A 144,179-nucleotide genomic window follows, 5' to 3' on the forward strand; every position below is an offset into this window, starting at 1 on the left:
TTAAGAATACTTTGGGAAGGGGTAGAGAACAGAACGGAGAATACCAGGATAACATGGCGGTACATCTGCATCCCAAAGACTGCATGCACTTCTAATCCTGCCAGCTGCAAAAGGATGGAGCAGAATGTAAAGAGCTCAGAGAAGAGCAACAGGAAAGATCTGAAAGTGCTTCCATACAAGAAGTAAAACTAAGATTGGAAAAGAGCATGATACAATAAGGATCTTTTGAATCATGAGTGGTTTGGTGACAGTAAATAGGGAGTGATCATTTACTCTCCCTGCCTTGCATAAAGCCAGGAGAGTCAGGTGAACTACTCAGAATAAGCAAAGGGGGGATTAAGTTGTGTTACTGGTAAGATTTCCTGTTTTGTTGTATTAAGTTTCTGTTTCCACGCAAATGGACACAAATCAGGCAGGTAAATTAATGAAATTTAGAAAAGGAATGCCTCATCCATCATTTTCTGACATAAGAATGCAGACATCAGAAATGTAACTTGTTAAAATACAATGCAGGGGGTTACACTGAGTTGCAAACCAGCATGATTCAGTGCTAGAAGACACACTGAAACTCAATATTATCTTTCTTCAGCAAAACATCTAAAAAGTCTAAGCACAGGAAAGAAAAACCCCGTCTACAATGGATTTTGGCGCATCCCACAGCAGTTACATCTAAATTCATTTAAGTCATTCTCCTGGTTTATTTCTTACGCCACATCACCAACACAGAAATGTTCATCCAAGTCTCTCAGCACAGGGTGCTACTGAAATACAAGCCAGAGCCAAACTTGAGCATGAGGCCCCCCAGCCAATCACTGCTGACAAGGAGCGCAGCCTCCCCCAGCGCAGCCCAGCGTGCTGCAGGGTCCATCTCACTGGCTCAGAACATGGCGTGAAGAGCCACATCCCATCTGTGGCAGCCTGTGAAAGCTCTCAGTGCATCCAGCGTGGTGCATATACGCAGGGGAAGCTTGATAGTGGCTACAGAGCTGATCAGCTCACTCCCCCAAGCTCTGCTTTCTTCCCTGACCCAAAGAGATGCTCTTCTGAAAGCACAGCTCTTCTCTTCAAGCCTCCTGTTTTGAACTGACCATAGCTACAAAGCCCACAAGTACTAAGCTCTGTAAAAGGAAACCTTGCTGGCTTTCCCCCTCACATGGAGACAGAGGTGAAGCTCAGAAGCCAGCAGAAATTTAGCATTTCACCCACTTCAGCACCTTGTGATATGAACATAGCCTTTATCTGTGTATTTGGATACTGCCACCTGATCTTTTTAAACCTGCCCTGCACAAATCCACTAAAATAAACTCTATTTGAAAACAGAGTAGACTGCAAGTGGGCAGTATGCCTCAAATCCTTCACTCACAAAAACCCCTCATGAAGCTGAAGCAAAATTTTCTGTGTTCGCAGAGGCATGCTGCAAGACTAGTTTGTCACTTCTTCCTCTGGAAAATTCAGTAAGGGAAACTGGTGTGTGCTTATACACAGGGTTTCACTCTGCCTCTCCCTTTTCTCATCATTAAATGGTCGGCATCCTGGATTTTCCTGTTCTGCCGGCCACTAGGTTGCTGGGAAAGCACCTCAAGGGCTCTTGTCCAGGCTGGCTGTGGCTCCTCTATTGACTGTTGTGTGAAGAACTTGTCTGCCTTTACTTGACCTCAGACGGGGATGTTTTTTCTGCCAGCACTTTTCTGTGAGGCACTTCCCATCACTTCTGTCCATTCCAGCCACAAACATGATATGATGTAGGTAGCACAACTGAGACCTGCAGGAATGGCAGGACCTGGGGAGGGCATCTTACAGCAGACCAGAGACCCACACTACATGCTCTGATTCTACTGAGTCTCCTCTGTGCTGGCTGAGGCATGACCCATATTTTGACTAGTAAAGATTGCTCAGTTAAAGAACAAATCTGGTTAAAAACTACAGGATTTTAGTGGAGAGCTTCAGCTGAGATCTAACTGGGAAATCAGTGCCAACAAATCAGAGCTGTGGAACTAATGCTAGTTTCAATGTTGCTTTTAGGCCATGGAAGCCTTGAAAGAGAAACCACAGACAAGAGGGAGACTCATGTTTTCCAAGCTTCCCAACATTATGAGGCAATTTCTTGCTTGGTGCCTGAACAGTTAGAATACAGTGCAGCTCTTAGATGTCTGCCCTCCACAAGTAACTTCAGGACATCTTGAAAACTTCACACATGAAAAATTCTCCAGTTTCAATAGTCCTAAGTATGGCAAAACACTGACAAGCATTGAGAGGCAAATAGTAGGCAAGAAGTTATATGTACTCTCTGTCCCCTTAAAGCAAGGAAGGACACAAAATCTGCCAGACAGTAACACCATTAGGACTTAGAGGTTATGGTGACTGACTGGTCTACCAAAGTTAAGCAGTCACAAGGAAGAACAAGGGCATGTAGGGATGGGACAAGGGTTTTAAATGGGACAAATAGTTTTAAACTGACAGTGGGTAAATCTAGATCAGATATAAGGAAGAAATTCTTCCCTGTGAGGGCAGTGAGGTGCTGGCACAGGTTACCCAGAGAAGCTGTGGCTGTCCCATCTGTGGGAGTGTTCAAGGCCGGGCTGGAGGGGGCTTGGAGCAACCTGGTTTGGTGGAAGGTGTCCCTGCCTGTGGTAGGGGATTGGAACTGGATGAGCTTGAAGGTTCCTTCCAACCCAAACCATTCTACGACTCTTAAGAGTGGCATTTATCAAATGCTTGTGCACAGCTTTAAAAAAATTAACCTATTAAAAAGTGTTGCAAATAATGTTGAGAGCAAATAGATGTGTATTTATTTATATTATCCCACTATTAGGATCAAAAGTGATGGGTTAGGGAGGAAACAAGACTGAAATCTCACCAAACTGCCACCCACGCTATGCCTGTAGCAGAAGCTGGCACAGCAGAGCTGGACTGAGCTGATACCGAGTGGTGAAATGCCAGGCAAGCACATACCAGTTGTTTCTGCTGCATGTGGGCAGACACATCCCAGGTGTTACCACTGGCACATGATTCTTTGGGCATGACACAGCGTGTACTTTCTATACGGATAGGTTATCCCTGAACCTCCCAGCTCCAGCAAACTTGATTTAAGGTGAGATGCAAAAATCCAGTGAGCAGTCAAGCTCTTTTGTTCAACCAAGTGCTCAAATTGCTTGACTCAGTGTGCCTTTCGGCTCAGCCACAGGCAGCCACAGCATTGCTGCAGCCCCAGCGCTGCAGTCACTCCTGCTGCACAACTGCAGTCACCAGGCAAAACAAACTGCTGGAAGGCAAGTGCAGGAGCAGGCAGGAGGAAGCAACAGGAAAGAACACGAATGCAGTTTAAAACAGCACCAGGATGCCCCCGGTTTTTTGCTCCCATGGCATCAAACCTCTATTTAGTTACTAGTTGGCGGCATCCACCATGATCACAACATGAGGTTAGGAAACCACATCCAGCCCTTGTCCTTGAGCATGTCCTAGTTTCAGTCTCCAGCTTCTTAGTGTGCCAAGCACTGATGGGCCTCCTTCAGCTGCCGAGCGCACCATCTGCCCAGCAGCACTGCCTCCCTGCCTGGCAGTGTGTCCTTCTTGCAGGCAGTGCAGAGTGAAACAGAACCTGGGGGCTCAACCCAGGCTTTGGTTAAAGCATATGTGGTACCCAATACAGGAATGAGAAACCTCCATAAAAAAATCTCTGAGGTTTTTTTGGGGGGCGGCAATGCAGATTGCTGCAGCACCCTGATTTTACTCCCCATAGCAGCTCCCACTTGAGTTGGCCACACTGCCATGCCACGAACAGCCCAGCCTGCTTTAAATCATTCAGACACCAAACATCTTGGAGAAACACAAGCTGTTTGAAATCGCCTTCTGGCGGGAGGCAGGTCCATGCAGGCACAGGAGAACTCAGAGAGAGGGACTTGCCTGCTCTGACCTTGCATACCAAGATCATCAGCGCCACTGCCTTGGGGAAATGGGGCTTCAAATCCAGACCTTGGCCCCCAGCAAGTCTGACTCAGATGAACTCTTCAGCCTCACTCCCCTCATGCCCAGCCAAAGCTACCACCACTGTGAGGAGAAGGGGCTCTTACTGCAGAGCTCTGAAGCCAGTATTTTTGTGAACTCCTTTCCCCCCCAGCATTGCCTCAAACAGCAGAGCAAGGACTTCCTCACCACAGTTAACATCAAGAAAAGGTAATGGCATCTGTACAAGCCTCATGATCTCATTGCCCAGCTCCTGTCCATTAGTAACTGCCTCAGTAAAGCCCACATCTCTGCTCCACTTGCAGCGACCTAGGAGGGACAGTGTCATCTCTCCTCCAGGGAATCCAATTTCGGATTGCTGGTAAACAGCAACTGCCTCTGTTCCCCTCCTGTCTTGCAGCAAAGCAAGTTGCTCACATACAGGACTAACACCATTCTGAAGTGTCTGATATGAGACAGTCAACTGCTTTAAAAGAGAATTTAACTGTCAACCTAAAAGATGGGATTATGTAAAGGTTTTAAAAACAGACACAAACCCTCCCTGGTTTATGGGGACCTTTCCCACCAAAGGAAAAGCTGGAGAAAAGGCTTTCTCACAATACCCATTTATAGGGCTGCAACACAGCTTCCCACAGAAACAAAAGGCTACCATACAGCAAACATGCTTTTCAAGGAGTAAAGCCTGGATGTGTTCAATTTCATCCCCTCATCATCTTTCCCCTAACCCTGTTAACTAGCTCTCCAGGCCCTTTCCCACCAACCTCTCCCCTCACAATCCCAGCTTCTGTGTGCCTCACAGCTTGTCTCTTACTGGAGCCCAATACCCTCTGACCAGTTACCTACATCATGCTTCATTTCTGATAGCGTTATCCATCATACATGCTTGCAATAGCCCCCCTCCACGGTGACACCTTCCTCCCACCCCCAATTTGGGAATCTGGAGAGAAGCCACAGCTGGCTACCCAAACATCGCCACAGGAGAACAGCATCTTCACACTGGAACACAGACAAAGAACACAAAACTTGCCAGGAATATAAAACATCTCTTTCTTGGGAGAAATAGGTGAATCAGGAAGGCAGCCCCTGTCACCCACACTCCTCCCACAGCCACCCAACTTTCTGCTTAGGCTAATGATGACTCAGGCTGTAGGAGATGCTTGCAAGTTAGATCCTGCCCTGGTCTAGGCTGACCTATCGCTGCGTGTGGTGGTGTGTGGGAACCCCTGGCATGAATTTATTATGAATGTGGGCAGGGCAACTCCTTGACCTGCAGGAAACTGCTTCAACTCCATTACCAGTATCCAACTACAAATGGTAAGACAGCATCTAGTTTTCTTTCTGACATTCAACTCCCATTTTTCAACCAGGTGCTACCACTTGCTGCTTCAGAGCTCTCTTGGCTTGATAACTTCACCGCTATAAGGAGATGAATTTTCTTTCCCCAAATGCCTTTTAAGGATCCATTCAGTGAACTTGGAAGTTGCTTTCCTGAAGATTGACCTAGTTCCACATTTCTGAGCTGTGCATAATGCTGATCCACTGGGCCAAAAGATCTGTCCAAATCATGTCCAAGGTTATCTCCCAAGTCAAAGGAAGAGATCTGGAAAACAAAACAAATGGAGTATCTGTCCCACCCCCCAAAATTAACACCTAACATTGCAAGCTCACAAGTTTAGTTCTGGGATGCTGAAAGCTGTGCGTGCCCTTGGGCAGGCATGTCAGGCAAGTTTGGTTTTCACTTAAATTGGCTTCAGTTTTTTGAAGTAAGTTTTAAAATGCTGATATATGATGAAAAAATCCAGTGACTTCCTTTACTGTATCAGCCTGGTGAAGATCAGAGTCACTGTTAAAGGAGCAAACCCTGGTAAATGGAAAAATACATTTGTGCAGAAATACAAATGAAAAGTCCAGAGATGAAATGCATGTGTACATACTAAGTAATGGCCTTCAAAGGGATAAAAGGTAGAAATATATGATTCTATGATAGAGAACGGAAACATTTCTATCGCTAAGCACTGAGAAAAGTGGTACAAGAAGCAAGCAGGAACTAATGGACCCTCTGAAAAGTCTTAAAAAAACAAAATCAGAAGAAAATGGTTTAGAAGAGCCTTTAAAATGAGTTTTATTGTCAGAATTTTACAAGTAGCCTTCAGTGGCATCATACAAGAACTCTGTTGCAAAACTCTAATAAATAGTCTGCCCCAAGTCCCAAAATATTTTTTGAAATAAAATAAAAACCAAACTTGAAAATAAAAGAGAATAAAAGCAAGACTTCAGGATGCTCAGAGATGTTAGCAATATTTCCCATTTACAAATAATATCAGGCATCATATAAATCTCCTTCATACAAGTCATTAAAAAACCCACAACATTCTAAACCTTTACAAAAGCACTCCAGAAATAGTTCCAAAGAGATCCATTTCCATGACAAAACATTAGAGAAGAACTCCATGGGGATTAGCATCACAAATTAAGTTTGAGGTTGAAGTGTAGTGTGTACTTGTGTGGAGCAAGATTAAGAGCATGAAAAGGGATTTGAAAAGAGCATGGAAGTTTTTCTGACAAGACTATGCCTGATGATTTTAATCTGTCTGTTTGAGAATGTGGTAAACGGGAGGGAGTGGATGCTCTTGACATTAACTCCCTAAATAACACTGCACTTTACGCAAGGCAGTATTTATTAAGGTATCCTCAGGAAGGAGTAGAAAAGGTTTCTGAGCATGCTGCACAGTTTAATGCCTGTGCAGGCTGCAGCGCTTAGAAGTTGTATTCTGACACCTGAAAGCTATTTTCTGGAGAGGTAACATGTTGTGGCAAGTTAGCTGTTCCTTGAAAGAACAAGAAATTAACTTTCCTGGCATGAGGCAGTTTGGGAAATCTCTCGCTAGACGGTTTCACTGGGGACTGGGGATTTCAGAGCTTCAATCCTATCCCAGCGCTTTGAAAAATGCACTTCTCTAATTCACCTTTGCATATTCCTCTGTCTTTCATAGTAAAGGATTTTTAAGACCTCTCATATAATAAAACACAAATTTAATAAACATTTCTCAGATCTGTTGTGATTTGAGAAGTCCGGAGAAATGGAATGGGAGGGCAGGTGCACAGAGATGCTTAATGTGGATTTTCATAGAAACAGTCCAGGGGAAAGAAATTTTAATCTCTTTACAACTTCAGCCTAAGTCTTCTGCAGATATGCAAGCAACAGATTCCCCTGGAAGGGAAGGGGACTATACTTAAGCGGCACAGCAACAGTACTTGGTTATCTCTCAGCCTGCCTGACATGCTATGAACTGCAGCATGCCGTCTTCTGCTGTTCGTAAAGGTACTTGCAGCCATTGTTTCCACAGGAAACAAAGGCACCCAGAAATGCTAATGCAATAGATGTGTGATAATATGCCTTGCCCATGGCTCACATCTCTAGTCTTTCTCGAAAAGTTACAATGCTGGTTGTACTGTACCGTACACTATGGACACACGTTCTCTGTAAAGTATGGGAAGGTAGCACTAGCAATCAAGCGCAAATTGCTAAGGAGACACCTAAAACATTGCATTACATCCCCTTGTCTGTGGCATACTTCAGAAAACAATGTAAGTAGAGCAGTAAAATAAACATTTCCTTCTAATTTTCTAGATGTCATAATATTTGCCAAAGCTGCAAGGAAAAGCAGATTACCTGAAACAGAGAGAAAGGAGTTAATGGAAACAGAGGCAGATGGAACAGCAAGCCTGATCCCACCTCCAAATCATTTTGTACATAACAGGTAAAGAGACAATGTGCAAAAAATAGACATTCACATTTTAGCAGTTAAACTTTTATTTTACCTTTTTAAAATTATTTACTTTGTTTTTTCTACAAAAGGCAGACATTGATTGTTGATCTGCAATTGTTCTGAGTGCGCGCAGAGATGCAAAAAAGGGTTACTGGAGGATGAAGGACAGGGAAGTGCTCTGACTATACTTTCACATGTCATGATTAAGGTGGCATTAAAGCTTAAGTCCCAGGAATAATATAACAGATCATTTCCTTCTCCGTACACTGTTCTCAGTTCATATCAATCGTGTTGAAAACCCATTCGGTGAACTTCTTCAGTTTCTCGGTTGCATTCTGGGATTCCTCCTGTAACCTCAAGTTGTCTTCCCGCAAATGTTGCACTTCAGCCTGAAGACTGGCCTTGTCCTCCTTTTCCTTAGGCATGAGGAAAAACACAGATCTTAGAAATTTTAGGCCATGCTTCTCACCCATTTAGAGAGGCAAGAATCTATTTAAGAGAGTATAAGCATCACTCTAAGGATTTTATGTGCAATAACACATGGTTTTATATCTAAGAGTAATTTTTGACATTTCATTCCTCACTTTTTGCTTGAATGAGCAGAATTTCTCTATATTAAATTCTAATACAGAAGCTGGCTCCCCAGATGGTGAAAAAATTGGGCATGCCCTGTTCTGCATGTACAACATCAGTGTACAACTGCTGAAGGCTAACTACATAAGGGATGGGAAATATTCTTGCAAATACTTCCCCAGCTAAAAGACTCTTTTTGTGACCACAGATGATCCCTTCTGGACCAAGCAGGCAGTAATGCAATACAGAAAATTTCCACAATATAAATTACACATTTAGAGAATACCGACAACTTTGCAACAGCAGAAGAATATATTTGTATGGACTAACCTCAAGCCTTTCGAAACACCACCTGAATAAGGAGTGAAGGTACTCTGCATCGCCTTCCTAACTTAAGCAGAGGAATCAGATGCCTACAAATTTAGACACCCCATCCTGGCCTTGCATAATGAAAACAACAGCCTAGAAAAGTAGCAAAGAAATGCCTTGTTCTCACACAAGGATAAGACTGCCACAGACTCAGGCATGGCAAAGCAGGATTATGCAGTTATTAGCATCACCTATAAGTGCTATATGTGTCTTACAGATTTCCTGTAGATGGAATGTTTACCTTTCGTAAATCCTCCTGCAGCATCTTCAGCAAACCCTCCAGTTGGTCCACTTTAGAGGCGAGAGTTGGGGGAGATTCTTTACTGTTTTAAGCAGGAAACAAGAACAGGTGTTGGTATGATTTACTATCTTCACACAGGGTAGCTAACAGCCTGGTGTGTACTAAGTGGCTTTACGTAGGTATGCACTCAGGTACACTAAGAATTCACAAAATGAATACAACTTAACAGAGGACATGGAACATATGCAGCACGTTAATCAATAGAATGAATTTATCTCACTGTTAATTGGAGCCAACCCATCACTTGACTTCTCTCTACTTCTTTTCTACTTGTATGTGCCCTAAATTACCATTGCTTTGGACACGTTCATGCAGATCACAGACAAGGAAGAACCTGCGAAAAGGTTCCAACTGGACTTCTGATTCTTCTGTTTTCACTTCCCACTCATCTTCATGAGAACTTGTGAAGAGTTCTGTGAAGCCTGGAGATGGCTTCCAAATAAAGATGTTCCTGCTCTTTTCCTCGGGTTGTATCTGAGGAAGCCTGCATTACCTGGTGTATTTACTTACCCTGTATAAGGCTTTATCTGTGCAGTAAGCTGGTCCTCAGCCTGATCACTACTGGAGGCAGCGCTCACAGGTCTGTGATTTTCATCAGCGGCAGCAAAGAATGAAGCTCGCTGAACTGAGAAGGCAAACATACAGCAAAAAACAATGACAGCAATAATGATTATTTGTTCATGCATAGCACAGCAGCTACACTGCAGGATCTCAAAGCAATTGAAGAAGTCTGTCTCAAGCAAGATAAGGTGATGATACAACATACTGACACCCTTTTGACAGAAGCAAACTGGCACTGCAAGTGTTTGCATCAGGTTCTCCGCTGTATTGGATTCAATAAGCAAGCACTAGCTCTGGCACAGCACTGTATGCTCTCATGGATCATGCAGCACCCTCAGGCTAAGAAGCTCTCCAGAAGGAAGATGCTGGAGAGAGCAAAGCAGATACCCCAGTGGTGTCTGCAGCCCACTCAAGGCCAGTCTCAGAAGAGGCAAGAAACTAAGCCAGAACAGCAGCACCGTGCAGAACTTCCTGAGTACAACCGCATGACAGTATCCAATAGCTCAGTAACTACATTTAGCTTCCTTCAATCCATAATAGATCTCTATCTTTACCAAAGAAAAGCTCACTGTGCCCAATTTGCATATGGAAAGTAAAATGACCAATGCAATTTTCAGAACCCAGAATTTTTTCCTTATGCCTTAGAAAACATTTTCAGATTGACATGTGAAACCTCTTTCCTGCCTTATGTCTGTACTTTCTGTCCTGTCATTGCTCAGATGTTTTAACACATCTCTAAATCACTATCACATGTGGTGTGACTGTAAACTACCAACTGCCCCTAACTCTGGAGATTGCTAGCACAAACAGTAACAACACTTTTTCATTTAATAAATTAACATATCTCTCCCTCAGCAGCTGCTGGTCTCTCACCAGAAATAGAACCGTATCATCTTTTTCTGCTCGGCAATTTTTTATTCTGTGCTTTCAAAAAGGCTAAAATTAACATGCCTTGGTATTTGATAGAATTTTTCCTGCTCCTCTCTTTTTTCCTTTGAATGAAAATATTGAAAGCTGGTTAGCTCCAGATCCAGGCACATTTTGTTTCGGCTGGTTGCAGATTTCACCATTTGTAACTTTGAGGGCTTGTGCTGAAGACATCAATCAATGATATGGAAGAGAGATGTCCAGGATCACAAATTGTAATTTAGGCTGCTTGGTACTTGTCAATCCCTACTGTCAGAGACTAGAGGCTGGGATTATGTTGACATCAGGCAGCTGCTCCCTCTCCAAGTCAAAACTGAATGTATTTTCACAGTGGTGAGATGAAGGTGCCAGCCAATACATTACCCCCAGCTTTTCTTCATCTGAGCTGCAAGTTTGTTACCTTCACCACACTGACATTGTTCATAATTCTAAAGATAAACACAAGTGAGTTTGCGGCCTACAAAAGTGAGGGATTGAGGTTAATGAGGACAGTCAAAACCTAACCAGAAAAAGAGGTTCTTTTAAACAGAAACTGCCCACCACAGTGAACTGCATTAAAACCTGGGTTTCATTCCTATGTAGTGCTGAAAAAAAAACATCACTACAAATCCATCTCCTCTTGAAGACTAAGGCTTACTTTGAATAATCTATTTCAATTCTGCACAGCAGAAATATGAGACATGCTGATTCTACAACTCCTATGGCAATAGAGCAGAGCACACAAGTATGTCTTGAACATCAGCTTAGACAAGCACTGTCTTAATCATGTATATGGCTACTGCCAGAGAACAGCCAAGAAAGCAAGTTACTTCACAGCCTTCTCCAGCCATGCAGAATAATGTCGAAAAGATTCAGGGTCAGTGAAAACACTTTTATGAAGATGGGATAGCATTTATGCAGAGACTGGGAAAAGGCACTTCTGTTTAATACACCTAAAATGACTTTTCCATCGGATTACAGTAACTGTAAGGTAAACTCCCTTTGGGCTGAAATGTATTTAATTCAAATACACCTAGGCAGCATACAGTTCAGTTTACTAGGAGATTGAAAGTGCCACAGGATCAAACAACACTTACGTGCAAGCCTATGCATTCAGAGCACGCAAAAGGAAGAATGGCAATGGAAAAGTATATACCAGTGGGGCATATTTCCCAAATTACCTTGGCAGCATGCTTCAGCTGCACTACACTTCTTGCTAGTGCAGTAAGCAAGCAATCATTAGCGTGCTCATATGCCTTCCCCCTGCTATTTGACTTTATTTTTGCACTTTTGCGTCAGATGTCTTTTCCACCCTAGCTGTCATGCTTGCAACTGCTCTACACGACAAGTAGCTAGTGTTTCAGAGATTTGGCCAAACCACAGCACAGAGGAATTCCAGTATGAAGAAACTGCATTGGAGTGTTACATACAAAGCTTGAGGCTGTTAAGACCTGAGTTGCTATTTTAAATTGGCTTAAGCTTCAGACTAAGTGGAAACAGTACAAACAAGAATCAAGATTTAAAATGCCAAACTAACAACAAAACCAACAAAAGAATCAAGATTTAAAATTACAAACAGCAAAACCACTTCTTAACAAAGCTTGCACAAAGATCAGCTTTCTCAGTACCATATTCTGAAAACTTACCTTCAAAGGCTTTGGCAGCATCTACCAAGTTTGACCAATCCAGATCAGAGGCTGAATCAGGCAATGGCATAAGGCCAGGGTCTGGCATGGGCTGCCGTCTTTGCTCCTGGATGTCTGTGAGGGAACTATCTGAGGCAGAAAATTCTCCTAGAGTAATGCAGAACAGATTATAAATTTGATACAAACCCCTCCAAAATTCCTTTCTTAATACCAATGCATCCCTAATTTTTAATTTTTCTGGGATAGCACTTTTGGAACCAGAACTCAGTAGAATGTTTGATCAACTGTAGCTGACCAGATACAGCATGTTACAAGCGAGTTTTCTATGACAGTACTTCTCAATCGGACATTCACCTCCTTTCTACCCTGCCTGAATCTTTGCAGGTTAGCACTTCAAAAGCCAGTCTCTGCCTCTTCCCAGCACTGGGGCTACAGACAATACTCTTTTACCTAACAACTCTTGTCTCCGCACAAGCTGAGGGTACTTTGGAGGGTTCTGCTGGGGCTTCTACACTCCCTGGCACCTATTTGATCCTGTAAAAATACAAAATTGTGGTGTTTATTTCTCCTCCTCTCTTTACAATCTCATAAATCAATGGCAGTAGACTTAGACCTACTGAGATGAATCACAAGAAAACTCTTAAATAAAATGACCTCCAAAGTACTGCACATCTCCCAGCAGTTTAGTGAAACCTCTTGATCTTTACTGACAAATACCACACCAACACGTACCAACATACAACGTAAGTTGGTATGTGGCTCACTACAGAAAAAACACTGGCAAGCTTGAAGGAAGGATCTAAAGTCCTTGCATATTTGTGCAAACTGGTGCCAGGCAAAGTGAAACACCTGAATTATTGCCATAATTAGGGAAAGATCAAATTGTGAACCAACAATTATCTACTTTATCTCAGTTTACTGGCTGAACATTTTAAAAAACATGCAATGCCTGGTCAGTTAGCACATGTGTAAGATCAGAAGCAGCAACAACTTGCTTCCTCATGCCTTCTGTCAGGGCGCAAAGGAAGTTATGAAGATCTGTAGGTGGTATTAAAAGTGCTAGAAATGTAGGGGTGAGCAAATGGACTGGGCATCTGGGAAGAAGCTGTGGAAAAGAGTGAAGAGTCCATTTGGAACAGAGAGAACAGACAGACAGCGTGGTGTCTATCTAATAACTTCAGCTATATAATATTGCTGCCTGGGAAGCAATGACACTGCATTCACTGCTTTGCTTCAATACCTTGAAAAAATAATTTTTTTGGCTCTGTAGGTGTTTACTTTTTATAAACATAACTTCAGCTCAGTTATTAACACTGAGGATTCTCGTATTATCTCCCCCCAAAGGGGGCAGTTATTTGGGAAGTTCTTAACAAAAAATATATACAGTTAGTGAAAAGATATATGGAATTAGAAGGAAAAAAGTAACCATTTGAAAAATCACCTCTTTTAAAAGTGTGAGATGGATTGTTAGTTGAGATATATCAGAATAATGTTCTTAGCTCACTGTTTTCCCTCTTCAAAACAACTGAAGGTGTCCTGGAATGGCTGGTCTTTCTTACTAAGATATGGGAATTAAAAGAATTTTGAATAGCTGGAAGCCAACAAATACTTGTGTTATTAAATATCCAGCTCTACTTTATCTTTCAGCAAAGACAAGTGTGGGGGAGGGACAATTTATGTGTCACTCAAATAGCTGGTCCTTTTATCACGCAGCCCCTACATGTTACAGAAAATGGAAAAATCTTGTTTTGTTGACAAGTGTAGAAAGCTCATGTGCTAGGACGAGTAATGGGGTTTGGTGTGGAAGGGTTTGTGGTTTTCTTTTTGGAACCTACAGTCATCTAAACGAAAAGAGACTTTCCACACTACTTCCCACTTCTGCTCAGATGGTATCATTAATCTTCTGACCCAAGCCTTCAGAAGCCAAATCCACCAGCCAGTTAAAAGCGTAACCAAGTCTGCAAAGTTATTTTAGTGTATATAAAAAGCAGAAGTGAAGAGAGCTCAGTTTCCTAACTCTTATGCAAGAAACATGCTGTACAGAAACAACAGCTCATGAAAATGTCAGGTTCAACACTGAAAACTGATGCCTGGTGATCACAGACAGATGAAAAGCATTTAAAATAGATTTCTTCAGCAGCCTTCACTGTCAAATGTATCCTGTGGATGTGAATACAGACTCTGTTAGGGCCCACTATAGTGAGTTGAATCTATTGATAGCCTTGCATTTAACTCTTGAAACATACTAAAACATGAATAAATCAGAGCAGATATGTACTTCAGAAAACACTGCAGAATCCTACACTGTGAGATCTAGCTCTATTTCTGGAAAACACATTTAGTACACATTTAGTTAGGAGGTACAGTCGGAACTTGTGAAAATTCCCTTTCTCACCAAGTGAGACATTCACATGCAGCAGCACACAACCTATCAGATAATCCTACTAAGACTTTTCAGTAAACTCCTGGGGGAAAGCTGAGTGCCTTCTTGACAGCATTTTACCACATAACTTTTTCCTATTAGCTGTTGATGTGTGACTAAAATAAGTAACTCAAGCCCTGTAAAGTGAATAGGATAAGTGAGTGAATTTAATATCTAGTGCAATAAAAGCTGTATCTGGTGTAACTGTACATCCAAATATCCACTAGTATTTTATCCATTTTTGTATCATTATTTTCCTAACACTATTTTTTTCCCATAATCCCACACTAAACTGCCACCTGAAGCTGTCACTCATGGATAACCAGGTATACATTATTTTGCCCATTGGTCCAACTGGTCCAGATGACTCCTGAAAGAAATGATGAAAACTTGGAGATAATGAGACAATTTTTTTTTGCTCTCTCCACAATGAAACTGCAAGTCCAGTCCTGAAGTCTTATACCCACTGAAGTGAGGAAAAAAAGAATTCCCATCCTATTTTGTTTTCAGGCATGTGACTTGACTCTCCTTATTGTAGCAAAATCAAGATGGAAGTATTACTTACTGTAAAAGCATTTTCCTTTAATGTGATTCACAAAGGATTCTTTTGAAAGTAGAAAAATGGGAAATACACCTACCATGTAGTGATTTCATTCCCAAAGTATATGATGGTCTCCGTAACGGCAGTGACTTTGGGAGAGAAGGGTACGTGCTGGTGAATAGTACATCATTTGGCATGGCTTGGTCCAAGAGCGAGGCCCGCGAGGTGAAGAAGTGGTCCCTTTGACCACTGTAAATACTCTCATCTGACAAAGTCCTTTGCAAGGCACGCCTTGTGGTAGGAGTGCTGGGAAAGGGAGACTGACAGGACAGAGTGTGTGACTATACATTCATAGAAACAAATAAAAAGAAATGAGAAAGAAAAAAAAAAATCAATAAGGAAACTTTGGAGTCTGTTAAAACTGTTTTTTTGGGGGTTTTTTGGCTTTTTTTTGTTTTTTTAACTTTTTGTAAAATAAGAAAGCAACTGTTAACATAGTATTATTTCAGTGGAAAGGAAAAAGAACTAGAAGAATCTGCTTTAAGGGCGATTATAACTAGGCAACATACATAGGTTTTGATCAGCCTATCTCACATTCTACCCTTCAAATGCCCTTCAAATTTCTGAAGTGGAAATCTCAGGCAGCCCTTGCAGATTCTAGAGCTGACATGTAGCAGAGATAATGTTTATAGAAATAGACTGAATGCTGCATAAACTGGAGTTGTCCCTTGTGCTTGGGGGAGGCTGCCTTCCTGCAGGCAGAGCCCCAGCAAATACTAACTAATTAAAAGTCTCGTATTACTGAACAACCAAGAACACCCGCCACCGCTGTGATTCTTCAGGATCTGAATCAAAATCAAGTAAACAGTCCCGTGAGTAAGAGAACTCATGTCTTACCCTCACCATCACCCCAGCTTCCCCCATGTTCCATGTAGGTGAAATCAATGCTGTGGTTAGGCTGGAGTTACGCATTCTCCAGAAAGTGCCAGTGAGCTGCTATAAAGAACCCATAACCAGTCCCATCAGCAGAGACACTGATTTTCATGAAACCTGTAACTATCTCTAAGACACCATATTTCTTTGTGGGTTGGTTGTAATTTGGTCCAAAGGCTTTCACGGGGAAATGGCAAATAGAAAGGAAGACTTCACCATTCTTATTTGCTCTGTAAGCAAGTTTAAACAAAAAAGGAGCTAATATAATTTCTGAGAAAAGTGATTAAACATTACAGAGTTGCTCATTTGCACATAAAAATAGTTCTCTCAAAGAGAAAAAAACCCCAAACGTTTAAACAGACGGTACTCTATTCCTGTGATCAAAATCCCACACTACAACGTGGGAGAAGAGCATGGAGGGGGCATTACTGGTACAGTACAGTTGGAAGACAACCTGCCAGATTCTCCCCTCCCTCCCATAACATTACAAATTTTAATATGAAAAGACTGCTGCATGTTTTGGGTTTACAATTAAGGATTAGAAACAATTAAAATTACTTCCAAAAACCTGCTATCATCAAAAGACAAGGAAAGAAAGAGAAGCCATATCCCCATGCTGACTTTCTATTACATCTAATTCTCCTTTCAGTGTTGCCTGACTCAGGACACATCCATCACACTATGAACCTTGCATATACAGTTAACGCTACAGAAATGACAACTTCTGGTACACAGATGTCTCAGTATTACATTGAGGATGAAGCTGCTTCTTAATTCTGAAATTTAAAAGCTCAATCAGCAGGCCCATGCTATGATCCAGTGACATCTCCCAGTACTTGACCTCAAGTGGCAAGGAAAAGAAAGAGCTACTAAGTCAAGCAGCATTTACTCGAGGGTGGTATTGTTCACTGAAGTGTTAAATTAGGAGTTGGAACCACCAGTTAATACCAGTTAGCTGACATTAAAAGGTCGCACAGATACGAATATCTGAGTCAGAACAGAGGCAATACAAGTAGGAATTGTCTTCTGGGGATATAGCAGAGGGAAGAAAAAAAGAAGTGTGACTTGTCTGAAAAGATATAACACATAAGTAATAGGTAAGGAGATAAAGAAGGCTGGGAAGATAATGAAAAGACACACAAGACACACAGAATCACAGCCTAGAACAAATTCTGCTAGCAAAAAAAAAGCCTTTGGCAGCCAACAAACAAGAAGGAGAGGGATTTTTGGTCTTTGTGCTGTCAACTAATGAAGGCCATTATTATTTTTTTTCTTTTAAAATGTCAAAAAAATTTTATGCTGCAAGAGCACCTTTTTTTAAGATGAAGTATAAATCATGCAGTGGGCAGAAATGACAGGTACTCTTAAAATGGAAAAGATTTCATTTATTAGTGTGATAGAATGTTATTAACTTGCTGAAATTTATCAGTGTAACCTGAGTTTACATACTTACTGCAGTTACCAGGAAATAAAGATCGGGTAAGAACTGATTCATTAACACCAAAGCAGAAAAACAACAAACTTGGGAACATACACACTTCTCAAGGTCTTCAGGTCACCTCTTCAAATAAAATGTAATGTCTTGGAATGAGAATAACCCCCTTGCTCAAAACAACCACCAGGAGATGCTAGCATCACCCGTGTCCCACTCAGAACTATCACAAACCTATGAAACAGGAATCTTGCCACTCACAAGTTTTTCGTTCTTCTCTGCCCTCAAAGGTAATATCTGAAATAATCTGTGTGTGGAACCTAGCACTTACAAGTTTTAATAAGCCACTCTGTGTTTTTACAAGCAAAGAAGGAGGCTGGAGCTCTCTGTTCTGCATGGTTGCTGTGGAAACCATTTGGGCTCGAGGTGATAAGCCTGAGCTGTTCAGTACATGTACAGTGCCTGTACATGGAGACTGTGGAAGTCAAGATGTTCTCTTCAAAATTATAGATGCTTAAAACTAATATATGCCCTTTTGTGTTCCTATACACATTTTGAAATTTATCAGGAAAAGTTTGTAACCATTTCTTTTGTATAAATATTTGCTTAAGTTTAGGGAGCATTCTTGGTCCTTGTGCAGTTACATGATTAAGAGACATGAAAGCGTGCTTTTTGCAAGGAGTTTCAATACTGTCAACATGTCACTGTCTAGCGATGTGATTGAGGAAGAACAATTCAAATGCATAAGACAACACCACAGGATTTTCCATGAGCCAGCAGACCCAACGTTCTTTGCAATTTGGTGTCCTAGTCTCTTTAAATTTAAGACTAATAAGGTTGCACTGACTATGGTAATGACTATACTTCTCTAGTAACCTAAGTTTGTGACAACCAGATGGCTTTCTGTCCATGATGAAAATGTAGGGAATTGCCTTGCATTTTATTTTCCTGTTATGGGTGAGAATAGAAAAGAACCTATCTGAGAAAGTCTTGAGTCCAGTGCAAAATCCAGCCAAGTAAGCACTGTATGAATGAGCACTTCAGCTTTGACTGCTTTGAAAGCACTCAGCATTTTCTGCACCAAAATCTTAAAGCTTCATGGCCTTCTATTCTTTTCCAAACTGTGAAGCATTTGCTGTGTTAGTTGATATGCCTCAGCAGCAATGAACTCAATCACCAAAGTGTAACTTCACACATCTCTATTTTGTAACAACAGAACTATGACTTGGATCACAAGAGGACCTATGCGCTGCTTTTCAGGTATTCTGAGATTTCACTTAACTGCGACAAGAGACAGCCAAGGAACAGACCCTCTCTTTCACATACCTTAAAATTCTTCTGGGATTCCGGTGTTGGGCTATCAAGATCTATCAATTTCTTCAGCTCTTCTTCAACAGTGGACTTGGATGCTCGTTTTGGTGATGCTCGTAGATCTCTTGCTGAAGCACGCAGCCGAGGGTGGGCCATTTCATTGCCATCACTCTGGTGACGTCTTAAATGAAATGGAACAGACACATTCAGGTCTCAAAGCCCTGGGGCAGGAGGCATGAATAAAACAAGAATTATAGCACCCTCAAGATTTTCAAAGAAAAACCCTAGGTAGGGGGCATGGAGGAGGGAAAGAGTTTTGCTAATTGAGCAGAGCCTCATCTTTATGAATACCTGTTGAAGCAATAACCTTGTTTAAAAAAAATCAACTAGCAATACATTTAAAGTTTATTGTAATACATTTTCACAATAAGGAATTGAATCTATTAAAGTGTATTTTGTAAAAAAATAAAAAATATAAACGTGTTCAATGAGCCCCAAAGTAGGAAATCACTATGTTTCTTTAATCTTTTACCTGGCTTTTTATAGTGCAATTATCACAAAATTTCACCGTCTCCTTTTACAGCCAGTTATCGGTATAATCTACTGTGCTCAACCCAATAAAAGTCAAGATGGGTTGAATAAATTGCTTTGAAACAGGCTTTCTGAACCACTTGCTTTCAAAGTCACACTGGACTTAAACAGTATTTTTGCTAGTAAGTTGTTTCTCAATTTCTCTTCCAAAAGAGATGGTTGCATATTGTAATGCAGACAGACCTTTGCTTGCTTTAAGCCAGTTAGACTGGATGCGGGCAGCAATCTTAACAAGGCAACATGGAGTGCCATAGAACTAGCGCACAGCATGTGCAGTACTACTACATGGATGAGAGGCTTAAGGAAAACTCATGCTCTGCATTAAGAGGATTTTTAGTATTTGCTCAAAGGCCATTTTGAGCCACCTTTAAGAAGGCCCAAGGAAAGATAAGCTTTAATAGGACTGAAATTCATACAGCTCTCAAGATATGATAAAAAAATCTTTTACAATTTAACAGCGAATGAGATTAGCTAACTTTCAAATATTTAAGTCTAACTGCAGAACTCTAGATTAGAGATTAAATTCTACAGAATAATAAGCATTCAATAGTCTTAAGCTCTTCTATAGAGAGAAGTGTCACAGATTTCAATGCATCTTTACAGTTAAAAAAAATAATGAAACGAGAACCAAAAAACAGTCTTACTTTCTTGAATCCATAAACCCCACTGAGTTTATTGTCCCTTCCGGCTTTTTCCATCCAATCAGATACTTGCTAGTAGCACCCTGGCGAGGGTAGAAAGTCCTAGGACCAGATGAGGAGGAAGAGGAAGAGGAGAAAGAAGGTGCAAGCTGGGGAGAAGTAGCAGGATGAAGCTCTTCTTTAGGAGAACTTCTAGCACTGGTGAAAACAACCGGGCTGGCAGAGTGTCGTGAGCTCATGGTACTAGGAGAAAAACCAAATAAAGACAAAATTTGCCAAATGTGTATATATGCACTTCACTTAACTATTCTTAAAGCAAAACTCGAGGCACGAGATGTTGCTCCTGTCAATAGTGAGTAGTGTATCAAAACCAATTCTCTTTTCTTAAGGGCCTTTCACTCATTTTTCACTAAAAACATCTCATACATCTCATAAAAAACTTTGTAAGCAACCTCTAAGGATGCAGTAGACCACCGTCTCCTCATTCACCAATGGGAAATCTAGGGTTTACCTTCATTAGGCATCTTAAAGGTTATACAAGAGGTTGTAGCTGAATTAGCAAAAAAAAAGAAGAAACCCATACATCTTTCAAAAGGGGGTTTCCTGGATTTTTCAAAAAAAAGCAGGTACGAGTTGCAAAAAAAGACTTAAACTGAGAAGTCTGAGCAGGTTTCTAACCTATATCACATTTTTTCCAGACAGAAAAAAGACTTGGGATGACCAACTGCAGCTTAATTGTTGGAAGAAGGAGGAGGGCTTTAGATATGAGCTACTCTTTAGTTATGCTGATATTCAAATCTGATGCAACTTGCACCATATCAGGAGCACTAGGACTTAAGACAATATTTACTATAGCAACCTTAAAAGGTCAGGCATTTCTAAGTACAGTTACAGGAAAACTTTGTGTACAGCCTTAGCACTGAAATAGCATTATATATTTGGAGACCAGTTTTCTATCAGCTCCCTCTACACAACTTAGCCACATTTTCATCCCTGTATACAACACTGCAAAGCAGGAATTTGAAACAGATGGTCCTGTGGTAAAGAACAGCTTCTGACTGAGAAATAAAAATTCACTGGGAGGCTGAATAAAGTCACTGAATAATCTCTTCTTTTTTAGCTTAACAGAAAATTATTCAGCACTCTTCATATCTTGATAAAACAATGCATTTTCACATCTCTCACAGACACAGAGAAAGAATTCAAGGTTAAATTTATGCTGCCACCTGGAAAACAATCTCACCTACATTTAGCATTATAGAAGTCAGTTACTTAGACTATACTACTTGTCTGGCTCCTGTAGTCAATGGAGAAATATCCTTAGGAGGTGATTCTCCTCACCTTAAATTAGGTGTCTCAGATACACAGGGAGAATTAATGTTTTGGAGTTTCTCCTCTCTCTCCACTGACAACAGACGGAGCCTAAAAAAAACCACCTTCAACTATGTTTCATTTTCATATGGTGCAAGTTAAGCACCACCAGTCCCAGCAGTCGAGTGCTGTGGATTTAATGAGGAGTCTAACTGGACTGTAGTCTTCCCACCTCAAATAGCACCAGCTGCTGCAGCCATCCCTCATCTAATGTACATAGGGATGGCTGTGAAGTCCTGCACATCAGGGGCAAGATACATCTCCCCATATGTATGCAAATCAAATGATAGTAATACAGATTTATGTATTATAAAATTATTCTCTCTTCCCCCCCCATCTGTACATCTGAAAGGCCTATACAAAAACCAGTAGATTGGGAAAATACAGAAAAAGGCTTTCCTGTCCATCAAGCCCATATATTTGGCACTGCACATCACAACCTTCGTATTTGTAACAAATACAAGTAAACATAATTTATAGCAAGAAAGCAGAGAAAATTAAGTGCCAGGGGGACAGGCAGTTAATGTCTTTTCATTCCCCCTTCCTTTTTCAATATTGAGATAAAACTCCTACACATGCTGAGTAAAGCAGTCCATCTGTGAGGCATCACCACCATAAAATTAAACTGCCAAGGTCTGGGGAAGATGCACATCTTTAAAGAAAATGTATAGAGCTATTTTGTTTGGGGTTTTTTTTTTCTCCCTTTCTAAATGCACTCAAGAAGAAGTCTTTTGCTTCAGTGTAGGAAAAGGGAAGTTCTGATCACATTTCAGAATTCCTTAATCCATCAGGTTTAATCCGTCCACTTTTAATCCATCACATCCACTTCCATTTTTAATCCATCCAGTCAAGGAAGTGCTAGTTGTGAGAAAACATTTCTTGGTAAAAACCAGTAACAACTCCTAGATAGGCCAGTAGAGTTTATCCTTAATATTACTAGGGAAAACAGCTAAAGAAATGATGTTCAGAACTCTACATAAAATTTATACATGAAATGCATATGCACATGCATTTAAGCACATACAAATGTGATAAAATAGTATTTTCTTATATATTGTATTGTATATACACATTATTTTAAGTGTTATTATTTTAATATTTATTATAATATGTATCATAAAGTAGATGCCAAAAGCAGCCTAGCAAATAAGCAAGAAGATTAGCATATGGTTTTAAGTATACTTTTCTTTGAAGTGTCTTGCATTTTGAGCTGCAGTTTTACAATACAGTATTTTGGGAGGGTAATCTGCTTCAGGAACTATGCACAAACTGTGGTTATGACACCCTATAAGTAAACACAGTCAGGCCAATAGGATATTGACAGATAGAGACATACTTGTTAAGTAAGAGCATATTTGAAGAGCAAAAGGCTTTGGATAAACTCTAGAAAAAAATAAATCAGAGCTGGACCACTACAGTAGTAATGGGAAAAGAGTATCTGACACAAGAAGCATGCAGAGGATCCCTCATACTGTCTGTAAGGATGCCTGGATCAGCTTGATCACATGTGGAAGAAATTCAGTCCTCATTCTCAGGACACAGAGATAGCCACTGTTGGTACCCCACCTCCAACCTCAATTATTTGAGGCATCAAGGATTAAGTTCAGGAAAAATTCAAATACCACATGACAATCTGCAACAATTGCAGGTGAACCATTCATAAAAATATTATACAATTATTAAATAATATTTTAAGTATCTTCAAATTATTAAAAATAATTAAAAAGATACTTGACTAGAAATAGCCACAATTTTCCTTTCAGTTTTTATAAGAGAGCCGTAAGAAACTCTGTACAGTTTAGGTGGAAATGAAAGTTTGATTTTATTTTTTTCCCAGGGAATTCATGCCATCAGCGCATATGGCTTCATTTAATGACATTCAGCTATAATGACTGTATAATTACTGGCCTACATAATGCAGTTCTCCTGGGATGCTATGAGAAATCTGCACAATCATCATGAAGGACTTTCGGAATAGGGGTGGAGAAGAAAAATAAAACCCAGCCAGAAGCTCTGCTCTAGAAGTTAATCACTATAATTTACATTTTGCCACCAAATCTCAGGTACAAGTTCTTTTATGCACCATTAAATGATCTGAAAACTAATTATTGCTACTGTCTTCTACAGACACAAACACTCAAATTTGTGGTTACTTTCTTTCGTCACTGAGTTCTTTTTAGGGCCAAATTCCTTTTCTTCCTCAGAAGCTTGACTCTAAAGACATTACAGACATTCTGGCCTCCACAGGCAAAAGCTAAAAAAGTAGAAGCAACAAAGGATAACAATTTAGAAACTGATAGAGAAACACACCAATTAAGCTGTTCATTTCTAATGAAAAGCAGTCTGCTCAGAATCCTGTTTTGTCTCCCCTCCTTCAGGAAGAGGCAGATGTGGTTACATTTTGGAAGTGCCAGTTAAACAGGCCTCCAGCTCCAAGCTGTTGTGCCTCCATAGAAAGACCTATGGGAGAGCTGGAAGCAAACAGCTGGACCTAGGGTTTCCTCAGGTCAGCACTGTTGCTCAGTGTGCAATCACCAACTGAGGATGCCATCAGAAACAAAATGAAAGCTTTTTAGCCCACTGTGACTTTCCTTTACTGTGAGGAATCAAACACATGTTCTAGTCTTCAAAAATAAGAAATAAAGGAACACAAGCATCTTTTTTCTCTCTCCACCAAAATAAACAATGTGGGTGCAGTGACTGCAGAATTGCTCAAGTATCATGCCCCATGTGTTCTACAAATTGCTACTACTCCTCTTTGCAAAGAGCTGCATTTTTAACATCTGTTTTTTAAGTGAAACTGCAAAACAAAAACCAAACCCCAACTGTTTTTCCTAGCATAAAGCCTGGGGAATCTTCATCTGGAAATATCAGTAACAGCCTCAAAAAACATGTAGAGATAATTTATCCTCAGAGAAGCATCACATAAATGAATCCAAACCAGCAATAGAAAGTAACATGTTTGGAGACACAACACTACCACATAATGATGAGACAACATCCTGGACTTAAGTTAGCAATCAAGTTGCAAAGTATATGCATGGAAGACAAAGATGAGAGCTGTCAAGTGTATGGCTGCCCTTCCAAGATATTCTCAGCTTTTCTACTGAACTATTCTTATTTGGTGCTCAGAGAAGAGCGAACCAGAACTGCAGATGTACAAAGATAGCATTCACATTAGGCACACTTTTATGGTAAAGCTTCCAAGAGTTACATCTAATTTTTCAAGGGTTTGAGCTGCTTCTGAACAAATCCTTCCAAATGGAAATGCTACTGACAACTGTGTAAGAATCCCCTGTAAAGCTGCTGCTAGTTATATTCAGACAAGTATTGCAGGACATGTGGTAAATTCCAGTGAATGCTAAATGAATATGAACATGCTTGTCTGAAAAGGTACAAAACTGTAAATAACTACCATATAGATTTTAATCTTCCAGGGGCACATACTAAGATTACCCAAAATCTAAGTCCCTCTGCACAGTGTTGTTTACAGATTTGCTAAGTCCTTCATGCAAGGATTGGAAACACCAGTCTCAAAGACCTGGCTGGGATTTATACCAACTGAATATGAACTTTAGTGCCAAAAATGGCCAACCAGGAGAAGCAGAAAACTAGAGCAGGACCACCATTAATAGATTAGTCAAAATTACTATTACAAAGTACATGGAGACCATTCAGTACATTACAGTCTCTATGACAACCCTCTATTTGCAGCTACTGTACGAGTTGTTGAAGTGTCTGATAAACATCTAGCCTTGCATAAATGTAGCCTTGCTCAAAACGATTAGTAAAAATTGCTTCAGACTCCCAGTCTGTAGGCATTTTAGCTGCATGCTCAAACCCGAGGTGCCTCAAGAATAGAAGTGCAAGTCAGGCTCCACAAGAACAACAATTTATCATTATCATACATGTTCCTTGAAAGAGCGGTGTTTTTTTTCTTGTTGCTAGTATGACACAGTATTGAGCATTTTTTTAAAAAGCATGCTGAATACCTTTTGGGAAATAGGTTATGAAAATGGTCTAGAATATTTTCTGCCTCTGGCAGCTCTGGTTAATGTGTATAGTGGGTATCTCCCATCTGAGGTGTTCAAGCACATTACACACATACTTGATATGCCAATTTTATTAGTGGCAAAACTGAGGAAGACAGGGAAGGTGACTGTAATGTCATACCCACAAGCCTGCAGCAAAATGAGATTAAAATCCACATGCTGGCACTCCCAAGCAACCTCCTCTCAGCATTGATCATACTGACTGCAAGCAGATTTCTAAACAAGACTGGGTAAAAAAAGTGAGAAACATCTGAAATGTGTACCTGCAAGACTAAAAAAGATGCCCATTTTAAGCTGTTCATTAATAAAATGTACTGATCTCCTTTCTGATCCACATATGAACTGCAGTTGTTGCAAGATATTCCTTATGAACACATCACACATGTGTCTGTCTTACGTTAGTTTAGTAGGAGCTCTATGGAATATACTATTAAAGACATTCTTTAGTTATAAGCAGTAGGAGATGCAAAGACTAAAGGTGGTCTTAATATTCAAGCATTCTGCACTGTGAGATCTTTCAAAACACTGGTTAACATAACCAGTCTCTTCAACATCTACTTCTCACTTCTGATAGGTCAGAGTGAGAGTAGGAAAATGAGTGTGGAGGGGTCAATCTCCTAAGAGGTGAAAATTACCTTGTATGTGAGACAGCATCACTAAGACTATAAGCACTGTTCTCCCTTGTTAGAGGATTGGAGGCTGGTTGACTTTTGCTGTGAATATCCAGGCTCAGTGAAGACTCGGTCTTTCGGTCCATGTGGCTGTCCTTTTCTAATGTCCTGTCTGCAATGGAGACCACTTCACTGGAGCTATGCCACAGTGGTGCCACTTTTTCTTTTGTTAGCCCTGTACGGGGAGATGTTGCTGCTCCCAGGGAGGCAGTGCTGCCATGGCTGGGTCCATAGGAAGTGGTATCTATGCCACTATCAGCAGAAGTCCCTTGAAGGTAGTTGTAGCTGTTCAGCTCTGATTCGGTGCGCTCTCCACTGTCATACCATTTCTCATCACTGTGAGCACTGGAAGCATTGCTGGATAAAGTATTACTGCTGGAATGGCTGGAGTAGTGGCTGTCAGACTACAGAAGAAACAACAATCCAAAAAAAGAAACAAACAGACTTGCAGGTTTATTTCGGAATTATGGCAGTAAAGAGGAGGAGGAAACAAATGGTTACAAAGTCACCAATGCACAATAGGAGCTCTTCTACCTTGAGGGATTGGATAGATACATTGAGGAGACTAATAAACCCTAAAGCTTTCGTTCCAATGTAAAGCATGTGCTCTTCCCTGGGTGCACATAAAGAGCTTTCATGTGGATTTGGGAGCCATGTCTTAACTGTACAGGGAAAGTCAGTTGTTCGTATTTTGTCCCAAAATATTTCATGCTGTTTCCTTTCAAGCACAGTTCTCCTATGAAACTGGCTGAGCTGTGCAGACTTGGTTTACAACTACTATAATTAAAAATATTCTTATTTTAAGACTCCAATGTTTTAGAACATAAAATACAACCAATCCACAGGAAGCGCATGTTATTTTAATAATCCAATTGCCTATCTACAGGTTAAAGTAGGGTGAAATAACCATTGCTCTTTCCCACCCCTTTGTAAGGTATAATTCCTCCTCAGCAGGAATGCCCTTTGCAAATGGCCACTGAAATGCCATTTTTCTAATCTGAAATTGTTTTCCAAGAGGCAGAATCACAAGAAAGGGAGCATTAATGGAATGCTTTTAAATTGTCCCATCAGGACATGCTGGTGTCTGACTGGTTTGTATGTTCTGTCCTTGGTTACAACCTGCTGTTATGAAGAAACTGAATGCCTTCAATTCCATAGTGAGCATCACTAGACTATATCACTACAGGAAGAATTTCTTGTCATATGCTCATCATTGCTTAGTATCTCACTTATCTTTGGGGTATTTATACCCATCTGAATTCCTTAATATTAGTTTTCATCTACAGAATTTATCTAAGTTCTGATTATATAGTCAGAACTGAAGCAGTTCTTTGGTAGGCAATGGACTTGTTTGGTGACCACATGGCCTAGGAATAATGGAAGGGATGGAAAGGAGACTTAGAACCACCTTTCCTATCTGTCTGCCCCTGGAGTTTTACTGAATAGGCATGCACAGAGATCCCAGCTAAATATAAAAAATTAGATGCTGTTTCCGTTTTTACTGGAAAAGAGGGAAAATAGGGAATGGATGTAAACTGTGAGGAAGAAATCTCAGCATCCATTTCTTATTATATTAAAGCAAGCACTGAAAGAAAGCCAGGAGGAATATTAAATAAGTCGATTTGGGCTTCTAGTTATCTCCAATTAAAGCTATTGCTCCTCATTAAGAACTGCATCACTCCCCCATCCATCTGTCCACATAATAAAGATTTACTTTAACAATGACTAAACGAGAAGAACGCAAGCAATAATAATTCCACTGCTACGCTTTGCACGCAAGCAATGAGTTTTATATGACATTATTATGCATTTAAACATATCTCATGAAAAACAGGTCAATCTAAATATAAAAACTAGCTTGTGCTCCTAAGAATATGGACAGATGTGGTGGTGCTGGGTACAAAGATGTATTGTTATGACTTAAAAGCAGCACTGCCAATTGTATTGAAAGAAGAATGCTGGTAAGCAGGAGCAACTAAGAGGAACCAATTAAAGACTCTCACACATAAATAAGTGCAACTAATACTTTCAGTATAATCACACAACAACTCTGTATTTATCCATTTATATAAATAAAGTGACACAGCTTACTGGGTAATTTAAAGTTTAAAGGCTGTGGGTTTTTTTTAATTCTAATTAAATTTATTTAAAATTATTTATGAATATTTATCTATCTCTCTGTACATAAATCAGGAAGTGACAGCCTCCAAAAAGGTGTGAATATCTAACTCTGCAGAGACAGAAGGACAGAATTTGCTGTTTAGATCTTAAACAAGAATAAAACAAGAATGGGCTTTTTTTCAGCAGGACTCCAGCAGACCTTTCAGACAAAGTTTTTCACCAGTGTGCAAGGTAGGTTATGGAAAGGAAGTAATATATGAGGAAAATGGGGAAAATAGAACCCCAAAAGCAAGAGCACTATTTCATTTTAAGTAAGTGGCTTTCCAAGTGTTGCATTAAAAAATATATTAGTAACTTTAGGTCTCACACGTGAGGCCTATGAATAGCTGTGTGAACTCCCACTAACTCTCTGCTTATCACAAGCTAACAGACAAGAAGTTGCTGTTCAACTGGCAATAACTAATAAATATTTCAGTAGGCTGTGCTTAGCTCTGTAGAATTCAGGAAACAACAGGTCTGCTCTATTACTTCCTCCATGTTCTAGTAGGGAACAAGGCCTGAGGATTTTTTTCTCTCTTTCTTAAGTCACATTAAATATACTTTGAATAACACTTTTGGTATTGAGAGTCTCTGGAGCAAAAGCAATACATAACATAATTCCTTTTTTAGGATAACTTACATGACCCTGCTTATTTGGAGACAAGTGAACGACAGGATCCTGTCTCATCAGTCTTCCACTGGGGCTTTCTCTGAAGGATGGCAGTACCTTTGATACTGCTGGGAGATGGCATGTTGGCTCTGCAATACAGCACACAATGATGCACTGAAAAGTATACGCAGTGTCACAAGCTACAAAAATGTTTAACCTCATTTTACACTGCTGTTTTTCCAATACTACCCTAAAACCTTGGATACCGAATACGAAATTAATTCCAAATAAAAGATAAGTATATCGTGACAAAACACAGGTGAGTAAGTGAGGGCTCATTCCTGCCTGGCGTAAATCAGTACAAGTTCATGAAAATCCAGCAGCCACCATCCTGGCATTTGTTAGAACCACCTGAAAGGCATCATGGCATTGGAACAGACTTCCCAAGGAAGTGGTGGACTCACCATCCCTGAAAGTGTTCCAAAAACATGTAGACGAAGCCCTTAGTGACATGGTTTAGTGGTGGCCTTGGCAGCCCTGGGGTAAAGGTTGGACTTGATAATCTGAAAGGTCTTTCCAACCTAGTTGATGCCCCTGTTGTCCAACAGCACTATAGCAGAGCGTTAAACCAGCAGAATATTAATTTTCACAGTGTATTGACGTTGCACCTCTGTGTACACTGCCTATGGACAAGAGACTAAAAAGCTACGAAGACTCACATTTTGTTAAATCGTATTCTACGCAAGGCAGGACAATAGCAAAAGTCTATAGTGATCACGTAAATAAACACATTTTCTGCAGTATAACTACTATACGTATTTCTTGTCAAAGTTAAGGCGAGCTAAATAAACATTTTCTAACTGAAGAGCCAGCAAAAGATTTGTTGAAATCATAATATTCCCTTAAAAATTGCCAGCTGTGAACGTGGAAATTGCATAGGTGTACAAAAGGAACACTAATTAAACAAACCTGACAAAAGTGGACAGAATTCAAGTCACACATATGGACAATCACAGGAGTGCTCTATGACAATTGAACTTATTTTTTCCCAGGAGAAAACTGTGGAAGTGTAGAGGGCGTTCAGACCCAGCCCATAAGGTAGGTAATCGTGTTCTCAGAGCCCAAGGCCAGTATTTTTAGAAGAATCTCAGTTGTGACTTTTTACATGAACCTTCCCTCCTGTGGTTATGCAATATTCTGCACCTCTAAAAATGCTGCTTTTAAGCAGAATACATGCTTATAAACATAAAGTACTTAATATCCATGGTAATTAGCAGTGCTTTCCCCAACACAGCAACAGTTTTGTTCATCCTGACCTGCAGCACTGCTAGCTTTTTATAAAAAAAATTAAACTTTGCCTTTTTAATAAAAAAAGAAAATACTATATAGAAAAAATAAATCAAACTTGAATCCCCCTGGCAAGTGGTAGCAAGCAGTGTTGGTGCACAAAGTACAAAGTTCTTCTGAAGTTAAGAATGGGCCAGAAAGGAGAAAGGAGTGAGTGTGTGGATTCATGGTACCTAATGCTTTATTTACCTTGAGACAGGTTATCCCAAGTAGAAATGTGTTTATGTGTCATAGAACCAAACTTTCACCTAGATTCACCAGACTGGCAATAAAGTCTCCAGTCAAAGATGCAGCTTCCAACTGCGACTCTATGAATGCAGGACAATACACAAGAGATAAAATACAGCGATTATATGTCAGGTTTCATTTCTCAGCCTTTGCCAAATGCTGGAGCCATCTCTTTCACCACACATTTTTTCCTGTTCTTTTTGGCCTTATTTATTTTGCTAATATGGTGGCACCTGACATCGTAGAAAAGAACTTGCTGGCAGCTCTGCTCAGAGCCAGCACCACCACCCAACTGTTGGTCTGCAAAAGTAATGCTAAGCAAAAGATCAGTTTTACATGTGTTGTTACCATCACACAGTATCAAAACATATGCGATTAAAAATTGTTCTGTCAAAATGAGAACTGCAGATCAGTATAATCACAGCTTTTCAGTGAGAAGTATGCGGGGAGTTGTGAAGGAGGGACTGACAGATGGCTTCAATAACAAGGCACAGATCACTGAGGTTGTGAAGGTATGCGAATGAAGCATATCTTCAGAACCTGAGGGTGTCATTTGCCCTAAACTCCTACTGATCTTACTGAACCTTACACTGTGTTCAACATTAATCCATTTACATAGAACAAAAGCTGTGATGCAATAAAATGATGATCTATATTGAAAATAGAAAAAAATATGGAATTTCTTAATTATGGTAACAAAGTCAGAAAAATCCAATCTAGCAATCTTGACCAGGGGGATCATGTAGGATTCAAGGTTGTTTCCAGACAGGACATTTCCCCTGGTGTCAATCTCACTGGTATCCACTCAACTGAAGCTATAGCTGTAGCAAAAGGTCTATGTGCAAAAACTTCAAATGAAGACTTAACAATGCAAATTCTTAGTAGCCAGCTGTTTTATGTAGTTAATACGTTCCCTCAGCTGACAGCTTAATTGCCAAGTGCAATGAAAACATACACACTGGTGGAAGGTGATTACCAAGCTATAGATTTACTTCACTATTTAAACTTTAATTAGTTTTTTTTTCCATTTTGTACATGGTATTTATAGCTTCAATGATAAAACAATCAATTTGGATTCTATAGCACCATTCAAGAGGGAGCATCACAAGCACTTTGGACAAACTGAGCAAAAATTAAACTAAGCCAAGCCACTCAGGAGAGAGGTGAGGTCAAACAAGTCCTCAACAGCACAACAAATTATTAAGTGTGTCTACCCAACTGCTTCTAAAAGGACAGAGTGTTTCAGGGTAAAAGCATTAAGGTAGATTTAGTCCCACAATCAAATGAAGAACTGAAATCAGTTCTTCCTCAGGTGATACTCATAGGTCCCAAGGAAACAGACTGCACAAGCTAGTACACGTTCCAGACCTAATTGTTCATCCTAATGAAGAAGGTTAACTTTCAAAGACACTGAAAACACAGTGCTCTCTGCATGGAGAGGTATTGCCAAAGTCACCTTGCAGTTAATACCACTTGCTGATAGCAAAGAATTAATTACCTACCCATCTGGTCAGCGATACTATCCTCACTTCTTTGCCAGCTGGGTGTGGATTTGCCGCTACCACCTGTATCTGATTGCGTGTTCTGCCTGTCAATGGAAGCAGGGGATCTACGGCTAATTCCAAACCTGTTGTAACACCCCAAAAAACAAAGCAGATAATGATTTTAAATATGCATAAATCTCACATAAGGAGTAAAGCACATTTTTAAGAAGCTGGTGTCAAACAACAGGGCAGACCAATACATAGCACAACTGCTTGAGGGAATTTATAATGCATTTCCATTGAATTTTGTGGCAGCTTTCAGGACCCCTGTAGCATCTTTAGTGTGTGAGATTACGGTACATATTGATTTATTGAGCATCTTTCATCAAGAACATCTGGTTACAGAGCATACAATTAAAAACAGACCAAATTATTCAGAAATAAAATTTTTAGTTTTCACTTACAGAGATATTTACACGGAAAGGTGATCAGACCATTACACAGTTACAGAAAATTGACCACAATGACTAAAATGTAAAAGTTTGGACATAAGCCACAGAGGGAAATGAGGTGTGTTTATTATGAAAGGGTATCAAGGATGGATCCTTTTAACTGGGAAATCACTACCTCAAATTGGTCAAAGCAAGCATCAGAAAGTTTGTTTGGGCAATCCCATGGATCTCAGCCACTTTTGTGGGTTCTGAGCAAAAGACTAAGTAAGGTTATAGCTAGGTGATACAGACATATATGCAAACACAACATGGACTCATTTGGGACAATACTGCACTGCCAAATATTTTAAATAAGTGTATATAAAGCTAATTGTATTAGTTACGGATTCCCAAAACCTGGGGATTATAAATTCTGGAGATTATTAAATTATTTGGTCACAAAATAAAGTGGACTAAAGCTGTAGGAAAACAGCAAGACATATAAACCTATTCCTGTAGAAGAAAGCATAGAGAGCAAAAGGAAAACTGTGTTCAGTGGACTTTGTAAATGCTGTTAGATTAGTGAGGTGGATTTTGGAAAGCTCAATAAAGATACAGTAAACTCAAAGAGAATAATCTAATGACAAAGGAGACACACAATCCTTCTATGCCATACTGTCTATATGCCTTATATACCTAAAAGCCTGTAAGAATTATATCCATAATACTCTATTACGTATAAATCACTTAACTCTATAAAAATTGTAGCTGGGTTCAGAATTTACAGATCAATAATTAAGAATTACTCAATAATAATGCATTTTTGAGGTGTCTTTTTTTTTTTCCCCCAAATCAGACATACCCTGAAGGAAAAAAACTTCCCAAAACTTTACACGCACAGAGTAAAATCCAAAAGAATTACAACAGACTGATATATTCTCTATATATGAAGGAGTTTCACTAAACATCTAACGTAAGAATAGAAAATAAAATTCCCAAACTCTGCTTTCTACCCACTCTGCTACCTACAGACTGCCTACATGACCTCCACTGTAAAACAGACATCTGCCCAACTGTCAGAAAAAGCTCAGTGTGGTTATCCTATTTAAAAGTTCATGTACTTGTTAAGCCAAATGAACCCACCAAAGCATCATCACGACTCAAAACAACAAAATCCCACTCCCATCTTTAAAGACAAGCAGCGTTAGACATAGCACAGCTCCAAAATGTCATGTTTTGAAATCTGTGCCTTCTAAATTTTACCCAAAGAAGACCCTATTTCCCTTTTGTTCACTGCTTCCTGGTATAGTCAACATGAGGTTTGATGAATAGAAAAAACGTAATGCAAACCTGGATATATTTGCTTTCTGAATACAAACAATTTACATTGAAACTGCATGAACTGAGTAATGCTGCTCTTTTTCTATTCACACAGACTAGGTAAGATTTCACTTAATCATATACCTAAATACGATGAATTCAATACCAATTCAACGCATGCGTAGGAAGTCTAAATACAGCATTTCAAAAGCTGATTGATTCTTTAAACAGTGATCTGAGGTAATTTTTCAACCTTTTAAGACTTGGGAAGTATTTTTGGAAGAATATCTTTTAATGATAAAATAACCAGAAGTTAGTACCTAAAAGAAAGAGCCAAAATCCCAAGAAACCTTGCTATGATGAAGTTGTGCCGCATCAATATCTTACTTTCTACACACTGTCCTCTTACCTAAATGCCATAGTGATCATATGTATAAAAGCAGTCAATTTTGCATTTGCCATAATTTATAATTTGAGACTTAAGATCTGAGATATATAAACCCAACATGTTTCTAATTTTATTTCATTAGAATCACTATTCTATTCATTGAGCAGTAAGAAATATCTTTTGACTGCATTTCTTACATGATGTGGGCTATTCCAAAGCAAGAATAATAAATGCAGGTGGTGTTATATTCTATGCTGCTTAAATACATAGCCCATTGGGGTATGTAGGAATGAACCTAAAAAACTTGGAGAACTAAATCTGGAATAAATCGTTTAACTAGACATTTTATATATATGTCGTAAGAAGAAACCCATGATTTCATTATTTTTTTTTAATTTCATTTTTACATTCTAAAATAATGTATTATATATACATACCTTCAGATAAACTTCAGATAAACACAGGATAAGTAAACGAAACACACATATGTACATCAAGACCAATCTGGATATTCTTGAAGGCAGTGAAGTTTTTGCCTATACCCAGCACAGGATATGGACCAATAATCTAGAAGAGGCAGCTGCTACTGCTCTTACCGATGTCTGACAGAGGTTGGACGCACACCCATGCTTCCAGTCATTTAAGTTTCACAAACTTTCCAAATCTGTCATATCATGCAACAAGAGAGAAATATACACACAAATTACGCAGTTGAGATTTCCTGCAATGGGAAATCTCAGGGACTGGCATACCTACAGCACACTGGAGCCTCACCTCAGGAAGATTACCTTCAGGATGTGGTGTCTGCTAAGCCCTTCCTGCAGCCCATCCTTCCCTCCACCATCTTAGCAATTAAATGCTACGATCTCTCTCTCCTATTTTAACAACATATATGGGTTTAATCACTGGCCAGCTCTACCTGGTATATCAAACATCACTACAGAGTTGCCCTGAAGCTAGTGTCTGAGATGAATCTCAACAGAAGATGCACATGGGACTGCAATGATTTTTAGTAATGGGACAAACATTAGTTTGCTTATCAAGGCAAGAGAATTTCCTTCATTATTGCATTTTTCCTTCGTAATTACATTTTTCATGCTTTCCATTTAGGCTGGCAGATGATGTTTGAAAAGTCTTGAGTAAATATGGTTCATGTGTACAAGGGCAGTATGGGAGGCAAAGTATTCTTCCTATGAGAACAGAACATAACAGTCAAATAACTGGAGTTTGATGAGTGATATTTCTTCTTTTTAAAAAAGCATCCAATAAGGAACATGCACAGTTCATGCATTAATTTCTTCCTTCATTATTCCATTTAAACAGTGTCTTCTTGCACCAAATTAAAACTTCAAAACCAAAAAGACTGTATAGACAAGGTTTCTAGGACACATCTCTGCTGAACTTGCAAAATGCTCAAAGAATGCTGTAGTGAACATGTGTGTATAATTAACTTGAAAGACGGAAAAGGGTTGGGATGGGTGCTGGTATGCTCTGAAGCCAATTCGAAACAAAAACCCCAGTGTGTCTGAAAGTCTCTTTTTACTCTAGCAGTTACGGTTGTGATGGTCTAAGGACATATGGCACCAATACCTTTTTTGTAGAGCAAATGACATGGCTGGAAAAGAGCAGACGATATTGGGAGCACAAGCCGCTCTTCAGAATTCAAGGCAATCCATAAGTTCTGCTGGCATGAATGAGCCAGGAAGTAAGCAGTGTGTAAAGAGGTTAAGTGTTTTTTCTGGCTGCAGAGCTCTGGACACACTTCTACTTAGCTTCCTTACAGCAAACTTTAATGGGTTCAAAGCAAATCTCCCACTGTCTGTGGGACTTAAGCACAAAGTTAAATAGTGACCTCAACAGGCTCAATAGTCTCATGAATCAAAGCCTTCATAGAGGTGCACAGCAGAAAAGAAATTAAAACCTCAAACTGAGCTGCAAGGAGAAGGACAGGGAAGACAAATCTTCAGTGCCTTGGAGCAACGAGCAGCACTTGTCTGAACACATGGCCAGAACACCATTCTCTAGACTGGCAGTCCTGGGGTAAAGGTTGGACTTGATAATCTTAAGGGTCTTTTCCAACCTAGCTGATTCTATAATTCTATGACACAGAGCACTGTCCTCTTACAGGCACTTACACATGCAAAAGACAGTGCCTTGTGCAAAACAGTTCCTGGTATTTAATTTTACAAATAACATATAGGTTTTTTTAATAGAAGATACTTCTACTTTATACAAGATTCAAACCAGAATGAGTTACACACAATGACCTGCAACATAGTTAAGACAACTTGAGAGGGAAGCTTTGCAGTGTGAACTATCAGCAGTTTAGCCCTTTTATATTCTCTATAAGAAGCAATTTAGAATGTGATATACAGCTCTCCTGCTGACAATTATTTTTTTCCCTGCTTGGATATACTTGATTTATTGCTCCTTTCAGTGCTCTCTGAAAATGATACAGATTTAATTTCTTTCTCTGTAAGCTGCCCCTTACATTGACACTGGATCACTTCAGAGAATTTGAAGATTTCTGGAGAGTTTGGAAGACAGCAGCTTAAAACAGGATGACTGTGAACATGCAAAAAAGATGCTAGCTGTGGATTAATTAGCAGTTTCTGTGCCTACACAGCTGAAGTCTTAGTTGCACTCAACACTACTTTGCTTCAACTATTAGAACAGACTGCAAAGTCCCAAATCTATTACCTAATTTATTGTAGAATCTAAACCTGTGAAATGAAGCAATTTACAATAGTAAACCAGTACCTTTACTGAAGATTTTTAAGTACATAAAGGTCCCTTTGTATAGTAACCTAAGCAGTTGTAGACTAGAATCAGAAAGGTTAGGTCACAAAGGGAAAACTGGGAGGGCAAGAGATTTTTAAAACTTGACTTTTTCAAAAAGCATGACAATGATATTTGAACACAATCATGTTTTAATGTGTGTAAACAACAGCTGACAGGAGGTTGTGGAAGCACTCCTTTAGTTTAATGTACATTACAACACATGGAACAGCGAACAAAAGACTTGCCTAAAAAGAATATGAAAAAAGTCTGGTGCCTACCCTTCTGGCATAGATTTTTGCCTGTATGTGCCCCCACCAGAGCCAGTCTCACTTGAGGATGATAAGTTGCTTGGAGAATTACGGCACTGTTGCGATCTTGCTAAGGCAATGGATGAAACCGTGACGTATACATCAGAACCAGGAGACAATCTGTTCAGAGCAAACCACCCAGTCAAATCACCAATATCATAGTGCAAAGCTTGATGGACAACATCACGCAAATTCTTACATCAGCAAGGAACACAGCATCATAGAGAGTAGAAATGAAGTCAGTTGAAGGATCAGACATTTCCCCTTATTAATGGGGAAATTAAATCAGCCGTGAAAAGCTGAATGCAGGGGAGTAAATGAAGAGGCAAGCGTGGGAGGAAAAACCTGGCACACACTAGGAAAACATCCCAGATTTGAAAGTCTTGATTTTTTTTTTACAGATTGTTTGTAAGGAATAATGAAGTATGACATTTCTCACCCAAATACCAAAGAGAACAAAATATTTCTAATTCTCAAAACAAACTCTTGCCTGGAATTTAAACTAACTGTATTCAGCTGTCCATGCAAACTTTTCCAAGAGTATCAAGCTTATCTTTATGCCACCAAACTTGTTCACATTAAATCACAAAGACTAAATTTATAAACACCTTAAAATCCCCCCTAAAAACTTAACATAATAATATCAAACTTTCTCAACATACCAGAACTCTGAAAATACAGACCTGAGTCATATGAAGCCTTCTCCTGTCAGAATAACTATACAGCAAATAAATGGGCTAGAACTGCAACACATGCACCTGGGCAGAATGGCTGGAAGCAGCAGATTTATACTGTTCCAACTCGTATATCCTGTTCCGTAGTTGAAGGCTTTTGTTTTTTGAGATCATCTTTTGCTTTGTGCATTTTGCTTCCCAAACCCCAACCAAATTCACGGCTGCTAAGCTAGTTTTCTTCTACTTGGTGGTGACTGAAGCCATTCAGAACTTCGGCAGTGATTTCAGAGTTTAAATTATGTCATCCACGAACATCAAAATCCTAATGTGAATGCAAACCTTGATCATGTGGTCTAGGAAAAATAACTTACACAAGTTAAACAGCAACTTAACCTTTATAATTACAAAATCATATTGACTTCAGTGAAACACACAGTTAGTACACAACTTGGATCTGGGGGTTTAGAAGGTCACAGCCTAGACACTTCATATCTGTAGAGGAGTGGCAGATTTTAATCAGCTCTCACCACAATAGCGTAAGAATTTTTAAACTTCAAAAACTCTTTTGAGAATGATAAAAACCCCACATCTCACTGATTTATGTTACTTACATCTGTGTATATATATCTCAAATGTGCATTTGACCCCTGAGTACTTTGCACAAAAGCAGTAAACTAACAAAATCTTAGGATGGAAAGAACAGTAGTACTGGACTAAAACATCTTGATCATCTGGAATTTCATAAAATGCATATGACTCTCTTTCCTAGACAAGAAAGGAATGATCTAACACCTGACCATTACAAGTATCATACAACCCAGTAATTCCTTTCTAGCCTATCAAATTGAATTTAACTTATCTCACATTTATCAAGCAACAATTCTCAAATATTTGATTGCAAAGAACATGGTTCAAGAGTTGGAATCCTGGGGAACCATGAGCCAAGCAGTTAACTTTCCCAGTGGCACTCTTATAAAGAGGAAAAAAAAATAGTTCAGCCAACAAAAATACGTGCTTTCAATAACATTCACTCACTTATATAGCCACACACATTTAAAACTCAGTTATGCTTGCTGAGCAATACACAATTTAAAAGTATGACCTTTTTTCCTCAATACTAAATTAGAATTTATGGCAAGGAAACCAATTACTTCTCAAATAATTTCTGTAAAATGATTTTCTGTTGGAAAATGCTTACATTTTCACTTCAGATTCAGCTATGCCTTTTCTTTATTTCCTATGCCTTGCTAAAAAGTGACACTACTGTTTAGAGGAAACGTCAAGATTTCAGAACTATGTCATGGAGTTATAACTTTTTTTACAAAGACGACAGCCCTCAAGGGCAAATAAAATTGTATTATAAAAGTGGTTTGAACAACACCAATGAACAACCAGTTAGGTAGGACATCCTATTATTTGAAGCAGCAATACATTTTGTTGGTACAGTTCACAACAGCACTAAAAAACATCAACAGTGAAATACGTTTCATTCATTCTATCCGAAACATAAATAAGACAAAAGAACTTTAGAGTTAATTAGTTCAAAAAGACTTTGTGAGCTGCTTTGAAATCTATTGAAAGGCACTTCCCAAGACAAAAGGAGTACTGTGTTAGCAGTATGCCCCTATAGTTAAGATATTCTGTGCTTGTCTTTTATTTATAATTAAAAACCAGACTAAAACAAGCTATTATCTATTTCAAAAGACAGCTTTAAGAAGAAATTCTGAAATGGTTAAGTGCATGAGTCCCATAATTGAATTTAAAAATAGGCCAAGCATCCATTGCATTAAACAGATACAATTTCACTGCAGTCAACTGAACTGGGATTATACCATGCATGATTTAGTTCTAAGAGATCTAGTTCATCCTGAAAGGACTGGTTGAATCTTGCCAAGCATGGGAAGAAAACCATCTTTTGTGAAGGCAGCGAGTGGGATGGGCATATGTTTATTTTGTTTAGCATGACAACACAGACATCAAAAGCATGCTCTTGCTCCTAATAAATTAATTTCCATGTCATTAGCTGTAATTTTCCTCATGTCTTCAGTATTTATAGGTATGTAATATACACATCATAGGAAAAATGTCAGTCTAGCACGCTTTGTGCCTATGGCCTAAGACAGTCTTTAGTTACAAGATCATATACAGGTGCCACCTTCCTTTAGGACCTCTGTCCCATGCAGTTTTATTTTGTGCTACCACTTCTGTAATTACTGAACAGCTTGGAAGAGGAGGCGGCACAGGCTGGCAGAGGAGAAAAGACAGCTTTATAGTCAAGGCATTTCAGTGCTGACTTAGCAAATGAAATTCTTGCACTTAACTGCAGAACTCCAATATGACCACTGGCATATTTGTTAAAGAAAACTTTTCAATCATGTCACTAATTGCAAGTTTCTCAAAAGCCTTATTTGATTCCAAGGCCCCATCTACTTCTGAGCTGAAAACCTACCAAAGCAGCTGAAGTCAAGTGAAGCTGTAATTTGAATATATAAAAACTTAACAATGCTGGGCACACTTCCAAGTATGAGATGCCCAAAATAAGACACAGCAAATTATTAGAACATAATTTCTCTCTCTTCTTTTGTTCTTAATCTGAAGAGGGCCAAAGACATCTCTTCTCACATAAGAGTTTTGAAAATTAAACTTAATTAGTATGCATGAAGCATTCAGAAAATATAGTAATGGGCGCCACTGTAAAGCTTAGAGAGGAATCAGTAATTGCATTTTTACAGCAGGATTTGAATGCCATCCAGTAAATAAGGGATGGAGTAATGACGAGGAAAATAAAATATTAAATAGCTCTTCTTTAATGAGCTGCATCCACTGTGTGAACTGAATGAGGCAGATGTCCTCTGTTAAAAGAAATTCTCATAATTTAATCAAAGGAAGCATCAGAAAATACAGTTACACAAGAGTTCTGAATAAAACTGCACAGCAAATCTTAATTCTGGCATGCCTACCTTCCATGTGATTGATTTTTGCAGTCCTAATAATACTGCAAGACGTGACAGTTCACTGAAAACACTGGGTCAATGCTCATGTTACAAGGAAACCAAACCACTCAAGATGGAAAAAAAGAACATCAGCAATTTGGGGGAAGGGGATAGAGAATGAAACAGAAAATGTAATTATGCTGTTATGTTGTAACTTTTCATATACCACACTATATACCTGTTCAAATATTCTCCTTCAATTTGAACATCGCTCTTCAGAAAACATGTATCATAATAAGAAGATATACAGAAGCAGGCAATGGGACAACCAGAGGTAAAGAATGACTTCCGTATGAAGAAACACTGAGTAAGCCATATGGCTCCACAGATTACAGAGAATTCTATCGTATCTGCTTCAATCCCTCCAAAAGCGAATTATACTGTATCAAGCAAACAGTGATTATTCATTATCCCTCGTGACAAAAGAACAAGTAGTAAACTGAACTATCAAGAGCCCCATTAGCAAGCATCTGGATGAAGAGATAGCATCCACAGCTGTTAAATACAACACTGAAACACATTTGGCTTCAGGCAATCTTCAACAGCAGACAGCCAGGAGATTGGCAGACCTGGCATGAAGTCTTGCTTTCTACTTGTAAGCATTTCTTATGCTTTCCCCTGGTCCCTTCTGATGGACTCTCAAACAAGAGACCAACTCTTGACATGACACAGCCTGGCTCTTCTCAACTGTTTTTGGTACACGGGAGCTTGGGTTTATAGCCAGGTGTACTCAGGAACCTTATTTTCCACTGCTACAGCCAGTTCTAGGTCCTGGCGCCAGTAGGGTATGTGTAATACATAATCTCATTTTTAGTACATGCTTTAATTTGTAAAATGTTACAAAAACTTCAAAATAGTTAATCTTCAAGCCCTGTGAGCAGGCAATGCATGTGCTACCATGCTCACTTGACAGGTAGCAAGATGAACACTGACGCTTGTTTGTATTAGGAAAAAATGTCACTGATCCAAACTAAGCAGCTGCAGATTAGGATTTTTATATAATATCAGGACAGTTTAATCTAGAATCTATCTGCAGGAATTAACTTATAAACTATTACTGGTGCAGTTACTGTCACTGACTACCCACAGGCATTGTTCAAAGAATTACTAAGTTTCAGGGCTGCTCAGTGAGGACTTACATACTGTGGGATTTTGCAGCCAATGTTTGACTGCAGTCATGCCATAAATCAGTTTTCCATTTGGTTGAAAATATTCACTGTGCTTGGAAACTAATTTTAGTTAGAGCCTTGAGCTTTTATCTAGAACACTACTGAACTGCACACTGAAGCACACAACTCCATTCACATGCTTTGCCTGCTGGTTTTCACACTTCTCAAATGTTTGTTGAATCCAGTTTTAGTTAAGACTAGTTCCAATGCAAGTTAACTGAGAAGAGATTATCATCTAACACTAGCTCATCTCCTTTGCCTGCATTTTTTTCTTAATAAGGTATAGAAACCATGTGTACACAATAAAAACTGACAATTGAGGTGGCAGGGGAGAATGCAATCAAGCTGTAAAATTACATTTTCTCCAATAACATTAACTCTGGCATACCTCATATATACGTGGTTTATTGTTGTTTTCCTTAACGTATCACCTTGATATTTACTCTGGGTTATAGCCTATATCGTGTCCCATGTGGGCTAATTAATGCTGTGAAAGAAGCCATAATTCAGATTTTACTGCATTTATATTATTATATTTTTCATTCTCAGTGTTGCAATCACATAAGAGATTTAAGATCAATAAAGTTTCAGGTTATTTTTTCTCCCTAAAAATACATGCATCTATCATGAATACATTCAAGGAGCAGGTTACTATGAGGAACAGAGAGAATTTAAGCATAAGTGAGTGAGTTGGATGCATGAAGATACTGCCCTGGGCCTTCAGAAACAAGTCTTGTGGCGACACAGCACCCCAGAAAGAACTGAGTCAAACAATGTGACTCATTTCCAGAACAAATTTATAAACACTTGGGCCAAAGAGCACAGCATTGAGTGGGTATATCACATCCCCTATCATGCACCAGCCTCTAGAATGGCTACAGCTTATTGCACATAAAGAAGCCACACAACCAGGATCTTGGTTTTGCAGATGGAAAGATAAAAGACAAATTCAAGTACTCTGCCAGTTAGGGACAGGACTGGCCATTTGCCACCTCGGAATCAGGAACTGTCAAGGGACTGCCAAACAAGCTACTCTCCCACCTACAACAGAAGTCTTCACAGGAAGGCAAAATTTTTTATATATATATATGAGGTAAAATCCTCCTGGTTCTCAGGAGCAGTAATACAGCTTTTGTTTAATTTAGCATGTTTAAATGGACTAAAGTTTCACTCCGTATGCATATTTAGGGCCTCTAGCTACATAGAGTGATCATGAGTCAAGTATCATTGGTAGGTAATTCAAAGAGTTACACCTGTACTCCCTGTACTCTGAGAGCACTTTGTACTCAAAGGGTAAAACACCTGCCTGTTATGCTGGTTTTGTTTAAATTAAATCCCTCAAATCGTATGTCACGGATATACTGCTGATTTGTTAGCATTAAAGTGAATACCATATCAGGTCTGATAAGTCAGAAATATAATGCTTCTATTTCATTCTTTGAAATCCCACCTGCTGGAGCTATGGCTAATGATGGTACCAAACTTCTGTGGTGCTGGGCAACTGCTATCAGTGTTAGTTTCAAAAATCATCCCAGATTCAGAGCTCAAAGAGCCACATGGATCAATTTACTATGGGTTTCTCAGCTGCCACGTCTCTTGAAACAGATCACAAACTATAGATTACTGTTCCTTAGAGGCAAATGAGAGCTGCCGTCATTGTATCCAGCTCAATAAACAAAGAATGTGCAGTCAGAAGGCAGGAGCACAGAGAGATAAATGCCAGCTCCATCCCCAAACCAACTAAGTATTAAGATAAATCAAACATCAGCAAGACTGAACTGTGGCTCAGCACAGAAACACAAGTGATAGTGTTATCTAGACCACAACCAAAGATTAAAATTGAGGTTACAGCTATAATTTAGTAGTGAAATTATTTATGGATGGTGATCCTCAGAGGTCAGTTTCCAGCTCCACTGACACTTTCCAGAAGTGAAGCTCTAACGGTAGTAAGGAAATCTAGGATACCTATGCTGCATTGCTACTAAGCCATAACAAAGGTGATTTTTTCTAAAACCCCCTAAAATTGTTCTACAGAACAAACTGCAGATAGACTGAAGTATCTATTTTGTATATGGTGAGGTACTGTTTATAGTCATGTTAATGACCTTTTTCGGCTCACAGGGACCACCAGTACAGATCCTGGTACCTATGTTACTAGGTTACCCTTGGTCCTCCATTTCTCCACCAGCTGAGAGCTGATTGAAGAACAAACTGCAGAGAGCAAAGCACAGCAGAGCACCATTGCTGCTACCTGCACCAGAAACACACAGATTCCAGCCCCTCCTGAGAGATGACTTTATGCCATGAAAAGTGTGAGTTGTTGGTGAAAATTTAAACAAGACAGTATTTAAAAGGGCTATGAAAAAGTTCACCTTTGTTGATTTTAAGAGATTTTACATAGTAAGAGAAGTATCTGAGCTTCTGCAAAAGCAAAACTTCTTTTATCATGCAGAGAACAGACTAATGAGTCTTGGAGTGAGCTCACTGCCTTTCCCCCCTCCGGTATTCTGTTAAAATGCCAAAAATGTATTTTTCTTCACTTTAACTGGGAACACATTAACCTCATGCAGCTGCTGTTACATTTAAATTTGATCCAGCCAAGACTAACATGTTCAGCAGACAAAAAAGACAAGAAATTTTTCAGGCCTCCAAAAAAAAAAAAAAAAATTCCAGCCACTCTTAAAAGCTACTTTGATAATACACTTTTAAGGATGAAAAGATCCAATAGAGCCTTTTTTGAGTAGCAATTAAAAAAATTACTAAAAGAATGTCTAGAGGAGAAGCATCCCAGCTACATGCCTTGAAAATGAAGGGAATGGAAAGTCAAAGTTTCACTTTTTGAAAACAAATACTGAGTATATGGAAATGCAATTTTCACTTTGCAAACATTTGTCAGGCCCTAAACCCCTCTTTAGCATCCAGTGACTGGATAAATCTTGGATGCTTTAGGTATGCAATGTTGCTCACAGAGGATTTTACGCACAAGAAAAACACAGTTATTAAAACCCCGCCTCCCAGTGCAGCCAAAGGCTCTCTCTCCTCAGCACAAGTCATGGAACAGCCAGCTCGAGACTCTAGACAAAACGCTTCGATTAATGCCAGGAAGAGATGGAAGGATCTGGAAAAGCAGCAGCTCAACTGAAACTGATCCTCTGCCATTGCCTTAAACTTTGCCCAGGTATTGCTATGCTTTCCATAACTACAGAGTGGGATTCTACAGCACTAGAGAGAGCAGGAAAAAAACCCCAACAATCCAAACTCCTATTCCTTCAAATTCAGCATTGTCCTGTCTGCAGCTGTAACAGACAGATACAGCCTGAAGCCATGTAATTGTCACCTTGGAACAAATATGCCATTACAGAACTGAGTCCAGTGTCTCCCTGACTTCTGCAACCTTTTTCACAGACAATCTTTATCAGGCTGACTGTGAAATTATTAGTGCTTTCAGTGTGGCAAATTCTCTTTTGCTACTCACACTGATGGGAACTTTAAGTATACATCTACTGAACTTACACGAAGCTACAACTGGAGGGGCACGTTCCAATCAGTTTGTGTGCAGAATTACAACAGTGTCTAATGAAAAAGGAAGTAAGAAAATGAAGTCCTTACCAACTACTAGAATTTCTTAACAACATATCCTACACAAGTTCCAATTTCACCTTGGTACTTTCTTGGTCTTGGCTGTAGCATCTTTGAACACTCTTTTTCTTTAAATTTTCTCCAATATGCATCTTATTTCCACTGCTTTATATTTTTCAGCGATGCAAAGCACAATCAGAGCCTACAATTTTTTTTTTTAATTTAAGGAATTCTTCAAAATAAGAAATACAAGCTACAAGCTTGTTTCCCTCTCTTAATAAATGTAGACTCTGTGATAGATTTGTTGCATTAATTCAAACAATGACAGTTCATTTGAATGTTATCAAATACACCTTTTCCTGTGAAAGAATGAAAATGCTGTGACAGGATGTGCCTAACACTTTTACCTCAATAATAATAGCTGTCTTGTTTAAAAAACCCCAAAACAACAAAAACCCCCAAACCACCCTGGAAAAATGCAAACTTAAAAACAATCCTTTCTCTAGCCTAAAAAGTTTGAAAACTCCCCAATCAGATAAATTTGCTTTCTATGCTGGTCAGAATCCTCTTGCTAAACATCCTGTTAGATGCTACTTCTGCCTTGAGAGCTTTAGGCAATCCCACCAAGCCTATAAACAACCTAAAATTTTGGTCTAATTCTTCAAAACAGAGAAGTTTGTAAAAATGTAGAAGTTCAGGAACACTCAGATCTAACACTTTGATGGTAACTCATTTGAAACTTAAATAACTATTTAGCAGTTTTACAATACCATCCAACACAGGGAAGCATAGCCTGACAATCCTGTAACACATCCAGTGGTTAATCATGCCAGGATAGGTATTTCGTTTTGGCTAATGTTTCTCTCATAATCATGTTGCCTTACAACTAAAATGAAGATTAAAAGCAGCATTCAGGTAACTCAGACAAATCTACTGTACTTTTTTCCAGACTAGATTTTGAGCCATTTGTGAAGACGACACATACCTCCTGCTGTCCAAGGGGCGCCCATCACTAGAGATGCTTCGAGGGATGTTAGCTGCTCGTTCTGGGGGTGGGATTTTCCCTTCTCCTTTCCCAATCCTAGATGTTACTGGACTTTGTATCTGGGATGGTACCTGAGCCACGTGAGGTCCCTGTCCTTTGCCTGCATTTCGCTGCCATTTATTATTATTCCTGAAGGGAAATTTGAATTCATACGACATTCCTTCATTCACTTTGTATTCCATCACTGGCATACGGTAGTTTTCTGAAGAACTCCTGGAAATGAAGAAATTTAACATGCTGCTATAAAAAAAATAAAATAAATATATCCTGCTCACAAGGACAGAAAGCTGAAAACAGAAGCTGAATCAATTCTATGAAACAGTAAATGTAAGATTTTGCTTTTTATAAACATCTAACAAATTTTAGAATCACAGATCTATAGAATTGTTCAGGTTGAAGAACAACATTGAGTCGGATCATCGAGTCCAACCATTAACCCAGCACTGCCAAGTCTGACACTAAACCATGTCCCCAAGTGCCACATCTACATGTCTTTTAAACACTGCAAGGGATGGGGACCCAACTGCTTCTCTGGGCAGCCTGTTCTAGTGCTGGACAATTCTTTCGGTGAAGAAATTTTTCCTAATATCCAGTCTAAATCTGTCCTGGCACAACTTGAGGCCGTTTCCTCTTGCCCTATCACTTGCCCTTCTTGGCAATCAGGGCCCACTGCTTAGCTCATATTCAGCTGGCTGTTAAACAACATCCCCAGATCCCTTTTCCACCAGGCAAATTTCCAGCAACTCTTCCCCAAGCCTGCAACATGACATGAAGTGGCTGTGACCCAAATGCAGGACCCAGCACTTAGCCTTGTTGAATTTCATACAACTGGCCTTGGCCCATTGACCCAGCCTGTCCAGATCCCTCTGTGGAACCTTCTTACCCTCAAGCAGATCAACACTCCCATCTAACTTGGTGTTGTCTGCATATTTACTGACAGTGCACTTGATCTCCTCATCCAGACCACTGACAAACATATTAAACAGAACTGGCCTCAATACTGAACACTGGGGAGCACCACTTATGACCAGCTGACAACTGGATATACTCTATTCACAACACTTTGGGCCTAGCCATGCAGCCAGTTTTTTACCTAGGAAAGAGTGCATCCATCTGAGCCATGAGCAGCTATTTTCTCCAGGACAATGCTGTGGGAAATGCCATCAAAGGCTTTACTCAAGTCCAGGTAGACAACACCCACAGCCTTTCCCTCATCTGCTAATTTGTTCACTTTATCACAGAAGAAGATTAGGTCAGTCAAGCAGGACCAGCCTTTCATAAACCCATGCTGACTGGCCCTGATCATCAGGTCGTCCTGTACATCCTGCACAATGGCACTCAGAATGATCTGCTCCATAACCACCTCCAGCACCAAGGTCAGACTGACAAGCCTGTAGTTCTCTGTATCCTCCCCTCTGGCCTTTTCTGCATATGGGTGTCACATTTGCTAACTTCCAGTCAATTGGGACCCCCCCGGTCAGCCAGCACTGCTGAGGAATGATTCAAAGTGGCTCAGTGAGCACTTCTGCCAGCTCCCCCAAGTACCCTGGGTGGACCCCATCTGCCCCCACAGACTTGGGTGGGTTTAAGTAGTATAGCAGGTCCCTGACCATTTCCCCTTGGATTATAGGGGCTTCATTCTGCTCCCGATCCTCATCTTCCAGCTCAGGGGGCCAGATACCTGAAGAACAACTGGTCATATTATTAAAGACTGAGGCGAAGGCGGCTAAAAATTGGAAATGCCAAGCCCAAAAGATGGCCATTGCTTCCTGAGGAGGTACAGGAACAGGACAGCATAAAAACTAAAGTAAAACAGGTCATTAGCTAATGCAGTCCACATAAGATACAGGGCAAACTTCTGTATGCATTTAAAATGAAAGATTTTGAAAATATATGTGACCTTCAGCTTTGGTGAGGATAATTTTGGTATTTCTCTTGATAAAAGTATATACCTCTATTGAAGTTAATTTCTTATTGTGATTACTTTATCTACACATCATTATCTAATGGGAACGAAAAAGAAACATCAGTGCAACATTTTCTACTTCTAAATCTTCCTCTAAGTGATTACACCATTAATTTGACAAATATCACTTATCTATTCCCAGCTAAAATACAAAACAAAACAGGTAACTTGTTATCTGTCTATGCTGACATTAGCAAGTTGCACAGTCTAATAGAAGTAGGCAAAGTGTAACAGTTGGTTCTGAGGTCTTACTGTCCACAATATTCACATTTTGTGGTTTCACTTTGGCCTACCCTCTAGCCTTGACATGCAAATCAAATTACAGTTCGAAGGCATGAGGTGTGGTGTGCTTCTGAAGCACACACAGTTCAGCTTCATCCGAAAGGAAATGCTTGTGTGCTCTCAGGCCACTCTGTGATGTGAACCATTGCACAGCAGATGGGAATGAATGGGAGACTTCTTTTTAAAGTCCACTCACAACATAACTAAAATCTTCATTCCCTTATTTTTTTCTCTTCATATTTTGTGTGTCTGCTATTATTTCCCTAGCGATTACACACTCTAGTAGTTTGTGTTTCTTTTTTTTTTTTTTTTTCCAGACATACTTACAGTTTGAGAAGCAAGAATACACAATATCCTCTTGCTGCTGTACCATTAACTTCAAGGTCAGCAATCAGTACACTAAATGACTTCAGCAGCAATGTTAAAATGATCATGTAGAGAGATATAACCATAACAAGGCCTGCCTCTGTAGGGCATTAGATTATGAATCAGAGTATTTGGATATAATTCTGTATCTGCTACTGACCTTGTACATGAGCCTGCTGGCAAGACATCTTATCTAACTGCACCCCCGCTCTTCCTCCAACTTCATGCCAGTCATTTCTTTGCCAACCACTCTATTAGGATAGCAACTGCTTCTCATCTGAATGTACTATACCAAGCAGAACTGATGTTCATTTTAGTTACAGTCTTTAGAAGTTACTGTAGTAGAAATACTAAATGACCTCCAGAGGACACAATGAAAGGACTCCAGTTTCAGAAAACTGATTGCCAAAAGAGAAATTGCTCTGGGCAAAGACTTTAGTAGAATCTCTAGTAATATACGTAGAATAGCTACAAATTCGAGACACAGTTCCTAAACCTTAATGATTTTGGAGCAGCAAACAGGACCAGGAGCTGCTTTATGAAATTTTATAACAAGGCAATAACCCACCATGAGCATTTGCTCACTTGTCACTACAAGAAAACAAAACTCACTGATGCCGAGTACAGTATTTCAAAAAGTGCAGTAATTTCTCTTACTGCCATTTGGATCCACTAAAGCTAAGCCTGCTTTTGGCTGTACTTAATTTAGTTCAGGAATAATAGGATCTGTGCTTTCACATATATTTTTCTGCTCTAATCCTTTTGCTGTGATTGCAGCTGAACTTTCCATTTGCTTGGGCTGCTAAATACTGTACAAAAGCTTTCCAAATACCTCATAGGTGACCTTATGCCACTGCTCATTTTAATTCCTGACATGCATTCAATTTTCCACTGACAACTAAAGGACAAATAAACCACCATTTCTCTCCCCTCCTGCTTTGCTACCAGTTGCAAATGGAGTTAATATGGCTCACAGTAAAAGCAAACATGGATTCTTCTCTTATGCGAGCACAAGGTCTTTGCTTGGAGACACAATTTAATAGTAATGTAATAAATATGCATTTAAATTCAGCCCAACCTTAAGCATATAAAGATTTAGCATCTAACCCTACAAAGACATTGCCTGATTAGAATATGCAGTGCAAAATGCTCTCTCAGTCTCTTCACTGCAAGGAACACACTGAACTTTGATAACTGTACTTGCTTCTTCCTGGCAAACCAAGCATAAACCTTGAGCTAGCCTGTAGGCAAATTTAGTCTACTAAAGATCATTCCATTTTAATCCTATAGCATTCGCAAGATATTAGTATCGGATGCCAGGAACACGGGAATCAGATTCAGTGATGTGGCTGAACGCTACAAACAACTGCAGAGAGTTCAGATGGGAGCAGTAAAAGTTGTACAAACCTTTAGTGTGAGTTCAAGAAAAAAAATAAAATGCAGTGACTTGAGGTCCAATGTAGAAAAAAAAAGCACTTATTGCTGCTTACTTCCCATTAGGCAACATTTTAAAGATATAAAAGCAGTAATAGTTGACACAAGCCTCAGGCTTTACACAGATGGGAACTGAAAGAGACACAGCAAGATCTACTTCTAAAGAAGAACAACAATTTGCAGCTATTTCCCTGGGCAGATCCATACCTTTGATGAACTCTTATCATTTACAGCCTTATTTATGAAAGTAGAACATAAATCTATTTATAGCTTTCAAGAATTAAATCTGCAGACACTGCAAACTACCAACAAAAGGGAAAGGAAGGAGGGAAATGTACAATTAATTTTGATGCATCATAAACACACAACTGTCAACAAAAGGTTTGATTTCCATGTGTTAGACTTCATGGAATTTAAAGGATACACAAGGTTCCTTGCACATTTTATTAAGTTGTAGTATTCAGTATTCATATTCTGTGGGGCATGGAGTCTGAATATGGGCAGTTTTTTCTGTCCTTCACCTTACAAAACCGGATGCTATATTAAAATTACACCATGAGTTTTGGAGCCTGCTTTGGGTTCTGTGGTGTTTGTCTCTACCACCCCCTTCCCTGACCCCACAAATCAAGATGTAACTTCAGACCACATGCAGCTACTACACAATACCTGCGTGGTGTGCAGTCTTCATACGGGGGGACGATGACAACCTTCACTGTGACTGATGTTCTGAGAAGATCGATCATTTGCTCGTGGCTCAGAGTGGCTACAGCCACCTTGCAAATTTCCACCAGCCGACTGCCTTGCCGCAGTCCTGCCTGCCACGCGTATCCATAGGGCTCAACATCTGCCACAATACCTTCATAGTTTACATGGAAACCAAGCTGACCCAGGCCATTCCTACGCAGCGTCATCTCCACTGTTTCACAGCCCTTAGTCACAAGCTATAAATTGAAATGAAGACAGAATTTAATGCATTGAGAGACCTTCAGCTCTAGTAAAGGTTTAAAGCCTCCATTTCTGTTCAATCAACCAGCTCCCCAAGACAATGGGGGGGACACGATCAAGGAATATATAGCACAGTCTTGGGTACATAACAGCTGAAATAGGTCTTGTCACTCAAACTAGTATTTACATTAGAGTCTGATTACCCAAGTTCTGCCTGGAAATTTTTACTGAAACCACAAGAAGTTTAGAGATACATGGCAGCACACAATGGAAAAAACACATGAAGTTACACAAGCACCTCTATCCTTTATGCTTTAGTAACCAAACAACCATTTTACATTTCTAGCTGTTTCAGTAAACTGCAAGATTACCTTCAACTAGAATGTGCTGGCAGCTACTAAGCACACTGAGGTCTATGCCAACTCTTTTACGCACTCATAATCATGAATACTGTCAAGAGGAATTTAATTGGGCCTGGCTTTCTCCTTTTTCTTTTTGTCATTATACAAATACAGTTGTGAAATTTTAGGAAAGACAGTGAAACATAACACATTCTTTTATAACCGAACTGGATAAAAATGAGCATAGACAGGTATTTTATAAAGAAATACCATGATTCACTGCATTTTTAGTTTATCACATGCATTTAGAGAATATCTGAATGTTGCAATAGGTATTTGGACTGCACCCTGCTGCAAATATAATGTCAGTCTCAAAGATGTAACAGCTTCATTTGAAACAAGATACAACAAGCCTATAAAAGAGAAAAGGGAGGAAAACAAGGAAAAGAAATAAGGTGATGCTTCTGTGTTTATTGTGTGGGAGCAATTTATACAATTGAAGGCCCTCAGTTTTGATGGGTTTTTTTTAATATGGAGTCATTTTTGAGACACACATAACAACCAGCTAAGGTTGGCTGATACCTGATAGAAGAAGAAGAAGCAATAATTGCATTTTGAGAAATAAAAGCAGGAAAGCCCTTACAGATTTCACGATAAACAGAACAATTTCAGGGAACCCAAGCATTACTTAAGTTGAAGCCTTTCCTGGCAGCGAGGTGAGAGAAGAAAGCAAAGAACTGGAACCAAACAAGAGATCACATTCTAACCTCCAGCCTTTTGACGATCTCTTTGATATCATCAATGTTGCTGATGAAGCTCTCCAAAGAAACACATTCGCCCCTCTCATAGAATATTTTGATGTTTGTGTCCGTTGAAGTCCACCCTATCACATCTCGACAGGAGCAGTTGAACACCACGCTTTTAGTGTCCTGTTCAATGAGGACTACAAACTCATTAGAGATGCCTAGGAGACAGTCTATTTCCATACCCTTGCTGTAGTCTTTTGCATGGACACTCCATACAATAGCACCAGAACTATAGATCTCTGCTCCTGGATAAGGCTTAGACTTTTCTTTCTTTTTTGAAGCAAGCGAGATGAAGGGGAACTTGCCAGAAGGGTCAATAGGTGTATTGGTGACATTCTTCTCTGCCAAGTCTTTCAAGTACTCTTGACGGGTCCTGGTGGCCATCGCACGAAACTTCTCTGATTTATGAGCAGCATTCTCTGCATTAATGACTTTGGCTAGTAAGAAGTCCCTGAATACATTTGATTTAGGAAAAGTGACACCTTTCGGAATAGGTGGACCAAAGGATGGTACATCTCTGGATCTTGTCACAGCAACACTGAAAGAAACAAAAGAACAAGGAAGAAGCAGTCTTTCACTGTATGCAAATTCAGCAGTTTCTGAATACAGAAAATACATCTCCTTTTTTCCTTAAACTCTGAATTGTTCTTTTCTTTGCCCAGCAATATGCAATATTTACATTTTAATGTTGCCAGTGTGGAGATGATGTCCCCCCTTACTGTTTACTGTATAAACAGAAGGCTACTTATTCTTGCATCAAGGTATTTTTGAGTCATTCTCAGTGCCACAGCTAAAAGAAAGCTTTAAGTGCAAAATTGTGGGTTTTTTTGATAATCATCCAAGTATGGGAGTTCTGAATTTTGTTTGGTTTTACTATAAACAGAAAAATTCTAGCACTATTACAAAGGCTAGCTTATAAAATTTAGCTACCTAAAGTTGAAAGGCTCATCTGGAAGCAATGTGAAGTCTCTCATCAATAGCAGAAATATAGATAAAATAGACATATTGAAAAGATAAAGACAACGCCATCTCACAAGGCCAGTTTCATTGTGAGAACTGTCCTGGCAACTGAAAGCACACATACGTCACACTACTAAATACATTTTAAATTTCTGACTGAAAACTGCACTAGCTAATATTGCATGCAAGTGATAGAAGCAGAAACCAAAAATATTACAACTAAGAAATTTCTTACAAGTTTGGAGATGTATATTAGAAATAGAGGCTTTCTTTTTCAACTCTTAGTTTCCATACGAAGTGATTGACTGACAGTCAGACTGCCTTAGGCAATGCTGACACCTTAGCTACTCTCCCTGGTCAATTCTCTTGATACAGAATGGATGAGAGTTGTTTGATAACACTGAAGATTCTGCATCACTCAAGATTTGCCATCAGAGTCCAGTATCAATCACCTGGCAGTCTGTCCCAAGAAGACACTGTAGTTCCCCAGTTTTGTGACAAGAAATGCTCCAACAGTTCAGATATGATTTACCACATATCTGTAACTGCATCTGAAAAAACAATCAAAATCTGGCCAAAATATCATCGCAATGGAGTTTTATAAAGAAAAATGGAATAGGACTTGAACACTAGAAACGTATGTGGTGTTTTATTTGGAAGACTGTCTGGTATTACTTTTAACTTTGTTCTAACTTACCTGAATCCTTAATCATAATTCTCCCCCCTTCTACACCTTCCCAAACCGATAACTGCAGAAATACTAGTGAAGACTGGAGGAAACACACAGGAACCAAAAATAAAAATTAAGTCACCCAATTTTTAACCGTATCACCTCGGATTGGGGGCAGAGCGTTTTACTTGCTTTGGATTTGTTGTTTGTTTTTTATTTTTAATTATGTTTTCTGGCAACTGATATTCAAAGATGTCATATTTCCTTCAAATGTACGCTAATGTATCTGAAAGTACACAACAGGGGGTGCTCATGATGCCTAGCCGTGATCTGACTCTTGATCATCCTCAGTAGTCATAAAGGAAGTGTTATTAAGAGACAGAAACCTACACATTAAAGCAAAATTACTAGATGTAATGAAAAACTACCAGTGACATTTTGTTTAATTAGGTTTTCATTATCATGATCAGAGGGATAAGAATTTAATTTGTAACAATTGCTAGTGAAGTTTTGAAACGTGAACGATGCTGACAGAGAAGCCAGACCTTTGAAATATTGTTTATCTTAGTTGGGAGGAAGAATCACTGGCCAAGACGGTGCTTGATTTTATTCTTTTTATGTAGTTTTTAATATAAAATCCAGTACATTTTTATGCAACAAGGCTTCCTGTTTTGTCTAGAATTATGAATCTATGAAACTGTTCCAAATAATTCAGTTAAAAAAGAGGTCAAACTTACTTTGAAAAGTTTCCTAGAAAAACTTTTCATAATGGAGTTCTACAAATTTAAATCAAGTCTCTGCATTAAGAGGACAAAAAAAGAAAAAAAAAAGAAATACTTTAATGCTAAGAGAGTATATACACAGAACATACAATGCTCTGGTCGTTTCCTACATCAAAATGAAGCACGTCAAGTTTTTTTTTTCCTACCTGCTCTCCCTCTCATTAAGTTTTAAGCCTGTAGCTTCCCTAACGCTGAAATTCTCAAATTTTATTCACTAATAGTAACTAGTAAGGTTCCAGCCCTCATAGTTGTGAACACTTGAAAAATGAAAGCAATTTACAAGTCTGAAGGTCAGAAACAGAACCCTGAGATATTTAAATTTATTACAGCATAAAAAGTATAAATCTTTCCCATGCCTTTTAAAATAAATTGAAAATATGGAGTCATATTATTTAAAAAAATAACCAAAACCAGATCTTTCGCTGAGTTTGTAATACCCAGTTCAAATGGAAAATGCATCTGGTAAGCCCTTTAGATGCATTTCCTACTTTCCCCCTATTTCAGAATCAGTTTCTGTACAGAATAAGAGCTGAAACATATGTCTAAAAGTTTAAGAACAAGGTATGTCCACATAAATTATGTAGCTGTGAAATTTGTTAGTAAGCTGCCTTAAAATGAGTATCAACATGAATGTGCTTACTCCAGCAGAGTTTAATATACGTACAAACATCAGCATCAGTTCCGCAAGTTCTGTGTGAGCTTTACCAAAAACTTATGGACAGTGAAAAGCCTTTAAATCTTATTAAACTTACTTGAAAAGAATGAGTAGATCATCTCAGATACTGCAGTCTTACCTCTTCCTCTAAATAAGCAGCTGACTGAATGATACGCTTAGGTGAACATTTGTATTTCAGTAAAGACTAGTTAATTCTAAGGCCACTTCTTGCAATCCCTTATTATATGTTACTAGCAATTAGCATTTTCTATTTTAATAATATTAAGTTTAAGGTCATACTAAGTGATTTTTTTTTTGCTGCATAATGCTCTGGAATTTCTTTGTCAGACTGAAATAAGAAATGAAGAAGCTCAGACAAAACATTTCAGAGAGCTTAGCTTTGCTCTGAAAGGTTAGTCATACTTTTTCACTGTCTTAATTTCAAAAAATGGAATGTAAGCTCCTGCATAAATTATCCGAAAAGTGAATTCATAAGAATCAGTATAGAAATACTCTTCCAGCACATTCTTAATGAAGATAAAAAGGAAGTGAGAACAAATTTGAAAATAATACCCAAATTTTTTATATATACATACATATATATATCTATATATATAGCATGTGTATACCTATATGCTAAAAGCATTGATTTCATCACTAAGTGTTTCCTTCAGAAACTCATGCATCTATTTCCTCTTAGAAAGTGTTCTAAAATCACATGAACAACAATTCAATCCCTTGACCCCTACCTTTCATTAAGTTTCTCTGCTGAGAATTTAAAAGAGGATTGACACCTCCCTTTGCACTCAAATTCCATGTTTTCATTGAAACTAGCAATAGCTACCTGTAACAAACGCTGTCAGTACAGGGACCGTGCACTCTTACAATGACAAAGACATGCTGGAAGTGGGATCGAATGTTCTTTGGGCTGAATGGTTGTGCTCCAGGCTCCTGGAAAACTATCGTCACAATATCATTTCCAATATGTCGTTTTCTTAGAAGCTTTAACAAAAAAAGATGCATATGTTAAAACACAGTTGTTTCACAATTTTCAATTATTTATGTCTCATTATTATAGATATTGGTTTCTTTTATTCCAAATGAAAGCTGAAACATGAAACAGTTGAGGATATGGTACCAGAATTTTAGTTATTAACCTAGTAAATTTCAGTTAAAAAAAAAATAATAATGACATGGGCATTTTCATAACAATTTAATTTCTACATGTAATATTCAGTAAGATTGTTTGGGAAAATTTAAAGCTAAACAAAGAGGAAAAACAACAATGAAACCTGCTAGAATCAGAGTAATCAGTGATACATGGAAGGAGGAAGACATTCCCTACTTCACGTTATTTCTACAAGCCAGAAACAGGTTCTATTTCAAGTTGAAAATAGTTGTCACTATTCTTAAGACACATTATAATTTTCTAACAGGATTATTTCAGTACATCCAAGACTACAGGGAAAGAGAAAGTAGTATAACATTTACTGTACAAAAGAAAACTGGAAAGGATGCTGTGTTACCTTTTATTGTCAAAGGATATTTCTATTTTACTTGCAGAAACACAAAATAACATTGATTCTAGCATAAAATGCATGCATCTCATACACAACAAGATGGCCTAGTATTTAACAAGATCAGGTACTTCAGAGTACCAAAGCAGGTTAGCCTACATGTCTCTTCACTACAATAGAAAAAAATTAAACAAACAAAAAAGGTATTTTGTCTCATGTCTTCCTGTGTAATGTGCTGGACAAACTGATTCTGTGCATATTAAAGCTCCTAAATGCAATCCTTAAAGTGCAATGTGTTTTGCTAAGGAAGGTTACACTATGTTCCTTTTGACATAAGGCATGAACTCTTCTTTATCTAACAGAAATGTGCTACTGACATTATTGTATATTTACAAACAAGTTTCAGTAAATAATGCATAATTAAACAGAAAACAGTCTTGGGAGAAAAATCTACCTATGATGTACCTACAATGATCTGCTTTGCTCATCTTCCCAACACAGAGATGGCCAGTTTTGATACTTTTGATTCTTTGAGCATTGTCTTTGCTAGTAATAAACAAAAGTTGTCAATAGTGTTCAACAGCTCAGCTACTTCTGAGGTGGAAGAGAAGTTAATTTTAATTAGGCATGGTCTATTTTACCTGTTGCTTGTTGTTTGGAGTATATGGCAACATAGTTGAAACGTGGAACATGATTTCATAGTCCTTGTAAGTTGTGTATAGAGAGTGAGTACCCGTTGAATCAGCTGCAGTTAAAGAAAAAAGAGAGAATAAAAACATTATTTTAAAAAGTTTAAGAACAAAGTTTCCTTACTTTCAAAGAAAATCATCAGGCATCCTTCATCCTAGCTGAAATGTCAGCAAGTAAAAACTTACCCAGTTTATTCACCTGCTAAAGAAAATGACACATAATAGATGGCAAGTATCATTTTGTGTACTTTTCCCAATTAAGAACTTGTTAGGAATAGGAATTTACAAGAAAACATTTTAAAACAGCCTATTTAAGCATGAAAATTGGTAACAAAGACTGAAATAATTTTCAGACACCACCCACTATCTCAGGCTAATCAGAAAGAAACTGAACTGTAAGGAATGTGAAAAGGGCTTCAGAAGGAAAGGTAGATACTGTGAATGAATGCCATGATCTCATGCATAATTAAATATCAATGGACATATAACCCACAATATACGAAAGAAAAGAATGGGTTCATTTAAACTGAAGTATCAGGACTCTAAATGAACTGCACTGAAGTCAGAGAAAACCTTCACTAAAACAGGTGCTTTGTGAATAGAAATAGTCAAAAACCCGAACAGGATGCTAGCATGCTGACATTACATCTGACAATGGAGAAAGCCCACAACAATGACATTATGATGCTGGTGTGTTAATCAAAGGTACTCTCACCTGTTTTGGTTCTGGTCACCCTGTTTTAAAAGTTACAGAAGAACGAAAAGGTATTCAGAAAAAGGCCACAAAAAAAATTATATATGGATAAAGAAACTTCCATGTGGAGAAAAAGTGATAAAAATTGGGATTATGAAGTTTAGAAAGAAAAAAAGAAGAGGGGATATTATTAAAGTTTACAAAGCGCTGGTTTTAGACAACACTTTATTACAGACAAATTGGGAACTTCTGTTTTTACTTTTTCTCTCTCTCAAAAAAAAGATTTTGAAAAATGTTCCATGAATTTAAGTAGTAACACATTTAAAGCTGAAATAGTGAACGTGTTCCATTATATTTAACTTCTGTCCACTGTGCAAAAAGTCTGTTTTCAAACAATTTTTAAAAATAACGAAATTTATATATGGAAAAAAGCACCCTGGTTATTTGAAATTATAGAAACATGCTACTATATTAGATAATCTCAGCTATTTATAGCAAAGTATTTTTAAAAGCTGCTAAATACTACACCTTGGCATTTTTTATTAGCAGAGAGATCATGTTACTATGGCAATAATAGCTCTTAGGATGCTGAGGCATTTACAGTAAAATAAATATACAGTTTATTTACCCAGATTTTGGGTGTAAGCTTTAGCAAGAAGTTTCACTTTTCTGTCAAATCTGGAGTAATAAAAGAGGGGTAGTTTTGCTGTAAATGAAAAGCCACAACGCCCTCCATAAAATGGAGAGTCTTCTAGATTCTACCTGCACAGAAATTTTACAATTCCAAAACATCTATATGGAAAAAAAAAAAGGGGGGGGGGGGGGCAGAGAAAAAAAAAAATCCTGGAATCTTATTTAAAAAAAAAAAAAACCAAAACCCAAAACAAACAAACAAAAAAAAACCACCAACACAAAACCCCACATATCTCAGTTCATGTTTCAATAAGATTGGGATCCCTTTGCCCCAACTTAAAGTTGCCATTATGAAAAATTAGCTAACAGCTAAATATTTTCTTTTTAATGCTAATTACAGCAGCAGGAGCTGAAAGGGAATAATTTCATCTTACACTCAGTTCACAGCAGCCTCTCTTTTCTGCCCGATCACTACAGTGCACACTGAAGGAGACAGATGCACTTGAAAGTCACCTAAACATCAGCATAAGTCCTTACTGGCTTTTGCCCAACTGCAAATATGCTGACTTGTGCATCATCTTCCATAACTAGAGCACTCAAAAAATATAAGAACTGGATAGGGGGAGCTGGTGTGAAAAGATAAGAGAGATGGGGAAGAGGCCCAAAAGGGGTTGAGGTGAAGAAGAAAATAATGAAGCAAATCTGACAATATATATGCTACACCACCACCTACGCAGTCAAGCCAGGCTTTCAATGTTCCTGGATGGACTTCAGTTTCAGGCAGAAGACGGTTCTCAGAACAGCACTGGTTCTGCAAACTAAGCAATAATGCTACAATGAAAATGATTTAATGATTCCAATTATTTCCAAGTACTTCACAGCTTAAATCCCTGTTATTCAAATCTAACTACAGAAGTCTATATCCATACAGACTGTGCATCTTTCTCATAATTCAGATTTCTTCTTTCTTACAAATCCAGAATACTTTTTCTGATGTATACCACAGTAACTACAGGTCTAGCATTATATCAAATCACTGCCATTGCAGTAATATCCAAAACTGCACATTGGCATAGTATCCATCATTTCAAGGTCAGAAGTGGAAGCCAGCACTGCAATATACTTTGATTTCCTTGCATTTAATAGAGGCCCAAAGGATCTAGAAATTCATTAGCACCTTTTTATACTGAAGATATCCCCTCCTGCTCTCAGTTTATGGCATACCTCGTCCCAATTGCTGGATTTGGTTACTTAGCTGATCTTTTCCTGCCACCATTATTCAGCTTTAAAAATCCACCTTATTCTCCTGTCTTTCCAATGTTTCTCAGTTATCTTCACAAGGACTGTCTTAACAGCTTCCTGTTTAAGTGTTTTTTCCAAAACCAGCAGTGCTCAGGACTGTGACTGACACCAACAGCATACTATTGATAATTCACCTCACTGAAGCCACAGGGCATTATCAGCCTGCCCCTAAAGCAGGTCTTAAAACCTTTGCACTAGAAAACTGTGTAAAAAAGAGTACAAGTAGGAAATCTAACCTAGTGTTTTGAAGAACTTGCAAGGAACTACAGGAAAACAAATAATAAAAGATAATGATGAGGCAGGAGAAGGAATAGCCATTGCTACAAACTGGAGCAGTGCTCACAATTAAAGGCTCAAACCCAAGAAGTTTCAGAGCTTAATGTTCCCCATTTACTTCTGCTGTTAAAAAGTCCTGCTTTATTTCTAGTTTCTCCTAGTTATTGGCCTGTCAAAGCAGTTCTTTCTGTTATACACAAGGATTACACCAAGCACTCACATTCAACTTCTGCAATTTCCAAGTCATTTTCAGACACTACCCTTTATTTTGTATCATACAAAAGTATACGTACAACATAAACAGAGAAATGCAGATGGACTTCCACCCACCCCCATTTAAGCTTCTTAAGCAGTCAAAGGCCCTCTGACCTCCTTTGGCTATAGGTCTTCCTCCCAATGAATTTCTCAGATCCAGCAGTAAATTATTCCACACAGTTGGAAAGATGTCAAATAGTACAAGTTAAGAAATTACTCTTATTAATCTGTATTATTTCATTAGAAACATTGGGACTTACTGACAACCCCTAATAGAAATGTCAATTTGGAATCCATTAATTCCTTAGATTTTAATCTTTAGTATCTTCTGTGCCGCTTTTATATTCTTCTCATGTCTTGACCAGAAAGTCACACCGTATAAACATCTAATAAGGAAGCCTACCATTATTAGTCACCTTTATAATCTCATCAAATAGATAATTCAAACTCCTACAATTCACATTAATTAAATCTTCATTTCCTGCACCACTTTGCTGGACACACACACCAGACTACCAGGCCTAGCATTATCTAGCTGGTCCAATTTACCAATTTAAAATATTGAGAAATAAGACTAAGTGAGGGGGAGGAAAATAAAGCACGTATTACAACTAAGAAATAAAGTAAAGTAACTGAAGTTATAATTTGAAAGATTGCTATGATGTTTATTACTTTAAAGTGATGCCCATAAAATTCCTAGCAACCGTGGGATACATGACATTTCCAAGTTCTATTTCCAATCCAAAGTCTGCAGGCTGCCAGAAGATACTGTTTCCCCTCTGGTAATTTCAGAAATATACAAACAAAACTTTAAAAGTAGCAGCTCTTTCCACAGTGGCCCTGGCAGAGATCCAAAGCTAAAGCCCTTGAAGAATCCAATATACTTAAATAGGCTTTCAGTTAACAGGATGCATGAGATCCCTCCTTTTAAGAACTGCCTCTGTTACAGATACTTAACCAATTAGGACCCTAATTCTAAAAATTACCAAGAATAACAACTGTTCTGAAAGTGACTTTTGCTGGAACAATTTTACTTTTCTGAATTTGCATAAATTAAAAACATCTTGTGAAAATTTGCAGAGTACATACACAAATCAGCTTCCCCACACACTGAGAAAATTTTTCATTGTGCCTTACACCAACCATCTGCTTTTCAAAGGTTGCAAAGTATTTTCAAAGGCACAGGAGCTAGCAAAGTAGCCTACATAGCTCTGACCTTTCTCACAAGTTAATGAACAGACATTTGTTTTCTAAGAGCATCTTTGCCATTAACTGCGCTGACATTGAACAGAATTTTTATGCAGGAAAATTTCCTTAGCAAGAACTATTTCATTACAGTGATCTCCAGCAACAGAAGAGCACAGAGCTGGAAAAGGGAAAAGCTTGCTTCCTAGCTGCAGACCCAGCTGTTTCAACAAAACCCTATACACCTAAGTCATGGTAAGGACCACAACCAACATCCTCTGCAGGCCTTTCGGTGCTTCTGCCAAGGCAGAAAGGACTGATTATTTAGTGTAGCTCTGGAAGATGTATTGCCCATACAATCATAGAATAGTTAGAATTGGAAAGGACCTTAAGATCATCCAGTTCCAACCTCCCTGCCACCTACTCTGCTGTTCAAATACTCCCCATATGAGATGCAGCTGTTGCTACCATCTCTGGTCTTTAGCCATTTGCCTACTACAAGGCGACTCCCCCCACTTTTCCTACGCAGAACATGCAATAAGGCTTTCTGAATGTAGCTATCCAAAGAGCGTAGTGCTGTGCCGCCTTTCCACATTGGCAGAAAAGAAAACAGCACCATCAAGATTAACTGCAGGAGTTTGTTGCCATTGTTCACATTTGCTGCTGTCTAAACCTCCTTGCTAAAAACTCATGTATGCATGTTTCCTTGGTAAGCCTGCAGTCAACATAACCTGAAAGATTTCAGATACCTCTGAAGTTCCTAAGCAGTTCTAGCTGATGAGGTCCCATGTATGTGAGTGTATAAACCCTGACTGAAAGAAAATGTAGAAAACCTTTCATGAAAGCAGCAGTCCCACTCACAGCATCCCCCTTTCTCTCCAATCACAGTGTTCATGTAAAGCCTATCTGTATTTTTAGATATAGAGCTGGTAGGTCTACTGGGCAACACGAAGAAGACATGTCCGCTCTCAATACCGTGTGGAAAACATTTGTTACGAGACCACCACTCTTAAAACCATGAGAGATTCAGTCAAATAGAAGTTTACATACATATCCATTCAAGAGGCACTAAATTGTAGTACCTAAGATCAAAACCTGACAAAAGTTTTTTTCCAAATGTAAGTGGAAAATTCTGCTGTTTAGAAGAAAATTTCCAACAAGTACTTAAGACACAGTTACAGTTTTCATGGGTATATCTGAACAGATGAATCAACTCTTAATCATACAGTATTTACATGTACTAGAAAACTGTGCAGACTGACATCAAAAAACGCTTGGTTTTTTTCTTCTCAGATGTCTTAGCCAAAAATGAGGGGAGAGAAGATTTTACTTTATCTACTGAAAGTAATCAAGAAGGTCACAATATAAGGCCAAAAGTATGAAATGATAAATATTTTCTGTTTTCCTGAAACTTCTGATTATTGACCTAGCTTATTTTCATAACTGATAAAATAACACTTGGGGGCTGCAGGAAAGAAAAGCCCATACAATATATTTCCAGTAAAGGCAAGAAAATGTTACAGCAAACTGCCTGGATCTCATCTGGAATTGTGTATATAATCCTAGTCATTAAAATGGAAGAGACTGAATTCAAGCTTGGATGTGTGCAGAGGAAAGTTACCAAGTAATACAGCATATGTGTGTGGACAGCAGAGAAATCCATGCCTCATACCAGTAAGAGAGACTTGGCTTATTAAGGATAACAGCACAAAAGTACAGAGACACAACTGCAACATGTAAATGCTCTCAAGGGAGTAAATACAACAGAGGGAATATGAGTATTGCAACTAAAGGAAACCCGGCTCAGTGGTAAATGTGGGAGAAATGGCTATTAAGTTAGGTTTAAAACCACAGGAAGTTTTATAACCCTCTGATGATGAGGGCGATCAAGAACAGCCCAAGGAGATGGCAACATGATCCCTGTAAGAATGAAGGCCGCGCAGTAGAACAGCGGAGCAGTAAAGCAGAGCAAATTAGTCTATTCATGATAGGAGACCCATGACAAGAGCACAGTTTTTGCTGCACAGAGCTGATGAAAGCTTTTCAGCTTTTATGAATCAGCTACTTATTGAATTTCCTTTGCTGCAAGTGAGCAAAATAGCAAAAGATTTCCATAGGAACTGGTTACTTTTAATACTCAGAGAAAAAGAGGACAGGTCAAAATTTCACTGAGTATTTTTAAATTGATTTACAAATTGAATATAGCACATGCTAGCTGATAAATAGGTATTTCACAAGCTTGATTCCAAAAGCAGGGAGTTTCTTTTACAGATACTGTCAAAGATCATCTTTCCACTGCAAATATGGTTTGCAGTTAAAGCTGATAATATAACTGCCAATTCCAGATTAATTTCCATAAGTTAAAAGAAAAATCATAAAGGGAGGAAAATATTTGATAGCACAAGTAAGACAAAACTGCTTAGAGGGAAAAGTACATACAACAGACACAGCAGAAAAGCAATGGATCAGCTTGTCAAGGGCATTACACAGATGGGTTCTCAAAACTTTTTTTAGTGACAGACAATTAGCATACCATTAAAAAAACTATGACCTACCAACTGCATTGATTACTCGCTAGGCAACACACTGATGACGGATTTGCAATGCCAATAATGGTTCCATATTTACTGGTTTGTTGTTGCAGCTTTAGTGATAGCCTCATGCCAAATTAGCACAAAAATCCAATAATAATCAGAGTTGAAAGACCGTATGGGCATGGATAAAATTACATACTTGCTCTGCTTTCACTTCTAATATTGAGTTGCTATCGTCCTTTGGCAAAGAAGTTATCTTTAAGAACTCTATTAAACATCATTTAGCGACCATATGATGTATTTTGTTCACTTAAGGATGAAAAAAAATTAAATGAAAAAGCCTTACTCTTTGTATCCAGCTGCGCACGATACTTTTCAAATCCCTTGAGTCGAACTCGTTCTCCCAAAAGCTGAAGAAACTCTTCAAAGGCTGGACCTGCTGATTCATTATTATACATTTCCTCTTCTGTGCTCTGGCCGGCTTTGCAGTACATGATACCCACTTTGAGTTGGTAACTTAACTGCAATAGGAAAAAGATTAAAACCTTACACATACACCAAGTAATGCAGCAACTTACTTACTGAACTCACTTAACATGTTTTAATAAACCCATAATACACAAAGAAAAAAATACCTAATTATCAGTCTAATTTCAAATGTTAGCCTAGTTCCTCATTGTTTTCCACTATAATTGCCTTGATGATGGCATATTTCATCTGAAGATGTCAAAATGCTTTCTCAAGCGAAATAAACATTAACGTTTCTTTTATTCAGGAGAAAAACACTGCAGCCTGCAAATGGTGAATGTCTTACATTGAGTCACATGGAAAGTGTTGGCTGAGAAATGCCAGGAACTTGACTCTCAGGCTGGTACCATGGTTACTATCCCATGCTAAACCTTCCATGCAGAAGGGTATGGCACAGCATGTGCTCATTTCTATAATGAGTGACAAAATGAACATTTCCTCACTTCAAGGAGAAGATAAATATTTTTCTCATATTAGTGCATTCACGTATTAGGAATTTTGAAAGAATCCATGGCATTCAGTTGGCCTTTTCTGACTTAAAAATTCAGTAACAAAAAATAGCTAAATTGAGAAATGCTGCTAATTCTTTAAAGATACTATTTACTGGCATAGACAGTCAAACATATTTGTGCTTTTTATGTCTATTTTTCCTCTAATTTGGTGCCTGATGTTCCTAATACAGCAGAAACTGAGGATCTGAATAATTTTTCACCCAACCATAACGGTGATCCTTCAAAGCAAACTGTTCCCACCCATTCCAAATTGATGCACACATAAGAAGAACCACATCTGTGCCTTTTATTTGTGGACTACATAAACAGAAGTTACAGAAGGGAAGCAAGCAGCACCCACAGCCATTTACTGCCATCTCCAAAACCAATGTCACAGGCAGGAACTCTGACTAGCAGAGCACAAAGGAGAGCCATGGAGTAATTCATCAAGTAAAAATGCATACTTATTGCAAGGTAAATAATCTTTCCTCCCACACAGGAATTTCTGCAGACACTCCATTTTAAATAAATACCAAGCACATCTGCCAGAGCAAAATCACAAGAAAGGCTATGAAAATTTGCACGGAATTTACAAGTCTTGGCTACAGGTTAGTGAGAACTGAAAACAGTGATTTGCAAGGGCACTGGAAGCAAAATCATATGAATACACTGTGATTTGCTCTCAAAGCTTTTATCACAGGTCACGAGACAGAAGATTCTGAAACTTGCAGGAAGATGTGGACACAAACTGGAATTCATTACTTTTAACTTATATTTACAGTGGCATAATTTAAAAGCTCTCAGAAGTGGTCCTACCCTGCCTCTAATTAAAGTTGATTTTAAAATTAGACTCAACATTGCAACTTAACTGCATTCTTCTTTTACTACAAAGGATGAATGATGACAGGGGTAAAGTATTAGTACGAAAACAAGGAGGAGAAAAAAGAAGTGTAAATATCAACTTGGCATGATTACTCCTGTTAAAGCCAAGCATATGTAACGAGTCACAGTTCTAGGCTGTTTCGCTCCCCCCTACTCCCGCCTTCAGAATGTTCCCTTATTTTATCATTTGACACAATGATTACCTGACTTACATCTTCTAAATATGTCCAAACATCTCATATTAAAATGTGAGTACAGCATAGAATTACAGAATGGTATGGGTTGGAAATGACCTGAAAGCTCATCTAGTTCCATCCCCTGCCATGGCAGGGACACTTTCCACTAGACCAGGTTGCTCCAAGCCCCGTTCAACCTGGCCTTGAACACTGCCAGGGATTGGGCAGCCACAGGTTTTCTGGGCAACCTGTGCCAGTGCCTCACCACCCTCACAGGAAAGAATTTCTTCCTAATACCTAACGTAAATCTACCCTCTTTCACTTTAAAGTCATTACCCTTCATTCTATGACTATACTCCTGATAAAGAATCCTTCTGTATCTTCCCTGTAGGCCCCCTTTAGGTACTGGAAGATGCTCTAAGGTCTCCCCGGAGCTTCTCTTCTCCAGGCTGAATCACCCCAACTCCCAGCACATGCTTAAATCAATCTATTTCTTACAAAGCAAACATTCATTGGTCAACTTCCAAAATCACAACCGAAAGGGGAAAAGAGGGTGGGACGAATCAATTTTGTGCCTTGAAGTAATGTTTCTATTTCCTTTTCTCCCATTGTTAATTGTTTGAAATGCTTTCTGTGTAAATATAAAGGAAAAATGCTCTTTCAGCATTCATCACCAAAAACATTGACTTTTAAGAATGAAACTATGTATTTTGGACACTGAAGTATTAGGCCTTGAAGCAAAATTATTTATTGGAAAAACAAGCACTGAGCACATGCAAATTAATGTTACAATTTATTATTATGATTATTTATTTCAACTCTCCAGTCATTAAAAAAAAAAAAAAGCTATGAAAATTCAAAACAACCATCAGCGTGCACAATGCTAAATCCAGTGAAACATTCTCCATGATGACTGTTTTCTCAGGAATCACAGAAGCTGGATGACGTTTGCAGGCACATCTATCATCTCTGCTTAGCTAGCAAACAACATGATCCCACTCATTGCGAGCTTATTGCCTCACAGCAGCCAAACTTAGTGCCTTTGCTGACAGGCCTATGTGCTCACAGAGAACCTGGACCAGCTACTGCTGACACACAGGGAGGAGAGAGGAAAGGTGATGAGAGGTGGCGCTGCTGGTGCTCCTGCCAGGACAACCGTCATTAGTTTCCTATCAGCAGTAGCAGGTATGCTCCCTGTACACTCCCATTGAAATACGATGGATGGAAGTGTTTCATGGGACCACAATGCCTTAGCTGCACTGCTAATTACAACAGTTTCTAGTAGTTTTATTTAAACAAGTTTGGGCAAATAAAACTATTCTTACCAAGCACACATATGCTATTTAAGCTTCAATTTCAGGTGAAGGAGTTGCTTGAAGGCCATAAACATTAACGTGACCCACAGCATCCAAGAGCAACCAAACAACTGTCCTTTACTGGTTTGAAAATGTCACAGCCTAAGAAACTAAATAAGGACTATGCAAGGAACAGGATATGCCTTCTAGCTGTGTTTTATTTCCTGAACTATAGACAGAAAGGGTTTTCATAAGGACAACACATGCTCATTTTCTGAATCAAGAAAAGCAGATCCAGGGGAAGAAAGGCATGCAGTCCCGAGTATTACACCTTCTGATAAATCTAGGATCCTCAGAAGTGTATTAACTCCAAGGAAAAGCTAAAAAAGGAGCTGAAGGACAAAATGTGCTGTGGCAGAACTCCTAAAGTAGCAGCTTCATTTTAATAATCTAAAGGTAGTTACATATTTATGTGGGAAAAGTGCACTTCAAGTATTTGTCAAGCACGCAGAGAAAGACAGCGGAAAGCATATCTTGGATTTAACCAGTCAGCAAGTTTCTATTATAATCGCGGATTTATATTAAAAGCCAAGTGACATCTCGTATATTTCTGTGAATGAGGAACTGCAATAAGGATAAACTTCTACTGGTATAAAACAGTAATTGCTGTGATATTCAAATTTTTAAATCATATTTGGAAGCAAACCTAAAGTTACCATGAACTCTGCATTCAAGGCAAAGATTAGTAGATGGTAATTAGCCAGGAAGCTAGCACAGCCCGATGGCATGGTCGGATTGCTTTTTAACAGAACCCTTTAAATGAATGCATTTTAATAAAGGAAATAAAAGAACAGCTAGGTGACAAGTAATGTGGGCCACACGCACAGAACAGCAGATGTTACCATGACTCCAGCAATCTAAGGGGAAGTAAGGAGCATGTAACTTGATGTACATCACCAGTGCAAAGCTGGGACAAGAAAAATATTCCCATTCTGACACTGGCTGCCATAAGCAGATAATGAAAGAGCAGAAGAGACAGAGCTCAGCCATAAAAGCGATATGAAATTCAGAGAAAATATGTTACAGTGAGACTTGAAAAGTGCAATCTGTTTAGTTTATTGCAAACAAGACCAACAGATGATTAATCACTGCGTACAAAAACCTCTGCTGGAAAAAAAAGTCACACCAAAATGACTTTTAAGATGTAGCAGAGAAAGATATCAGAAGTCTGGAAGCTGAAAGCAGACAAATTCAAATAAAGAAATGCAAATCCTTAAATATGAAAACAACCAACCGCTTTAAAATGTGACTCAAATATAAAATAAAGATAGCCTACCTTAATCATAATTGGTGTATGTGAATTTGACTTAATGAAGGGGTTACTGGATGGCTAAGTCAGCTAACATCACTTTATACACTTAACTCTTAAATTTCCAAAACATCTTATTTGCGATATCAAACAGGCACTTGTTTGTGCTGTAATGAAACAGTGCAACACTCAACAAGAACTGATAAACATACTGTGTACCTAATTAGTAGAGCAGCTGTTACCCACATTTCTCTGTTAGCTTGGAATTGATAAAAAATGCAGCTTCTAATTAGTACAGTGTGCTTATCTTCTTCTGTTAGAAGTGTCAAACTGTTTCATTACCACAATACTTTGATGTAGATACTACAGTTTTAACTATCACTTGTCCTTAATGATTTTCAAAAGTTTGAGTAGTAACAGATAACCATACTACAAACCATATTGTGGAAGCATAGTGACATATAGGATATGCGAAATAAGGATAATTTAAGCTCACACTTTTATGGAAATAACCCACTTGCTAAATTACTTTTCAAATTAGGTGTTTATTAAAAATAATTTGCAATTCTTTTAAAAAGAACTTTCTGCTAAGGCTTTTTTTTTCTTTGTGACAATTTTCCCATCAATACTACTGAGATTGCAGGTTTTTGATGGCCATATCTGGAAGGTACTGATCTTTAAAACCAAACGCTCACTTATGGAACCATGTTGAATTAAATGCCATTTTCTTCCGATGAAACAGAAAACTTTGGAAAAAGACTGAAAAAGACACCCTTGTGCATTCAACTGCCTGACAAACTTGATTCTGGATGAAGGGCAGATTAGGTTTAGGTAACAAGTCACGAAACTAAGTATGTGCATATGTGGAACACCTGCTCCAATCATCCAAGGAAAACATTCAGGCCTCCAACTTATAAGCATCATAGAACAGCTTGGGCTGGAAGAGACCTTACAAGGCCGTGAGAACAGTTACACTGAACAGCATAAGCATGTAAAGATGCTGTCCTTGTAGCAGGCTACATGGTAAACCCGTCTCCCCTCAACTTTACTTATTCACTGGCTTAATGCAGCGAGGTTCTCTGGAGGAGCTGATAAACACATGCAAAAGACGCAGCTTATACAGAGTATACTTTAATTTTTAAGAGACATCTAACAAAGCTTTTTCTTCATAAAGTCTTAAAAACCCTAAATAGCTAGGGTACAGAAAAAAGAACTCCCCTAGATATGTAACTGGCTAAAAGACAAAAAGGAGCTGAAGAAAACATTCAGTGCAGTAAGGCAGGGATCTGAACTCGGACATACAGTATTCAACACACACTTCAGCAATCTGATAGAGGTGATGAATAATAAGGTAATTAAATTTGCTAACATTACTGAGTTGTTAATCCTCTACAGTATCGGAATTGAAGCCTGGCTATGAGAAATACCAAAGGAACTTATGGACAACAGTCCATAACTGGGCAAAAGAACAGTAGATGAGCCTCCGTGCAAGTAAAGCTTCAAGTGACTCGTGGTACAAAAACACACAAATTTGTACTCGCAGCAATGAGCTCTCACTTGCACCCATAAGGAACAGGACCGTAGGTGTTCATGATACACGCTTTCAATGTTCAGTAGTAGCCATAAAGCAAATAAAGTATCAGTGATTATTAGAGAAGGAGGAGATAAAGCATACTAAACCAAATTTTTCCCTGTTTTCAAAACTACCGTCTTGAAACAGCTGTGGGAGAAGAGGAGGAGGAAAACTGGAAGAATTCCAGAGAGACAAAAACATTGTCAAAAGTACAGAACAACTTCTATGCGAGAATGACTAACAAAACTAGGAGTCATCAAACTGGTAAAGCAGAGGTGTAGAGCCCTATAAAAGCCTACAAGCTATATCAGCAGCTAGGAGAGTATCACTCATGCTCATCCTGTTCTTGTTTCCTTAGCCAGAGACCCACAGTTGGTCACAGTCAGTCACAACACTGGGCTGCACCTACCATGGGCTGACCACACATAACCAATCCTTTGTTAGTCTGGATATCCTGCAGTAACCACAGCTACTCATTTCTTCATTTTCTTGCATCATGATCCTAGTGAAATAAATGAGGTTCTGAAACTAACTAGAGGAGAAAGTGTTTTGCCCAAGTTTTGCTTCAGGTAGGTATCTATCCAGGGATTCTTTATCTTGTCCATATTGATAAGCAAACCACAAGGAGGCTGTCAAAGTCTTTATGATAGTCACTTAGAAACTTGTTTAGAATAGCTGTATTCTCTCCCTTGTGGGGCACATAATTAGACATTTTTCAAATTTTTGATGGCAGTGTTAGACTGACAGCAAGAAGAAATAACGTAGATGTTAATTTTGTGCAGAACAAGCTAATCATGAGAAGCAAAAAGGACAAGGAAAAAGAGAGTCTTCGTACTCAGAGCTGTTAAATGTCACTGTCGAAGTTCTTAATAATAAAATTCACTTGACTCAAGGAGTTTCATTTTGCTTAGTCTAGGCTATACAGTTCATGAGCCTTGGTTCCATCTTCAAGAGACCAGAGGACTATCACCTAATCAAAAACCACTTGTAGGAAGAAGGGGATTAGAGTATTTTGCCATGTAGTTTGTTCCAAGGGAAGGGAAAAAAAACCCGAACAACCAAACCAAAAGCAAAACCAAACCAAACAAAAAAAAAAAAAAAAAAAAAAAAAAAAAAAAGAGAAAAAAAAAGGAAAAAGGAGACAGGAAGCACCCTGGTAATGGCTATGCCAATACAACAGTACAAGACATTTAGCAACATGGGAGACTTCTATTCTCATGATAGCAGCTATAAGAAAACCAGAACAAAATTTCCCCCTCCCAGTTTTTGAAAATTAATCAATCAGTCTCTTCTAAAGTAAATAAAAATGGACAATTGCCATAACATTAATCTAAAACTTCAGACTACTTAGAGCAACGAGCTTGGTTTCATACACACCAAATAGTCTGCTAAACTTGGGGGAAGACATGCAACATAATTCTCCCTAGAGATGCCAGGCTTTAGTTTAAATGAGGCATTTTAATAGGCTGACTCTAATCACTTAAAGCTAAAAGGTAATTCTGCAGTTCATGGCTGTAATCTGACAACTGAAGACAATCTGTCTCATTCTATAACTCTGCACTTACCCCTTGTTCATCCAGCTTCATAAGCTGTTCTGTGACTTTCGGAGTGTTGAAGGCCAGCCTTAGGCAATGGATATTCAGCTCAGGAACCACATACTCCAGCACTTCTTTTAGGGGAAGTCCCCTGGCTGTGCAATGCTTTGCAGTTGAAGGGATAGCATCTTCCAGCACAGAGCCTCTTAATGTCATAAGCTAAACGTACGAACCAAAAATAGCTTATATATTTAATTATGCACTGAGAAAAGGTTGATTAGCAACAGCAGTGGAGCAAAACACACTCTCCAATTCTCAGCAGACTGAGGACATTAAGTAACTTATGTTGCGTGAAACAGACACTGATACACAAAATGTCACCAACTCTTGATAGCTAACATTAGTCAGGGTATTTCAAATGATTCGACAGTTTTAAGTTTTACACGGAACTAATGCTTGGAAAAGATTATTAGTAGTCTTCCTAGCATAGCAGTTTAAAGCACAAAACTACACTTCTCAGGTCTACCCAATGTGACATATAAAAGTGCTTGCTTCTAGCTAATACAGCTCCTGTAAATTTCTCAAGCTTTACCCAAACCAACCTTCATGGTTACCTCTGTACTGGATGTTACAGAGTAACTCACTCACTGATACACTTACTTGTAGTCTGTGTAATATAAACAAGTGGCATAACTTTGTCAGATTTCTGGATTATATGTATGTAGAGGAGAAAATTCTCTTATCAGTGCTGAAAAGCACACAAGCCCCACTCATACCCCCTGGTTTTGCCTACTTACTTCCAGGTTCTTTTCTTATCATTTCTGAACTGCTTACCTCACTGGTTCTGAATATGATCCGGTAATTGTACTGAGGTCCATTTTCTTTGATTTCATCTGGCTTCTCTCTTCTTATACTCACAGCTACTGGACCCAGGTTCTCATCTGCCCCAAAATAGTTCCAGTGTTCTTGCATTGAAAAAAAAAAAAAAAAAGAAAAAAAGAAAAAAGAAATAATAGAAATAATAGATATAAAACTCCATGGTTTTTCTTACATTTCAACTATATTTTCATGCTTAGTTGTTACATTGGAAATAAAATTGCCAGCTCTAATAGAGTCAATAAGAGTATGTCTTCAGTGGTACAAGGACTTTATTCTCGTGCTTCAGTTCTCTAATAAACTCTATTCATACAAAAAAAGCTGAAATTCAACATTGCATCTCTGCTTAAACAGACTTAAACCAGGACACTCTTCTAACATTGGCTCCTATATTGAAAACAGTTTCATTCACATTGAACTAAAGTGCAAACAATCTCACCCCCCCTTAAAAATAAAAAAAAAAAGGCAGCCAAATGCAAAGTGGGAAGCTCACCACTCTATGTTAAAATAGGAGCAGCAAACAATTGTACTTGCAAAGGATGCAACTTACTTATTTTTGTATGGAAAAAGCAAAAACCAGCCAAACAAGTTAATTATAAAAGAGGGAAAAGTGATGAAGCTGAAAAAGAAGTTAAAGACTTGTTTATAGTAAAAAAAAAAATTAAAAAAAACAAAGCACAGTACCATAGGACCATAGAATAAAGTGTGAGAAACAAAGTGACTCGCAGAAATATTTAAAAGGGAAATGCTGAAAAACTCCAGGTGTTAAATTTAAAGTGCTAAGAGTTAAGTCTAAAAGTAGCCTCGTTGGGATAGTGGCAGAAAGAATACAGAGTTGGAGAAATTGTTCAGCAGCTGAGCAGCGGATTACGTGAGATATACTGAGATACATGTTAAAGCCCAGCTTTACATTAAAAATATCAGAAAAATGCATTTACAAAAATTAGAGCTCAAGACTTTAAGAGATTGGTGTTGAAGGCTCTTCTATTGAGCCTGCTGAGCATAATGACTATCTTGACTCATTACAGAGGTACACCACCATGAAGGCATCAACATATAAAGCTGTTCCTATCTCAAATGACAACTGAATTTAAACATACAATACCTGAATAGAAAATTTAAGAGAAACAGACAAAAATAGAAGTCAAGCATTGTACAAGAAAAACAAGTCCTATGTCATCATGTCCCATATGCTGCATATCTGCATGTATGAATGAATTTATTCATGTGCAAAAATAGACAGAGCTATCTGAAAATTCAACAATTCAAAGAAATGTGAAATTCAGTGGAGAAAAAACCCAAACAACTGTCCTGAAAGGAAATGTACCCATCCTTCCTGAACTACTAGATACAGATTACTTGTTACCTTAAAACCACCAGCATAAGAGCAGTTTAATATGAACTGCTGTACTATAGAGATAAAATGCAAAATGTTTTGGTATCACCAATAAGAAATGAATCTTTAAAGATACCAAAACCAGATCTTGAAACACACTCTATCCAAAGTGAAAGGCAGTCACTTCTCCAATGAATGAACCACTTGTGGTGGTAAACATTTGAATGCCTCATTTTTTATTCTATTTACCTTTTTAAATTATACTTACCACTATAGTTCTTACTATACTTTCCTCCAACACATTAAATGCCTTTCAAGTAGGTGCCCTCTCCTTGCGAACTTACTTGTGCCCCAGAATTACACCTCTTAACACAGCTGTCCAACCCTTTTAAGCACTTGGAGGACCTATTCTATTCCCCAGTATCTGGTATTTCATTACCCTTTCCTCAATGCTTTCAATTTAAGATTTCAGAGCATGCAAGGCATAAAAGAAACACGCTCACAGCATTATGAATCTTGCTTTCTATCAAATTCTGCTGCAAGTCATCAAAAGCCAAGACTCTATGAAGAGGTAACGAAGATTCAAAATTCTTTTAATATCTTGTGGAATTATCCTGTAAATATTGGCATAAGTTTTGGGTGACTGAATTAGTCATGAGTGGGGAAATTATGAATAAATTAGACCATCCATATAAGCCTAATTAGATCTTTATACTACACTGATACGAGACCTGTAAATGTCACAGAGATCTTCTGTTGTTTAAAAAACCAAACCACCTTATTAGCACCCTAGTTTTAATTCTGCCTCTATCAAGTAACATTTATGGCAATTTATGGTCAGTGCAGAAGCACAGTCATTGAGAATATAACATCAATTTTCTGTCAGCATGTTGCAGCTTCCAAAACCTGAGATAGCTTGGCCATCCCCACACTAAACAGCTAAGTGACTTAAAAACATGCATACCTTTGCTTATGTAATAGAAAATGTTAAAGAAAAAAGGTATGTTGGCAATACATACTGGAAAGGTCCAAAAATTACAGTAGCTTTCTGTACTGACAGCTGCACAGATGATAAAATTTGTGTATCTTTTAACCAATGTAGCCTGAAATCCCGAGTCTTCTCAGGAGAAATTATCCTACATCTTGTAAAACACATTTAGGAAGGCTGGTAAGAGGAACGTTTGAAGCCGCATGAAAATACACACACAATTCTCTATCGTTTGATTAAGCTTTTTGTCTAGCTCCTATTTATTTGGAAAAATGCACAAACAGGTGTGGAATTTGACACTTCTCTGCTAATCGGAAATGTCTTTTATCATCTTTCCTTTTGTTCCACACCAGGCAGCTGTCCTTGCTCTCCTATGCACCCCCCCGTCTTCTATCCACACTACCCTCTCCTCTATTCATATTTACTACTTACACTTTCATTCTTTAGCTTCGTGTGTATTCTCTTTGTCCTCATCTATCCCACTTCGGTAATCATTCTGCAAGCTACAGTGTATACTGCCCCATGTCTGACTACATTTCCCTGAGGTACAGAAGTTCTTCTATCTCCACCTTATTTACCTCTACACCCTGGATTTCCTTGCATCCAAACATTTTTCTCTTTCCTGTAGCAGGAAAGGCAGTAGCAGAATCTAAGGGCACAAAGCTTACTATTCAACCCAAAGGTAGTTAATTAGGAGTTTCATTGTAAAAGCCAGGGCTACTGTACAACTATACTTCTAGAATTTTATGCCAAACATGAATAGCACAGAAGACAGCTTTTTCTTCCACCCTACACAGAACTTCATTGAAATCAACACTTCTCAAGCTTGACATTATTTCATTTAAACTACCATTGAAAATTATTTAATTAAAAGACATTCAGGAAACCACTAGCAACAGCCATAAACTAAAGTATAAATCCATGCCAAAAAGTAATTAATTGCTGATACCTAGTCATTATAAGAGACTATATATACTTTATAAAATAGTTAAATATTATCATATAATTCAAAAGACACTTGCAGTGGAAAAACCTAAGTGTAAATACTCATTTTCCTGGCAGATATTTACGAGTTTCCTTTGCAAAGGGAATCCAAATAAAAGCACTTGATTTTGAGTGAGGAGCTGCTTCTGTGCTTTTATCATATTTACCTTTGGATATCATGCTCAATTGATGTATTTTGTGTAATAAGACTGGAAGTGAAAGTCTGAATTGTTCTGCTTCAGAATGAAATTCAGCATCAATCATTTTGCTCTTACCCTACCACAGCATTTACAGTACTGGAAAATTCTTCCCAACTGTTCTCTGGAAACAAGAGGGCAGCATTATTAGACATCAGTCCTACAATGTCTTCAGACTGTTGCTCATGGCCAGACTGTTAACTGTAAATTTCTGTAAGTCTAGCCACACATCTTAAAGCTACAGATTTGGGGATAGAATATGCAGCAATTTAAAGCATTAGAGAGAAAGGGGTTTTTTTATTGGCTGCCAGCAGTTAAAGGAAAGCTGACCAACAGCTCATTCATTCTAAAACCACTTCAGGAAACCATTTACTTCTCAGTCAAGTCTTTCATTGTAAGCCAGTAACTCAAACTTATCCTAAATAGTAACAATGTCAGCAACTACTGCCTGATGATTACTGCATCTAAATGGATGCTCTTGGTTCTTCCCATGACAACTGTAATTCCCAGAAACTACTGGGGGGACAGAGAGAACAGACAGCTCCTTAGGAGTGATGTGCTCTCTCTTCTAAGCAGCGGTTAAGCTGATATAAGGATGATATAAGGAAGAAGTTCTTTACTGTGAGGGTGATGAGGCACTGGCACAGGCTGCCCAAAGAAGTGGTAAATGCTTCACCCCTGGCAATGTTCAACACCAGGCTGGGCAGAGCCTTGGGTGACATGGTCTAGTATGAGGTGTCCCTGCCCATGGCAGGGGGGTTGGAACCGGATGATCTTAAGGTCCTTTCCAACCCTAACTATTCTATGATTCTATGATCAAGCTACAGACAGGCTAATAAGCATGGCTCTCCTTGAAAAATACTGTATCATAGAATCATAGAATAGTTAGAGTCGGAAAGAGATTAACCTGTTGCCTAAATGTACATTTAGACAGCTTCATCCAGAATACACACACAAATCTTTTACCCATGTATAGGAAAGGAATTGAAATCTTGGTTATAAGTTATGGCCAGACATTCAGAATTTTTAAGTAGAAAACAAAACATTAGAGTACTATGTAAGTCTGCGGTTTGCCTGTGTCTTGAATACTATGCCCTGTTCGCAATTGGAAAAGGTTCAGAGAAGGGCAACAAAACATAATTGGGGGGAATAATATGGTTGAGGCTTTAAAAATAACAAACAGCAAGGAAAGGGGAGAAAACCAAACTTTCACACCTAGCAGTGAGACGGTTGATATGATGACCCTAGTTTTCATTCTGGAAGCCAAGAGACTAAGACAGTAAAAACTGGCTCTTTATGTAGTCAAGCTGCAGAACTCCTTGCTGCTGCAGGAGTACTCTGAATGCTGAAAATTTACTTGGAGTAACAGATGACTGGATAAATGCCCATAGGAAAAGTCCAAAGACTACTAAATACAAGTAACACTATCACCAGGTTAAGTAGTCCATTATCTACACACCTCCAGATGGCTGGTTAAGTTTGCCTGGAAAATATTGCTATGCCTCTACCTATTCCTACTACTCCTTCCTCCAGTATCTGTTGTTGGACTTTGCCAGAAGATAGGACTAGAAGTTTTGGGTTGGCTCAAGATAACTCCTTTCTTCTCTGGGAACCATAATTTTATGTTGAGAAACAGCAAGTTCAAGGATTTTGCTTTTCTTTCTCTTTATTGTTTTAAATAAACTGAAGCACTGCAGTCAATAGTATGAAATGTGAGGTGTAGAAAGTTACGTATTTAAGTAAGAATCTCACTTTCTCACACAAAAAGGTACTTCTTTTTTATATTTCCATAAGAAGGTATGAAAGGTTCCTCCTTTCTATCAAAAAATACACTGTCTCAAACTGCAGTTCATCAACTCTCTTAAGGTGCATCTTCTTAGAAGATGAGTTGCAAGGTTTCACACTCACCTTAGTCATAGGACAAAAAAAAAATTCAGAATGCTCTAAAAGGTAAAATAGTCCAGAAAGGCCCAAAACAACTGACAGGTAGCTTCATTAAATCTTCTGTTCCCTCCCTTTACTGTCATGTAAAATTCAAACAACAAACATCTTCCTTTAGGAAGTTCCTCCCATGCCTAGTTGTCTTTTTTGGTCAAAGCTTAATCTTATTTCAAGGTCAAATCTCTGCAGCTTTCACAGATTTGTTCTTGTGCTGGCTTCCCCATTTTTTTTTTTTTTTTTTTTTTTTTTTTTTAGCACTAGTATTACCACATATCATAAGTTTATGTGCTTATAAAAGTCTTAAACATTCCAATTTCAAGTCCCCCTATCAAATATACCTTTTGAAATACACCTTTAAACAGCCACCTTGCAAATACACCTTTTGCAATATAAAAGTAGCATTCATCTCCTGTAAGTATTAGCGTCTCCATTTGAGTTAGTTGCGTATGAACCCCCCACAGTGAACTGAGGAAAGTAAGGTGCATCGGCCTGCAAGGTTTATTTCTCTCTGAGTACATAGGCAGTCTGCACCATTAGCTCAAAGTAGAGGAGCTGAAACCAGCCTTGGGAATTAACATTATGATGTTCTTTTCCCAATATCTGTACCATTTTTCTAACCTCTACTAAACTGTCTCTACCAGTATTTTCACATTTAGAAGTCTGGACACCAGGCCAGAACATTATTTATCAATAGTTTTACCACTGCTCTGCAAAGGGTCAACTAATATGTTGATTTCACCTTCGTATTTCCTTTACAGTGGTTCATCCACTTGCATGCATCGATGAACCTATGAGACTCATCCATAAATGTCACAAGCAAATATTTTACACTAGAGATATTCCAATTAAGTTGGACCATGTCAGTAATACTCCAGTTCCCCCATACACTGCTAAAGTTCGAGATGCAGCCATTATCCACATAACAATACCAGTGAAGAAGAAGTTACTACATCCATATAGTTAAAGATTTCAGTCAAGTCACCATCAGCATCTCACCAAATTACCTTGGAGAAATTAAAATGGATTATATCAATGCCATGGATTTTTTTATGACACAAAAGACTAACAGGGCAGAGATTTTTTGTGACAACACCTACTTTTCATTGAATCACGCTTACTGACATCATTAATGAGTTTTAACTAACAGTTCTTTGTTGATATAGTCCCAAATTACCACCTTGGTTATTTCAAGTTGGAATGAAAATCTAAAGGATTACAGTTCTCTGGGTCATCACTTTTTATTCTTTTCAAGCTCTAGGAGTGCTTCAGTAGTTCTCCAATTCTGTGACATTTTTCTGGCTTGAGATGTTTAAAAGTTATCATTGCTGAATCAGAATCCTTTGCTTCGTATTAAGACTCCAAAACTACCCAAGGCCTGCTGACTTGACTAGCACCACTGAAACCTGTCTTTTGTCACTGAATATTCCATTCATATCATCAAGATCCAACCTCCTCTTCAAACTAGCAAGTTTCTGCATCATTACTTGCTTCATGCTATAAAAACTTTGAATTACAACTGACTTCCTTGATATTTTTTTTCTTTCCTATTATGCTGTTTCAAGTTTTATCACTACACCATCTGTTTCAGATTAGTCTGAAGTTTGCTTGGGGAAAGATGGTACACTGGGTGGTCAATAAAATGTGTTTGGTTCTTGTAGAACTGCAGGGTTTGGGCATATCTGATGAGGCTTCTGAAGTACACTGCTTTTCAGACAGAAAAATCTCTGGTAGAAACTATGCCCCTGGCTTGTGCCTGCTGGACTGAATATGAGCACAGTGAATCTGAAATACAGTTTTAGGGCTGGATTAGGGAGGGAAAGAAAAATCACAGCTTTCTCTCTCAACCAAATCTACTCCATACATATACTGACATTTTTATACCCGACTGCCCCTCACCAATACCCTTAGGATTCGGTTATGTCAGTTTTATCTAATTCATCTTAATTGCAACTAGAAAAAAATGGAGATAAAATGGTGACTGGCATTGTAGTAGCATGAGGGTGTGATTTCCCTTAAGGAAAACCAAACTAATACATTGCTGTTGCTTAAGGGCTAAAATCCCACCCCTTTCTTCCACTGTTCACTCACACTTTTTACCAGGCACTAGGTAAATGCACTTCTCTGACTTCTCTGACTGCAAGGAAAGTTGATTTGACTCACTAAAACTAAAGAGAAATAACCCAGCAATAGACAACAAATTTACTGTGATGGAAAGATTTCTACTTGGTTAATAACTGAATGGGCATACCAAGTTTTCAGAAAACAAGAGAATTTGCACAAGGAAAGGGGATGGAATAGTCTTCCCCTTTTGTGCTGAAATGCTGTTAAATCAGGTCAGCTGTAACATGAAACTGCACCTTTAGTTGCTGATTGCAAAACTCACCAGAGTGGTAAAGAATCAAACTGTTCTGAAGGGAAACAGATAGGAAGGTAATCACAGGCAAAGCTCTCTAATCTCCAGCTCTTCCCAAACACCTCATCTTACATTCCACATATGGATTAGCTGTTCTCAGGAAACCAGCATTTTTCCTCACTCCTCTGTCTCCAAAGAATGCAGATTAGCACTCAAAAACCACGCAGCAAAGGCTACCTCTCAGCCACAGAAAGACTGCAGAAAGAGGAGACTATGGGAAGTGTGACAAGAGCCACCAAATCAAGGTACCATGAAGGGAAGAAGAGGCAAAAGATGGACATACTTTGGAGAAAGGGCAAAACGGTGGATGAGACAATTAGCTCTAAGAGTTAACAAACTGAAGATTTTTTTAAACTGACCATCCACTTATTATAACCAGACATCCTTGTTGCTTTAATCTGCAGGAAACAAGCTCTTCTGAGCTGCTTTCACTAAAGAGATGAACCCCAAACCTGGTAATTGGTAGCTAAGGAACAAGCACTCTTCAGGTTAGTCATTAGACTAATTTTATCCATCAGGAGACACCATAGGAAAGCACACAGTCCTGCAGACAGAACTCTCAAACTTTAAAAGGCTTTATTCTGCACTTCTTTTTGATCATTTTCAGAATCAGGAAGAATAGGCAGTAAGATCTGCATCTCATGGTGCCAGCATCATTTTGGTGAGGGGGGATATCTGGGTAATATTTGGGCTTTCCTTGTTTCTGTAGGTCAAAAAGCTTTGATCAGTTTTTTTTCCTGCACACCTCCTCCAATGGAAATGATAAGAGAACTGTACTGCTTTTTCAGACACATTATTGCCACTGCAAAACACACGTGTGTATACAGAGAGAGAGAATTTCTTTCTACCAAATATGATAAATTAGAGTTTTCTGTCTAGAACAATGGCTATAATGAAAATAGTGAGGAAAACAGATTTTTATCTTTATATTATTGACTTAAAATAAATATACACACATTTTGAAATGGATGATTAAAATATTAAAATGTCCAAAGATTATTGTAAATGCTAACTTCGCAAGTGGCCATGAAAGTCTCAGTACATCAAGTCTTCACGTGGTGGGAAGAAAGTTCTCATATTTTAGGAATTTATTTTCTTTTTTAATCTTCATGAATAAAACACAAGGATAAATAAAATTTACCTACCTTTCTGATAAAAGAATTTTCGGTAATAGTATGCACCAAGGTCAACATGTTCAACGATGTATCTTTTCACCCTGTCTAGATGTAAGATCAGATTCTCCTTGGGAACTTCCAGAACTGCTACCCCAGCATTCGTGCAATGAGAACTCAGAGTCGACTCAAATGAGGCACTTTCACATCCACTGAAGGAACCTGAATTAGATTTGGAAAGGCTGATCTTCCTCTCCCCTTCCCCACCAATCTCATTACGAAAATAAGGACAACTCATCACCAGCTCATTGCTTTTATCATCCCCCTGGTCCATATTGAGACTTCCTTTTGAATTCAGGTCTTCAGTGCTGCCCATTGGAGAATTGAAACTTGCAGAGTGGGACAAGGGTCCAGAGACAAGTGATGCTACCGCAGCAGCAGATGCACCTGTGGTTGTGTTCCTTCTTTTTATGACATTATGCCTGTTGATTGCAGCTTCATTTAAATCAAATAAAATACTCTGTACATCATAATGAGCAAAACACTTTGGACAAGTCCAAGGCTTGACGCTATCTTCTGACCTGTTATCTTCAAGATCTGAAGACTTCCCAAGCTCCCCTTCACCTTTGGCATTGCGCAGCTTACGAAAAATGGACGAATCTCCTGTCTCTGATTTTGAGCGTCTTTTGAGTGGCTTCTCCCTTTCCTTAAAGAGTCGCAGGTTTTCCCTTTGAGTAATAGGTCCATCTATCACATCTAGAGAGAACCCTGAGCCCTTGCTTCCACTGGCAATCAGGAGTTCACTGAGTTTACTTGTGGCTGGGCTTCTCTGATCAGACTTTTCATCTTTATAGCCCTTCAGTAAGTCAAAGAAACTTTCCCCTGAAGTTCCCTGCTTATCTATGGAAGATGTGCTGCCATACTCCCTGTGCAGAGATGGTCCAGATTTAAAAGTGGGTGAAATACATTCATCAAAACTATCCACATCAAGCTCACTTATGGTAATGTCGCTATTGCTGCGCTGTCTTATTCTGCGAAGAGCTTTCCTCGGGGAACTGGGATAGCCATCAGGCGTAAGAAACCTGGAGTCTAGATTCTCAGATTGTCTGGTCTTGGTTTTCAGTGTGCTCTGGATGCTCTTTAACATGACAGAATCACTAGCATTCAGGTTAACAGAGCTTCCCTGACTCCCAGGACTGCTTTTAGAAGACATACTGTCAAGGCAACTTGATGCATCAATATCTTGACTAGATCTGGTTGGTTCCTTGATATTCTCCTTCCTCGGGGGCCAATCAGCAATCCTTGCCCTGACTCCCATTTTAGGGACTCCAGGGGTAGAGGTAACATGATGGGGAGTTTCACTGCGAGGAGGCCCAACTGGTGCCATGACTGCAGAACCTAAGCTGCCATTCTGTGACCTAAAGCGCCTCATATAAAAGTCATCCGAGTGGACTTTTGAGGTGCCATCTGTCCCGACTGATACCCCAGTGGCAACAGCCCTTTCGGTCTGGGACCGCTTCAAGCTGGTCATGATCTTTCAATATATTCAACTTCAGTAAGTTCCAAGAGAAAACACAGTCATTTCTGCTTTTTAAATGCACAGTTCTCTGCTGGAGAATAGACTCCACAATATGCAATGGTTGCATGAGATCTTAATCATGGATATTTAAGGACACAGTTAAATGCAGGATGTCTAGAAAATTCAGATATTCAGTAGGGTTTGATAAGCAGTAATTCCCTTTAATTTCTGCATTTTAAGAAGTAGCCATGTTCCAATACATTCAAACTGTTCTAACATCACTTGCACTGCAAACTGTCAGAGTTGTAATCCAATCGCTTATGCTTCTTTTAAGCCTAGAACACAGAAAAATGGAGATAAAAGCATTAATCATTTCATACAAAACTTTTTTGTTACTAAAGCTATCAATGTAATTATTACACAGAATTAGTATTTCTAACAAACATGCTTTTAGATCTCATTGATTGTCATCTGAAAAACACAGAGTTGTGTTAAATGGTGATGAAGAGTTTTCCAGATATTGTTTGTCTGCTTTCTGAAAAAATACTTCTCCATTTGGATCCCACAGCAAAATACATTCATTGTTTTTTCCTTATAAACTGGTTACTGATACTTTTTAGTTGGGTTAGTGCACAGATACACAAAGCAGAAGTAGGGAGCTAATTTCCTCAGCTGAAGGACACACATTTACTGCAGAAACTGTAGAAGAGTCAGATCAGGACTCCAAATTTTGTTTATAAATGCTTTAAAGAACTTACCATTCACAAGTCATACATCCTTGGCTGCAATTTGGTATTAACAATGCCTATTCAACTTTGACATTAATGTAAATAACTATGATATGCTAACAAATAAAAGGAAGGAAGCTAATTAACAAAAAAAGATTACAAAGTGATAATAGAGAATGGCTGTCATTAACATTCATTCTGTGTTTTGCTCAGCCCTATTTGCAGATTAGCTGGATAGTCCAGAAAGCATGTCTTACCTCTGCCAGAATTCACAACATATAAAAAGACTCAAATTAAATAGAAACACATACTTTCAAGTAACTTGATCAGAAAAGTTCCATTTACTTCCCTAGCTAACAAAATATTGTCTGCCACAGCTCCTCTATAATTCATCTTTACAAAGCCATGGAAATTGAATGCTTTCCCGTACCTCATCAGTACTGAAGTGATTACAAAGCATTTAGTGCACTACCCTTTGAGGAGATAAAATGAATGATCCACAAATACATCCTTGCTGGTAGAAGACAAAAGCATGAGACTGTCAAGATAAAATCTTTCATTGCTGTGTACATCCTTTAACACAAAGAAGTTAATGATTTTCAAAGGCTGAACCAATTACACAAAATGTGGCCTTTAAATATTTGCTAAATGTGTGTAGAGAGATGCTGCTGAACCAGTACCACATGGACAATACAGTATTGTCTACTAATCAAGGCTTTCTAATGCTTCTGGCAGAAACAGTACTTTCTGCGGTCGTTTCTCAAAACTATGGAGCATTTTGCTCCACACTAATTAAATATCAAACCAGGCAGGACACTTTCTGCATCCAAAAGCAACATGTTTTAACTTTATTTGCCATAGACAGCACTTCTTTGAAACAGTTTCTATGTATATAAAGCTAAACACATAAGAATACTTAAAATGCAAGCTGACTGCATCACATAACAGTGCAAATGATCTAAGGTATTAATGTATTTGCACAGCTATTAACGTAAGCACAGTTACTTTCCCTGCAATTCTGCTACCATGTCGCTGCTGAAAATAGTTTTTTTTCTATGTATACAATTAGAATCACTTCAGAAAGGCAGTCTATCTGTGCAGCTCTTGCAAAACCACTGAATTTTCAGCTGTAACTACACACAAATGTCAGACACTCTCCAGTGAGAACTGATCAAGGTGGTGAAACAACTTCATGCACAATCAGGTCAAGGAAGTTAAAAACGCAACTGCTGTGCATCACCACATAACCTGATGTTCTGCCCACGCTTTTCAACTGTGCCACAGCAAATATAGTTTATGCTCTATGAAACAGCAACAGTGCACAGCCCTTTCTAAAGGGCTACACAAGACTGCTTTAATAGGCAGAATGGAAGTAAAACAGAATTAAAACTGTTAAGGATTTAGGGCAGAGGGAAAACAGGCTAAAAGGGATAGTGAAGGAAGAATGAAGTTAAGGGTGGAACACAAAACAGGCTGAAGTACAAGTGTCCACTACCACATGCTCCTTTTCATATCCTGCAATGAAACCCAACATTATTGTCCCTCACCATTCCCCTTCCATCATAAGTATCTCCAAAAGCAAAGTATACATCTCCTCCCCATCCCCAAGTGCTGGGACTTACAGAAACAGATAACCTCCTAGTACAAGTTTCTCATTAACTTAAGGGTAGAAGTTCACAGAGCACTTCTGCAAGTTCCCAAGCTTGGTGTTGACCATATAAGCGTCCAAATACCACCAGTTCTCCCCATCCCCAGATTATTTTCCTTTGAAAATCTCCGGGACGACAATCATAAATAATTAAGGATATATGCATATATCCCTATACATAAAATGCTATGAAAAAAATATAATTAAGTGGTCTGTGAAACTTATTCTTGACCTGTTGTATGTATGGTACAGTAAATTACACGACCACACAGTACTTTTTCCAAGGGAAACGCTGTGTTCCTGACACATCATTAGGGACGTCTCACTCTGGGGAGCAGCTGTTTCATGCTCTGCGGGTTTCTGCAACTGCTGTAGCAGCTGGAATATAGGCAATAAATGATTAAGGTAATAGTTAATATTATACCCTGAAGAACTGAACTCCACCCTGATCCATGTCTATCTTCATATGAATTAAATCACTTAAGTCAAATTTTTTTTGAGACTGTAACTACCCATTCTATGGGTTTTCTATCATGTTTTCCCTAGACATCTATGGTGTTTTCCCTAGACTCTTCTGTACTGGTGAGACCCAATGGTCTGATCTAATCAAAATAAAATAAAAGCGTTACATTTGACAACATTAAAAACTCCTAAGGCGTATGTCCTAGGTACACTGGCCATCAAATTTAATGAAAAAGGAACAGTAATGGCAATCTGTACTTTGATATTTTCTCATATTCATTGCTTGCAAAATATGATGCAAAGACAGGGTGAATCACACTTGATTTAAATGAGCATCATCTGTTACCAATAACCAGATGATATTATGAACTGGAAAACCTGCAGAAAGTTAAATATTAAGTAGCAGAATCACTAACACGGAATATGTAATCTATTCAAATTAGCTGTAACTGCAGATAGGTATGGCACCTACTTCTAAAGACAAGACCATTAATTATGAAGAGTATCAATTCCTATTTTGTTACTATTTCATTATTTAAAAAGTATTATTCAAGGTCAAGCTATTAATATCTATGTGAACAGAACACGGTGAGGACAAACTAGAATAACCAAAAAACCTGTATGATTCTTCAAATTCATGTGAACTTAGTGAAGACGCCAGCAAAATATTCAGATGAACAGTTACATCTAAAAAGCTGTAAATGAAAACCATATGCAAAAACTACAAAAAGAGGTACATGATCATTTAGTACTAATTGTATTAATTAAAAACCAGTTAAGAGAACAAGCCTGGAAAGCCAACGATCTGCTTATCAGACTGCATGCAGTAACTAGCAAAGCAGTCTAAGGATGTGTTCAGAATGGGTCTCAAATCCTTGAGACAAAGTTTACTCATTGCTTTTTACCAACACTGGAGAACTTTGCATCTATTCTCAACTCAAAATGTACTACAAGCCTTCTTTCACATTCTTTTCTATTTACACCTCTTTCATCACCCTGCTCCTCCTCCAAAATTGGAGTTCCAGCTGTAGGACAAGGAACCATTCTGATCAAACTTCAAAGGTCCTTGTAGATGAATTCCAAGGTAGTTTTGCAGTCGTACATCATTCCCAAAAAGGCTGGTAAGTCAAGAGATCTTGATTTCTTATTCCTTATAACTGAAGTCAGCCACCAGGAAAATGAAGACCTACCAGTCAAGATTTCATCCACAGGAATTTGGATTACAAACAGGCAAACAGAAGCAGTTGAATAAGAAGTGTTTTATTCAGATCAGCTCAGTAGAGTAAAAATCCCCTCAACTACAGCACACTAAATCAGTTTCTATACTGGATTCAGGTAGCCAAATAAGACAATTCAACAACTACTGGTTCAGATAAATGGAAAAAAAGGAGATCAAGCCTGATACATGAATTCATAGACCTTCTGTTACAATTCTTCCTAGATGTAGTCTATGGGGGATCATGCTCTTTCCTCTTACAAAGCAAAGCAATTACCCACAATAGTCTTACTTGAAGAGATTTAATAATTACTGTTATCTGCTGGGAACATACTGAGACTTCAGATTGTAGGATCAGGGATGCTAACGATCCTAATACTCTGATGTTGACAGAGATAGATTTGGGGGCACCAAATTATTCATGATTCATAATGTTCCAGAGGGAAGACTTCATACTTCACCATTGGCCCTCATTAAGAAGTGGTATTTTACAAATAAAAATTTGGGAATGAGGGAATCAGTTTTTACATCCTAGAAAAGTCTCACTTTTGCCAAACCTCCCTACTACTTCCCTGCATCACCCCAAACAGGGTTATTATAAATATATAATACAGGATGGTAAAAGCAACATATCACCAGGGGTATTTTAAAACACTGAGAACTGTAGAATAAGGAGCTCAGAATAACATTTTATAGCCTGTAATTTTTAAAAGCATAAATTAAATCATCTCTATTCCACACGGTTTACTGAAATTTAGCCAACTTAGGAAACGCAGCGCAATACACAAACACTACAAGCAGTAGCCCTTGTTAGTTTTTACAGTGAAAAGAACTGGCATTGCCATGAAACCTCAAAACAAGCAGCTCTTACGAAACCAGAAAAAAAAAAATGAGAACAATGATAAATATTTTAAATATGAAAGCTTATCTATTTGTGTCACAATTCTTACCTGAATTATAACACAGATCAAATCCCAGGGGCAGGGGGGAATACTCATTTATCAGCCAGTTACATTATTGCACGTACAAAATAATGTCTCAGTTCATAAAACTAATTCCTCAGAGGAGGAAAATTAAGTTTAATCTTTAGAAATACCTGGCTTTACGTGGCTACCTATTATTAAGTTTATCCTTTTTTTTCCAGGATTACTTTCATCATTAATTGAAGGCAAGTTAAAAGGGTCACCTTTCAGAGGAAGTTCTTTTCAACCGAGAGGCTATTTGAAGAATAGAGTTCAGTATTTTACTAGCTTACAGGTTTTATTTTTATTATCCTGAGTGGAATTGCTGGTCTTGTGTTAACTGAATTTGTGACAATTGTCAACTCTGTGTAGTACGAAAGACAAAGTCCCCACCCTAACTGTTATCTACGGAATTTGCCACTGATGTACATGTCAGCGAGTCGGCAATTCTGCCTTTTTCTCTGAATGTTTCTCTGCTCCCTAGCCTTTGGAAGAAAATCTTTGCTCTAAGGAAACTGAGCGCCATCAGCTGCCATATGCACAATGGCCACTTGCACTGATCTGTTGATTTAATGGTGCTTTATTTTTAAGTCCATTATCTGTTGAAGTAGCTCATTCTAAAATGTATGAACTTAAGCAAGGTTACATTGATTTTAAGATGTAATAGTAATTAATGTGAATTACTACCACCAGTTTCTGCACTCCTGCAGGCAAACACAAGCTTGCTCTGCTACATGATGAAGGAACTGGAGGGCATGCAGTCGCCAGAGAATGGTGCAAGGTTGAGTTCGTGCTGTGGCCCATGGCAAAATGTGCTCCCTCAGGCTTTGAGCCTGGCTAGCCATGGTTGCAAACCATTGGGTGGCTCAGAGCACAGGAAACCAGCTGGCCTGGTGCAGAAAACCATGAAGTTATACCAAATAATCATACGCACTTGCATTCAATGGTAAAATGTTTGTGACATAACAGGATGGTAAATGAAGCATAATGAAAGCTATCAAATTCAGAGAGGTAAAGGAACACAGGGGACAGTTAATACCTCACCTGTGCATTCCAACACATTTTGCTCCACTGTGATTTCTCACTCATTATTCTCCATGAGAACACTACAGCATCTCAAGCCAGAATTGTGTCCTCTGTTTTCACATCAGTTTTGTAACTGTTAATCAAGACAATCATATCACAGTACTCAAGCAACTGCTACTGAGGCAAACCCTTTAAAACTCCTTTTAAATGGGACAGAGAGAGAGAGAGAATGAGAGAGAGAGAAAAGGCCCTGCATATGGGGTCATTCCAACTTCAAAACTCAGGTTCCATTTCGGTACCAGTGTCACTCAGTCAATTAAATGCAGAATCCCTTTCCTGGAAGCTAACTTACAGGATCTGGGAAAGACAATCCTTACTGTATGCTATACTGTATTCTATTCCTGGAATGAGACTGTTAACAGCAATAGTTTATTTTTGAAAGCAGCACTTGCTCTCTAGAAAGCAATCTAAACCAGTGCCAAACCACAAGCAAAATACTCTAGCTCTCAGATAGCATCTCTAAAGAAAGCTGATTTTTAGCAACTACAAAAGAGTTCCTCTTACACCTCCCCACCCCACCCCCCTTTTTTATTTTTTTTAAGGAGATGTTTCTCTTCAGTGTTTTTGTCTCAGTTTCTAGGTGTTGATGTATTGCATCCCTGCATAATGGTTTGAGGAACAAACAGACTGTTCTCCCTGGCATGCGGACTCTTGTAAAAGTTGCTTCTTTGCAAAGTGCCCAAGTTAATCATTGACTAACTCCCAATACTGCAAGACAGACCTATGAAGAGTCACAAACCGAAACCAAACAAAAAACAAACAGGCTAAAAAACAAACCCCAAATGAAATGGGCTGATACATGCTATGGGTGCAGTTCAGGGTAGTTGCCATAAATTACAGTATCACAGATGCACTTGCCTGAGGTTTGCATCCTTCTTCATACTTCCATAGCACAAAGGCTCATATGCCACCCTCCTCCAACTCAGCCACAAGTTTGTCTTGGTACCAAAGTTATTCCGGAAACAAAGAGCTGAGCCTGTGGTATCTGTGCTGCACCACTGGCCATGTTCCTGCCAGCAGTCAACATCATGTGTCTTGTGACATCCCACATAATTTTGCTAGTGGTTTAAGATATTTTTCCCCAAACCCATTTTATTCCTTTGCTCTACCACACTGCAATCGCTTCTCCCTAAACTCATGGTTTGGCAAAAGAATCGCAAGAAGCTGCTCCGCTGGCTTCATGAAAGTCATCAGTTCCCAAACCTTCACAGAGCACCATCTCCCCATAGGTTGATTGATCACAGAATCATGTGTTTAAGGGAGAAACAAAAGCAGCTTTTCAGAAGTGAAAGCTAAATCTTACCTAAAAATAATAGGCTTTTTTTCCAACAACCCCCATGTTAACCATCTAGAGAGTGTTTCCTATTCACACACATTTCTGAACATGCTACTGCAACTAAAGGTCCTGCTTTAAAGGTCCTCCTGCAGTACAGAAGAATTAGAAGCAGGGAGATTATTAGATGCCCGCATTATGTTTCCAATTCCTGCATCAGCATCACTTCTTCACCTGTACCCAGGCCCCCTCAGCAGCCTGTCACATACTATCTTTTCCCTCTAAGCCCTTTTTAAAGTGAAAAACAAGTTCAGGCTATTGTCGAAATACAGTATTTTGAAAAGTACACAGTTAAAAAATGATCCCCTCCCATATAACCTGTTAAACAATGTCCGCTGGTCTATCTAAATGGTATTCTTTAATAATAGCACAGAATTATTTTCCCCTAAAAAAAAGCGTTATGCTTTTGTGTCTACCATACCATGTATATTTTTATATACATATATCTACATATATTTACAGACAAGATGTTAATGCCATCTCTCAAAATCAAGTTTGAGAATACTCTTGACAAAACTATATAAATATAGCATAAACAAACTTCGTAACGAATCCTCACATCATTTCTTCAATAGTTTAAAAACAAACAACTACTAATGGTTTACATGGTTGATGAATCGGCATTCACTACTGTTCTACAAAGAAAAGCAAACAAATTTAAACCTAACACCATCAGAATTTCATTGTACATTTCTAGAAGAAATTTTGAATTACAGAACCTAATAGTCTGGAACAGGCTCCATGGCAGAAGGGTATTAGGTATTCAGATTAATCAAGCTTTTGCCAAGTAAAGACAGCATGAAAATAATGATGCTGAAAATCACAGACCAGACTATAAAGTCATACAAGGGCTACAGAGAGTAAGAGAGATATCCTTGTAACAGTTCATGTGTTTGAACAGATAAGGAAGAATGTAATCCTCAAATAATCCTTGCACACAGTACAGCGGCTTTTGTTCCAAGTGACAGACACACACAGTCAAGTGTGCAACACCAAGAAAAGAAATCAACTAAAAGCCTTAAAGGAAGATACAGACCTGTAAGCAAAAAACTGGAACATTCAAATTTAAATGCACTTAGCTGGGCTCTCCACAGCCTTCTACTATAAATCCGTAAGGGAAAATCCTAAAAACTCAGTTATATTCTTTTCAACAATGTGCCAATTCACTGGGTTTTTTTTAAATCTCAAGTTTTGTAGTACTGTACTTTTAACGCAGCAGAATTAACTAAAAAACATAAACAAACAAGCAAGTCCCCCTTAATAATAAAAGTAGGTTAAAAAGGGGGTTAAAGAAAAATGTTAACTGTGTTTTTAGATATTGATCTTCAAATATCAGGCCAATAATTAGTAAGCAACAGATTTTATACAAAAGCAGGAATAACTTCCAGCAACACTTCCCTTTCTCATGTTTTCCATTATTTTCATTTCAGTTAGCCCGTGAGTTCCATACTTCACCTCCAGTCATTTAACTCTCAAACGTGCAATCCCATTTCCAAGCCAGACTCTGATGTCCTTTCAGTGGAACACTGAAAAAGGCTTCAGAATTAGTTATGTATTAATTTGCAAAGGATTCTAAAGCACTACCACTAGCAAACACCTAGACCAGTATTTTACTGATGTTGGTAGATTACTGTCTGTTTAATTTCTCCAAACATACTCCACCCCAAAGGGAGAAACTGAACATTGGGTGCATTCTTCTTTCTGGAACTATATTTTGTGTTTTCTGAAGCCTACTTTATGCCTACATGCAAATAAAAACTATAACCACATGAAATAACATTTTTCTTCATACAATTAAACTGTTCACGCAGAAGGCGTGGAAACGATTCAGTAAGTCAAGACATATTCTTTGGGTGGTGCTTACAGCAATAGCTCTCAGTCCTCCAATATAATGGACATTTTTAAACTAAAAAAATTATAATCTTTGTCCAAGGAACACACTATTTGGTTTCATTCAGAGCTAAGCATGGGGATCATCCCACTGATCAAAACGGAAAACCATCTTAGTTTACTATGACACACATGCCATGTATATCTAAACTATAAGGCGCTATAAATCTGCCACAAAAAAAAACCAAAACCCAAAGCTTTAGGCTTCTAACTCTTATGTAACATAAGCAGCCACATCAGAGAACCCTGGAGAATTCACGGTGCTACTTTTGACAAAACACATATAAAAAGCTTTTTGTCCTTTTGACAACCACACGTATTACACAGTTATTTTCCCAAATACCATCTTTATGGCTATAAAGGAATAAACAGCTCAGCCTCCAGACAGGACTCCATGTAGCTTTTCTTGCTATTTTTTCCTGTAAATACTTCCAACATCCTTTAAAATTAAAACTAAGAGAAACACTGTTTTAAGCAGCATTCACCACTTTTGGGGGTATGAAAATCTATTAGAAAAATACAGATGGGATCTGAAAACAACTGAAATTAATTTCTGAGCATAGCATCTGGTGATAAATATGTGCTACAACCATTAATGATATTGCTTTAAAAACTGAAAGGGATGTCTGAAGCTTTCAATATGAAATGCAAAAGACTGGTGGATAAACCAGTAAAGAGATCTAAGAACCTAGCAGAGGACAGAATACAACTACACAAGCCTTGTACTCTGCTAAATGAACAAATTTTCCAATGGCACTCTCATTTTGCACATGGGAAAGCAGAAGAACATAAGATGAAAGCCAGTCTGGTTGTACATAAATTATTATTCTACATCTAAAATGTTTCAAGTACTAACAAGGGTGAATAAACAATGTGGAGAGGAAAAAAATGCAGTTACTCAGCAGAAATCTGCATACTGCACCATTACAATGTTTATGGCTTAGAAAATAATAAAGCTAGATATAAATATTTTGGTTGATTCATTTCTTGGGAGCACTGCGCTATGAGTGGGTGTTCAGGTTGGATTTCAGCAAACTGAAATAGAGGAAGAACTCTCTCTCCATATATATATATATATATATATATATATATATATATATATATATGGAAAACTGAGGGAGGGCTTTCACTACTTAGAAATTCTCCCTTGTGTAGACACCTCAGCACTGGCCAACAAGTAAAACCCTTTGGTTTGATGACATAGGTACAAATATGCTCTATAGTTCTAACATACACTATATAATAAAAGCAATTGAAAACATCCAAATAGGCATTACTTAAAGATAGCTATACAAGTTACCCAATGAATGCACAGTTATCTCCAGTAACTGCAAAGGGAAAATAATACCTAGCTGACCATATGCATCAATTCTTAAGGAGGGACTGTGGAAATTTGTGCACAATGCATTGCATAAAGCAACCCAGAGAGAACTGCAATACAGGGACAAGCAACATAAGCAATTCTGGTCACGAATCCAGACAGTCAAGCTGGCAGAGCAGGGTACAAACTGAAAAGAACAAGCAAGGTGGCACTGACACCTAAAAAACACACTTTGCAATTTAAATAAGAATCAGTCTATTACAAGCACACATATGACAGCAGAACTGGCACTTCATCTAGCCATCTTTAAACATATGAGGCAAATTTAGGTGGATGGTTGGACATTGCCAGTTATCTCAAAGCAGAAGTAACCTTGTTTGTGTCTTAACTGTCCTTCCAGCCCAAGACCAGTGAGATTTATTCTTTGGAAGTTTTACTGTCTTCTCTGTAAGCTGAGTTACAGTATCTGGCAGAAACAAGAAAAGTAAACCTACCTCTTTCTGAGTCCCAAACAAAGTCCAGCATGTCTACTTGAGGTTTTTGCATTAAAAACTAAGGAAGTGTGATGCAAAAGCATTTTTGCCTTGTCTGATTTCTTTTTTTCCGGCCATGGTCAGTAAAAGGAAATATCTACATCTGTTCCTGGTTTACATGCAATGCAAAACACTTTATAAAATGAAACCAGATTTCAAATCATTTAGATTCCAATACCAAACCTTCAAAAGCAAATTACCTACAGAAAGTACATGTGTGGGTGTATTCCTGTTTCACTGCATCAACAACCTTAATCAGTCTTGCATACTATTTCTGATTATGGTTCATTATATAAAATCACATTGATAACAGTTCAGCAAGAATGTTTCTTAACCCTTTCTGAAAAAGAGAAATACCATTCTTGCACCAGTTTTCACCCCTGAGGTGTACAGTGGGGGAGCCATATATGACTGCAAAAGCCTTAAGAGACAACTTTAAACTCCAGGAATGGACTTGAACTATCCATCAGTATAGAGGCTGTGGCTAGCCACCGTGCCAGTCATGGCACAATCCTCCTCAGCTCCACTTTCTACCACAATCCCCAGGTCCCTTGAGAGCCTCTACAGCGGATAGACTCTGAAGGCTAATGCTCACACGAAGTTGAAATGATTCCCAGTGCACCAGCTGGAGCCACATCTCCTGTTCACAAGCTGAAGGCCCTGCTACAATTTTTCAGGAGTTTTTAGTAACAAAAACTGAACTTTGAAGCCAAACATGACTTCTTCAATTCACAGGGATGCATTTTCTTCAGCATGCACACTTCCTTTTTTGGTCCTGTATATACTCTTATTACTTTGAAAGGGGACTTTTATCAGTATCATGTATTATCTGTTAGGCAGATCAATATCTGAAAACTACTTGAGAATGTCGGTAATTGTGAAGCATTGCAAATAATGTCTTGGTAGGGTTTGTGATCAGAAGGGGATTGCACCCGTGCTCCGCGTTCTCTTTGTTATATTTGAGGATAAATTAGGTCTTGATTTCACTCTGTAAAGACTAAATGATTTTATACATCCTCCCATTGCTGTTGAAAACAAATGATCTTTCTGTACTGAAACACCAAGCTTTTCTGGGGATAACTTCTAAGAAAAACACTAATCTTTTATGACAAATTCAGCAGCTGATTCAGTACCCAGCATGATGTTAGCACTACTGATTCTTTGTCAAAAAGCAAAATCTCCCCTTGGTTAAGACAGCAGCAGTGTGGGGTCTATTTTCACAAGCATCCTTCAGCAAAACCTACCCCAAAATGGAGGGCGCTGGACACAGGCAAACACAGTAATGTCATACCTCAGTCAGGGCTTCGCAAGTGCACAGAGACAGCAACACCACCAGCAGATTTCTAAACTTCAGATTCTACATACCTGTAAGAACTCAGTTCTGCTACCATTATGTCACTCGTAAAACACAGGGTGTCAAGCCACTGTCTTTGAATCTAAGCAGAAACAAGAGATGTCTCTCATGGGCTTAGACTGAACAGAAGCTCCTCACTGCCACTGGAGCAATTGATGAATTTCCACAGGCCTGTTGCAAAGGGAGACTTCCAACAGATGACAAACCCAAGCAGATGGGGAAACCAGATCTCCCAAAACACAATTCATCCCCTCACTGAAGGAAATATTCAATACCCACGAAAGTCTAAGCCTCCAGGATTTTACACAAAGACGCCAGCGTAACTAAGCTGACTTACGTGCATGTATGTGCTTGGGGAAGGAAGGAAAAAAAAAAAAAAGATAAAATCAAACCCTGTCAGCTCAGTTTGGGTTATAACCCTCACTGAACCTCCTCTAATCCTCAAGCCTAACATGAGCACAGCAATCAGATTACAGCAGACAAATCTATTTGGAGCAGGTCACACAGTGCTAAAAGCTGTTCCACCTGAAAACATCACATGGCTAGCTCTATGGATACTTTATTTCCTACTCTGTTCTTCATCCTAACCATCCAGTCATCCTTACTAAACTCGGTGAGCCAAAAAATTGGCTCTTGAGTAGTGAGAGATGGCTCAAATAAAACCAAAGTTTTAAAACTTCCCGGAGAGCAAGGACCCCTAAGATCACAGAAGTGCTCCAAAATACTGTTTTTTGTAGTGAAAAGATTTGTTTTCCTTCAAAGTAAAGATTTTAGATATATCTCAGCTCAGCTGTACTTTAATACAGACTTTCCAGAAGTTCCACTGAAGATTAGTGATCACTCTAGATGCAAATTTCAAACATATAAACTGTGAGGAAAGAATAAATAATATCTCTCTGAAATTCAACACATGAAATTACTGATACTTGAGTAGTTCATTACCTCAGAAGCGGGAATAAAGTTGAATCTTTTTTCTCTTAATACAACAACAAAAAAAATATAATTACTGGAAGGCAAAGAAGTTCTGCCATGGCACAAACCAGATTTTTGAGTCTTTGCACTTCACATATATGGTCACTGTAACCACTTCAGAAGGTAATACAACACAGATGACAAGATTTCTCACAAGACATACATATTACCCAGGATGTTCTTGACTGGTTAAAAATGTTGCAAGTCTTCCCTGTGATCATTAAACATAAGAAAAATCACTACAATTAATGTCACCCAAAATAGTAGATCAAATCAGAATGATGTAATGGAGAGAGAAGTACTGCCTTACAGATCTACTACAATTCTTTTAATGAATCATCCGGTATGAGACACATCTGTTTCATATGTGACTGATTTCCTGCATCCTGTAATACAACCATAGAATCATAGCATCAACTAGGTTGGAAAAAACCTTTACTATCAAGTCAAACCACCACCGCAGGACTGCCAGTACCACCACTAACCCATATCATTGAGGGCCTCAGCTACACAGTTTTTGAATTCTGTCAACCAGCAACCTAAACAGGCCGAAGATCAGCCCTCCGGAAGCCTAAGGTGGAGGTTTTGCTGACCTTCTTCCTGACTTCTCCAAGGATTGAAAACATGATCATTTTGTGATCACTTTGCCCAAGACAGACTCCATCACATCACCCACTAGTCCTTCTCTGTGAACAGCAAATCTATCCAGACATCTCCCAGTTGATTCACTAACCAGCTGGGATAGGAAGTTTTCTTCCACACCCTCCAAGAATCTCCTGGATTGTTTCTTGTCTGCTGTGTTGTACTTCCAGCAGATATCTGATAAGGTTAAAGAGTAAACGATTGTGAAACTTCTCCCAGTTGTCAGAAGAACACTTTATCTGTAGCTTCATCCTGGCTGGGTGGTCTATAACAGATTCCTACCAGGATATCTGCTTGGTTGGCCTTCCCCCCTTGATCTTCACCCACAAACATGCAGCCTCCTCACTCGCAACACTGAGTTCAAGGCAGTCGATGCACTCCCTGACATACAACGCAACCCCACCACCTCTTTTTCCTTGCCTATCCCTTCTGAAGTGCTTGTAGCCATCCACTGAAGCACTCCAATTGTGAACCATTCCACCACATTTCTGTGATGGTGAATATGTCACAATTTCCCTGCTGCAAAATGGCTTCCAGCTTCTCCTGTTTGTTGCCCATACTGCAGGCATTGGCATAAACACACTTAAGTTGCCCTGTGGATCTGGACTCAAGCAGTGGCACGCTACCTTGTGGCACATTTCTATCGAGCCTGGTATAATCTCCTTCCCCCTTCAAACCCAGTTTAAAGCCCTCCCTATGAGCATTGTTAGCTCCTGGGCTAGAACCCCTTCCCCCCTTTGGGACAGGCGTAGCCCATCTGCCACCAGTAGGCCGGGTGCCATATAAACTGACCCATGGTCAAAACCTCCAAAATTCTGACACTGACACCAGTCACGGAGCCAGGAATTAGCAATAACTTGCTAAAGACTGTGAAAGAAAAAACCACCACCAGAAGACAAAGAGGGAAGTCCTAATGAATGACTAAATGGAATAAGGACAGGATGTAACTGAAAGGACTTTCACATGATCACTCGCACAGAGAATGTTACCATCACTGGGGAACATGCAGATCAATACTGTTATGTATAGTGTGGAAAAGACAGTAAGACACCAAAGTCTGATGACGATGATGATTTGAGGTGGCAGCAGAAGATTCAACAGTGAGGAGATTCAACAACAGCTAGTTGCAGAAGTCTCTTGAGAGAGAGAGAATTTGAGAGAATACTGAATTGCATGTATCATTTTTTGCTTCTTCATTGTTGATAAATACAGATGAGCAAGAGACATTCCCTAATGACACATATGGAATGTCAAATACTAATCAACTTCCTGTAACTTAAGAAAATACTGGCAGATATAGTTCAATGCTCCTAGGCACCAAAAAGCAAAAAGAACCTCAGACATTCTGAAAGGAAGAGGGGGTTGGGAGGTGGGGTGGGTAGTTATGTCCTATGAAGTCATGTCTACTGTAATATAACAAGCAGTTCTGTTACCCTAGAAACAGAAAATCTCTATAAAGCAACCAACAAGTGTGCATGATTCAACTATGACTCCCATAACTTGCAGCATTAAAAACTTGGGTATTACTTCTGTCTTGCAAATATACTTCCAAAAATCAACATGCTAACTGACTGAAATGGCTTTAAGAAAAGGGTCATCAGGTCAGAGCAGGCAATAAACTCAGCAAGAAAAAAAAACCCAACCAACGAAACGAAAAAAGCCCCAAAGCAACCAAAGTAAGGAACATATTGTGAAGGGATGCCAACAGCAGGTTTGGGGAGTTACAGACTACTGCAGCTCCTGGAAAAATAAATTACTTTCAAAACTAAGTTGACTTCAAAATACTCATTTAAGACTAACTGCTCAAGCATCACCTACTCACAAGACTGACTGTCAGATCACAAAAATAAGCATTTTAATGTTTTGGTAATTTGCAAATATTTGCAATCACAATAAGAGGGCTGTATCTAACAAGAGTATTTTAAAAGCTAGTTTGAGGAGTTTTCCTATCACAGCAACCCCTCTAATAAAAAGCTGTTTTCCTGAAAACCTTGTCTGTCTTTTCCCTACTGAAACTAAAACATGATCATTTAAGTCAGGTTCCTCTGGTGAGACTTTGGCTCTCTCCCCACTGATTATATAGATGAAGCCTATAAAACCACACTCACTAGGCTAACATTAGTTAGTGTGAGTGGCAGCCTCCACCCATCGCTCCCAAACAGAAAAACCTTTTGACAAAGCCATGTGAGATAACAGGAAGATGTAAATGCAAAACAGAAGAGTGGAAAGGTACCACATTATTTTAAACAGTCTGAGAGGATGTGGGTAATAAAAAAATAAACAGAGAGCAAAAAGGATGTGCCTGAGGAAGACAGAAGCATAATAGCTTTTTTTTATTAATGTTATCTATTCCATCCATTCATACATCAGTTCACAGTGAAGCTACTACAAAGCTTTCTTTCTAAAACAGAAAGGAAACCTTTGATTTCAAGGTGAAAAGCATATTATACACCCAGCTACATCATCAATAGCAGATACCTTTACATGAAAAATCTGCATGTATTAGATGTTACAGAGCTGTGTGGTGCCACTATGCCACCATACTGTATAACTGATGTGTTTAAATCAGTCTGTGATGCTGACATAGTATAAATGACCCTGTGCACTGGGAACAGACTGATATTGCCATTTTTCAAACAACATTATTTCAGAATTGTCATCAAATTGTGAAGTCATTGTAAGGAGGTTCCAAAACCCCACTAACTCTGTTTTACTTCAAGGAGAAAATTTCCAAGTATAGCATCAGAAAATATCTTAGCTGCAAGTATATGTGGAATATGAGGAAAGGGAGAAACTGCACTGAGAGGAAAAAAGCAGAATGTAAGCTGAATGTAACTATCTCAGTTACATGATGCTGAAATTTTCCAGTTCATTACATTTCATAGACCAAATATGATGGGTATTGCTCCTGTGAGAATTAAGTTTTATTGAGCTTGGTTACATCTAAAATCTTTGTGAAAGCTACCCATGTTTCTAATACAGATTGAAGAAAGAGAAAATAAAATTGGAGAATAAAATGGAAAAATGTTTTAATTCTCCGGTTCTTATTTAGCACTACGTTTTCATCTAAATTACATGACCAAAGTCAATTAAAGCAACCCTATCTGACTAAAGAATTTGTAGAAGGGATCAAACTAACTTTTAAAAAGAATGTTTATTTTAAAGTGCAATGATTCAGAAGTTTCATTTATTTCCATTGTTTGGACACTATTTGCATTCTGGTATGCTTTCTGCTGCAGTACATTAACCCGCAGTACTACTGATAACTGCAAAACCAAACTCACAACAACGCATCTACCCCTACCTAGTCAGAGCTCCCTTAAGATTTATCTACAGGAAGAAAAAGCTTCAAGAACGCAGGCCTAAAACTGAACCTTACAAAGGTGGAAGGCAACCCACAGTGCAGAGATTAAGAGCAAGTTTGATAAACACAGTGTGAGTACATCCAAAAAGATTAGCTTCCAGTTTTCAAATCTAGCATGAAAAGTTCCTAAATAGAAAGCTACTTAAAATAATAATAAATAGAAGTATTTTTTAACAGAAATAGTTATGCAACAGCACAGCAGCTAAAAAAATATGTACCATTAAAATACACCTTTATCATCGTTCCTATATAGGAATTCTTTATATAGACAGGCCAAAAAAAAATTACACTTGCATTGTGAGAAACAGGATCAGTGGATAATTACTTACTACACTGGTTTTTGAGTTGCTGATAATATATAACGGTATTGCAATCTGGTGAGTAGTCTGAACAGCTGACAACTGATAATGAGAAATAGTGGCAACATAAAGCGCTGTATTTCTAGGTTATTGATCCTAACAAATATTATTTCAGATCAACGGCCCAACTTCCAGCAGTGAGGCTGTATTAGCACATAATTCCTGCAGCTAATGATCAAAGAAAATGAACAGAGAGAGCCCTTTAGTGCATACAGGGAACGATCAGATATCTTGAAATACTTGTGCAACATTAAGCATTTTAGCAACAATAGCAGGGGAGAAAACTTCAGTAAAAAACCACAGTATTTTTATGCATGAGCTGGCAATGTAAATAATTTATTAGTATCAATATCACTATTCAAAACAGAAGTTAGCAGACAGTACAGTACTAACATATTTTGCAGTTAAAAATCAGTTCACATACAGTGAAAATGATTGGAAATACTCCTCTGCGCTCTCAGAAGCAAGGGTGTATGACTGCACAACTGAGGAACGCTTCAAAAATGCAGAGTTCCTCCAAGTGGCTTTAAAAGCCTTGATTTTGGTAAGACGAGGGAAAAAGAATTTTATTTTTTTTTTCTGGTTATACTCATCACTGCATTATGACTTGGTGATCCTTTTAATTGACCTCATTTATCATACATGGACAACAACTAGGAGTGTCTTTTTTTGAGAGCAGGTTGTCTTCACTCATGTCTAGGAACTAACAGGTTAAGATGACCAAATCAAACTTCAGGCTCATAAGCATCTGGCTTTTAAAAAGTGGATTGATTTCTTGTCAGCCCATACTCACCCTACTCTTCTGCATAACAAAGCTTTATTGGCAGAACCGGGATTAATAGAATTCATCTTCTAACTTGTTAAATCTTTAAAATGTAAATGTGGAGATAGGGTGACGATGACAGACGATCTACTGTTAAAATGTTTTAAGGTAGGTTGTTTAAGTATAATAAAGATGACTTTTAACTCAAATAATTACTTGAAATAACTACTTTATACACAAGCACATCAAACAGTACTCTGGGTTATGCCACAGAAGTGCAGTAGATTGATATCAAATTCTTTCAGCAAATGGAAGGAAAAATGTTCAAAGGAGCTCCTGTTATCAACAGGCTATGTTTTTGGCCAGAGAACACACTACTGTGGTATGCAGCATGCTATGCATTGCTTCTCTGATGAAGTCATTAGTAAAAATATAAATAGACTTTTTAACAGTATGGATTTCTCTTCAAGATAGGGGTCCCCTTCTGTATCTATTTACCTTGTAAATAGGAATAAAGTAAGGTACAGTCAACCATTAATGCAAGACAGAGAAATCTAGCATGAAATGATCAGTTTATCTTCCACCCAAGAAACAATTACGCAGGTACATTCAACATAGTTCCATATGTTTCCAATAGTCTCCTCATTACCTCAAAACCAGTGTTGGTTTGCTTTTTTTTTCCATCCAAAAATCAAGGCCCAAAGTTGACAAAGATCCATAAAGTATTTCATGGATTCAGTTGCAAACCTCAGTAGAAAAAGCAAAACAATCAAGCCCTAGAAATGCAGTTGGCATATACAAATGTGCAGAAAGCATTAATAAAGCAGTAATACTACGAGTTCCTTGTGAAGTAGAGACAGAAACTTTAGTCACTGCCTCCAGCAATATGTATACAGCAACTGGTTTTCTTTCCATGTTCCTTCCTAAGGATATACACAGAAATGAATCAAAGCTTTTCACAATAGATGAGTGAATTACTCTGATTCACTTATCAAGTAAAAACCAAAAGAGAAACATGACAACCATGTATTTGAAAGATGGAACATCGAGTTGCAAATGTAACCACCTCCTCTTCTATCACTTCTAAATTATGAGATTAACTTCTTAAATTCTACTAAATAAGGCACTGGAATGCACTACCAATGAAACAGAAAATACTGGCTTGTCCAATAGCCTCTTACTAAACCATCTAAAGAAATCTCAAGAATCAGGTATTTCAGTATATTGCAACCCGTAAATACTGTCAATATTTGTATCGCTGCCTGATTACTCACATTATTTGATGAACCTGACAAGGTTCAAAACCAAGCTATAATTTGCAACCAGTTTCAGAAAAAAGATCTCAATGAAATTTATGTTTTCAACCTTAATGCGTCAATAGAACTAAGTAAAAATTATATAAAAAACCCTATTACAGCAATAGGGGCATTAAGCCTCCTATGTATCATGTCACCTTTATTTTTAGGTTCAATTTTTAGTACTCCTGTACTATACTTTAATCACCAGGCATCCACTATTTCAGTGACAGGGGATATGGAAGTTCTTAAAAGGCAGTGATATTTCAAACATGTATGGCCACATGGATGAAGAACTTACAGTAAAAGGGGATAAAAAACCTCACTCAAAGTACATAACAGTATGAAACTAAAATTTTTATCAGTCTTTTGCAGAAGTTTGTTTGCCCTGGATTAGTATCTGATAGAGAATTTGCTACAGAGATTGAGACTGGCGCACAACTCCTGTGCACCATTAAAATCCTACTCAGAACATACCTGTGTGAAATCTCAGTAACGCACAGAACTTGTGCTAACCATCCAATTAATATCCAAGTGTACAACACAGTAACAGCTTTATCAACTATTTTCAAATCTGATATCCTCAGAGCTATGGGGCATGACAACCATTTCTGAACTAAATTCTTTTTCTACAATTTCTTACAAACTGAAAACTTACAGATTTTCTAATTTGCAAGGTCCTGGAGCTGGTTCCACAGGCCAATTGTTTAACAAATGTTTACGGTACTTTAACAGCTGCTTTTCATTTACAGAAGTTGAGGCAGTTATGATGTGGAGGACAGCATTAATCCTAATCAGCTCTGATCCCATTGACAGAAAGAGCTGGATCCTCACTTCACTGATGATTTCTCAACTTTGTGCTTGATTAAGAGCTGTCCTGATGGGAACTGTGTTTATTTTGAGTTGTTATCTTGTGCTGCCATGGGCCTTTTGAATATCCACATGTGTATAAGGAATTTCTCAGAGAAGGTAGGAATCAAGGAATCCCTAAAGTTACAGAAGTCTTGTGTCAAATGTAATTGGTCATGACTGTAGTACTCACAAAAAGAGGAAAGATTTGGGTAAACCGCAGGATTAGGAGCAGGTCTACACAAGAGCAAGTAGCCTGCATTCTGCTTTGTACAATCGTTTCCTCTCCTATCTTGCCTTTCTTAAACTCAGTGTTTTTTCTGTGTTGGTTTGGTTTTGTGTGGGGGGTTTTTGAACTGGACTCCAATGATGATAAATCAAAGATAACTGAGAAGTTCCCATGCAACCACAGCTTTATTTTAAGAAAGGTGTAGGCTCCTACTTTTAAGACAACTGAAGGAAGAAACTCTTCAAAGATCACTGGCTTTAGAAGACTGAAGTGAAAAGTGGACTGAAAAAGACGGACAAAGCAAGTGTTGGTATGAAGAGAACCAGGTGCAGGATGGAAAGAAACTAACCCATCACCTCCCTCCCTGCAGACCCAACCCACATTACCAATGGCTGCCAAGACCAACAGGCCCCTTTTATTTGTACAGTCGTAGCACTCTCCTCTCTCCAGTTCATACATCCATACATTCTTTTCAAACGCTACAGCTATAACCAATCCTGCAGATGCAGAGTGCCTGGCAAAGCAAGAGGCAGCAGCACATTTGGCCACCCAGCATAGGTATGGTCTAGGTTTTACCTAGCTGTTCCTCAGCAAACCTTTGGACTTTGCTACTTCACCACCAGTTCTCAACAATTTACTCTATCCAAGAGCTTTATACCTCTGTCACCAATGGAAATTGGCAGTCAGTTAACACTCAAAATGTTCGTGGATTAATTTTTTTTCCTTTTGGAGTGAGAGAGGAGAGATTAAAAGAAAGGGATTGATGGATGGACAAATCTAGTCACAAAAGCCTCACTTCCTAGCAAGCCCAGGCTAAAAGCAGTCCCCGAAAAAAAATCTGCCCCAAGAAATGAACTGAATGGCAAGGGAAAGGATTTACATAGTACAAATTCTTGTATGTTGATAAAAGAGCAGAAACTTCGAAAGGAATACTTGTCAAAAGACCCAATCCAGCAATGCCAAAAGGAAGGCTAGGAAATCTTTGCATGACAGGGCTGCTTTTCACATGTCTTTAAAATGTGAAGGCACTAACTGGTAATTGATAAGAGTGAAGGAGATCCCACCGAACACCTGCTACAGCAATTCAGTTTAATAGCAGTCCTGCTTCAGCTTTGACAATTACTCCCACACTCCCCTATGAGAGACTAATGGTTTGCTAAAAATAAAACACAGATTAGCGTCTACAGCAAGCTGCCTGAGATACGCTACTTGACAGAAGGCAATAATAATCAACCTTGTGGTATGCTTCTGTCCGGACTTCAGAGGATTTCATCCTAAATCTATGGATTTAGAATCTGGCTAAAATGGCAACATGCAATATTACTTTTTGTTCATTTTATTATGCTCTACAGCCTGCATCTTAGCATGTAGTAATAATGTTCATACTTACGTAGTGGGGAATAATCCAGTACTAACATCGATTTGTGTGTAGCAGCTTCTAAAAGCTGAAATTGTCAAGAGACACGAGATGACAAAGCAGAACACAAACCCCATCTGTACCACCAATTCACAACATTTTCACTAGTATGCAAGTCTCGCCTTTAGCACGCAGACCAAGACGTGTCAAGCCAGGATGGGAGGGAAGGATGACAAAACCAGCAGAAACTACCTTTTTAAATTTTTGCTGAATATGGTATATAATATAGTTGTCAAAACCATCAACCAGGAGCTTGTATGTGGGGTACAAGTAACAAAGACAGTATCAGTCTTCCAAGAAAATTGTTCTTACCCATTTTAAATTAAAGCTGAATAACAGACCATAAAAGCAACCAAGAAAGAATAATATGTAAGAATGATATATAATAGAATTTTAAAGACCAATGTATACCTAATTAGTTCTGTAAGAAAAAGTCTAACTTCAGGATAAAAAAATACATAGATGTCAAGTTTTGCCTTATATTAAATACTAAGAATCTGAATTTGTAGCAGGAAAACTCTCATCTTTTCTCAAATACAGAAAAAAGGCTCCGTATGATGAGTTGGGTACGGTACAAAAAAAAAATTATCTTGCCCCAAACCTACAAACAACCTTGAGCTTGTTTTATGGAGACAAGCCAAATGAACTCCATACTTCAAACCTACAAGATAGCTGACCTATGTCACTCAGAGAAACACTTCGCATTAATTACAGAGTTGCTTTCAAAAAAGAGTGGCCACCATACAAAGTCAAGTGGGTTAGGCTTAAGAAAAGACATCAAGAACTACAGGTCTGGATTTCCCCCTCAAAGACAATCACACTGAAATTTCAGTCTGCCTAAGAAGATAAAAACAGGCAAACTCCATTTGTTATTCAGCTGTATGAAAAACTTGCATTTTAAAAAGGGGACATAACGGATGAGACTACTAGCAACAAATACATCTTCCCATACAACTAGAATACCACCAGATCGTAGGTGGTGTTCTCAGCAGGTGAGCTCAGACAGAAGACCTGAAGAAAATACATGCAACTCCATAAGCAGAGAAAGGAGGTTTGATGGTGGTTAAGTGGCAAGAGAACTGCAGCCCAGAAGATGCCTTCTTAATTCAGGCTCACTTCTGCCACACATTCATCTCTGACAGGTGATGTACAGGTTAAGGAGGTAGTACTACAGCATTCCACAGTTCTTCTATCAGCCTTGAGATGTGATGCCCAACATCTTGGTTTAATAATCATTGCGTAGGAAAAACATCCATCATTTTCAAGTCACATTTTCTCTACTGCCTTTATTTAGTCTCATAGCTAGCAAATCTCTAGTATCTGTATACTGTCTCCAATATATTTATTAAATAGAAACCTGTTCAAAAATGACCAGAATAGAGATAATATTAAACATTAATGCATCATAGAGACAGGATCCTTCGTTACGGTCAAGCTTTGATTGAAAGATGAAGGTACCACATGGTAAGCATATTTAACCTCTGTAGGCTTTAATCCCACAGAAACTATTAGGATATTTATTTATACCTCAGCATTTACACTTAGGCAAGAACCACCAAATAAATTGCATTAGTATAATACTAATGCCTCTTGGTACTGGGCCTCCTATTGATCTTTTCAGCCTCCAACAAAACATCATTGAGGAAGTTACAGTTGAAAATGTAAAGCACAGATTACACACAACTCTTACATAAACTCAGTGATAAACTGAAGAGGCAAAATAACAAGTTTTAAACTCAATTTTCTGTTTCATGATTTTCCTCTTCAAATCCTTTCCACTAAAGGGACAGATATAAAAAAAAAAATAAAAGACTCACCATAACAACAGAAAAACATGGCTTAAATGGTCTGCAAGGCTAACATTCATACCTCTATAAAAGGATCCTCTATAGAATAACTGTGCAATCCCTATCTGGACAAACTGCATTTTATCAGAGAGGGAGAAGTAATTTAAAGATCAAATTGGCAAATGTCACTGTTGCCACAGAAATTTCTTTTCAGGATTGCAAGGAGAAAAATATTAGCAGCTTGTTCACAATGAATGCCTCCCACGTGATTATTTAGCACACATGAAAAATAATTTGTTGATTTTAAAGCTTGTATTGATTCCAGATAATCTGCCTCTGCTTCTGCATCATAAAGTACTGGTAAGTGCAAAGAAATTCCCTTTATTGTACTTTACTAACATCCAAATGGTGTTCTCAATTTCTATTTTTCATAGAAAAGCAAATGGATACAGAATATACCAATTTATATTCAATTTTGTATGCAACATCACATTTTCTTTCAATCAACTAAGATCCATTTCAGTATTTCACATGGTGGAAAAAAAAATGCTTATTTCAAACTTGATTGCAAAATTACAGAGTGACATGGATAAGCTTTTGATGCAGGTACTGGATGTGCCAACCAGGGCTGATGCACAGCTGGATCTGCTGTTCACAAACCAGGAAGACCTGCCTGGGGATGTGATGCTCAATGGCAGCTTTGCCTGCAGTGAGCAGAAACAGAGGTGGTTAAAGAGCAAAGTGAAGAAGAGAAGTAGTAGAGCACAGGATCCTGGAGTTTTTAAGAGGTGACACAGGAAATACAGACCCTCAGCTAAATAAAAAATGTTGACTGAGCTCCAGGGCAAAGCAAAACAATACACAGGAGGTGGAAGCAGGCACAGGTTAGCAAAGCAGAATTTGGAAACATTGCCCAAGCACATAAGCAGTGTCAGGAAATTCAGGTATGGTACAATGGTACCACCACCACATGGAACCATCAGTAATCTAAGACATCTAGACAACATGAGACTAAAACAGAATCACTATTAAGTGGAATAGGAAATGAATACTGATAGAGCCAAAAGAATTTAAAAACAACCTTATATCCTGAGCCTTATTACTAGCATTTCCTTCAGATTTTGTCTTCCTCCCTACAATTTCTTTTGTTCTTAAAAACCATGACGGAAACATGACAAACAAACTTCCTAACCTGGTGATTCCACTTCTCATATTACTGAATTACCTTCCCTTATTTTTCTCTGCCACCCAGCTTTCTAGAGTGTTCCACGCAGCTCCACAACATGCCCCAACTCTTCCTCTAATAAACCCTGGTATGCAATGGTACATAATCCACTTCAGAAACAGCAGGCATTACATGTCATAGAATAAGGCTCAAAAAAACCAGATTTTCCCTTTTCCTTCCAAGTTGATTATCCAGTCATTTAAAAACATGGGTATACCACATTTCAGGGAATAAATATAAAAATCAAACACCCTCAAACTTGACTCCATGTTACACTGCCAACCTGCATTAGCTTAAAATCCTAAAAAATAAAATCCCAGACTGAAAAGAAAAAAAAAAGAATCTACATTAGTGTTTAATCTCCAAGTGACTATAACTGACCCACAGAGAGAAAATGTTTGTTTGGACTTTGAAAAGCAATCAAGCCTATTAAGAGGAAAGCCTGAAGTTCATAAAAGACATAGTAACTCAGAAGGTGACACTGTAGCTGTTCAGATGCAAATTTTTGGCAAGTAGATAGAAAAATTATGTACACTTTTCTCCTTTCAAGAAAGAAAAAGAAAACCCAAACAAAACCAAGAAAGCCAGCCAAAACTATTGCAATTACACTGGCAAATACGGCATAACTAAGTTTTCAGAGTGAGCTGGCAGCAGTGAAAAACTTAATGTACAACAAAGTAATTTTAATTTTTGAAGCTGAAGATTACATGACTCAGCCTGTACTCATCATCTCTACAAAGACATTGCTCTGCTGCTGAAATGTCAGCTCCTTAGCTTCAGCACCCGGCAGAAACTGAAGCACAGTGTTTGCTTTCTTTCATAACTTAGCTTTTTAGCCTGCATTCTTAATAGCTATGTCCTTTCTGAAAGTTTGAAGTTAAGCCAATGCAGCACTCTACCCACCACAAAGTCACACAAAGAAGAACAGATGTATTTCTGGAGCATTCTACTCCATTCAGCTACATGGTAGATTCCTCTAACTATCATTAAGTCTGGTAACCAGTTTGTGCTCCTCTCACCTTCACCAGCACCAAAGACAGAGCTCAGTGTGTAAAGAGAAGCATTTCTTCATCAGCATCAATATGCTTACTATTTTTGAAGACAATTACTTGCAGTTTCTCCACTTGCACACTAAAAGGTGCAGACAGACAGCATGCACCAGAAACCAGAATAAATTTAGAAGTCTGCTTCATCACCTTTTTTTTGTAGGTATTTCAGACTGGCGGTTTTCACCACCAGCTGAAAAGCAATCAGGGGGATAAGTATTCAAGTTGCAGTATATCGCAATGTTCCACCTGCAATGTCACTAGGGCTGACACATGTGGTTTAAAACTTTACTGTTTCAAAAGACTGACAGACATATTTTGTATGTCCTTTTTCAGCCTTCATCAATCCAGATTTACACATTAATAAGCACTACACCACCATTAGCTTCAAAGTATAAAAACCAGAGTGCCATTCCTAAATCTTTCACCATGTTTATCAATTCATTAATTTCAGTTTCCGAATAAAAGCCATTAACACAATTATCATATCGCTCCTCAGAGACTGCTGTTTTATTCTACATATGATTCCCTTTCAAATATAAGCAGCAATAGAAACTAAAAATAAAAATAAAAATAAATAAATAAATGCCCTCAGCATGCATTTATCACTTACCTTGTGTTGTTATGGTAACTAAATATCTCTGAAGAACCAAGAACAAAAGTGGGGGAAAAAATCCTACTGCAAACTCTCCTATAAGTTCTGTAGATGTATGTATTTTCTCCACTGTAGATTCAACCAAACGCAGTGCAGTATTGCTCTAAGCATCACATCCCCCCCCGAGATGTGGGTAAACACTTTAAAATGCTAATGGAGATATTAAAGCAGAAGCAAAATTTGATTCCTCTAGAAGGAGGATGGCTTCTCAAATCAGCTGTTCCATGAGACCATTAAATTACCAAATTCAGGTGGCCTCTAAGAGGCTTTCAAGGGATCTCTTCATGCAATTTCTCTGAAGCCCACAGCTGGAAAACGTCAGAAAATCTTACACAGCTAAAAGGGGGCAAAACCACTCTCCTGAAGGATACTACACAGGATAAAGAGAGACAAGCCAAGAACTCTCCTACCTTCTGCATCCTCACTTCCAAAAGTTTTGGTGAAGTTATCCCGGTTTAACTGACACCCAAGAAAACAGAAAGCCTAACGAACAAAACGTAAAGCAAATCAAGTCTTTTTTGCAAGAATTGAGATCAAGTGTCAAGGAGATTTCTTTGAATATATACATATATTTATCAGCATTTCATGGATGTGAATAGGAATTTATGACTAAGTGACAACTACAGACTCAAATGTTTGCTTTAGCCAACCCAGAATAAGTTTGAGCATTTAGGGGGGTGTCCTTTTCTGGAATTAAGTCCTCTGGTTTAAGTTCAGTAACCCTAAAGTTTCCTATCATAAAGCTTTGCCTTACAGCATTATTAGTAAACACATCAGCATGACTACACATGAGGAAAGTTTCTTTGTTTTCCTGCAGAGGGGAAATCAGGTTAACAGTATTGTCAATAGTAGCAATCAAAGACAGAATCTGTAGAGACAGTACCTGCTGATATAGTGTTTCAACTTCTGCAACTCACCTTGTGTAAATGCAAACATTTTTTCAAGGCTTACAATGATTAACCACTTTTCTTGGAATTTGCTGGATCATATTCAAAGTAAGTTGAAACACTTAACGGACTACAATCAAGCAAGCAAGTGGGGACTCTCAAATAAATGTCATCGTAAGCGCAATCTTACTTACCTCGTAAAAAATGCAATGGTAAATCATTTGTACTGTCTACCAAGTGCTGTTTTAACTGTTCAACCTACTACCTAGTATGTGTGTTACAAACCACCAACACAATTCATCAGGGAGGGTTAAAAAAAGCAAGCTATTGTTCTTAACATTTGCAGCGTGTACCAGCACCCAACCAAACCACAGTTTTAGGAAGGTTACAATATACACGCAACTTAAGCATTTCATGCAGTCACTCAATGAATTGACTACAGAGCTATCACTTCAAGTACAATTGCAGTCAACTTTTTACAAAACACTTAGTATAATGTTACGCACTGCAGATAAAATATGCCATAGAAAGCATATTTAAACAATGAGAAAGGTAAGACAGCATCTCTAATTGTGACCCTTAAGGTACTTTAGCAATTGGAGCTCAGACTGAAAAATGCTAATGACAAATATAACCTTGAAACATGAGAATAAGAGACAACTATTAATAGACAGCTAATCTAAAGTCTCATTTTACATAATACACAAAATTGCAGTAAAATCAAAGTTCACTAACACCAACGATGTACTTCAGAGCTCTATCTAGGCTGATGATGACAAGCATGAAAAATTCTCAGAATTTTTAAAGCTCTTTTTATCTGAAGAGTTTATTCTTTACACTCTCAAAAGCACCATTTAATGATAATTTGACATTCCCAAAAGAGAAGTTAAGTTTGTGCTGACCACTCATGAAACTACTACAGTTGTACTTTTCCCTCTTTTCCCAGAGACCACAATGAAAACATAAGGCTGGCGTTTTCGTGACAAAACAACATCTGACCCAGATCCTAAGCAAAATGTAGGAATTCCAGGCAACAGCCATTTTGCAAAACTCACCAAGAATCCAATTATATTCACACTTTACATTTACTATGATAGTAATTATTTTTCAGGGAGATGCTTTAGGAAAAGGATGGTAACTCAGGTGTGAGTAACAGCAGAGGTGTTGAAAGCAAGGTTTATGAACATATTTACAAATATTTTACAAATATTTCAATCTTTCGGATAAGATGATGTGTTACTGGACCAAAAACTGAAGGGACAAAAAGCATCAGATATTTTCCATCTCTTGGGCTCACAAGACAATAAATATTGCCCCAGCTGTTGAAGTTGAACATACTCTCTGACCATTGACAAACACTTATTTATCATCAGCATTTCCCTCAAATTTTGTTGAAAACTGCAAATTAGGCAAAGTTCTGAAAGCCCTAAAAGGTCTGCTAGATAGGTCCTTCTGCACCTTTTAAAACTAGCATTTTAGTTTGTATTGGTAGCACACCCAGATTCCAGAAGGCATATTAAGTGAAGGATAGAGGGAAGCTAGTGTTTAACTTGACACCAGCTTGGTGGTCCAGGCAATTTTACACATATGAAATTACACAGGGTAAATTAAGCAAAGCTCAACAACTATAAAAAAATTAACTCAATCTATTAAACTGTTACTCAGTAACCTTAAAATTCTTCCAAATTACTACTAATGACTCAAGCTCCCTAAAGGCAAAATCTTACAAAGCAATTATTTTCGCAGACCCAAGGTGGTTCTCAACGCTCTCAGAAATCAGTACACCAAGAAATGACACCATACATATTTTACTACCTCCCTATCACTTGGAAATGGACCAGATTTTTCATTTCATCACACTCCAAATATGAGCTCTTTACTCTGACCATTTAATTTTTTCTTTATCCAGCAAGACTTTTACGGTAAATAACATTTTTAAAAGAAAAGTGAAATAAGGGTTTCATCACTATTACCCACTTCTCCATACAAACAATCCTTGGCAAAAATGGGTTAAGCCATTTAAACTTTGAACTGCACCATATAGCTTTTTCCAAACCACTGGAGAGTTGGACTGAAAATCAAAACAGTGCTAACCTCAATGAATCATACTTTATCCCATTAAGCGATCAAGAAGCCAAGACAGCTCTAAAAATGTCATCAAATGAAAAACAGAGCATACCATTCAAAGGTATAAACCGATATTTATCCAGGAAAAAAGTATTTAGTAAAACCCCCAAGGACTCTTCGATCAGATCAGGAGAGTCACTTCAGCCACAACTCCCAGGTCATGCCTGAATTTTCTTAATTTGCTGGAATACTTCATACAAATTTGAGGAGTGCTCTCCATTGCCTAATGCAATGGAAGCTGGAAAAAAGCCATCAAGTTCAGCCACACTTGTCAGTCAAATATTAGCATTACATTTGTTAAATAAAAATGAGCAATGACTTCTGCTCTTCTGTCAAAAATGTAAAAGCTGAAACAACTCATTGATTTTTATTGACTTTGTAACTTCCCCAGCGATCACAAAAAACCCCACTGTGTTATTTTAAATCACACATATTAAAAACAGCCTGGCTGATTCACTTTGCTAGCAGAATACATAGGAGGGTCTTCTCCAAGAGAAAGCAAATGTTAGAAACAGACTGAATTCTCTGCTGAATGACAAAACAAACTGATTTCCTGTGGCAGACAGATCTTATTCAGTCATGTCATTTAATTTCTCTTTGTGAAATATTTGAAGGGTTATTACCTATGATGATCAAATAAAGATATAGCTCCAAAAACATTAATGTCTCACATGCTTTATGAGGAGATCAAACAACAGATTTTCTAAGGCTGTATTAATAATGCAATAGTTGTATAACTGACTTGGCTACACCAGTGCATAAATTTAGGGTTCAAGTAGGCTTAGAACATATCAAAAAGATGAGAGAGAAATCCTTGGGAGATAGAAAGAAGGTGAAATTTCCTCCAATTCACTTAAGGGAAAGGGAGATTTCTTCAAACTATGAAAGACAACTTAATGAGCCTCTGTAAACTTGATGTCAACCTTCTGAATTAAAACCAGTTTCATTAATCCAGCAGTCCTGAAGCAAAACCTTCAGACCAACTAGAAACGAAACAGGGTTAAATGGAGCCAGTTGGGTAAACTACACTATCATCCTCTGAGGTATCAGAGAAGTTATGACAGTTCACATGCTACAAAAATAAAGTCCGGAGAAAAGGAGGAGACAGGGTAAATGCCTCTCATCAGCCTGGAAAGAGAGCAGAACCACAGCGTTACCAGGAACTTCTGAGACTCACATCTACTGGAATACCAGATTGAAACCAGAAACTTAAACAAACCACCAAGTCAGAGGACTCTGAAATATGAGGGGGACAAAAATGTGTTGATTTAAGGCATGTAAAAATATTCATTATGGGTCTGTTTCTGAGACATTAACAGCAGTAACAACCCTGTTTAGAAAACTCAAACCTGACTCTAATCTACACCCTCTTGTTGGTCATCTCAAAGACCTGACAACCCAGATCATACAGAATTCCTGCGAACTGGTAGATTTGGGAATATTTTTATCTGATACAGTCTTGGACCAGAACGAGCAGATTTACTGACAGTGGAAGAAAAATGTTAACAGATCCCTATTGTTAGAACAATGATCAAGTTTAACACAGCAAGGCAGGAAGAGAAATTGCTTTCAAATCCAGCAGCACAAATGTTTGTTTTAACTGATGCCAAATTACAAACAGTTTACATCAACAGAAGAATAAACTTCATTTAAAAAAACAAACAAAAAACCTCAAAACCAAATAAACACACACACACAAAAAACCCCAAAAAAACCCCAAACCCCCCTCAAAACAACAACAACAGAAAAAACAGAGCACAACCCGAAAACTATACAATCTACATGTGAAACGTAACAGAGCAAACCATTCACTAGTTTAGTGATTTTCAAAACATTCACAGACACAAGCATAGCACAGTACAATCTCTGTCAGAAAAGTCATCACAGACCAACTCAGACAGCTGATATTCCAAATGGGCAGCTGAATCCAGGGAGTACTTATCAGGCTGAGTAACTCTACACCCTGCAGAAGTACTAAGGAGCAGCAAGACATGAAGCCCAAAGAGTAGAGTGCTTCAAAGACATGCAGAAAGCCTTGGGAAAGGACACACTATATTCGCATGGTAAGACAAAGAACAGGGCAGGGTGCATCCACAACAGTGGACTTGACCGGAGATACTCTGCTCTAGCTAGAAGAGCCATCACACAGCAGAAAATGATAAATGAGCTGGCTGGCTGTTTATGTAGCAGATACAGCATTACTTTCACACCAACATGAAATACTTCACCCTGTCTGTAGCTGCCTTCCAAGGCTTTTCCATGCAGTATGATCTACCCTGACAAAATCCACATGCATCAGAAAAAAAGCGGCTACGGGAACCTGAAAGTGAGATGTTTTCAGTTTAATTGTGATGCTCCACAAGTGATAGTACAGCAGAAGAGAGAATTAGGTAGATGTGTTATAGTTATTTTCAGCCTCTGAACTGCAAAACCGTAAAATCCATTTAATCATGGAAATTAACTCTTTGAAGTAACCAAAATTTCTACATAATAAAAATGCTCTACATTTTTAACTGGAGGAATCTTAGTCCAAGAGTGTGAAATGCTGGTAACCCCATCTAGAATTGTGAATTGCCAAGCATATCAATATTTTCAACAAGAATAAATCATTTTAAAGATAAGTCATCATGAAAGGTATTCTAAAAAACATAGCAGCAGCATCCAAAGCTGGGATATCAACACCATTTATCACTCAGACTGCCAAAAACTTCTACTACAGAACCTCATTTCAGTTGACTACAACTTCCAGTCTGAACAGACGTGCTTGTAAACTCTGGTTCATTAAAGGAACGTGGCACAGTAATAACAGCTCAAAAAAATTGTTCTCTATACATTATTCTTGTCATTTCCCATCTTCCCACACACCAGATACTGACATTTATTGCAACTCCTGGGAAAAGATTGGGCAAGTGAGAAACAAAAAGGATAATTGAAGATGTCAACTTCAGAAGCTTCAGGAAAAAAAAAATCTTTATATTATACTTAAGAAATGGATAAGATATATCAGTATAGAAATATAGCTGTACATCAATATAGACACATCCATGTAGCTAAGAGAGATCAACTATCTCCATATGCAGGTGGATACCCTGCGTAGCTCACTGGATACCTGAAATAAAATTTTGGCCAGGAAGGAGTCAGACAAGCATCACTGTGCAGCAACAGTTCTACAACAATTTCAGAATAGTAAAGTATTGGCAAAAGGCCCACAAAAAGCAATAAATAAAATCCTGCCAAAGTGGAAAAAGGTGGCAGATTTGACCAAATAAAATCATATGCACAAAGCCAATTTAAGAACCTCTCAGATATATGTTAAACCATAGCTCTGTAGATATATTAATGCATATTACTTTAGATATCTAAATAAATGGAGAAACCCAAAATGCTGTTAAGCATCTTTGAATTCAGCCTTCTACAGAAGTGCTGTTTCACGGAGAACAGTATGAAGAATAAATCCACTAGGTTTTAACTAAAAGCCTGAGTAATTTCATTCATATTCACCTTCACTTTGGTAGGCTGTCAGGTTACTTATTCATACTTATGCATAAAAAGATCAATTAAAAGTTCTTGCATGGATCATAATTTTTTTATTATAACATTTACATTGGAACAAGCAACTGCCATTTTTCATTCTTCCACTGTACTGTGAACTTTACTGTGCATGACTGTTGGAAAAGACCAAGGTATAACACTGGTACTACTGAACTGAATTTCCTTGCAAAAAGACTGCCTATCCAGTACTGTTATTAAAACCATCACTGAATTTATTACTAAATCAGGTATGTTCAGGGGTTCAACTATTTACTTCACCACTCCTCACAACCGCCAGTGATGACAGCGACAAAATCAGGACACTGATTTTTTTAAGACAGCTTTTTATTAAAGTGATAGCTCACTGGATATTAAAAAAACAGAGTCAAACACGTGGCAAGAGAACCTAAATGTCAGTAAGGAGATTTAGTAAAGAAAAGCGTTTAAAGTAAAAGCAAAAAAGTTATATTTAATTTTGCAGAAAACTTGTTTGAAAACTCTAAGCTCCACAGCCGTGCACATACACAACCCTGAAGACAACAACCACTTGTGGGTTGTTTGCAGAATACAGTGGAACCGTGTTACAGAAAGAATTATTCCATCATAAAATATGTCAGGAGAAATTCTGGGGTAGATCTGGATGGACTTTTTGATTGTTAATACTGTATTTCTTATAATGATACAAGGTTGTTTAAAAATGAACTCAGACCAAACAATTCTAAAGAGATACAGCCCAGAAAGAAATGTCGAATTCTTTCTTTAGTTCAAGATACCTAGAATACACCAAACTCCACCTTCCCTTTTACCACAAATACCTTCCAAGCAATTCGGGTGTGAAGCATAAGGGAAGCAGCAGCTGGAGGCTAGGAGACAGCTGAGCATCTGGTAGAATCGATTTCCTTAACACTGCGATGTAACATGTGCCATCTATTATAGAGATTGTTCATTTCATAGAAGTGGTGCATCTCCTTTGCTAGAATCTACAGTTTCAAATGCTGAAAATTCTTGTGGATGAGCATGTGGTATCTTTGGCAGGGTGGAAGGGAGAAACAAACTTGAAACACGCTCTCAAGCAGCTTAAGATGAGCAAGAAGTTCTAGTAACACACTTTCACCAGAGCAACCTATAGGGCTAACATAAGTAATCATTACAGCAGCATGGCACTGAGCTAAAAGCAGAAAACAAAAATGCCATTTCCCTGCAGAGAAACAATAGTCTCATTTTTTAAAAACTTCATGAAATGTACAGATTTTAACACTTCTCTACAGGTAAAGAAAGGAATAGATGTAGAACAAGGGCAATGTTTTGTCCACTGTCTATACGTATTAGCAGATGAAAGACAGCATACTGAATGGAGGACTGATGACAGCAAAACAATGGTAAAAGCTAAACAGCTAAGGGAGAAGTTTCGGGAGGAAAAGAATCTTGCTTTTTCGGCAATATTTTCTTTAAAGATTTGTTTTGAAGAATTAGGCCAATCTCAGTCAAGTATTTCCCCAATTTAATTGTAAAGATGAAAAGAATGAGAGCAATACGTGGCATGCCTCTTGTACATCATAAAGCAGCTAAAATTAGCCCTTTGCAGGTTAAACAGCTGTAAAAAATTCATAAGCATTTGATTAACTTAACAGGAAATAGACTGCTGAGACCAGCGCACAAACACTACAAGGCTCTCAGAACCCCATCAATATGCCTTAGTCCTGACCTGCATATAGCCACCTTCTGGATTCGGCCTCACTGATCAACTTACTTTCGCCTCCACAAATTGCCAAAGGTCTTTCTTTTTAACCAACTCCGTTAGAAAACTGTTGAACAGCTTTTAGCTGCAGCCCTATTTTTTTCTTTATGTCTGTGGGTAACAGCATTAGTAAGAAAACACATTGTATTAACCAGGCTTCTTAAAAAAAAACACATTCGTTTTAAAGCAGTATAAAATGTTACAAAGACTTGTTAAAAGCACATTTCATTTAGCCATTAAAAAAAGCAAATAGTATTTATTATACATTAAGCACTACTATGCCCTGAGGTTTCTGCTTAGAGCTCTCACATGTAAATGCAACTGATAAAATGGATATGACTTGTTAGCCAAGGCAGAAGCAGCAGTTGAGGAAATGTTTCATCCTTGCTGTGATGCAGCATGGTATCATGCTTCTGCTGTTCCTACTTATGGAGATTTGATTCCTGGGAGGGCATTTAATTAGCTCCAAAGGTATCCATGAGGTACTGATTTTACAATCTAAATAATAATGCAAACAGTGTAGGTAACCCTATCCATGGAGCACCATAAAGTTTACTTTTTCACTGCACAGTAATGGAATGCCTTAAGGAGAAGGACAAGGAAAACAGGCAGATGTGGATGCTGTGTCACCACAGTCAAGGTCAAATTCAAGACCTCAAGGGGACAACATCCTGTTATTCTTAACAAAGCAATGTTGCTTCACCAGTGTTTTTATATGCATTTGACTCACAATTATACAGAAAAGACTGAAAATGCAGTGGTGTATCATAGTACTTCATATGACATGGATGTATCATAACAAATATGCTTCCCTTCTTGTGCATAATCCATTGGCATTTTCCTTTTAAAGACAGTATCCAGTAATGCCCACCTTAAGGATGATCTCACTATCAACAGGAAAGTTTATGAAGTGCCCCAACTAAATATTTCTCTTCCCTAGTGATAACCTTATGCACTGTAACACATACCAAATAGCCAAATTCACAATCCTTTCAAAATGGAGTTTTCTAACAGGGAAGACAATTCCCTCAGTGCTTTCTGTATCAGGGCCAGAGACACACAAAACTCAGAGCCATCATACAGACTAGGGTTACGTTTCTGCCTGTAAACCCACAAAATGTCATATAAGACATCGGGAAAGCAAAAAGGAATTGACTATTTTCTCTTAGCCAGCCTTGGCTCTTTCTCATAGTTCTTGCTATAAAAAAGTAAGTATAAATGAGTAGCAAATCATTTTTGTAAACAGTTGCTTTCTTGTCTGGACTAAGGACAATACAGATTCACACTGAAAGGTCAGCAGCAAGGAAAAAGTGCAAGAAAGGAAAAGGAAACTAACAACACATCACTCTAGCATTTTTCATAAGAGCAGCATTATTCAATTGTGTTTCTACAACTGATGCAAGTTTAGAATAAAACTGCAGTCCCAAGTAAAGAGCAGGACATCATTGCAGTAAATTTACAACAGCTGGAAAGGAAAAAGGAGGATTTCACTGACAGAAAGACAGTAAGAAAATGATTACTCATATAACTTTAATCCCCAAATTCTAGTAAACGGCTGTAAATTAAACAAAAAAGTTCTATCTACAAAGGCTCTGAAAGTTGACCAAACTCTGAGCTGCTTTAAGTTTCCCAGTGCCTTGGCTGGATTTCGGTGCTAGGAATCCTGCTTGACCCAGCAAAACTCCTTTTGCTAGAACCAAAGTACCAAAAAGTATAGGCAATACCTGCTTAACAGCTGCAACATAATGGCTACACAGGACACAATGATCTGTGGACATCTTTCTTCCAAGTTCCCAGGATACCACAACACTACATTTCATCAGTTGCTATCAGGGAAGCAATACAGCACCTAGGTGCTGCCGCCACACCAGCCCTTCACACCAGCACAGACCAGTGCTACCACCAAAAGCAGAAGCCAAATTATGTGTCCCCTCTCGGCATACATAGAATACCGGGCTGGAAGGGACCTCAAGGATCACCTGGTCCAAACTCTCCCCACAAAGCATGACCTGGACTAGATGGCCCAAGCACTCTGTCCAGACGAATCCTGGGAAGATTGAAGAACTGATGAAGATTTGAAGTATGCACCAAATTAATGGCTTGAGGACAAATTTGAGCTCATTTCTTACCCAACTCAACTAACCAGTGGCAGCATTTCATAGGAGACACAGATCTGGAGGTGAGAAGTGGCCATACAAGAGCGACATGGTCTTGATCCCACAAGAAGTCCCTGTGTAAAGCATAAAATGTAATTAGTTGGAAAGCATGCTGCTTTCCTCTTATCTGCAAAGATGAAAGCTTGTGCAGAAGTAAACTACCTTCTGCAAAAGAGAAGAGGAGGAAAGCATTAAGCCTACACCATTACAGCTATTGTGCATGTTATAAATACCACTTAGAGACAGACCTGCTCTCTGCCCTGTTTTACAATGGGAGCAGATAACCATCTTTAAGTGCAGGAATTTAACACTTGAGAACTCTGTAGCATTCTCTGAACTAAGCTCTGTCACCAGAGGGCAGGTGTGCACCCCATGTGCACCAATACACCAACCGGCAGATCAGGGTGCATCTGATGTATTACTACACAAATAGCATTCATGATTCAGAGTAATGATTTTCATTCACCTACATGACACTTTCACGCAGGCAAGAGATCTCACATCAGAGAAAAAAAAAAAGGCAAGTTAGATATGCCTGATGTACACTCTTTGTGGGGAGCACAGCAGTTTACTGTAGCCTAGCAATTAAGACTGCAATCCACCTTCAGTTTTCTCTAAAACAAATGATCAAATAAACCTTGTAAAACATCACAACCAAAAGACTAATCTGGAAAAGCTGTTGAATTAGTATTTTGACAAATTTTTCTTTCATGTACACAGATTATTACTGTACAAATGCCAAATTAATTCTTTAGATAATCGCCACTTGCTGCAAAATATCTGCCTCATTCACCACGTTGATCTGTATTTGACAGCATTATACTTAATATGTTAATTACTAAAACTAACTTAGACAGTAGTACTTCTGACTTTGTATCAAAACATATACCACAATCAAGACCTTTCCTTGAAAAAGATGTGAGCAATTTGAGATGCTGGTCCTCAAGGATAAAATTAAAGTTAGGAAGGGTAACCCCCCACATGCCTTTACAAACTAAATATTCACAGCAGGAAACCACACCTTTCATAAAACTCAGTGTCAGTTTTATACAAGAAATAAGTGACAAAAACTCATCATCTATGCAAAAAAAAAAAATGTTTATCAGTCCTTCAGTATAAAACTGATTTTCACAAAAAGTATGTATTTTCTTTCAGAAAAGTTTTAAATATAAAGTGGACATTAACAAACTGCCATTGGACAGGCTGACAGAGCCTGTTGTTCAGAGCTGGGGTTGTTCAGCCTAGAGAAGAGAAGGCTCCAGAGAGACCTTGAAGCAGCCTTCTAGTACCTAAAAGAGTTGACAAGACATCTGGAGAGGGACTTTTTACAAGCGCAGGTATTGATAGGACATGCGGGAAAGGCTTTAAACTGACAGAGCAAGATTTAGATTAGATATTAGGAAGTTCTTCCCTGTAAGGGTAGTGAGGCACTGGCACACGTTGCCCAGAGAAGCTGCGGCTGCTCCATCCCTGGCAGTGTTCAAGGCCAGGCTGGATGGGGCCTGGTCTAGAGGAAGGTGTCCCTGCCCACTGCAGGGGGTTAGAACAAGACGATCTTTAAGGTCCCTTCCATCCCAAACCATTCTATGATTCTATGTTATGCTCATTATGCATACAAGGGAAAAACAAAACAAAACAAACAAACAAAAAACACACAAGAAAAAAAAATTCAATGTAACACATTCGTATTCATCTAGCTGGCCACAAGCATTTTGCACAGTTTCTGTACTGAATAGCAGCCAATGAATCTCTTCTGACAGATGATCATTTTATTTTCATTTTGAAATTCCTCTCAGCTTTGAGGTTTCACTGGAACCTCATTTACTGAAAAAAGACCTTCACTTTGCTGTCTGCAGTGAAGTTGGGAAAGCATGTCTGCACAACTGGAAGTGCTGACTGAAGCCCACTCTGCACTCGGTAACTCAGGTGCCAAAACCAACAGAGAAAAGGATATTATTCTTATTGTGGTCACAAAGTGTGCCAACACGCTTTCACCATTTCTACACATATAAAGCCAAATTCATAAGAAAAATTAGTAACTGCCCCTATACACTACATAATGTAACCTTCAGTAACATCTAATTGCTACTATTTCCCTGAGCTTTTAAATTTCAAACCTTTCTTCATGTTACTTGAGCTTTCTTCTATTATCTCAGCCTCCACCATTTATTATTCAAGTAAAGACAAAACTCTCATCATTTTTGCAGTTCAGAGGCCTACTACTTTAAGAAATCAGTATAAGTGAAACATGCATTCCCAGAGAGCTGGCAAAGATGTCCTTTTTCCTGCCTCAATAAAATATCCTTTACAGCTTTTACAATTGTGTGGTATGATTTCCTAAGAACAACAGTATTTGTAGCTGAAAATGTAGGTGAATCCTTCCTAGAATATTTAATAGAACAAAACCCAAGCCTTAAAAGTAAAAATCAGCATGAAACTACCACAACGAGATATGCTAACTCAAAGCATTTTATAGAATAGAGATTTCAAACATATAAAAAGGTGGGCTCTTCTACGAAGAAGTTTAAAAGTTTTTTCTTACAGAGTGATGTTCTAATTATACAAATTTTTTTGTTTTGTTTGAAATAAATCGGTTATTCCATGTGTCTATAAGTGACATTACTGACTGCTTGTAAAGAAAACCCTTAATAACCTATAGAATAAACAAGAAGCAGAACTATGACAGCTGGGTATCCAACAATGCCATGGGTTGCTGGCTCCCCAAAACAAGCCATACAGAGGAGGATTAATTTCCAGTAGACATATAGTTTGTTGTTGATTAGTTTACTATAGTAAATACACTTAAATTGGAGCCAACATTCTCCCCATATCCACTAAATCTCTATTTTCCTCCCCCAATACTACCTAGAGTGCCTACTGCAGTTCTCCCAGGCTTCCAGCTCAAACTGTAGTTTATGCTGCAGTATTTTAAGTTCCCTGTACCCTCTCCTCCTGAATATTCAGAGATTCCTAGTGAATCTCCCGATGCCTTCCAGCTGTGTGCCCTGTCTGCTCAACCTGCCAGCCCTACAAGAGGTACGCAACAGTACTGCAACTAGAGTGATTGTCACTAAATGGGCTGATCAGTGTCTATGTGCAAAAAACAAACCACAAGAGGATTAAAATTAACAGATTAGATAGAAATATAGCCAAAATGACAACAACTCTACAACAACATATGACTAAAATAAATCTGAAGTCCAAATTGGCCATAGAGCAGCAAGTACATAACCTGCACTATGTAAGCGCAGATGCTACTCAGTCTCCTCTCCTGTTGGCAAGTTGGCTGTAGACTTATTTATCTAACCTTAACAATGCTGCACCAAATCATCCCATAACATAAAAATTGTGATGCCACCACCAATATAGAAGTCTATCTCTTGATAATGAACTCATGTGGTCCCTCATAAAAGATGGCATGTGGTCAGTTAGCAAAACTAACCCCACTCTTCTGGTGGTATCATGGGACTCACCGCAACTACCTGACTTCCAAAGCATAAGCCAGCATCCGAATACTTTTTGCCTGTAAAATAAAATAGCATGGAACTGGAAATTTCCAGTTTCCTCAAGAAGTTGACTCAAGCACTTCACATAGTCTTACATAGCCTTTAATATCCTAGACACAAAAAATTCCTGAGTTGCTCAATCTGTGAGATCTGTTCACTAAACACTCTCAACGCAAACAGCCAGCTCAAAAATTAGATCTCCCGCATTTTTAAACAGACTTAATTTCTTCGTAACATTTTAGAGGCTTTGATCCCAAGTAAAGAATTCTTGCAGACTTGGGAATAAATAGCATCTATTACCAGGCACTTGGTCTCCCCTCCAAGCAGTTAAAAATGAAAGGAATGTTGTTTATCATCCCAAAATAGCTCTCAAATAAACAGTAATCGTTACGATTGGAGAAAAAGACAATTTCACCCATATGGCATTTAAATTCTACTCTTAAAATACTGTGCATTACAGGTCCTCCCTGCCACAGTATTTTGTGGTTTGACACGCATTTTAAAATTCCTCTTCCCATGATTTCTCAATTTCTCAGTTTCACAAAAATATCTTGCATCTCCTTGGAAACCTGAACACAACAAAGACTGCTAGCTCTAACACTTAGAAGCAGGTTAGAAAAAGAACTGTATTCTCTTACTAGTTAGGGTAGGGTTCAACACTTGATTTCTCTTTATAATTATCTAACAAGAATTAGTTTCTCTTCCCCCCCGCCATTGTTTTTCTTACTTGACTTCACAGCCATTCACTCAAACCTTAAGGACTTGGGGGTGTTGGTCGATGAGAGAATGAACATGAGGTGGCTTCAGTGTGCGCTCACAGCCCAGAAAGTCAACCGTATCCTGGGCTGCATCAAAAGGAGCATGACCAGCAGGTCAAAGGAGGTGATCCTGCCCCTCTACTCTGCTCTCGTGAGACCTCACTTACAGTATTGTGTGCAGTTCTGGTGTCCTCAACATGAAAAGGACATGGAACTGTTGGAACAAGTCCAGAGGAGGGCCACGAGGATGATCAGGGGACTGGAGCACCTCCCGTAGGAAGAGAGGCTGAGAAAGTTTGGGCTGTTCAACCTGGAGAGGAGAAGGCTGCGTGGAGACCTCAGAGCAGCCTTCCAGTATCTGAAGGGGGCCTACAAGGATGCTGGGGAGGGACTCTTCATCAGGGACTGTAGTGACAGGACAAGGGGTAACGGGTTCAAACTTAAACAGGGGAAATTGAGATTGGATCTAAGGAAGAAATTCTTTACTGAGAGGGTGGTGAGGCACTGGAATGGGTTGCCCAGGGAGGTTGTGAATGCTCCATCCCTGGCAGTGTTCAAGGCCAGGTTGGATGAGGCCATGGGTGGCATGGTTTAGTGGGGGGTGTCCCTGCCCATGGCAGGGAGGTTGGAACTAGATGATCTTAAGGTACTTTTTCCAACCCTGACTATTCTATGATTCTATGAAACCCTATCAACTCCTTCAATACTAACTTGCACTCACCTTGAGGTTTCATAAGTTTCCAAGCATCTATGAAGAAAGAAACGAGCAATTTCAGGTAGCTGGCAATACCTAATCAATACTGCACTAAGTAAACCTACCCCTGCAAAACTGGCAAGAATGAAGGTAAGACCCCTTTTGCAGAGATACTTAACTATAATCTTAAATCTACATCTACTGGTTTCTATATGAATTGCTTTTGATCAGCAGAGGATATCAAAATACAGCAAACTATTTTCTGGGGTTCAGTGCCCATTACCTGCCAGTACCCCTAGTTTCAGACTTGATTTTTTTTTTTTTTTTTTTTTTTTTTTTTTTCCCACGGTTGTTCCAAGAGCCTTTATTCGGTACAATCCACATCCCGAGGTGTGAGATCCTTCGGGATCCTGCACTCAGCTCCACGTTGCAGGCTGCGTGCACAGAGGGAGCAGAGCAGTGCAGCATGTGTATGGGAAGCAGAGAGGATTCCTCCCGAAGCTACAACACTGCAGCAATCCGTACATGTAAAAGGGAGATTCCAGAGCAGATCCCAAGTGTCCAAGTGAAAACCAGGAGCTCTTTGGTATAGTTCTATGCAGCAGAGCTGTACAACAGAGGAAGGATATAAACCAAGCAAACACACAACATCAAACCCCACTGTTTCATCCTCACGTTTGGTTTAGCAATGTCCAGGTCAGAGGTTGAGACCTTCCAGCACATCCCAAAGGGTGCTGTGGTCTGTATGGAAGTGTTGGAGGGTAAAATGGGAATGAACCTGTGACACAGGACTCGTGCCTCACCTTTGGTCTCCAGTGTCCGGGTAAGGGCGGGCTGTAACAGGACTGAAGCCCTGGGGAGAGCACAGTGTGTTCCAACAGTTCAGAGGACACAGATTCCAGCCGTATGGATTTGGGATGCTGGGCTCTGTTCCCTGGACACACAACGTACCAAGGACATGACACCTTTCACGTAGGGGACACAGAACGCTGCAGGCTGAGCTCTGGGAGCATGAACCCAGCACATGCAGCACTCACAGGGATCCTGATGGATTCCTGCTGTTCCATCTCATTAAACACACAGGCTGCATGGCAAGGGGGATGTGATGTGAGCACTAAAGGTCCTACAGATGTTCCAGAGACTTTGCTGCTCTTGCTAGCAAACACTTTCCCCCAGTTCACAGAATCATAGAATAGATAGGGTTGGAAAGGACCTTAAGATCACCTAATTCCAACCCCCCTGCCATGGGAAGGGACACCTCATGCTAAACCATGTCACCCAAGGCTCTGTTCAACCCAGCCTTGAACACCATCAGGGATGGAGCATTCACAACTTGCCCCAACCCAGGTGTAGGACTTGCACTTGGCTTGGTTGAATTCATGAGGTTGCTACTGGCCAATCTTATGATTGGTTCATCAATCTTTTAAATTACCATTCTCACTGCAGTAAGGGATGAAAGTGCTGCTTCTCATTTTGGATGCAGGACTGCCAAGGGAACCACAAACACCCCCTTATTCCCAAAAAGGGACTCGCCCCCAGCTTTGTAATCCTGTGCCATGTTCTGCTCAGACCAGCACAGTGCTGCAGCATTGTTGCAAATTTAAACAACATTCCCCTTGCAGGGCCACCTTTAGCATTACAACAAAACATATTCCTCCATTAAAAACTAATAACCTTCATACAAATTATACATCTTCAGGGCATAAGATGAGAAAAATTCTCTGCACAGCAGTCAACATGGTTTTCTCAAATTAAGCATGGTGGAAAAGTTGAATCATCCAGTTACTGCAGTTTAACTGAAGGCCTTGTAGAGACAGCAACCAAGAATAACAAGCAGCATGGAAATATCAAAATTAAGGGAAAAATCAGTAAGAGTAACATTCCCCTAAAGGACAGAAAATGGCACATGAAATGCAGAGCATAAATTTCCTTCCCAGAACACTGTAAAAGCAAGAGAAGGTGGAGAAGCTGACAAGTTCACCATTAATAAAAATATTTAAAAACAAAGAGCTGGAAAAGATACAAATGTCTGAGTTTTATGACACAAACCAAAGTAACAGTATCCCAGAGAGCTATACCTTGGAGTATATTATTGTCATAGAATCCTAGAATAGCTAGGGCTGGAAAAGACCTTAAGATCATCTAGTTCCAACCTCCCTGCCATGGGCAGGGACACCCCCCACTAAACCATGCCACCCAAGGCCTCATCCAACCTGGCCTTGAACACTGCCAGGGATGGAGCATTCACAACCTCCCTGGGCAACCCATTCCAGTGCCTCACCACCCTTAAAGAACTTCCTCCTTATATCCAATCTAAACTTCCTCTGTTGAAGTTTTGACCCATTACCCCTTGTCCTGTCACTACAATCCCTGATGAACAGTCCATACCCAGCATCCCTATAGCCCCCCTTCAGATACTGGAAGGCTGCTATGAGGTCTCCACGCAGCCTTCTCTTCTCCACGCTGAACAGTCCCAACTTTCTCAGCCTATCTTCATACGGGAGGTGCTCCAGTCCCCTGATCATCCTCGTGGCCTCCTCTGGACTTGTTCCAACAGTTCCATGTCCTTTTTGTGTTGAGGACACCAGAACTGCACACAATACTGCAAGTGAGGTCTCACGAGAGCAGAGTAGAGAGGCAGGATCACCTCCTTCGACCTGCTGGTCACGCTCCTTTTGATGCAGCCCAGGATATGGTTGGCTTTCTGGGCTGCGAGCGCACACTGAAGCCAGCTCATGTTCATTTTCTCATCGACCAACACCCCCAAGTCCTTCTCTGCAGGGCTGCTCTGAATCTCTTCTCTGCCCAACCTGTAGCTGTGCCTGGGATTGCTCCCACCCAGCTGGAGGACCTTGCACTTGGCATGGTTAAACTTCATCAGGTTGGCATCAGCCCACCTCACAAGCATGTCCAGGTCCCTCTGGATGGCATCCCTTCCCTCCGGCGTATCAACCGAACCACACAGCTTGGTGTCATCGGCAAACCTGCTGAGGGCACACTCAATCCCACTGTCCATGTCACCGACAAAGATGTTGAACAAGACCGGTCCCAACACCGATCCCTGAGGGACACCACTTGTTACCGGTCTCCAGCTGGACATTGAGCCATTGACCACAACTCTTTGCGTGCGGCCATCCAGCCAGTTCTTTCTCCACCGAGTGGTCCACCCATCAAATTGATGTCTCTCCAATTTAGAGACATGGATGTCAAGTGGGACAGTGTCGAACGCTTTGCACAAGTCCAGGTAGATGATGTCAACTGCTCTGCCCCTGTCCATCAGTTTCGCAGCCCCATCGTAGAAGGCCACCAAATTGGTCAGGCAGGATTTCCCCTTAGTGAAGCCATGCTGGCTGTCACCAACCACCTCCTTGTTTTTCATGGGCCTTAGCATGCCTTCCGGGAGAATCTGCTTCAAGAGTTTGCCAGGCACAGAGGTGAGACTGATTGGTCTGTAATTCCCCGGGTCATCCATTTTCCCCTTCTTGAAAATGGGGGTTATATTTCCCTTCTTCCAGTTGTCGGGAACTTCACCTGACTGCCATGGTTTTCCAAATATGATGGCCAGTGGCTTAGCAACTTCATTCGCCAGCTCCTTCAGGACCCGCGGATGGATTTCATCAATTCCCATGGACTTGTGTACGTTTAGGTTTTTAAGATGGTCTTGAACCAGATCCTCTCCTACAGTGGGCCCAAGATCTTCATTCTCACAGTCCCTGCATTCGCCTTCCAGGACTTGGGTGGTGTGGTCAGAGACTTTGCCAGTGAAGACCGAGGCAAAGAAGTCATTAAGAACCTCAGCCTTTTCCAAATCCTGGGTAGCCAGTTCTCCTCATAGCTTCTGCAGAGGGCCCATGTTGTCCCTAGTGTGTCTTTTATTTGCAAGGTACCTATAGAATCCCTTCCTATTATCCTTAACATCCCTAGCCAAGTTTAATTCTAACTGGGCCTCAGCTTTCCTCACCTGGTCCCTAGCTTCCCAGACAATATCCTTGTATTCTTCCCAGGCCGCCTGCCCTTGCTTCCGCCATCTATAAGCCTCTTTTCCCCTCAAATTTTCCTGAGCAGCTCCTTATCCATCCAAGGAGGTCTCCTGGCCCTCCTGCTGCACTTCCTTCTAGTTGGGATGCAACAGTCCTGAGCTTGGAGCAGGTGATCCTTGAATAACAACCAAGAGTCTTGCGCCCCCCTGCCCTCTAGGGTTGTATCCCATGGAACCTTACTAAGCAGGCTCCTGAAGAGGCCAAAGTCTGCTCTCTTGAAGTCCAGGGCAGTGAGCTTGCTGCACACTCTTCTCACTGTCCCAAGGATCTCCAATTCAACCATCTCGTGATCGCTGCAACCAAGGCTGCCCTGGAGCGTCACATTTCCAACCAGCCCTTCCCTGTTGGTGAGCACGAGGTCAAGCATGGCACCTCTCCTTGTCGGCTCCTCTATTACTTGCAGAAGGAAGCTGTCTTCCACACAATCAAGGAACCTCCTGGATTGCTTGTGCTGGGCCGTACCGTCCCTCCAAACGATATCAGGGTGGTTGAAGTCCCCCATGAGGACAAGGGCATGCGAGCATGAAGCTGTCATAACTGCCTATTGTAGACTTTTTTTGCATCATCATTCCAAGCATCTGTTACTACTCCTAATTAAAGAACAGATGGTCTGACCCAATACAGCAATTTCTACGACCCTATATTTATCAGCAGGTGGGGAAATTAACTTTTGAGGTCTCAAGCAAGCAAAGCAAAATTAAGAAAAACAGATAACTAAATAGGTCTCAAAGCATCTGGTATATGACACTTACTGAAAATAATGTTCTTGAGGATTATATACCATGTATTTTCCACAGTCTCCATAGGAGAAAATGGCCTTCCATAAACCCTGAAGATGCCACTATGACTTAACTCCAGAAACAGATATTCTCAAGCTAATGAGTCCTTTCTCATGTTAAACTAGTGAAGCACAGCTATTCCAGCTGTACAGGGAAATCTGTACAAGTGAAAGAAGTCAACAAGTTCAGAGAGAGGCCATTTTCAGTAAAAACTTCTGATAAGGTCATCACACACCAGTAAAAGAAACAAAAACAACACAGCCAAAAGAAATAGAAGCAGAAGAAGGTATACATTTGCCTGTATGGTTTAAGTGCAGGTTGAAAACACGCAGGTGCACTGTCAAAAGCTAAACTCCAAAATCTGGTAATACATGGAGAAGACAACTTGAAATAATTAATCCACACTATAAGACAATCTAAGTGAGACATGTATTAGACAATAAGGCAGTAGTACCATATGAAAGGACACTTTAAATGTGTAATGTCCCTCCCTCCAAGTAAGCTTTCAAGTTTTACAGGTGAAAAGGTCCCTTCTGGTAGCATGCACCTGTATGGATATTTTTTTAATTCTCTGTTGGGAAAAAAAATAAAATTAAAAGTTAAAATGGGTGAAAAGTTGTATGTTGATGAGTCACGGGAGCTTCTGGTAAGAGTATGTTCTGAAAATGTGCATTCCACTAGGAAAGTCACAGGGAATGAGTTAATACACATGTTCTTAAATTAAGAATTAACTGAAGGAGACTAAACAAGAAGGAGGCTGGTTACTAGGGCAATCTGTGTGAAGATACCAAAAAGGTCCTCTTCAGCCTAACTCAGAAGCAGCATTCATCTGGCACCAGCCACAGCAGCAACTAGCCAACACAGCAGCACCTAGAGAGCCTCCCTGCAGCACGTAACAGGAAAGCACCTTTTCTATGGCTAACACAATTTTGATACCATTACTAAGGAGGGTAAATTTCTTGAAGCATCCTATATGAATCTTACTAATTTTCCCTAAATAAACCACATGAATGAGCCAATTTCTTGTACATGGCAAAAAACTCCAGGTAATTTCTCAAAAGGAAAGCTTAACTCTCCAAGGCATTCCTATGTTGCAGATCTCCAAGATGCAGAGAGGAAGACTACCCTCACATTCATCACCCCTTCCCTATTAGGGATGTGGACATCCTTAACCTGCATCACAGAAAAATTGCTCACAGTTCTCTGCATTTGTTCTGAAAAATTTCAGCATTTGGGATGAGGAGGTGGAGTCAAGTATTCATAGTGTTTAGCTCAATACATTGGAGCTTATTTTAAGTAATTTCCACCACAATCTCAGAACTGATTTGTAGATAACATAGTTTTAAGGCTATATACTAATAAAGCCTTAAAATACACTACTGAAAGTTTTTTCACTGCTACTTTTTTTTTCAGACCACTGTACCAGTCAATTATGCTGTCAAGCATTACTCTCCTAAGAGTTACAACCTACTTCTACCATATCTAGTAAGCTGTGAAGTGCTCAGCTTTTGGATGGCTGTCATTTAAAGTGTACTCTCACTCATGGAAAACCATTAGATGTGACTGGTTCAAGTCAAACTCCCCATCATTTGGTTACCTGACATACTTACTAGAGCCATAGACTGTGTCCATGACGGTAACTCACTAGGGTGCCAGTTAAAAAGCACATTTCATAGAATCATTTACTACTGAAGAATAACTTTTTTACTGTATATAGAAGTTTAAAAACCCCAAACCTAAGAAAAAGAAATCCATCCCACTGTATGAAGCTAAGCATCCCCTTTTTGCACAAGTTATGGGGGCACACGCAGGAGGAGGAACAGAACAGGAATAATTACTTTTGGCTTGAATCCATTATGCAATTTCATTAACTGAAAAGTATTCAAAGGTATTCTTAAACATGGAAAAAGTGACATAGAAAAAAACAGATCGAATGGTTATCTGAAAGCACCTTAGGGGAAAGTGAGTTCAATGCATACAAATGACAACAACTGAACATATGAAGTCACCCTGTACTTCGTTAAACCGATATCATCGCTGTGCATGAATGCTCTTACATAAATTTAAGCCCATCATTCAATTTATCTTGTTATTTACCATTACTATTTTTACTTCAAGACTTATCTTTTCTAAATTGTAGGAAAAGAAACACTAGGCAGTCCTGTATTTTCTACAGTGGATTTATGATTTCACATTTTACAGTATGGACACACAATTAACTGGGCATCTAAACAAGCTGGAGAAAATACTATGCAGAAATCAGATTTCTATATCAATCTAAATATACCTGCATTAAATATTGATTTGTTGCATGATATCAAGAAAAACAGGTCTGACAATTCTGCATTTCTGAAATTACGAACTCTTTATTTTTCCACTTCTCCCCAGTGAGTTTAAAAATAGAAAGTAAACAAGCTTAATGCATCCATAACAGAAAATGTTAATGAAACCCATAAAAAGGGGACTATTGAGAAAAAGCAAAAGCTGAAATTGCACATTTCAGGCAATCTGGTGCAGAGATGTAAGAAAACAGAGACCTGCAATCATCACAGACTGCCCCTGAACCCAGGCTCCTTACCGATAGCAGACTACCCTCTCACCCCTAACAAGGGTTTTCAAACTGACACTGTACATCCCTGGTGACACAGTATTTCACTGTGGTCAGGTTCTGAGGATATTACACCACTTACAGCATCTTTACCTCCTGCTCTCTCTCTTGAGGATGTCAAGAGAAGCAAAGCAATAGACAATTCATCAAAAGAGCTGAAAACAGAGTTAGGAGGAGATGAGGTTTAACAGTTCTCAAGTTACTGAGGACACAAGAAAGCCTTTTAGATCTAATCAAGGAAAACAGACACCTGCGAAAGGGAGAAAGACAGTCTGCAGCATGCTCTTAAAAGCAATGCTTAAAAGTCCTAAAAATAAAATATTCATAAGGCAATAATAAACTAATAAAATGCAACCCCAGCCTCATGCATAAATCTCCCATTTAATATACAAGTCACTGTGGCTTGTCCCTTCTGGGTGTTTTTTTAAAGCTTTCTGAGGTCATTCTCTTGCACCTACTGAAGACATACTCTAAGATAAAGTGCATTGTTATGCTGATGCAGAAACTGTGCTATAAAAATTGCATATGAAAGTTCTTATTGTTTCTCAAGCTTGTATTAGCCACAAAAGGTAAACTCTACACGATTTTATAGCACAGTAGAATATAAATATTGTGACTGAATGCCCAGGAGAATTAAGTCCACATTTCTGATTTAGCCTACATGTTATTGCATTTGCTATTGTTAAGGAGGGTGCAATTCACGGGTACATTTTTACCCATAAAAATTTAAAAGGAAGTTCTCCAATTAAAATATTTTCCCTATGGATACAGTAAATTTTAATGTGGACACATGAAAAGCTATGGTGATATACTGACAGCCATCTGAAAGACACTGACAGCCAGCAGACCTTTATAAAGAAGAAAGTATTTTACAGTGATTAAAAAAAAAAGAAGAAAATATCCATACAGCAGGAGTATTTGCTTATATCCAGTTACATTCAGGAATCACTATAAAGTTGACTATCATAATAATGCTGAAGCTGCTTTCATTTTCTGTAACAATTTGAATTGCTGCCTCAAAGCACAAATGTTCTTATGAACGCTGCTTTGAGGGTTTGATGTAAACCTCTCATACCCAACCCCTGTATATGTTAAACATGGCTGTAAGCAGTGAAATTTAATGATGGGTAAAGCAGATCACTCCACAGTTTTTTTTAAAGTTTCAAATCTTAACAGGAGGCTGACGGAAAGAAATCTTCCCAAATTAAACTTTATACTGGTGTTTGCACTGGCTGTTGTTTCAGATGTGTGTTTGTGTACTGTTTGTTACAGAAAAACTTTCAAGTTGTTACATCTGTAAATACACCCCCATTGGAATAAGTTTGTTTACATGTTCTTAAACACACAGCAACTTTCAGTATCTGTTACATATATTTGATGTCTCAGCTAACACCAACTGGAAAGCAGAATTACTAATATCTGTGATTCATACTAATATGAAATAAAAAAATCCCTCCTGGATCTTTATATGCACAGTAGTTTCTGTTTCTGGGAGGAAACAGGTAGTCAGCACCAGCTCATGAAAAAATACCTGCCTTCTTTCAAGACAATCCTTCCATGAAGCCCCAATGCAATATCCTTAGCACCATTAATCAGACACACATGTCTAAGGGCAGAGCTCTGAAAAGCTTAAAAGAGATGCAAGCGGTTTGAGCAGGAGGGGAATATGCACAACCCTCCACACCTTCCGCAACCAGAACACCACGGGCAAACAGAAAATGAGCTCTATGCAACATGAGGCAAAAACATAAATACAGAAGGAGGTTAATGACTACAGCTACATGGGGGCAGGCCCACTGATGAGAAGTCAGAGAAACTGTCACCCTGCCTGGTCTAGAGACCACCAAGACTATCAGATTCTTCCAAGTTGACCTTCAGGTTTTCCATTTTCTTTGTTTCTGATTATTTTGTTCAGCATCTTGTAAGGTACATTGAATTATTCCTATACTATGGGTCAACTGCATGGTTATTCAAAATACTTTGGTCTACAGATGACTGACACTAAATTCCACTGCTGCTTCACACAGCACAACCTGAGAACAAACACCAGTAAACCATATGAAAGCAACAGATTTTCTTTAATAGTTTCTTTAAGTAAACTCCAAGATGTAACCCATCAAATTAACAAGTTGTTGGCTGACTTTGCTTTTCTAAACTGCTCCAGATAAGCTTCTTGCTAACCCATCAAACAATTTGCTTAGCAACTTATGCCCCCAGTTATTTTACTGAAATGCAACAGCATATGCTCTAACTAGCCTTCAGTTACTCCATACTTTGCACTCTTGGTTGTGATTTCCCCAGTCACTGGCCAGCCTACTCCTTTGGTGTCTCCAAGTTCATAAGACTGAACTTTAACGAACAAATTCTGTGCCATTTTTACAAACTAAAAGTAACACTGGATAATTCGATGAAATTGCAGGTATAACAATCAGATTTGTGAAATCAAAATAGTTTTGGTACAAGTACAGAGTATTTAGATAAAGCTGGTGGAAGAAAAAAGGCAGCTTTGTAGTTTTTGTTGGATGCATTGAAATCAAACTTTTTGTCAAATCATCTCCTAGTTAAAGTTCCTTCACATAAATTACTCCCTATACTTTTACATCTGAGAACCAGGTTTCAATAATCTAGTTATCAGTTGCTGGATTTACCATCCAGAGGTTTATGCAGTAAGCATACCTGTCATTCATTCCATATAACAAATGCCTGATGAGAATTTAAAAAAACTGAATTATGTAGAACATAATAGAGATCACAGCTGGCATTTTTATGACACTACTACTAAATTCATACACCTGCTTTCATAACCACAGGCCAGCTCCCTCTCAAAGGATATCTAGTATGGTTCAATTTCTTTTTTTTTTTTTTTTCCCCCTGTTTTGAGTAGTCTGTAAAGTAATTCTGGTTTTCAGAGATGCAAGTCCTATTCCTTAACTATTCTTTAGGCCACCTGGATGCAGTTTTCAGATATAGGTGCCACAGGAACTGTTCAGTTTAGTTCAATTATTTGTTTTTTACATTATAATAGACAAAAATCTTCCCTATTAATAGATGAATACAAGGGCCTGTTCTAGTGCAAGGCAAACACACACTCTTCCGGTCTTTTTCTACATGAAAAACAGTATAAAGAACAGCCATTATTCATTTAGCTAAAGAAAAACTCATTCATACAATTCTTTCCAAACATTAGCACATGTATAAAAACACAATTGGGTAGAAGCTGCTAGTGAAAGGTAGGAACACATACAGAGTACACAACCACAGATGTTTCAATCCAAGTAAGAAGCAGCACAACATCAATCAGTTACCGCCACAGTTCTCAAGACCTTCCCAGTTCGACCCATCCTCCCTCTCACACCGTAGAGGAGGGAGAAGCAGGGATGTTTGTCTTGCCCCAAACCATTCCAACCCTAACTATTATGTGATTCTATGATAACTCCCAGCCATCCAATCCCCCACAAATTAACAAGCCAAACAGCTTTTTGCATCCTTTCAACTCTCTCTCCCACTCCAACCCCTGTAATTCCAGCTGAAGCAGCTCTGGTTTTGTCTTACCCAACTGTCTCCTTCCAGACTTTCGCCCTAATTGTCTTCTCTCCCCCTCATCTCAGCATCATTTTTCTGGCTTCAGGAAGAAAACTAAGGGTTGAAGAGGAAAGAAGGGAAAACCCATCTCCAGTGCATGCTACATGACCTCAGTAGGCCCACCGTATGGTAAAGGAATTGTTGTTTTATCCAGTAAAGGCCGTATTATGTTCCAGAGACCACAATGGGGTCCTAACAGGAAGACTTGCATGAGCATACAGCAGCTGGGGATACATTACATCACAACCCCCACAAAAAAGAATATAATTATGGTACTACACACAGTCCTTAACTTTTAGTAGCCAGAGAATTCAGTTTTTCATCCAAACAGTCTCTTAAAATGTGCTGCAGCACAGGACTTCTGAGAATTACTTTACAGTGGGAAAACACACAGCTGTATTCTCCTAGACTCCTATTTTTCTGCACTGCAAAACAATGTCGACTGTATGTATCTATAGTCTCGAGCTGTCTCAATGCTACCCCATTGATCTAACCAGTCTGTGTTAGGGACAAAACAGATACTGACATCTATGAGGCCCACAGTGACTGAGCTGGGGGCCCACGCCAAGCCCAGGGCTGCAGTTTAACATAATGGCTTCAGCCCAGTTGACATCCTGCTCCTGCCAGAACAGGGAGACTGAATCCTCCCATCTCCTCCATTCTCTATTTCTGGCCTGCAATCACCTCCTTGCATTACAGATGCATTCAGCTTCCAAACCAAAAGAAAACTAACCCAGCAACAAAACCTAGACCAGTCCTTTTGCTGAGATGATGTAGCAGATCAACTTACAGTTAAGTGTGAGAACTAGGAGAGGAAGAGAAGAGAGAAGAGGAATTGAAACAAGACTTCAAGCTTTCAGGGTACTGCTTACCTGTAATGCCAAACCACCAGCCATAACTTCAGTTTACAGACATTTTCAATAAACTTTACTGTATCTTAAAGATTTTAAGATCATGTGTATGCCAAGTTGGAGAAGAAAAAGCAAAATAGAACATACATGTATATATATAAATTTATATGGCTTAACTAAATTAAAATTAGCCTGCATTACAGCACTCAAAGGAATGTCTCCTTGTGAGGGCAAATACATCTAGCTCAACTTAGCCCACATATTCCTATTGCTTAACTATTTGTGAAGCTGTTTATTTCCCTGAAATGTGTTTCTAAATTGAGAATCTCTCACAATTCCTCTTATTCAAGCCAAAGCAAGCTTTATTACAAACATGCACAGTCTTTCATTCATACTGTACCACATACCGCAAACGCCATCTCAGTAGCCACTGCCTACTGCTGGCCTTATACTACCACTTTCAGAATGAAGACAAAACACAATGTTTAAGGAACTGATTAACATATACAACGCATCCAGAGGGTGAAAAATCAGTATTTCTAGAAAACAGGAGTTTTAAAGGCTGGCCTTCACAGTATTCATGTCTAAAGAAGCAAAAGCACAATTCTTCAGCAATTCCAGAAAAGCCCTACTTCCACAATCCAATGTAAATAATGGATCTAAATGCAAATTAAGATCTGACTGGGTACCTATCTTCATCTTCATACGCCTAGGTATTTGCACAGATCCGGTTAGCCATACTCCTGTGCTGATCTATCAGGTTCTGAGGCTGCTGGCAGACCAACTCAAGCAGGCAGCTGAAGTCCCTCCCTTTTCCTCCTGCTCAAAATTTCTGAACCAGAAAAATAAATCAATCCCTTAACTCTCCTCCAATATGTTCTCACAATCCAAAGTGGGCTTTTGGCTTTCATTTCAGTCCTTAATCCCAAAACACAGCTGTAAAGTATAAAAATCAATTAATAACGTTTTGATATAAGACAGTGCACCCAGACACTACACAGGACAGATTTACTATTCTCATCATGAAATAAAACATTCAGAAGTCACCAGAGACTTGTTTTTCCACAAATGTTGACAGAGACAAGTACTGTTTTTATTATCAATGTCTAAGCTTATAATAGAAGTATACTATCCATTTCAAATGACCAAAGCCAAAAAAATAAAGCTTTCCCTAAGCATTGATCACTAATCTCAGTTATGAATCATGAAAACCATATTATGTACTAAATACATCCAGCTTTTAAACTGTTGAGACTTCTCTGCACACCCACATTCCTATTAATGCATTCAGTTAATTTAGATCATGAATTTTATGTTCACAGAAAAGACCTCTGCTTACAGAAAGATGGTTCCTCTTGGAAATAAGACAGGCATTTGAAAAAGGGCACAGGATATCTCTTTTCAAAGATGCAGCAGCTGATACAAGAGAGACAAAACTAAACAAAACAGATAAAATACCCTTGTTCAGCATTAACTCCTTCAAGACCTAGAGAGCCAGTGAGCTGGAGAACAAAATTACTGAAAAAACACCTTCATAGAATCATAGAATAGTTAGGGTTGGAAAGGACCTTAAGATCATCTAGTTCCAACCCCCCTGCCATGGGCAGGCACACCCCATACTAAACCATGTCACCCAAGGCCTCATCCAACCTGGCCTTGAACACCACCAAGGATGGAGCATTCACAACCTCCCTGGGCAACCAATTCCAGTGCCTCACCACCCTCTCAGTAAAGAATTTCTTCCTTAGATCCAATCTAAACTTCCCCTGTTTAACTTTGAACCCATTACCCCTTGTCCTGTCACTACAGTCCCTGATAAATAGTCCCTCTCCAGCATCCCTGTAGGCCCCCTCAGATACTGGAAGGCTGCTCTGAGGTCTCCATGTAGCCTTCTCTTTTCCACACTGAACAGCCCCAACTTTCTCAGCCTGTCTCCATACGGGAGGTGCTCCAGTCCCCTGATCATCCTCGTGGCCCTCCTCTGGACTTGTTCCAACAGTTCCATGTCCTTTTTGTGTTGAGGACACCAGAACTGCACACAATACTGCAAGTGAGGTCTCACGAGAGCAGAGTAGAGGGGCAGGATCACCTCCTTAGACCTGCTGGTCATGCTCCTTTTGATGCAGCCCAGGATACAGTTGGCTTTCTGGGCTGCGAGCGCACACTGAAGCCAGCTCATGTTCATTTTCTCATCGACCAACACCCCCAAGTCCTTCTCTGCAGGGCTGCTCTGAATCTCTTCTCTGCCCAACCTGTAGCTGTGCCTGGGATTGCTCCCACCCAGCTGGAGGACCTTGCACTTGGCATGGTTAAACTTCATCAGGTTGGCATCAGCCCACCTCACAAGCATGTCCAGGTCCCTCTGGATGGCATCCCTTCCCTCCGGCGTATCAACCGAACCACACAGCTTGGTGTCATCGGCAAACCTGCTGAGGGCACACTCAATCCCACTGTCCATGTCACCGACAAAGATGTTGAACAAGGCCGGTCCCAACACCGATCCCTGAGGGACACCACTCGTTACCAGTCTCCAGCCGGACATCGAGCCATTGACCACAAATCTTTGCATGCGGCCATCCAGCCAGTTCTTTATCCACCGAGTGGTCCACCCAACAAATTGATGTCTCTCCAATTTAGAGACAAGGATGTCATGGGACAGTGTCGAACGCTTTGCACAAGTCCAGGTCGATGACGTCAACTGCTCTATCCCTGTCTATCAGTTTCGTAGCCCCATCGTAGAAGGCCACCAAATTGGTCAGGCAGGATTTCCCCTTAGTGAAGCCATGCTGGCTGTCACCAACCACCTCCTTGTTTTTCATGGGCCTTAGCATGTCTTCCAGGAGAATCTGCTCCAAGAGTTTGCCAGGCACAGAGGTGAGACTGACTGCTCTGTAATTCCCTGGGTCATCCATTTTCCCCTTCTTGAAAATGGGGGTTACATTTCCCTTCTTCCAGTCGTTGGGAACTTCACCTGACTGCCATGATTTTTCAAATTTGATGGACAGTGGCTTAGCAACTTCATTCGCCAGCTCCTTCAGGACCTGCAGATGGATTTCGTCAGGTCCCATGGACTTGTGTACGTTTAGGTTTTTAAGATGGTCTCGAACCAGATCCTCTCCTACAGTGGGCCTAGGGTCTTCATTCTCACAGTCCTTGAGTCTGCCTTCCAGGACTTGGGTGGTGCGGTCAGAGCATTTGCCAGTGAAGACTGAGGCAAAGAAGTCATTAAGAACCTCAGCCTTCTCCAAATCCAGGGTAGCCAGTTCTCCCGATATCTTCCAAAGGGGGCGTACGTTGTCCCTAGTCTGTCTTTTATTCGCTACGTACCTACAGAATCCCTTCCTATTATCCTTAGCATCCCTAGCCAAGTTCAATTCTAACTGGGCCTTATCTTTCCTCACCTGGTCCCTAGCTTCCTGGACAGCACCCCTGTATTCTTCCCAGGCCGACTGCCCTTGCTTCCACCTTCTATAAGCCTCTTTTTTCCTTTGAATTTTCCCGAGCAGCTAAATTCCACTAAAATCCCAGCATTATCAAACAGCAGTACTTGTTTCAAGCTATCCAGGACTTTTTAAAACCCAACAAGTGACTATCTGCATTTTCCCTGTCCTCAGAACTTTCTTTTGTTACTCATTCCTCCTTGTTGATTATAAATCAACTCCTCCCACCTTTCCCTGTCCTGTTCCCTTCTTCCTATTCTTTCCCCTTTTTTATTTTAAACAGTCTCTGGCTCCTACAGCCTTCCCTTCCTTTCCTCCAAAAGCCAGCTCTCTTTCTTCCAGCCTAGCATCTTCTCCTTTCTTTCTGTCCTTCAGGCTCTGGTATCTGAATCACAATCATTTCCTCCCTCCCTCTGCACTGGATGCCAGCACAGCGCAGTGAGTACCAAACAGATTGTCCCTGCACTCTCATTTTGAAGACCCACAGCTCTCAGAGGCTGGTATCTCAGAGGTAAGCGATATGAGGAGAAGACACACTCAGGCCCTGCAGCCACGTACTGGGGTAAGCTCAGGTGCCCCACCAGAGCTTCCAAAGTCCAATCAGTGTTACAAAACAGTGCATGAAGCAAAATTAGGGTACTTCAGCAAAATTAGCTGCCAGAACAGTAAACTCAAACTGAAAGTGTGAAATCTGTCCAAGCTGAAAGCCTTTCACAAAAAGAAAACTGGGGCAGCACTTCCACAGTAAAACAGCCCCTAATTTCCAAGGGATGGCACTGCTAGAGCTGCTCATCTAAATAACTGCAGACTAAACAAAACAGAACACTGGGGTTTTCTCCTACATTGCAAGTCCCAGAGCTCTGACAGACGAGTCAAGACAGCACTAACGTTTAAAGAATGGCATCTAAGGCAAACCATCACCAATGTAGACTTGTCCTGCTATGCCAGGCTGAGAACCTCAGCAGATTAAGGACCAACTCTGCCTCCTGTTCAGCAGCACAGGAGAAGGCATGCAGCTGTGGGCAGCTACTCTCATTCATCATGCAGTCACTCAGAAAAGGATTATTTTAAAGTAGTTAAAGAATCTTAAGTAAAATCCTAACAACAGTTTCAAGGACTAAACTGTACAGTTTCATACTGTGTGGGACAGTTTTACCCATATGCATCAGAACCTCTGCTGCGACACAACCCTCCATGAAATAATCTGATTAGCTGAACTAAGAAAGACACCAAAGACATGCCCCTTGCCCTTAACAAGGCAATACAAGCACATGTGCTGTGCACTGGAGTTCAGAATTCACACACCCCTCCTTTCTCGAGGGTGAAAGACCCTCGAATAACCATGAAATCAGTAGATGGGAGAAGCCATGACCACCCCCTTCCAAAGGGGGGGCACTAGCTTAAAAGCATTCAGCGAATTAACATGCAGTCCAAATTCGAACATGTTCTACTTAGTTTTTTTCCCCGTGTGCAGTTCACTGGTGTAAGCTGGATATACTTCATCCTTCGGCAGCATTAACAGCTGAGGTTTTCAGGTTTGCTTTTTAAGTCAAAAAAACAGAACAACTATAACTACAATTCAAGAAGTAGGATTTATTATTTCAACAGCTGTTCACAAGTGGGATTAATTCAACTAATGATGGGGAAAAGAACATAAATAGCATGGAAAAAAAAATAAAAAGTCAACCTTCCCTCATAAAGTGTAACATTTCCGTAAGGTCAGTAACATAATTCTGTCGGTTTAGGTCTTGCGATTTTTATTTTTAGCAAATATCTTCAAATTTTCTTTCTGGTTAAAAAAGGGCAAACTTATGTAAAACTCTGCTGCACAACTACATATTCAGTCCTCCAGCCATTTGGAATTATTTTCTACTTGTTTTTCATTTAGAATGCCTTCCCAGACATAAAACAGATTAAACAGAAGTTATCAGAAAACCTACATGGAAAAATATACTAAACCAGATTGAATTTACATCTGTTTGCCTTCCGTTGCTTTTTACTGTCTTGGTTTTACCAGTGTAGCCTTTACAGGGAGTTAAATAAAGGAAGAGATGCAATACCTTCTTGGAGTAGGGGTTTGTGTGCTGTTTGAGCGGCATAATTGGCAGCACTAGCAAAGGATGTGCAATGCTGGTTCAGTAATTCACAGAAGAAATTTGTCAAACCATTCAGGAAAAGAGCCATGAGAGATCTCTGGACAGTCTCCAGCGACCATGACTTCCGCTTTCAGCACATGTAGCTGTGTTACAGCTATTTCAACAGATAACTTTGAACCATGGTCCTTGACTAAGTCATCACAGGGGGAGACCTATCAGCCCAGCAGTCCCA

General features: G+C 39.0%; 1 protein-coding gene across 1 annotated transcript; it reads right to left on the reverse strand.

Moving 5' to 3' along the window:
- Positions 1 to 8,005: 8,005 nt before the first annotated feature.
- On the reverse strand, positions 8,006 to 84,030 carry SIPA1L1 (signal induced proliferation associated 1 like 1; the record flags this gene model as incomplete). Its single annotated transcript, XM_080617929.1, has 20 exons — positions 8,006 to 8,149; positions 8,917 to 8,998; positions 9,487 to 9,601; positions 12,090 to 12,236; positions 15,150 to 15,393; positions 18,744 to 18,909; positions 19,964 to 20,203; positions 26,019 to 26,458; positions 28,855 to 28,973; positions 31,902 to 32,026; positions 37,082 to 37,231; positions 46,512 to 46,784; positions 51,286 to 51,560; positions 52,673 to 53,249; positions 56,623 to 56,780; positions 57,937 to 58,040; positions 65,210 to 65,384; positions 72,683 to 72,871; positions 73,487 to 73,617; positions 82,533 to 84,030. The coding sequence occupies 20 exons, from the start codon at positions 84,028 to 84,030 to the stop codon at positions 8,006 to 8,008; spliced, it is 5,352 nt and encodes a 1,783-aa protein (XP_080474055.1).
- Positions 84,031 to 144,179: the final 60,149 nt, after the last annotated feature.

This window comes from Psittacula echo, assembly GCF_963264785.1.
Source record: "Psittacula echo genome assembly, chromosome: 5".
In the NCBI taxonomy this organism is placed as follows: Eukaryota; Metazoa; Chordata; class Aves; order Psittaciformes; family Psittacidae; genus Psittacula; species Psittacula echo.